The sequence below is a fragment of the Mizuhopecten yessoensis genome, unplaced genomic scaffold (assembly GCF_002113885.1).
Source record: "Mizuhopecten yessoensis strain PY_sf001 unplaced genomic scaffold, ASM211388v2 scaffold11083, whole genome shotgun sequence".
NCBI classification, from domain to species: Eukaryota; Metazoa; Mollusca; class Bivalvia; order Pectinida; family Pectinidae; genus Mizuhopecten; species Mizuhopecten yessoensis.
This window is the reverse complement of record NW_018408871.1, coordinates 408,503-532,939: the sequence shown is the minus strand read 5'-3', so window position 1 is coordinate 532,939 and position 124,437 is coordinate 408,503. Positions and strand designations below refer to the sequence as shown.

The 124,437-nt window shown below is 37.2% G+C and overlaps 5 protein-coding genes and 1 long non-coding RNA gene across 20 annotated transcripts in view; 3 read left to right on the top strand and 3 right to left on the bottom strand.

Moving 5' to 3' along the window:
- Positions 1–6,555: 6,555 nt before the first annotated feature.
- Positions 6,556–15,733, top strand: LOC110465488. The gene is made up of 2 exons (XR_002464620.1): positions 6,556–6,771; positions 14,298–15,733. It is a non-coding gene; the product is annotated as an uncharacterized LOC110465488 (long non-coding RNA).
- Positions 15,734–18,854: 3,121 nt separating this feature from the next.
- On the bottom strand, positions 18,855–26,402 carry LOC110465494. Its single transcript, XM_021521342.1, has 6 exons — positions 26,248–26,402; positions 25,011–25,066; positions 23,104–23,223; positions 21,624–21,708; positions 21,043–21,191; positions 18,855–20,186 (listed from the first exon to the last, which is right to left on the bottom strand). The coding sequence occupies exons 1-6, from the start codon at positions 26,271–26,273 to the stop codon at positions 19,927–19,929; spliced, it is 696 nt and encodes a 231-aa protein (XP_021377017.1). The 5' UTR covers positions 26,274–26,402; the 3' UTR covers positions 18,855–19,926.
- Positions 26,403–29,892: 3,490 nt separating this feature from the next.
- On the top strand, positions 29,893–71,770 carry LOC110465482. Of its 3 annotated transcripts, XM_021521317.1 has the most exons (42): positions 29,893–29,969; positions 30,461–30,555; positions 31,304–31,414; positions 32,307–32,448; positions 32,719–32,838; positions 33,271–33,500; positions 34,264–34,373; positions 35,159–35,413; positions 35,822–36,004; positions 36,430–36,707; positions 37,406–38,255; positions 38,920–38,964; positions 43,151–43,332; positions 44,251–44,325; positions 44,748–44,947; positions 45,217–45,382; positions 49,198–49,423; positions 49,653–49,780; positions 50,052–50,278; positions 50,728–50,898; positions 52,623–52,853; positions 53,119–54,650; positions 55,066–55,161; positions 55,818–56,094; positions 56,864–57,766; positions 58,203–58,388; positions 59,403–59,610; positions 59,968–60,086; positions 60,387–60,498; positions 60,949–61,091; positions 61,457–61,746; positions 62,021–62,165; positions 63,115–63,386; positions 63,834–63,974; positions 65,145–65,385; positions 65,541–66,075; positions 66,487–66,789; positions 67,406–67,558; positions 68,213–68,326; positions 68,938–69,042; positions 69,774–69,931; positions 70,213–71,770. In XM_021521317.1, the coding sequence occupies exons 3-42, from the start codon at positions 31,334–31,336 to the stop codon at positions 70,444–70,446; spliced, it is 10,167 nt and encodes a 3,388-aa protein (XP_021376992.1). In that variant the 5' UTR covers positions 29,893–29,969; positions 30,461–30,555; positions 31,304–31,333; the 3' UTR covers positions 70,447–71,770. The 3 variants fall into 3 exon arrangements, with proteins under 3 accessions (XP_021376992.1, XP_021376995.1, XP_021376994.1); XM_021521320.1 differs by lacking the exon at positions 38,920–38,964; XM_021521319.1 differs by lacking the exon at positions 30,461–30,555 and having other exon boundaries at positions 29,907–29,969.
- A 5,095-nt stretch (positions 71,771–76,865) lies between these two features.
- On the top strand, positions 76,866–91,217 carry LOC110465490 (UDP-N-acetylglucosamine/UDP-glucose/GDP-mannose transporter-like). The gene is made up of 13 exons (XM_021521339.1): positions 76,866–76,986; positions 79,164–79,197; positions 79,841–79,927; positions 80,359–80,426; positions 80,685–80,756; positions 81,315–81,383; positions 82,327–82,429; positions 82,713–82,805; positions 83,288–83,434; positions 84,192–84,274; positions 84,796–84,895; positions 85,367–85,385; positions 89,816–91,217. Exons 1-13 carry the CDS (start codon positions 76,871–76,873, stop codon positions 89,824–89,826), a joined length of 1,002 nt encoding a protein of 333 aa, XP_021377014.1. The 5' UTR covers positions 76,866–76,870; the 3' UTR covers positions 89,827–91,217.
- Positions 91,218–104,013: 12,796 nt separating this feature from the next.
- LOC110465485 (heparan sulfate glucosamine 3-O-sulfotransferase 1-like) overlaps positions 104,014–124,437 on the bottom strand; it is a 165,391-nt gene continuing 144,967 nt past the window's right edge. Inside the window, exon 3 of the mRNA XM_021521335.1 lies at positions 104,014–105,457. Coding sequence (XP_021377010.1) covers positions 104,405–105,457 — 1,053 coding nt within the window. The 3' untranslated portion in view covers positions 104,014–104,404. The remainder of the gene's footprint in view (positions 105,458–124,437) is intronic.
- LOC110465483 (heparan sulfate glucosamine 3-O-sulfotransferase 5-like) overlaps positions 114,224–124,437 on the bottom strand; it is a 100,994-nt gene continuing 90,780 nt past the window's right edge. For all 13 annotated transcript variants that reach the window (XM_021521328.1, XM_021521325.1, XM_021521331.1 and 10 more), the window contains exon 2: positions 114,224–124,088. In XM_021521328.1, the coding sequence (XP_021377003.1) occupies positions 122,948–124,069 (1,122 nt within the window). In that variant the 5' untranslated portion in view covers positions 124,070–124,088 and the 3' untranslated portion in view covers positions 114,224–122,947. The remainder of the gene's footprint in view (positions 124,089–124,437) is intronic.

Sequence of the window (124,437 nt, the reverse complement as noted above, 5' to 3'; positions counted from 1 at the left end):
CTTGTATGTACCTTTCATTGTCTGTGTCTACTGATACTCTGTACTGATACTTACCTTGTATGTACCTTTCTTTGTCTGTGTCTACTGATACTCTGTAGTTAGACTTATCTTGTATGTACCTTTCATTGTCTGTGTCTACTGATACTATGTAGTTAGACTTACCTTGTATGTACCTTTCATTGGCTGTGTCTACTGATACTCTATAGTAAGACTTACCTTGAATGTACCTTTAATTGTCTGTGTCTACTGATACTCTGTAGTTAGACTTACCTTTTATGTACCTTTCATTGTCTTTGTATACTGATACTCTGTAGTTAGACTCACCCTGTATCTACCTTTTATTGTCAATGTACCTTTCATGTACCTTTCATTGTCTGTGTCTGCTGATACTCTATAGTAGGACCTACCTTTTATGTACCTTTCATTGTCTGTGTCTACTGATACTCTATAGTAAGACTTACCTTTTATGGACCTTTCATTGTTTGTGTCTACTGATACTCTGTACTTATACTTACCTTGAATGTACCTTTCATAGTCTTTGTATACTGATACTCTGGAGTTAGACTTACCTTGTATGTACCTTTGATTGTCTGTGTCTACTGATACTCTGCTGTTAGACTTACCTTGAATGTACCTTGCCTTGTATTCGTCTACTGGTACTGTGTAGGTAGACTTACCTCGTATGTACCTTTCATTGTCTGGGTCTGTTGATACTTTGTAGTTAGCCTTACGTTGTATGTACCTTTCATTGTCTTTGTCTACTGGTACTATGTAGTTAGACTTACCTTGTATCTGATATTCTGTAGTTAGACTTACCTTGAATGTACCTTGCCTTGTATTCGTCTACTGGTACTGTGTAGGTAGACTTACCTCGTATGTACCTTTCATTGTCTGCGTCTACTGATTCTCTGTAGTTAGACTTACCTTGAATGTACCTTTAATTGTCTGTGTCTGCTGATACTCTGTAGTAGGACCTACCTTTTATGTACCTTTCATTGTCTTTGTATACTGATACTCTGTAGTTATACTTACCTTGAATGTACCTTTAATTGTCTGTGTCTACTGATACTCTGTACTTATACTTACCTTTTATGTACCTTTCACTGTCTGTATTTACTTATACTCTGGAGTTAGACTAACCTTGTATGTGCCTTTCATTGTCCGTGTCTGCTGATACTCTATAGTAGGACCTACCTTTTATGTACCTTTCATTGTCTTTGTATACTGATACTCTGTAGTTAAACTTACCTTGTATGTACCTTTGATTGTCTGTGTCTACTGATACTCTATAGTAAGACTTACCTTGAATGTACCTTTCATTGTCTGTGTTTACTGATAATCTGTAGTTAGACTTACCTTGTATCTGATATTCTGTAGTTAGACTTACCTTGTATGTGCCTTTCATTGACTGTGTCCACTGACATTCTGTAGTTAGACTTACCTTGTATGCACCTTTCATTGTCTGTGTCTGCTAATACTCTATAGTAAGACTTACCTTTTATGTACCTTTCACTGTCTGTATTTACTTATACTCTGGAGTTAGACTAACCTTGTATGTACCTTTCATTGGCTGTGTCTACTGATACTCTGTAGTAAGACTTACCTTGGATGTACCTTTCATTGTCTGTGTATACTGATACTCTGTAGTTAGCCTCACCCTGTATCTACCTTTTATTGTCAATATACCTTTCATGTACCTTTCATTGTCTGTGCATACTGATACTCTGTAGTTAAACTTACCTTGTATGTACCTTTTATTGTCTGTGTCTACTGATACTCTGTAGTTAGACTTACCTTGTATGTACCTTTCATTGTCTGTGTCTGTTGATACTTTGTAGTTAGCCTTACCTTGTATGTACCTTTCATTGTCTGTGTATACTGATACTCTGTAGTTAAACTTACCGTATTTGTGTCTTTGATACAGTAGACATGAGCACTACGCCACTCCCCTTTACATGACAAACATCTGAAGTACCCATATTTCCGCTCCAAAGGCGGTCGTTGACCTCCTCCTCTTTGGTTTCGAAACATTTTTCCTACTAGAAAAGTTCAGCGTCAGCTCAACTTATAGCTGTTACTGTACTGATAACAAGTATTTTTCCGATTACTTCCTATCTAATAACTGTATTTTCACTTTCGCTTTAAATATCGCTATTGTTTTCATTTACTTGTTGTGTTTTATCCAAGGTAAATTAATTATTAGGTTATTTTATGTTTTGTGCCTAACAACATGAACACGGAAAACAAATATTCATATATAGCAGCATACTTACATTAATTATTCGGAAACATCAGCTAAACAGCAGTAATTGTGTTCAAAATATCAGGACTATATTTTATGGGGTAACTTTAAAGTTATAACTTAAACTGGACTATGGACCAAATATAAATACTACTTTACATATCAATAAAACTATTAAAAAAGCCACCGATATATCAGAGTTATGATAAGATCTGAATATCCGCATTATAGGTGTACATTAATTAGGAAATTGTATTCATGTTCCTGATTATACCATGTGGGTTTCCTCTGGGTACTCCGGTTTCCTCGCACATAAGGACCCTCTGCACGCTAACATCCGTGTTAATAGGAGTTATATTATTTATTACTTCAATATATTTTGAAATAAACTATTGATTATTTTGTAAATGTATATACACCAAAAAAAATAAAGAAAGAAAAAAAAGTGAAATCTAACAGGATAAGCATGTGTACTTATATAAACTATATATCCATAAAAAAGATATTTTGTGACTCTTCACAGAAAATAACAACGGGGTTTGACTTTGTAATATCATATTATTAGTTGTTGTACGGAGACGGAACAGGAATAGGATGAAAGAGGAGTTATTATTCCAAAATCATGTATCTGCATGTGGATAGGCTTGGAAGCAGTAGTGTTAGAAAAGCTGTAGAAAATATTGGGATGCTATAGACTTGTCGGAGTGTAGATTTAGGATAATGCTGATGTGAGTGCTATTCGTATTAGCATTTATACCCTTGTTGGCAAGTTCGACTTTCATAAAAACTCTGATGCACCGGAGAATTTTGACTATGCGTCAGAGCAGACTTAAGTCGAATTCGTGCCACATCCTCACTAACTTTTTGAAGTCCCCAAGCTAGTTTACAAATGTCATCAGAAACAGTTTTTGATGAATCCTCTTGTAGTGTAGTACAGAGAGAGGAAGCGAGTGTGGTTCGACTATGGTGGACACCCTGTGGGTGTTCTAGGATTTCCATAATTAATGTCTTCAAGCGTAGCATTGTATTCGGTTGGTCTTATTTGAACAGTGAGAGGAGATATTATATTAGTATGAATGCATTCTGGACCTGACCGATTTTCTGCAGAATCGACAAAGTCATATAACCATATAACTCGTCAGAGCAGAGAATTCTTCTTTATTGTTCTTCACGCTTTTTTAAAAGAACGGTGAACTACATGTACGGATATTGCTTAGATTATTCTTGTTTCGGACAGTCATAGAACAGCGTGGTCAGTGAATCACTATTTTCACATTTTCATTGCTATTTACATGCAATTCGCTTTTTGTAGCATTGACTCCAAACTCCTTCCTCTCTGATCGGGTGAGTTTATTTCCCTTTTGTGTTTCTATATCTTTCCTGTGTTTATATCCCAGCTACCAGTTTTCATATATAAAACGCATTCTGTAACAACGTTTTCATCAGACTTTTTAAGGGTAATTACGATACGTCTTTGTTGTTGTTGTCATGGCCGTATATATTTTCTGGTGGTTTCGGATAATTTCTATGTTTATGTAAAGGATGACCACCTAACCTTTTGTCGCGTTCTCATTGATTGCCATTTCTTGTTCTTTGCCTTACGTTGGAACGTTTAGTTCATTTATGGGTCCCCACATGTTTTCATCGATGTTATTCTGCTCTTGTATTTTGTCCTGTTGTCCTGTGACAATTGTATCACGTCTGTTTAGTAATGTGCGTAATACGCCCCACTTCTAATACAGTTTGGTTTGGTTTAATTTTGTTTAACGTCTTATTTACAACTAAGGTCATTTAAGGACGTGCCTCTATGTGTGAAATATATGCGTGCTTGCGTGTGTGTATGCAGGAGTCAGGGTATGTTGATATGCTTGCCTCCTTGTGAAAGCGGATCTGATGCCGACTTTATAGTGCTATCTTACTGAAATACCATGCCGAAGGCACCCAGCACAGCATTCCGGGCCAAAGGGGTTGATAGTTCTGAAGATATTGGTCTGTATGCATCTTTTTCATATAGACCTATGCCTTCACGATTCCGACATCGTTTTTTTCCAGTAAGATGTCAAGAAAAGCACTGTGCTATATATATATATATATATATATCATATGTTTACTAATAACAACACCTTTTTGTATGTGTAATAAGTCTAAAATTTCCACAAGTTGATATCAGCCCGGGTGATATCACCCCCTCTTGGAGTGATATCCCCCCCCTTGAAAAGTGATATCCCCCCCCCCCCCTTAGAAAATTGATATCACACACCCCTCCCAAATTTACGGATTTCGCCACTCCCGCCTAATGCTGTCTACTTTTAGATTGTTACTGTTTTGTTTATATACATCATTGTTTTTGTTACCATTTTTATGAATATAAATAAAATAAAGAAATATATTGTGTGTGTATGTTTTGTTTATTTTAAAGGGAAAAAAAAACATAATAAAAAGTTTATGATATGACCATTTTGATAGCACACCCCATAGCAGTCCGAGAGTCCTGATATCAGCCTTCGGCCCTCTGGCTGATATCAGGACTCTCGGGCTGATATGGGGTGTGATATCAAAATGATCATATCATAATCTCTAAATATATCACAGATGGATTGTTGCTGCTTGTATAATATACGGCGTTTACATGACAAATCCTTCTGTGATCCTTTCTTGATTATCTCTTGATGTAAAATTTAAGTGAGAATGTCAATGTAAAGATGTGACAAATATAAATATATATAGGTTTATGTAGTATAGCGAAAGAAATGTCAAGATGAAATGTAAATGGCGAGACAGTAGGGATGATAATATTGATCTGAAAATTATGGCAATTATTTACAGTTGAGGTGAAATATGATAATAAGACTGCGATGAGAATAAAAATGTGTTATATGGAAATACTTTGTATATTATATATTCAAGTAGGAATCCAACGGCTCCTAAATCCTGGTATTTCTTGCTTACATGAGCCGAGGGAATGAAATTTTGTTTCACATCGCCATACAACTATGGTCTTTTTGGCATGTAGTAGCTGGTGATATAAATATTTTCCACAATACTTAACTACGAAAGCTTTTAGTGAAGGATCTTAAGGTAATAGGATTGTGTCACCATTTCTCAGTAGAATTTCTTCAAATTTTGTAGTTTATATTGCTCTAAAGTTAAGAAAATTTTCTGCCACAAAAAAATATAGGTTGTCAGAATTTTAAGGATTTTAAATGGAAATTTATGTAAAAAGCAGTGAATTTTGAAAAAAAAATGAAAGACACAATATTTTTACAAAATAATGTCAATAAAAATGATACTGACATATATAAGTATTGCATTAATGTATATCAATTTAATAAATGCTGAAATTGTGTANTTTGAAATACTTTAATATTGAAAGAACACACTGTTCTGTCAATAATAAACATACAATATTCATCAGTTTAATATTAAACATTAGAATTTGCGGAAATTGTGATACTGTCTCCCTACATTGGATTTTCAACTAGGGATGTACTTCCTGTTCCCGTTTATCAATACACTCCAATGACCTTAAGTATCAGGAGACTCCTACTAGCAATTAAATGTTCGTTTCGAAACATTTTGGTTCTGTTGAAGACTACGCCAGACAATCGGTAAAAGGGGAGCATGCTGAACTGGATTCACTTTTAGATTTACGATTACGACTTTCCGTTTAAACTTTCCCTTTCTTGACAGTAATATCCCTACCACCCCAGCCTACCTTCAGTGTAAACATGCTGCAATTGGTTTGGTATTCAAAACTTTGTGCCGAATATAAAGATTTCCGCGATAAATGTTGACTGCTGACGGCCAAATTTACAACACAGAGTTTCCAATGACGCCGGTTAATGAAGCCTATGGACAATCTTTTTGGTGTCATAATAATGTCATAGGGAAACATGTTTTTCCTTTGTGTGATATGAAGGTCGGTGATTTTTAGCATGCTCATATGTGTGCCTTATATGGTTTTGTTGTCATTATTCAAGTTAATTTGATTTCGTCCGTATTTACATAGGCAGGTGCCGTCTTTAATTTTTCAATGATCTGCAAGTTAATATTTCCTTTGTTCATACTTTGCCATGACTTTTTCTTCGATTTTGAGTTCGAATTATGGTTTTGCCGAAACTTCAGTATTTTTTCTATCTTTTTTTTCATGGTGATTTCGCGGCAAAGATCAAGACAATCACAAGTATGACAATACCCATAGACTTCACCCGAAACAGTTTTGCGACCCGTTTTTATACTGTGAGAAAGCCCGCCCTCGTGAGTTCTAATTAATGTAAACAAGTAAAAACGAAACTGAAAATAAAATGTTCTTACAGGAAAAATGATCTGGCTCAAAGCCAACTTCCCTATACGAGATAGGATTTCGATGAGAGTAGTGTCCTCAGCATTAGAACGGACATCTAAGACATCAGCACACAAAATCACATCAAACCATGTCAGGCAAACGGCATTACGGTTATTTCCGATGTCCAAAATGTAACGCAAAATGGGAGAGTGCTCAGGTCTACAGTGTGAGCGCCAATCAGCAAGTAGGTATTGTTTTTTACTTGTCAGGCCCCTCACGTAATCATATTCATCTGAAATTCAGAGTATGAATTATTCATTTATGGGTCTCTCAAAGGAAGATTTGTGTTCTTACAATATAAATGTGTAATATGAACTCCGCAATAAAGCTATTTTGGTATCTGTTGAGTATAGCAGATAGATAGAATAGAAATTAGCACACGGGTTCACGCGAGTTATTTATAGAACACTCTGACGTCACCAATTACAGTTTCCGGTTTTCGAAAATATTCTTACTGAAAACAGATCACGGCTTTAGTTTTGCAACATCGATCACGGCTTTAGTTTTGCAACATCGATCATCGCTTTCTATGATTGGTGTCTGGGAATTACAATTTCTTCTATAGTCTGAGCCTATTGTCAGTCATTTAAACGTTATAAACAAATAATAAATTTCTTAGTTTGAATTATATGTTCTTGTGCTATTTAAACCCGTATATTTATTTGATTTAAACATATTTTATTGCAAATAAATATTTACAAAAGAATTGGACACAAGTTTTACCAACTTATTAAAGTCCTTTTCTTCAAATACATGAATATAAACAATAACTTGATAAGGTAATTTACGCAATATACATTAATTATGTTTTTATATGGAAATGGAAAATAGAGACGAAGAAAAGAAGGAGAGCGAAACGAAGTAAAGGATAGTAACTCAGATAGAGTAGATGAAAAATAGAGTGGAAGAAAAGACGGATAGAGTAATGAAGTAAATGATAGTAACACAGGTAGAGTCGGAGAAAAAAAAGAGTGATAGCGAGAGAAAGATGATCATATTCAGTCAAACCTGTTGCATTTGCTGATATAATTTTGGACAGATTTTGCAATTGAGGTATTTACATTAATGCTGAATTTAGGATCGCCATATAGGAGCAAGTCTAAAGTTAAATCATCACGAACAGGTTGAAGCTCTCTTATTAATAGATTACGATGCTGGGTGTATAAGGGACAGACACAAAGGAAGTGATAAGAGTCTTCACATGGATTACCGCATGCACATTCAGCTGTATTTGATAAATTTGCTCTAAATAGGTCATAGTTAAGGGAGCTCGCACGATTTCTCAAACGGCAATGAAGTATATTTGATTTACGGGAACCCCATACCAGAAAGCATTTATTTTGTGGTTTACCTTTTGATTTTATATTTGATTTAAATGAACTGAGAGAAGCCGAATTCCTTATAGATATATCTAGGTCATTCCACATTTTTGTAGTTGATGGGAAAAAAGAATTGCGCATTGTTTCAAGCCTAAAGTTTGGTTGTCTTAAATGTTGGGAATTTCTTAGGTTATAACGAGAAATATCCCCAATGCTATCTGGTAAGGTGTCACACAAATAATTAGGAGCTGTACCGTTTTTAATTGTAAAGAATAGGGACAATTTTCTGTTTTTCCTTCTATTACTTAGTGGAACCCAGCCAATTTCATTAAATATATGTTCAATTTTTGTGTAAATAGGTAGTCCTGTAACAATTCGTGCAGCATCTATCTGAATATTTTCAAGTTTTGATGAATTTGTCATTCCACAATTGTCCCAGACTTCACATGCATATTCTAATAATGGTCGAATGTACGTTAAATATAGTTTTTCAAGGTTATTTCTACTGAGTAACCATTTCATTTTACGAAGGGTTGCTATATATTTAGCCACTTTTTTGATAAGTTCGTCTACATGTTTATTCCATTTACCGTCGCTACTTAGTATAACTCCAAGGTGTTTGTGGCTATCTGTTAAAAGGATAGAAGTATCGTTAAAAATAAATTGGGGTTGAAAGGGTAGATTTGTATTAGAAACAATCATGATTTCGGTTTTTTTAGGATTGAAAGACATCAGCCAATTTTTAGACCATTTCTCTAGAGTTTTTAGGTCTTTATTTACTTCACTTACAATATTTTCTAGGTTTGGTGATGAGTATGAAAGCGACGTATCGTCAGCAAAAAGACGAGATAATGAGGAGAGTTCGGTTGAAATGTCGTTAATATAAATCAAGAAGAATAAAGGGCCTAACACTGAACCTTGGGGAACACCGGCGTTTATATTTCTTACAGAAGAATGGGAATCGTGAATAAAGACGGATTGCTTACGCTCAAAAAGATAGTTTGTTATCCAATTAAGAAGACTGCCTGAAATACCATGTTGTTGAAGTTTGTATAAAAGCCCTCTATGCCAAACTCGATCGAAGGCCTTTGAAAAATCACAAAAAGTAAAAGCTATATGTTCATAGTTTTCTAATGCTAACATCATAGAATGGTACATTTCAATGAGTTGATGCGTACAAGAATGATTGGGTAAGAATCCAGACTGAAGTTTGTAAATAAGATAATTAGAGTTAAAAAAGTTGTAAATATGTTTATAGACTACACGTTCAAAAATTTTTCCAACACAGCTTAATAATGATATTGGTCTATAATTCGAAGCATTATGAGCGTCGCCAGACTTAAAGATCGGCATGACGTTTGCTAATTTCCATTTATCGGGATATATACCATTGTTTAAGGAGTGATTAAAAATGAGGGAAAGGGGAATGGCAATTTCATTTGCTACAAGTTTTAACATTCGATGACTGATTCCGTCAGGCCCTGTTGCCTTATTTACATCTAGTATGTTAATAATATCAACTATTTCAGAAGGTATAATATGAATTTCGGACAAAAGAGAGTCTGTTCGTTTTTCTAAAATGGGAATAGGTTTGTTTTGGTCTACTTCGGAATGACTGGATACTGAAGAAAAATAGTTATTAAGAAGTTCACATTTATGGTTATTATCATTCGTGAATTCGTTAGCATTGTCATCAAAAAGTGGTGATATATCAGTAGTTTTGCTTCCTTTCAGTACAAACCTTAACAATTTCCAATATGTTTTGGGGTTAGATTTATTTTTGACTATGATAGAGTCGATATTTTCGTAGAAAAGTTCTTTTGCTCGTTTTATCATATTATTTGTTTTATTTCTTGATTGTTTAAATTTCGTCCTATTAAAATCATTATTATTATTTATAAGTATCTTTTTTAATCGATTTCTATTACGTATTTGTCTTCTGACAATATTATTGATCCAGGGTTTGTCATGTTGTCTAATCTGCACATATTTAGATGGTATGCATATATCTACAGCGTTAAGTATAGTGGTTGTCAGAAAATCACACATGTCATTAACGTCATTAAACATATTAAATTGGTTTACCCATGATATATTTGTGATAAAATGTTTAAGCTTTTCGATGTCTGTTTTGTCATATAGCCATACCTTTCGTTTGAAAACTGTTTGGGTTTGTTTCGGTACTTCAATTATTGTAAAAACAGCATTGTGGTCACTTATATTGTCGTCTATATTAATAACTTCACTGAAAAAAGTGTTGATTGTGTTACTGATAATTACTGGATCTAATAATGTTGCTGAATGGTCCGTTATTCTGGTAGGTTCGGTTATAATATTTGACATCTGGTACAAAGTGAGAAGGTCGAATAATTCATCTCTGGAGGATTTTAAAAAGTCAACATTTAGATCGCCCATCAAAATAACATTATCTGTAATATCGAATGCCAGGTCGAGGGAATGTTTTAGTCTCTGCCATATACCGTCAGAATAATTTAGATTAGGTGGTCTGTATAGATTTCCTATTATATGTGTAATATTATTTGAATAAACTTGTACCCATATTACTTCGTCATTAGCAAATTCTAACTCAAGTTTTCTTTTAACTACGAGAGATGGAGAATAGTATAACAATACACCCCCTCCGAACATATTCCTATCTTTTCTAAACGGTTTGTCACTAAAGCCCTGTAGCGTAATTTCTTCATTAGTAATAGAAGGATCCAAATGAGTTTCGGTTATACAAAGAATGTCGACATCGTCGGTCAATGCGTCAATGTAGCCTATTTTGTTTCGTATACTTCTAATGTTAAGATGCATAAGATTCAGTGAATGGGTTGCCGTCATATTACTAGAGTTTGGACCAGGGTTGGAATGGATATCTCCTGATGTCAGAAGAAGAAGATGGATTATCATAGGAAAGAATATGTTTACATTATTGATATAGGATTGTTGTAAAAACAAATATGATGTAAATAACCAACATTTGGCATTGACTTCAAAAATATTTAGAAAATCAGCAGGGTATGTTTTGTAAGTGTATGTTATTAAAATGTTTGCAACTTTACAGTGAAAACAGCCTATGGCAGCTCTCCACGCACCAACATCATTACCTACTAAGGAGGGTATAGATCAGATTTTGGGGGCGCGAGAAGAGCTTTCATATACGGGCAGTTTAATACAAAGCAGTTGGGGATGACTGGATGTGAGATTAGAAAAGAGAAGGGAAATGGGGTATACAAAGCAGCGGATGAGGGTAGGTAGGGAAAGCAAAAAGAAAGAAAAATGAGAAACGTTTGAATAGATATTGGGTACGTTATCTTCATTGGGAAGATGAAGTACATGTGATGATTCCCAAATATCAGCAGATAGGTTTTGCTATGAGAATGATCTATAGGCGTGAATCGGGGTGATTTTAACAGTACTATAGTGTACATATAACAGGTTGAAATGCTTAGATAACTGGGTTTTGGAACAATTGACTTCTATTAACAGGTCTAGTATTTACAAACATAAATCATAATAGTAAGATGGCATAGTGAATTAATTGTAAAAATACACACACACACACACACACACACACACACACACTTCATTACACAAGCAATCACACACATATATTACATTTTTGCATATACATAATAACATATTAGTACATGTACACGCAATACCAGGCAATATTTTGGAATGTATTAAGACTAATTTATAAGGTTAAAAGAACTAGCCATAGAGTCGGGAATACACATATATTACATTCTTGCATATAAATAATAACATACATTTTTGCATTTACATAATAACATATTAGTACATGTACACGCAATACCAGGCAACATTTTGGAATGTACTAAGACTAATTTATAAGGTTGATAGAACTATATAAGTAAGTCTAAAAACCGGCTATTCACCTGTCATCTCATTGGCATCACAAAAAATAGGTATAGAACAATATAGATATCACCATAAGGTAGTCACCACTCGAAATTCAACAAGAGGAAAATGGAGGGCGAAATAACACGTGAATGAATTAATATAGGTCAAAGGGATGCTATACTCTTATGTTATGGATACGATAAGATGACTTAAGAATTGAACTGATGTTATGAAAATGCTGAATGGTCTACCAAATCTTAAACATTGTTTATAAATGGTCATACTAAATAAAAACTATTTTAAATAGAGTATTAATCAAGCAATTTAGACTAAGAGAGGCAAGGGCGCGTAGTAAATCTATTAAGATGTATGTATTTATTTGTTTTCAAATCGGATAAAATGCTTCATTTAGATAGTTTTTGGGCAGTATTCTCATATAACTTACAAACATGGAGCATTTTTGAGGAAGAGTAATAATTGACATATCACACTGGAAACCGGAAAGACTAAACTCAACGATACATAAATCTTAATACCTGATAAACGAGACGCGACTGCACGTTAAACAAAATAACGTTCATAGTTAAGGTAAATTCCTAATTGTATTGCTTTGAGAATTTGGAGAATGTTGTAAAGTTGTCAGGACATACAATATGTATACAAATTCCTAAACAGATAACAAGGTGAGACATCAATAGGAAAAACGTGATCAGCAGAGCTGTTGGGCAAAACAAAAAGTTTCGAGATACATATAGCGTCACGGTGTGTAAACCGGACAACACAGAGATAGATATATAGACACTGACCGCACGTACTCCGTTTATCTATGACAAACTCTTATGGTGAAGACAGCGCGGACTGATTCTGTTGACTTGACAGTAATTATATTTAATAAATATCTTTATTGGGTGTCACTGTGGTCATAAGGTGAGTACATATACCAAAATATAGCCATTGGAAAGACTCTTAATAATCGTTGACAGATCGCTCTAACCCCAGACTTGTGAAAGATACATAATGCTTTGAAAAACAAAAGAAAAAAACAAATACTCCAGAGGTAATAACAATGTGATTTACATTAGGATATACATAAAGGTGCATCAACGAGGGAATATAAGGGAGATAAACGACTCATGGCGCAAATCTTACTACATAGGTATTTCTTTGAAGATGTGGGTAGGATACAGTACTCGATGTGAGGGGTTGGGGAGGGGCACACATAAAAGATATAATGCAGAGTCAAAGGCGTTGATCGTTCATCAATGAGGTAACTAGCCATAGAGTCGGGAATACACGTATATTACAGTAAGAGGAGGGTAAAAACGCGTCTATTAGTAAAATATCGGTGTGTAGTCGTGGTGTCGCGGTGTGTAAACCGGACCTCGCAGAGCTAGACACACACCACACATACTCGGTGACAAACTCTTATGATGAAGATAGAGCGAACTGGTTCAGTTTACTTTACAGTAATTATATTTAATACATATATATATATATACCGGATGAAGACCGTGCCAATGACTGAATTCTGTACATAAGTATCCCACCCGGCCACAACTAGTTGGACAGTTCATAGGTCACTGAGGCCATTGGTGAGCACATATACCAAAATGCAGCCAATGGAAAGATAATCTCCAATATTAACCGTTAAAGATACGAAGAAGCCTCTTAATAATCGTAGGCAAACCGCTCTAACCTCAGACATACTGCTATGAGAAGAAGAAAAAAATCCAGAGTTATCAACAATGAGATTTACAAAAGACATACATATATATACACATACTCTGGTATGTATTAAGGTGCATCAACGGGGAATATAAGGGAGATAAATCGACTCTTGACGCAAATCTTAGTACACCGGTATTTCTTTGAAAAAGTGGGTAGGATACAGTACTTGATGTTGGGGGTTGGGGTGGGTCAGCCATATAAGAGATACAATGCAGAGTCAAAGGCTTTGAACATTAAACTATATAAGAATTCAATAAAAAGACTTTAGGCACAAGAGTGTTAATAAGTTAATTTGCCCTAGAGTCGGCAATACCCGTTTATAACATTAAGAATGGCATTAGTGCGTCATTAATCAGAAAAATCACGGTGTGTAAACATGACCGCAAGAAAAAACCCAGCATAGTTGTGATCATACTACATTCACATATTTATCGTCTGTAATCAAATAAAATGTTACATGGCTATGTATTCTAAGCTACATCATCGCAATAATTGAGCGGTTGACTCACTTACAGACCTAAAAGTATTTTTGTGAAGAGTGATCCGTTCTGGGAAATTATCTAATTTTGATCGAAATAGAAATATTTTTATTTTTGTTATTTCCAGCCATCTTGAATGTTTCAACAAGCTCATTACTAGCATTTTAGAATTAGTCACGAGAGTGTTAGTATTATTGTCTATTTCGGGGTATGTACAGCAAACAGAAGTGTAATACTCTAGAAGAAACATTTATCTGACAGTATTACATGTTTATTTTTTGTGAGTTATTTCCATGAATATTTTATTTCTACAGGAATACTACAAACAAGATTGTAAGAACTGCCGAATCGCATGTAGTCCCTACAAAGTCGAGCCTCTCCAGTGCCCGAACTGTGGAAAGCCCGCTAAACTATGCCAGTGTCCAAAGCGTCACACAGACCCGTCAAAGGGACACCGAAGTGACCTGTGCCACAAGTGTCAATCAGGACGACCATGCTACTAATGTTGATCCACAGTCAAATGTTTCAGGTGTTATATTAATTATAAAAAAAAAAAAATGTATTCAAAATAACATGGAATACGACGACGGTTAATTACGAAAACTTCGAGATCTTTGTATAGTTGTAGATTTTTCAATAACGTGACTAGAGTTTATCAAAGAGAACTTGTATCTTATCTATAATGTTTTATGCCTGTAAACGGCTGTGGAAAAAAATAATTGAATTCGGATTTTCAATCTATAAAAATTCAAAAATCATCACTATTTTTACTTATATATGTAGATGACAAGCCATTTTATTTTAATTATGTTGATTTTACTTATTGCATGGTTAGCTTAACGACAAATTAACACAAAATTGTAACCACACATATCTTCAAAAATAACTAAATTCGAAACTAAAAGATTGTGTAAAAAGACTAAAATAAAATCATCTTATGACAATAAACAAGTATTTGAAATTAAATCTTAAGGAAGCATATACATGTAATATTTTACCTGCAGAGTGCAAAGAAGGTTGTTTTATGAACTTAAAAAAATATCTTAAGTACTGTAGGTGATGTTTTATACAATTATAATTTATTGTATATTTAATAACCTCTTGACCAAATGTAAGACGAGACGTTGACTCAACTTTGTCATCAAGTATAAATAAAAAAACAAATTAAAACTTGTTTTAATGTAATGTATGCAGTCAGACTTTCTATGCTTTTGCATAACTTCTTTTACTTGCGGAAGGAGGTATGTTGGCGTATGAGTGATGTGGTCCGACCGGTTACATGTGCGCATTGGTATGTTGCGAAATTTAGATCATTATAAAAACAAATGACGCAGCAGCTCCTATTCAGAAGTTGATAAAAGAAGATGGCGAAACAAGTTTCGTACGGTTAAGGTCAATTTTATTTCAACTTGACAAAGTTTTGTATTGTTTTATCTGAACACAGATTGTAGTATATAAAAGACAAATTTGTCCCACCGCCATCCCCTACTTTCCTCCTTTCTGAATCTGCATAAGTTAATGTATTGGTGTACAACATTTTCTTTTGCGACTTAAGTAATGTATCGATGTTATATCATGTATTTTGTGTGTAAAAATAATGTATTCTAACAAGCATTAATATTTCGTCAAGTATATTGTGTATGGCGGAATAGGACCCCCATCTAAGACTCTTTGTGTCTATTTATATGACAAATTGTGAATGTCATAACAACCGTCGTGTATTGTAATAAACGGCCATATTCAATTCAGATTTTGTGTCCTTGTTTTATTTCATTATGATTAGTCTTACAAGCTTGCCATGGTGGTGTCCTGTATAAAGACTATTATTATATATTAATAAGCCAAATAGAACATTCGAGCCCGAGTCTTGCGAATCAAAGGCCTATTCAAAGGGCCTGATGGTCGACTCTTTCGTGGAGATGATTGTTTATGAGTGTGTGTAAGGGGAGGAGGGAGGGTCAACGTGATTTTGGTTATGTTTTTTTCAATGTCTCAGCCTTTTCTGTTTTCACCTTGTATATAGCATTGTGCGTGCGTGTATGTGCTAGTTATTAGTAACAAGACCCAGATTCTCGCCACAATCAGGCTGTTACTTTTTCCTCTGTACTGGGTTTGCGATGTGAGAGGATTATTTAGAGATGAATCAAAACAACTTCACCCTTTAATTTTTCATTTTATTTCCGGAAACAGGAAGTAAACAATAAAACATGGAAACAAGAGACGGAGACGGAATACCATAATACACAAACGGTTAATTCCGGATATTCTATTGATGGTTATAATATAATATATACCATGAATATAACACCTCCCTACTGCATTAATATGAAACACTTACACTAGGTACACACACATACTGATAGGTAATCTTATCTGCATCGTCATTATTAGATAATTAAATGTGTGCTTTACTGGACGTTCAACCATGCATATCATGTAACTCAATTTATATGTGATAATAACTTTATCTGGTTGTCCAAAAATAGCCCATCCTAGGTCGAACATAGTCATGCAGCCGCTATACACTATGCTATGATTTATTGTGAGAGCTACTTTCTATGTATTTAACATAGGAAGTTTAAGATTCTTAAAATTCATTTAAGTTGTTAAGAACGCCTAATTGCCTACTTGACGGTTGTTGAGTGTTTGTGTTATATTTATAAATAAATACCAATTGTAAAATTTGGACCGCAAAGAATTGTTATCATGAGAAGGAAGTTCTTTGTTTAGCGGTCCTTCTGCGTAAGATAAACTTGACAACGACGAGTGAATCGAAAAGGAAATTATATGTGACTTACAGATATATGTCTAGTTTCTGTTTAAAAAATGAATAATACAAAATTACTCAAGATGATCGTTTTTCATGTTTTAAAGGGCCCTAAAGGGCCTGGGTTTTTTTCATTTTAGAGGGTCCAATACGCTTTCATAGAGCGACACCTCCGGCGGCACTTCACGGACACGTTCCAATGGACGCCATTCCTTTTGGACAGCTACTACTAGATACATGTTTCAAAACTTCAATCTATATTTTCGTTGCAATGCATAAATGAACTTTTATACGTGCCTAGTATAGAAAATATTCATGGAATGTGTGTAACTTGTAAAACTGTTGTTACGTCATTTCCAGGATGCAAGTTTCCGGAACAAAGGTTATACGATTTGGCAGTCACGTGGTACATTATGGAGCATTACTAGTATATACTTCCGGAGAAAAAGTAAATCAGTAGCAAGCCAAGTTCATCGAAGTGCAAGATTGTTATTGAAATCTGGTGTCCCGTGTTTCTGTGTTTACCGGAATCACACATGCCCCATATCACGTGACTTGCGTATCTATCAATTGTCTAGAAAAAGACAGTAAATCACAAAGCATGTACAGTGTCGGGGGCACGGTAGTCTATTGGTAGGGCGCCGGGCTCGTGACCGAAGGGTTGCGGGTTCGCGTCACGGCACAGATGTGTGTTGTATCCTTGAGCAAGATACTTTACTCCGCTTGTTCCAGTGTACTCAGCTGGAAATGAGTACGTGGTTGGGTAGTGCTAGAATTGTAGAATGCTAGCTGTGAGCACCGAAATGGCAGCACCAGCTGTATGATCCCCAGAGAGTTGGGGAAAATATTAGTTGGTTGCAAAGGCCCTATAACCACGGATAATGTTCTCAATGTAAAAAAATCAGCTAGGCTAGTCGGATATTAGAACACTAGAGCTTAGAACTCTTTACAACCAACCAATAGTCGACAACCAGGAGGTTCAGTTCTAGTGTAGGGTATCGTAGAAATATAAAAAGGTGTTTATGTCGCTTTAATGATTCACAGAGAACTACGTGAGGAAACCGAGGTATGGCCAACCAGTGCAGGAGCAGTGACGGTCGTTCAGCTCCTGCATGTGTTCTATTTGCGCGTGTGAACATAGATGGAATTCCAACTACCGATACTAGTGTTATAATTCCGATACAAATGACCTCGATTGGACGAGAAGATATTTTAGATAGTAAGGTACTCTTATCATGTACCATCCTTTTTTAGAAGAGGATGATAACTGCAATACATAACATGACATGCAATGGTCAAGTTTAAGTCATTCGGATGTATCAATTCAAATACACTGTACATACTTTGCGATCTAACGTCTTTTTTGATACAATTGATACGCAAGTCACGTGATATGGAACATGTGTGATTCTGGTAAACATATTTTATAAATTATAGGATCGACATTGATCCTTAAATAGCTCGCTTCCCATAGAAAGGGTCTATTGGCAATCGGGATTCGTCGGCAATTTCCGTAAATGAGAAAATACACAGTATAATGTATTTTTCTCGTTTACGGTAGGTGCCGACGGTTCCCGATTGTATTTTCTCGTTTACGGAAAGTGCCGACGGTTCCCGATTGAGTCCACTGACACTAGCGTTGTTGTCAGCCCATAGCGTAAAAAAATGACGTCGCCGTTTGTAACGTCGCTTTTGATTGGCTGATACAGCAGCGCAATAATTTAATAGAAAAGAGTCCATCAATAAAAGTAAATTTCCACAGGGATTGCGTATAGTAGATTAAATTATAAGGATTAACTTAATATATTTTTCATGTTATGGAGCTATAACACAAAAAACCGGAGTGTAGTCTCATCATAAAGCACTTCGCGGTTTATTTAGAGTACACTCCGTTGTTTGTGTTATATCTCCATAACATAAAAAATATATTCAAGTTAATCCTTAAATAACACACAACGTTTATGTAGTCGTAATAAACATGCTTATGACATTTCAGAAATTATGTTTAGTAGTTTAGAAGTTATGGTCCGGATCGTTCTGATCAAATATGTCTAAAAATATCTCGGTGTTGCTTAATGATAAAGAGTATACAACTAACGTGACATGTTTACAAGTTTTATTGTTATACATGCTTTGTAATGTACATCACTACATAACTTCCACACTGTACAATGTCAGCTATAGCAGACCCGGACTTCACTAATGCTGTACCATATCTTGTTGTTCTGTACATCAGTGAGTACGAGTGCTATTGCCGTTAATCTTTTATGTTCTATAAAATTGTTACAATAAATATATCTATATATACAGGACAACAGTGCGTAAATAAATAAAATTTTATAAAAATAACAACGCAATTGAGAATGTGGAAAGAACGAACTGTTTTCAATATATACAGAATCCTTCCCATTCCACCTTCCCTTCTCAATATCCCTCCCCATCTATACCCTCACCCCCTGTCCCCATCCAAAAACCCCCGACCCTATTCATTTTTCTTATCTTCCATACGTTATATTTCTTCCCTATATGGGCTATCCCTCTATTCCACAGGGACTTGATGATTTGTTACTGTTCTTTTCGATACACAACCGACATGTCGAACTCCTTAAATCATTTGCATGCATTTGCAAAAAAAATGTTTTCACATAAAAAACCGATCCAAACCAAATATGCTTGTGATAACATTTGGTTATTGTCGGACTTGAATCGTTTGCACCAAACTTGCCATGAACACAATGCCACCAAAGTCATGGCATCCACATTTGCAGGAGATAGGCCATTGGCCTCGAAAAAAACCCAGTTGGGGGTCTACTACTGAGCATAGTATGTATATAGTAGACCCCCTCCCCAGATATTTGTGGTACACACTAGTTGATTTGAATTTAATAATGTTGCTAAGTCGTGAACACAACAGCTCAAGATGAAATACGACAACAGTACGACATAAAAAAAACCCACCACAACACATGATAAACTTGTACTTCATGTGCATAATACTGTGCACATATGAAATTCGGAATGCCCAAATATTCTGGGATACGGCATTCAAATTTGGAACAAATCCTGACATCTGTTGCAGTAGAATTAGTGGATGAATATATTGATATAATCAATGAAGATGAATACCACACAGCACTTTCCTGATTTTCGCACGGCTATATATGTAATGTTTATCTCTAGTATACTTCAAACACGCCAATTCCGCAAAACACTAACACCGGAAGTAGAATTACAATAGTTACATAACTTCCTGTTAAATGTGATGCCATGCTACTGTCCGTGCCATCGTAGTCATTGTAGTAATAAGCATAATCTTTGTCCGTGTCAAACGTTCGCAGGTTCATACTCTTTCCGTCGATCACGTCGGGGATTATCTCGATGTCCTTGCCCTTAAAAGGATCGATCTTTTTACTGTGGTCCACCAGACCTTCATCTTCTGCAAAATAAATTAGAATATTGAACTTCAGTTTCGTTACAGCCGGTTTGACTCACAGGGACATGTCACATACTATATATAACGAAATATATCATGCAATTTCACGTACAATACATTGTATAGTACATGTACGCATTGTATCATTATTTGTGCGCAGTATATCATTATCAGTACGCGGCGCGTATCATAATCGGTGTGCTACCTATTTCACTGCTGTGAAGTTTTTCAAGAAAGATGACTCTTATATACAATTACTGTGCGTATATGGTTTTATTATAAAATGTCAATTTTTAATCGTTTATAGATAATTTATTTTACACAATTTCAGCATTTATTAAATTGATATACATTAATTCAATACTAATCTATGGCAATATTGACATTGTTTTGCCAAAAAATGTGTCTGTAATTATTTTTTCCAAATTCACTCCTTTTTACATAAATTTCCATTTAGAATCCTTAAAACTCTTACAAGCTATATTTTTTTGTGGCAGAACATGTTCTTTACTTCAAAGCAATATACCTACAAAATTTAAAGAAATTCTACTGAGAAATGGTGACACAAACCTATTACCTTAACACGCGCTGTTTGTACCCGGTGTATCATTGTTTGTACGCAGGTAACATTGTTTGAATGCGATGTAGTATCATTTGTACGCGGAGTATCACTATTTGTATGCGAGTATCATTGCTTGATGCAGTATTTCATTACGTGAACACGTTTCACTTTACTTTTACACGGCATATTGGTAAGAAACAATGACATTCAATATGACTCAACTAAACCATTAGACTGTCATGTTAAGATAGCCAACAAGAATTGTGAAGAAAAGATAAGATTGAAACAGTTACTCACCACAGCCGGGGTATATACGGGGAATACAGTACATGTAGCCATCGAAACACCGACACAAGTCACAGTCCGACCGGATGAAGTGACCACTCTTCAGCTCGCCACAACTACGATTCTTATACTCGTACTGGCAGTAACGGCCGTAGAAGTTCCTATAAGAATTAAAAATAAACTTAAGTTAAATTCAATTATCTTAAATTGGTTAATCATAGTATGTTAATAGATTAACATATTTGTGCAGTGTGATATTAAATATTTTGATTGATGTTATGAACATTTATAACTTTACTCAAAACCCTTTCTATGCTCTGTCCTAAATATTTGGCATCGCGTGACATTCTACAGTTTAGCCTAGAATATGACTTATTATCACTTTTTGGAGTTAGATGGTGGTTGTACCTTTTGGGCGCTTATGTTTTTTTTCTACATTTTGATCTTGAAAGACCCTTTTCGTTTTGAATTTGAATATCCCTTTCCTTTCGACCGATCAGTTGCTCACGTGTTATGAAAAAATCAAACAATAAGGACGCTTCATACCAATAAGTCGCTTTTTAATGATACAACCAAATGATAAAGGCACTTACTTTCGACAGTGACAAAAGTTGTTCAGAATGCAACGTCCTCCATTCTTACAGCAGTTTCCGGTTTTAACCGTGTTGTCTGTTGCACCTGTAATGATCAAACAAACACTTAAACCTTTAAAATACATGATATACATAAAAAGCATTACTTAAACTCCCTCGATTAACAATTATCGCTATCTTAATACTGGTTGTTATCGTTTAGAGGGAAGCAATTAAAGATAAAGGCGTATTTTTAAACGTTAGTGTATTCGTTTCCAATATTGCTGCCGATGCTGCTGCTGCTGCTGATGATGTAATGTTAAAAATCACTTCCCCTGAAATTTCGCTGCATGTTTTTACAGATTTGTGTATAACTGATCGTCAAATAATGAAGACGACGATGACGACGATGGCGGAATGAAGGGCGTCGTGTGTGACTCATAACCCTATTGGCCGAATGGTCGCACAGCGTTAGTGGTGAAAATCACAGGGACTTGAGAGTTTGTTACAGCTTCATTCAGGCCCAAACTAAGGTGTTGGGAGTAATTTAGCACGTTTTAGGGGTTACGATCAACATTTGGTAAAAATGCCACCCCAATAGTTCTCGATGTCGAAAAATCGACCCCACCTAACTTTCTTGCATCAAAAACCACATTCATAGTTGATGTAACAAAAATATGCTTAGTACCATTGGGAAAACAATCTTAACCCTGTAAAATTGGTCTCAACACCTTAGTTAAGGTCCAAATATAGCTGTAACAAATTGTAAGTCCTCATGGTAAAAATGTCTGAAGAACATCACTACGAAATTCGAACAGCCAATAATTATGTTTCTTCCCTGAAATGGCAATAAATAATTTTTAAAAAATGAAAGTTTTCGGCCTTTTTAAACGTGTCATTTTTTAAAAGCACGTCGACAAGCCACAGACCAAAAGGGAATCGTCGGCATTTAACCGAAACGAGGGTCACGGACGCGTATCTCCTCTCGTGTCTCCCTCTCCAGACAACGTAGGAACGGTACAATGTTTAGATGATAAATCCCCAGCCTAGCTGTAGATTACCCAGACCATGCCAGCTTTGATGTCCGAGTCTTTAAGTGGATTATGTGGACTCAACAGCTTACGTTAATGTCTCTACTTAACACGAGTGTTTGTAAACTTGGCTTTCACACGTAGATAAATCTATCGAGAAATCATAATAGATTATTTTGAAATTTGATTGGCAGTTTTTTCTTAAAAACTTTTGTATTTCTGAACTTCAAATGGAGAAATTATATAACCACATCTGTATAAATGTAAATTGATTTCATTAATATGGTCTCCGGTGTTTATATCCAGGTTTACGTGTAGTAATCTTCATGTAACGCATAATTTGTACATTTTATTCTGATAATTAAACACCTCAACTCCACCCCCTCCCCCTAATTAAATTGAAAATTAAAAGAAATTGACGCATTCAGTGTTTCAATGCTGATTACACATGCAATATACACTTAACATACCATTTCCGAGCAGGGAGATGCGCTCTACCTCGTTATGCTGGGGGCTAGATTGTCCTGCTTCGTTAAGGGGTTTCGCTTGTCCATTTTTTTTCTTCAATGTGACTTTATTTTTCTCGTTGTCTGAAAAATATGAAATCATCCATCAGAGAACAATTAACACTACACACGATATTATTGATTTTAAAGTATGATGTTAGCAACAACAGTGCGTGCCCTGAACTGTGATAAATATGAACTGTTAATGACAATAACAAGCGAAAAACATTCGAAATGTACACCAATAGTGTTTAATACGACAGGTGACACTTTCCATGGTATACGTTCGTTGTACACGTTATATTGTGTGCTCGTGGTACACGTTATATTGTGTGCTCATTGTACAAGTTATATTGTGTGCTCGTGGTACACGTTATATTGTGTGTTCATGGTACATGTTATATTGTGTGCTCGTGGTACACGTTATATTGTTTGTTCGTCGTACACGTGACACTATCTATCGTACACGTTATATAAACTGTGTTTATGGTACACGTTATAGACTGTGTGCCCATAGTAGACGTTTTACTTCTAGTTCATAGAAATGTTTTTTAAATTAATTGAGCCGTTTGTGTTAATAGAAACGTTACATAGAACAGACCCATGTATCTTTTTCTTCATACGAGTAGAAACGTTAACGCTAGAACCAGTGTCATAATGAGGTCGTTTTTTTGTTCAGGGGATTCAGAGAAATATTTCAAATTTGCAAAATAAATAACCTAACAACTATGTTCAGAAAGTTTGATATATAACGTTGAAGACTAACGAGATTTCTTGGTAAAATACAGGTTGGCATATTGGATTGATTTGTATTTTCTCTACAACATTCTACAGCCTATTACGATATGGGCTTAACATTAAGATTAAGTTAATTGAAGAAAATGGTATTTTATATTGAAGTTGAGATATGCACTCGTACCTAAGCCATTGACAGGTGGTGATATTAATGTATTTTGTGTTTACAGACCGCGGCCGGACAAAGCGTCGGCATGGCTGTTATCACCAACCCTAGAAAATTGGGGGGTCGTTATCAGACATGTATAAGATCTTCTCGCGGACGAGACACGCCAATTGCCTCCAATTGCTCGACTGTCGCAAACGGGAGACAAACTCTTCAGAAGAGGGGACGCTCTCACATTCTTTAATAACCCTTGAGATATAGCGTTGTTATGTTAATGTTATCGACTATGAGTTTCTTAGTCACTTGCACACCTTGCAAAAATCTATGGTATGTTATTATAATTTGAAATTTTCCCTGCACGTACCGGAAAAAAATATGAACGGTTCATATTATTCAGTTTGGTAATGGATAATTATATTAATTAAAATCCCTAAACATTTGATTAATAAAATGAATACCTTTTCCTGGATTATTGAAATCTGATACATAAGTCAAGAAGGGCGACAAACAGCACTTTGAATATCTACCTGTCAAACATTTATTTACAGAGGATAACGTGTAAGACTCTGTTGGCCCTGTCCTGATATCCATGTACTTAGGGTCGAACCCAGGACAAAGCCCTTAAGTCGTTAACGAGTGAAATCAGATTTACTGAACAACTCTGACTAATAACCCTATTGTTCCCCGTGAGGACTTGTCAATTAGCTCCCTTTCTTGGGCTGGTCAAATAAGGGGAGTCTTGACGGCCCCATGCGCGTCAAAACATCTCCACGTGGACGTAAATACATTCTCACGACAGGCCTCCCTATTCTTTACACCTATAAACACATTACCTTAAATAAACAAAACTGCATGTGTGATGTTAAGAAATGGATACCTGCATAGAGTAATTCAATTTTTGACTGAGACAAAGGAATTATTTATAACACGGTTTTATACTTACAACAATTATATATGTATATATACTTACCGGTTATATATGTTCCACCGACCATTGAGTTGATTGCAATAATAACCTGGAGACACCTGTAAAAACAAGCAGGTAAAATTCAAATATAGAGCTATATTTTACATGTACCTATATCATGATAAACCTTTATCAAGCTTGAAATATACATGACTTTATAAAGAATGAACCAAAATATTAGGAAATGGAACTACTGTCTTTATCCTGATGTACGCATAAGTACTGACCTTAAAATTAAATACTTTGTGCAACCTATAGAAGATGTGCAATATTTCATTTCGATCTGTACACAACTATATAAAAAAAAAATGGACCAAAGTACTAAGAAATGGAAATTTATCTTAATTCACGTAGAACGTGAAAATAATTTTCTTTGTGAAATCTATAGCAGGTGTATATTTGCTATTTTGAATGGTTAATAATCGAAGTGAAATTGAAAAAGGGGCGTGGGTAATAGTGGTATCAGTAATAAATGAAAGCTTGACAAATTGACACATCTCTTTATTATCAAATCTTTAGTTTAGATTTAGTCCTGTCCACTATTTTATGTACCGGAGGAATCTTAATATTTATTAAAGTATTGTTTTCACTTAATTATATAGCAATTATACTTATAATTATCATGTATTGTCTCTGACGTAAAGATTTGATAATAAAGAGATGTGGCAATTTGTCAAGCTTTCATTTATTACTGATACCACTATTACTTAGCGTTATTAAAAGTGATATCACGAACAACCTGTTAATTAAGTGTGTTAATTAATTAAGATTTATTCCATTTCCTCCGTGACCACAACTCAGTGTGATTTAGTCTTTTCTACTCTTATATGTACCGGAGGAATCTTAATATTTATTAAAGTATTGTTTTCACTTCATTATATATCAATTCATTACAACATCATGGTTAAAATACTTCCAAACTGTTTTAATGTATGTATATGAACCATTGTTATTTTTGTAGATCCTTGTATATGCAATGCATTTATGACACAAAGGCATTTGTGCCTATTGCTGAATAAAGAACACGATGTCTATATCAAGTAGTAACAAATATATATAGTATACATGTTTGTAATAATTATGTTAATATCAAATACGTAAGAAAGTAATGAATTATTAAAATTGAATCCTTGTTATTGATAAAAAGCAGTTCTAAATATTTATAGTATGCATATTTGTAATAATTATGTTAATATCAAATACATCAGAATGTTACAAATTATTAAAATACTATACTTACATGATTATGGCGTTTTTAAACTCCATCGTAGTAAAAAAAATATCCGACTAGGGGAATAGGCGAATCAAGCTGTCGTATGTTATAGATATCCAAGTCAGAACACAAGACTAAATCTATTGTACCGAACAGTGTCACAGTCGCTTCGGAATTAACACTTTTCCATGAGGTCCACACAACACATGTGTTCAAAATATAAATAGCTCAGGAACCGTCAACAATGCATTTGATTGGCTGTTAGGAGGGACACGTGCTACCATAAACATGCCAAGGCAGTTAGCTTACCTGGTGATCTCTCACCTCTATCTACCTGAGCACCTGGCTGTCATTTAGGAGTACAGGTCGCTAATTAGATCAAACAGCACACTCAATAAAGGTGTCGGTTTTAAAAATGTCAACATTTTCTAATTGTACTCGTGAAATTATCAATCAATTGAATAAAGTTTTAACAGTCTATATTGTAATCTGGAAGTTAATATCACTGTCACTAACGTCAGGTATACAATCGTATTTACAACACTATGGCAGTGTATTTTATTGTTATTGGCTGTTCTACTAGATTGTGTTTATTCGTGAAGTAATATACTGTACTATTTGTATGTCAGTGTAATCTACACTCCGATGTGTCTTACACAAGGAAAAAAAATCTGAAAGAAATATTTCTGTACAGCGTTACGCGAATAAGTAGTGACAGAATGGCATGCCCCGTTTACATGCAATTAACGGGGACCAATAAACAACTGCGCAGAACAATTAGGTGTTGTGTTCATCTTTATTTTTGTTTAAACTTTATTTTATTTCACAATAACATTTCATAACATATATTTATGCAACAAGGATTCAGAAAAAAAGTTTGAAACTTATGTAAATCTATCTCATTTGAAAAGTTCACAAGCAGGCAGCCGCTGATCAGATATAGAAAAAGGGGAAAGAAGAAAAGTAATACAGAAAGTAAGTAGAATCAGGGATACAGGAACGAGCAGATTAATATAATCATTTGAGATACATTTCTGTTGACAGTGACATACGGGTATCTTAATAGAATATGAATAATATTATACTGTATTGTATACACTTGTTTGTTCAGAACCAGAATAGCCTGATGGCAAGATGGCAAGCTATTCTTATGTAGATTATCAATAGGATATTACATATTCAATAGCAGTGACAGTCATTTCTACTTTTTATCCTGATATTTCAAAATATTGGAGAGAGCATTGCTTTCTCAATCTTATAAAATCATATATAGATATCACAAAAATATATAGATATCACGGAAATATATAGATATCACAAAAATATATAGATATCACAAAAATATATAGATATCACGGAAATAAACAGACATAACATAAAATAGATAATTTATATTAAATATCACATATCATAAATCGATATCACATAAAAATATATCTGCATATTCAGGTGCTTTCAAACAACCGCGTGGTTGACCTTTGGAACACTAGGAACAAATAAGTGTATGTGGGTTGCAGCTAATTGAACAAGCGTATGAGAAGTCACACATACTCAGTAGTAATGACGTTGGTCTGGAGGGGGTTGACTCTGGGTAGTTATGACGTTAATCAGGAGGGGTTGACTCTTGGTAGTTATGTACAGTTGTTTGTTTAGAACCAAAATATTTCATAATATTGGAGAGAGTATTGCTTTCTCAATCTTAATAAAATCGTGGTTGACCTTTGGAACACCAGAAACAAATTAAGTGTATGTGGGTTGCAGCTAATTGAACAAGCGTATGAGAAGTCACACATACTCGGTAGTAATGACGTTGGTCTGGAGGGGGTTGACTCTGGGTAGTTATGACGTTGGTCTGAGGGGGGTTTGGGGTATTGACTCTGGGTAGTGAATTGTTACGTTGATCGGGAGGGGGATTGACTCTTGGTAGTTATGTACAGTTGTTTGTTCAGAACCAGAAGATTTCATAATATTGGAGAGAGCATTGCTTTCTAAATCATATATAGATATCACATAAAAATATATCTGCATATTCAGGTGCTGTCAGACAACCACGTGGTTGACATCTCTGGAACACCAGGAACAAGTTAAGTGTATGTGGGTTGCAGCTAATTGAACAAGCGTGTGAGAAGCCACACACAAAGATGTGACTCCGCAAAGTTTCTACTCGGTAGTTATGACGTTGATCGAGAAGGGGTTGACTCTGTGTAGTTATGACGTTGATCGGAAGGGGGTTGGCTCTGGGTAGTTATGACGTTGATCGGAAGGGGGTTGACTCTGGGTAGTAATGGCGTTGGTCGGGAGGGGGGTTGACTCTGGGTAGTAATGGCGTTGGTCGGGAGGGGGGTTGATTCAGGGTAGCTATGACGTTGATCGGGGATGAGTGGGTGGGTTTGTTAGGGGGGGGGGACTCTGGATAGTTTATTGCGACGTTGGTCGGGAGGGGGGTTGACTCTGGGTAGTAATGAAGTTGATCGGAAGGGGGTTGACTCTGGGTAGTTTTGACGTTGGTCTGGGGGGGTCTAGGTAGTTATGACGTTGATCGAGAAGGGGTTGACTCTGGGTAGTTATGACGTTTATCGGGAAGGGGTTAACTGTGGGTAGTTATGACGTTGGTTGGGAGGGGGCTGACTCTGGGTAGTTATGACGTTGGTCGGGGGATTGACTCTGGGTAGTTATGACGTTGGTCTGAGGAGGGGTTTGGGGGATTGACTTTGGGTAGTTAATTGTTACGTTGATCGGGAGGGTTGACTCTTGGTAGCTATGAAGTTGATCGGGAGGGGGTTGACTGTGGGAAGTTATGACATTGGTCGGGAGGGAGGTTTGACTCTGTGTAGTAATGACGCTGGTCGAGGGGATGGTTAGACTCTGGGTAGTTTTTCCTTAGCACCGTCGTCTCCATTTTGTTGTTACTTGACCGCTAAGCGTTGACCGTCGGTTAAAAATGAAGCTAAGCGTTGACTATAGATTGATTATGACAATGTGTTGACCTGTACGGCATAGCGGTACCGTGAATCGTGTAGTGGTGACCACTGTAAGCTTTTTTTTCTATAAGGTTGTCTGCATTAATTTATCAAATCAATTGTCTGTATAGTGTATATCCTGTACTGTATATCTTACGTTTAGTGGTTTATTTCATTTATCTAAACTTTACGGAACCTCATGCTAAATAACTCAATTCAAACATGGATTAACCTTTCAACATTTAGCGTACAGTCCTATTATAAAATGGGATTCACAAGTTTCCATTGTAATTGTAAGTGGACTAGACTAAAGATATTATTTTACATTATAAAACTTTCTTGAAACATGTTAATCTTTCAAATGACACCAATTAAAAAGTTGCCTTTCTTACATATTTTACTAGCATACATGTTTTACTAATTGATATGGAGATCAATACTCTGTAGACTAGTCGCATATAATTACACACACAGGGACCTGAGAATTTGTTACAGATAAAATAATGTGTTCAGACACGGACTTAGATAGAATAATCTAATTCCGTGGGTCAGAGTAATTTTACACGCTTTATGGATGCCAGTTTTACCGAAAGTTGATCTAAACCCCTTAAACGTGAAAAATTACTCGGAACACCTTAGTTTAACTCAAAATAAATGTAACAAATTTACATGTCCCTACTTACAATAATGTGAGTTACTCCCCTTGTTTATAGTTCTCCTCTGTGTTTGTATTATGGCGGCCGATTAGAACAAGAATCGACACGATGTGAAAGAAAAACATTGGGATTTGTAAGTGATCTTCCGTCTCATTTGCTACCATTTCGCAGTCATCTTTCACATTATCAACAAATAATATTAGGTTGCCAAAACTAAACGAACTAAAAATCATTTGCAACATATGTAAGTGATCAATAAAATTTGAACAGTTGAGGAACATTTCAACATCACTGTAGCTATAGCCTACTGTAACGTTACCATTGCATTGCAGTGGGTAGGGTATATCAAGAGAGTAGAATCATTGACGCCTTACACAGACAGGGATCTTTTGTTTTATTCAATAAGGAGTCCAAATATAACGCATTTAGACTAGATACCAGACATTGAGAAACAAACAAAATTCGAGAAGAGACTTCCAAATGCCATTGGAGCTAGCTATAGCTATAGCCTCGTCTGTTAATACACCCATAATTATAATATATATATATATATATATATTATACTCCACAGAGACCAAAATGGCTTTAATGCCATTAATAATGATACTATGGGTGTATTGACAGGCGATGCTAGTACCTGTGATTGGAGCAGAAACTACCATTGGAGGTGCTATGCGTTGCTTCACCTGCCTATACACTACAACAAATATTAGGACCAGGTAATGTATATCATTGTAACACTGATCTGTTCAAAGACCCATTTAACCATGCACCACCACTGACTGGAATAACCTCCCAATAAATCTGGTTAAACCTCCTGTACACTCTGGGATCCTCTAACCCTGGAATCCAATCATACTGTCAGAAAGCTTGTTGGTAATCATTTATATACATATTTTTTAATGTCCACTGATTTGATCATGAGCATCCTCTGAATACTGATGAAAAAAATACTCAGACACCTTTTTGCACACTCAGTGGTGTATATGTATCTATAGGTAAAAACTAAAGCCATATAAAGGGGCACATCAACTTTCTGAGATGTGGCTTACATAATTAATATTAAGTCATCTGATTATAAAGGACATAAATATATCATTATGTTCATTGTGTACATCACAATAACAACTGCATATGTTTATGTGTGTGTGGTTGTCTAACCACTAGCTCAGAGTATGACAGATCATGTACAGTTACATAGACCTATAGCTATATCTATAGCATCTTATACATATCATGTAGTTAGACAATAGTCCAAATTATCTGACTCTTAAAATTGTTTTGATGGATTAGAGATCATCGAGAAATGATATCTTCGTCTATGAAAAATTTAAGGGGAGATATTCAGGAAAAGTATTTTACTTGAAGATACTGTAGGAAGAATATACACCACACATGTACAGTCAAGTTCAAAATGTACTTAAAGACATATCAATCTGATATAATATAAAGAGGATTGTTTTGTAGGATACTCATTGCTTAGCAAAGAAAGGGAAGATGGATATCAAGCTTGAGGTACTAGCCTCAAGTAGCATAAAGCGAAATAAACCATGGCCTAAAATTCAATGGGTCGGACAGGTGAGTTTGTTTATATTAACGTACACATGTTATCAGTCCTGACATTTAGAGTAAAACTAGAATCAGTTTGAATTATTCAGAAAGGAGGAAGACTACTTTTATAATTGTAGAAAATTATTTTTCTAGATAATAATTGTTGGAATCAGACAAAAATCATCTTGTCTACATTCCATAATCACCAAACACACTAATATCATGTGAATTTTATGCAATATATTTAAAAAGATCTCAAAGACCTCTAATATAAACAATGTTCAAACTGCCAGGAGAGCTATCTTAGACAATCTTGAGGCACTAATTAATTATTTTATTAATAATTATTTGGTAAAACTTGAATTTGAATGAAACAGTTTTGAAATGAATTTTTATAATACAATGCAGCTATGATGCAATATTGTTTGTTGCCAAGTTGTTATGGTAACAGTTCTGTAAGGATAACACATTGTGAGATTAATACATGGTACAATCTGGCCGAGGGTTTTTTCCTGTCCTACTACATTTGGAGCCTGTGATCATGACTAACCCTTGTTTTAAGTATGTATACTTGGGGAATGATATAGGCAAGGGGATACCCAAACATGTAAATAGTGTTGACTTGTCTTTGGGGTGAAGGAGGGACAGATAGAGTGGAACTGGACTGGGTTGATCACTTGAGACAACGTAGCTCAATTGGTGGAGTGTCAGTCTAGCTAGAGTTCAGAGGGTCCCTGGTTTGAACGCTGGTCTGGCTGTCCATTTTCCCTCTTCTACTAAAGAACTCAAGGATTATTATTGTATACATATATATAAGTGGTTTTTTTTTTGCAATTCTGAATCAGATTCTAATTTTAAGAATAGTCCTTTAATAATCTTAAATTTGAAAGTAACAGTTAGTTATTGTTTGTCTTTTCAGGAGCATGAGAGTTTGTTTATGATAGATAATGAGTTCCACAGAATCAGTGTGCTGTATGTACCATCAGGAAAGACAAAGAAGAAAGTACCAAGATTGACGGCTTTAGTGGACAGTACAATATGTGTTGGAACTACAAGAGATGGTTAGTATTGTATTAACTTTGTAAAAAAACTTTGGAAAGTTAAAATAACCATTTAAGAAAATTAGAGTGGAGTTGGGTGATATTTCATGATATAGATAAAACTCATCAAAATAAATTATGTATAAGAGATGTTTGTTTTAAAATAGATATCTATAGGATTTACAAGATACTGTGAAGAATTAAAATAATTTATTATACTCCATAGAATATTTAGAAATTGCGATAAAAATATTGCCCAATTATGTAGGAGATTAAAAATATTTTTCACAGGAGCTTATTTGATTGGACTGACTCACCATGGCGACATATTCTTCTGGCACAAGGACAGAGACGTCCTGAAGACAGTTCGTGGCCTTGCTGGAATAGTTTCATCGGAGGAACTTCAACAAGGTACAGTCAGGTTCAAATCATAATTAAATTATTTGAAAAAAATAAAATAACCAAAGGTGACATAACATTTTGAAGTTCATTTCATTCATTACAAATAATCTTCAATCTTCATGATTTACTTAGATTCCTAGAATCAAAGTAAGGAAGACTCCTCCCCCTCCCCCTCACTTCCACCCAATATCCCCCCACCCCTCCACCCAAAAGTACATTTATTAGTTAAATTCAGTATAAATATGCAGATTTATGTTTAAAAATAGAAGAAAAAAAAGAAAAAAAGATCTTAAACCTGTATAACAAGAACAATGATGATGTCTAATTGTTTGTTGTACACTGTGGAAGTCATGGAAACTTTGAAAGGGGAGGTAATCCATTTTTTTCGTTACAATGTATTTCCTAGCTAATTACTTTACCAGTGACCTTCGTTTGTTACAGAGCCATGCAGATTATTTGCCTCTGCTGACTGTCAGTATTTTCTCCTGGTTATTGGAACCCACAATTTCTTTGTGTGGAAGACAGAACAAAGTGAAGACATCCTGGAGTCCAAACTTCCGGAAGTCCAGGGGTCTTGGAACAAGGTTGCCATTCCAAACAACATAAACATTCCAGTGTCTTGTCAAGACTGTGCGGAGTGTTCTATTGATGCCGTGTTCTTTAACCATGAGGTAAGTCACTAAAACTTTGAATCAGTTTCTCAGAAAAATACCAGTTTTTACCCTGGCATTTGAAAATGTTGGAATATCATGTAAACTGAAGTGCAGGTTAACCTTGTGTTAGCTAATGATGAATCGATCTGTTCACAATAACCTTGACTTCAAAAAGATTTTAGTGTTGTCATTTTCGTAGTGAGGGGTTCATCACCTTAACTCATTCACCCCTACAAAATTACACTGGACTTGCCTAGTCTTTGATTGGGTAAGGTTCAAATGTGACTTTAGGGGTGAATGGGTTAAGCCTGTATTTCCTCACCCTCGATCCTCCAGGGGTTTTGCTCTCTGCAACCCTGGAATATGTCATAGCAAATTTGAAGACACATGGCTAGCTGTTTGATTGGTCTCAGGTAAAACAAAATCTGACCAATCACTAGGCTGATACCTGTCCTTTTGAATATTTCAAAGGAATGACACCCGACTTCAAAGCCTGTCAATTTTACCGTCACACTACCGCGAGATTCTTTTGTCAGATGTACGTCAAAGGATCATTTATACTAGTCTTCTTGTTTCATCCACAAGATGGCACTCACTAAGCCTTCAATTTTGCTATGACATATTCCAGGGGTGCAGAGAGCGAAACCCCTGGAGTATCAAGGATGGTGTTTCTAGGAAATGTTGGGTATTACGCTATGATATAGCTAGGGCAGTATTGAATTACCCTTAATGACTGGCTACAGGTTAACGTCAATTACCCAGATACATGGTTTACTTACAGAGTTTGGGAAACTGCTGTCAGATGTCTGTGGTTTATAATATTGAACAGAGTCTATGTGTTATCTCCCTACTGCTACGTTTTGGTACCAATGCCGAATTCTACTCCAGCAAGTAAGTCACACGATGATAAAACCAGGACACCCTAATGTTCATCTGTTTTATCACTCTCGAGTTTCGTTTATCTTCGACTTACGATTTATATGCTATTATTCACAGGGGATGTAATTTCGTTATGTTCTTGGTCATCAAAGATTGCTTGAAATTAAATTACTCCGCAAATATTATTACTGAACAATATAATTTCTGTGAATATGTACAGACACACAAAAGTGTGAGGATATATTCAGCCGTTTCTTGCCAAAAAACAAACATGATAAACCAAATTTCAACCAGCTGTCAATATTGTGACTGTTTCGGTACCAAATTGGGATCGAACCTTACTCTACCAGGGTTGTTATGAAAAAATATGTAAAAACAAAATTCGATTGTACATGAATTTATTAAAATGTAAATAAAACTCACTTGAAAAATGGGTAGAAGATCCACTATAAGTTTCCATGTATCAGTGGTGTGTACACAGTTAGTTATTGGTGGGTTTAAATATGAATATAAACTTTATTACAAAAATTATGAAACAAGTTATTTCAAGTTATATTAGTCACTCTTGTTGGCCCTGATGTAAACGCACAAGGGGTCTTAATGTGGGAGGAAACCAGAGTACCTGGAGAAAACAGACCTAGTCTGGCAGGTGACCCCATAACATTTCATGTCTGATCTTGGTGAAAGTCAAGTGTGCTATCCACTGCGCCACGCGACCACTCAATTGGTGGGTTAATCAAGTTTTGTCTGTGTGGTGTACAGGTCTTTTGATATCAGACTTTTTTTTTTTTTTACAGGGTAGCACCTTTCCAGGTAGAGTGGACAGTGATCCAGTATCCGTTCAAACACATCCATCCCTCCTACGAGCCGATCCAGTCGAAGGGAGCTTATGTTAACTGCTACGCTAACAATGGACAGGTGGTGGCTGTCGCAGCCAACCAGAACACGCCCGGTCACAGCAGCATGTTGTTTGTGTCCCCCCTCACAGACACGGTCATGGTGTCCGAGATGAAGGGATGTGGGGTCAGAGATCGTTATTCCAAGATGGGCAGGTAACTATAAGATGCCAGTATCTTCAATAAGATTCATCATTTTGGAAATATGTAATATTAAAGTTTACTTTCTACACAAACAATGTACATATTAAACGTGTCCCAACGTTTCAACATTTTTTTGTGCAGGTTGTACAGGTAAAAAATACAAATCACTCACTCAGTTATAGCTTGGTAAAGGGACCTGTCAGTCTTGAAACGTTGTGACACATTTAATACGTACATTGTTTGTGTAGAAAGTAAACTTTGATATTATAAGCTGCCAGACTGTAATTTTCCCCAAGTTGTTGATATCAAGGCAATTTTAGAAATTAAGAGGCTTTTTCAATAATATTTGAAACATAAAGGGATAATTCTACAGAGTGCTCATTAGAAGTGTTTCTAAGAAGTGTACACTCTTTATTGCAGTATGTACTGGCTGCGTGAGATGACGTGGACATGTGACGACTTGTTCCTAGCCTGTATAATGAACAGTGGTGCCGTGTGCCTCCTCAGTCGACTGGGCGAGCCAATGTACATCAGGACATTCGGACAGTCTGTCGAGTTAGGTCCAGCCAACTTTCTCCCTCTTCATCCTTGTCAATACATCAGGTATGTCAATATTTAATATTTCATTGAAATTTTAGTTAGATATCTAATTTCCTTTCTCTCTCTCTCTCATTATAAGTTCCTAAACAAGTAGTGCATGGTATCGTGTTTAAAACTATAATGAGTGGATTTTCAATTTGTATTTTGACTTAAGATCTACAGAATAATTTTACCACTTGAAAGTTTAAAAAAAAAGATAGTTGGATGAACTTGGGAATCTGTTTCTACCAAAACATTTGTATAATATCAATATTTGATGCGTAATCTAGTTTTTGACCATGAAAAAATCTTCAAGGCTCATGCCATGACACAACAATTCATCATGTAAGCATGATGGTGCAAAGCATTGCGACGTGATTTTTTAACCAATAAAACTACTTTCATTCTTCATACCACAAGTCATTTTTTACTTCATGTTGATATTACAGTAAGATAGACGATCATAGGTCCTCACCCATCCACCAGCCAAACATGAACGAGGATCCAATGAGGCAGAGATTTTCTGTTTCCTCACATTCCAGTCTTCCCATAATCCTTTTTTCGGATGGCTTCATGGTAACGATAGCTCAGACGCCGACAGACATGACCTGTCTGACCTTGATGAGAGATTTTGTCCTGTTTTCATCAAAACATTTAAAGGATATGGCTCAACATGAGAACTTGGATCTGACCTTGGCCGATGCCTATGGAATGCCGTCATCTAGAGGTATGACGTTTACATATGTGTAGGATATTTCATTGATCATGGCTTTAGAGAATGAATTTGTTAGTGTTTCAGTAAAATGACCTTGTTGGGGTCATATGGTAAAATTATTATACTTCTTACAAATGAAGTTAAAGGGTTCACAGGAATCAGCTTGTCTTTCTGTCGACAGTAGCGAAAACCTGTCCAGACAACTAATTCCAAACTACTATAATGTATTAAAAGATGGGCTGATTTCGTTTATCGCAATCCTCCGAACAGTTGAACTGGTTGGACCAGAATTGTTCGTTTATGAAATAAGGTTAGACCTAGTAATCTGATGCTGCTTTTAGGTGAGCCTTGACAAAGCCTGCATAAACATTTTCAGGTCCGCCAGGATTTTTACCCAAAAATGTTACATTCAAAAACCGACAAACCGGTTGCTTCGCATAAACGAACAGGCCCCTGATTTATGCAAATAAAGTACACGTATTCTGTAGGATATATTTAAATAGAAATGTGTTCAGAAGAATGTATTTCAAGCTTCATGATTATTAGGCTTTGTATAAGGCAAGTAAGGTGTTTGGGTAATGTTTGAGTAGAATCTAAAATCGGCTTAAAAGTCTAAAACTTTCATGAAAATGCACTTCACATAAAATATACACAAGTATGTTGCGGTATTAAAAATGAAGAATTTAACGTAGAATGTTATCTGTTTTCAGAAGAGAAATCAGCAAGGTCTGTGAGAGATAGAAAGAAGAAGATACAGTTTGAATCGCCAGACGGAAACCTCAACACAACACAGGAGAGTGAGACAAGCTTCCTAGACGATCAGCAGGATATGTTTCAGGGACTAACAGCAGGAAAGATTGCATTCGCGGAGACAGAGCTACCTGTGATCCACCCCACAGACTTATCTGGACTGGACCAACTCAGCACAATGTCCAAACAGCTGGACATTGCAGAGAACTGTCTGTTCAGCGCCTGGAAACTGGCCGTGTCTTATTACGAACCGTGGACAGCAGATGCCGAAAGTGTAGCAAAAATAATCTGTAAAAATCTCACAAAACTGTTTGCGGTGCTTTTAGAATGTCCAGGTGTGGATAAGGTTCTGATGGAGTATCGTAAAGTTTCTCCATCTGCTCAGAATCCACGCCTCTCCTCGCTGATTAATATGTACAGGAAGTGCATGGAGCTGTTGCGGTTTGACATCATCAACCAACGCTTGATGCCGGTCACACTCCGGTTCAGTCACCACACTCTGAACCTGGTGTTGAACAGCGGCGAGCTACAGAAAACAGATCCGCGATTGAAAACATTGTCCGGGTGCTATGCGCTGATGAAGTTTTCAGAGACAATTCTTAACCGTGTCTATGTTTGGGTGCCCAAGGATGTCGTGTACAGTGGCCTGCCTCCAGAGTCGAGGAATGAACAAAAACACATCTATGAACCAGCAATATTAGTGAAATCCCAGCTGTCCCCGCGCTCTGCTGCTAAGGAGATCACAACAAGTAGCCAGTCCGAAAACAGGGGTGTAGCACTGGACCAACAGTCCCAACTACCAAGTAGAAGGTACAGAAAGTTTACCTAGTTAGCGTAGTAGTAGTAGTAGTAGTAGTAACTGTAGTTTATAGAGCCATATATACGTAACACTTTTTTTTACTCATTTGTCTTTTGAAAAGAGATATAATATCTAAATCTTGTATAATCTTGTAGTACAGTATACGGGGAAATTTTCACACAGTCAAATCGCCCTTCAATGAAAAAATCTATTTATTCACCCTTCACATTTAATTACTATGTATATTATGTTGTTTACAAATGTTTTGCTATTATGCTATATTTGCCCTCATTATGGAGGGTGAAAAAAAGTGAAAATTAAAGTACAGCGAAAATGTCCAAGTATAGAGTACATTAATATACAGCTCAAAATTGAAACTTCAGATATCATGTTTTATAATACCATGGAAGACGAGGATGAACTTAGAGCAAGAACATTATTAACCTTCTCTATATTTTATCTTAAAGGTTGTCTTTTGTTCCATAGTAGATTAATTCTAAAATGTTTCTAATAAACTCAGGTCTGTATTGAACCCACCGTTTATCTAGAATTTTTTTCAGAGTTCTAACAATAATGACCAGATGAAGTTTTAGATTTGACTGTCTGAATAAGATAAAGATAAAATTCATGGAAACATCGATTTTAATTGTTTACTCATGTTAATTATTTTTCCAGTAATCATGTAAACGCTGCCTCCGTATTCAGTGAACTTTCCCGAGGGTGATTATTTGATTAATAAGAGGAGTTTCTGTGATAGAATTTTTTGTTGAAGTCTATAGTTGTGGTATTCCTCTGTTTCCTGTTTTTAAATATGTCTTTGTTGAGCCTCAAGTGACAATTACCATTAATATTGGTGTGTTATATACATCAAGTTATGTATATAATGCTATGTTCATAACGTTTTTGTTTGTGTCGTGTTGTTGACATTGACACTTACATCTGAAAGAATAATTCATGTGTTTGTAGTGAGGAGGAGATAGTGTTTGTCTAATTTCCATTTTGAATTCATGAATTGATCCAAATGATAATTTTATAGTATGTGCAGTACATATACCAAGGTACCTGGTGAGAATTTTACATGCCAGGAATAGTGACATCCTCCTTCATTACAACATATAAATTATCTCTTTCCTCTCCTACATACATTTTAATGCTGATAAGAAATGTTCTACCCTGAATCCGTGTTTTATGTGTTGATTTGCTGTGATACCCTCACCGTCATCAAAATCATTTGCTGGACTAAATTTTTTCATCATAATAGATATATCAGTTGCTAAACAACATGAAGTTAACATAAAAAATCATCAGTTTATGTAAATATGGGAAGTGTACACTTGGAAATTTTTTTATGGATAAAAAAGTGTTTATTCATAGAAAAACAAAACATAACAAGAGCGAAAAAGTTTATTTGTCACCATTAATGTTTATAAGCTCTATTTATCTCTGTGATGGGTGTACTGGTAATTCAAATTCACATAAATAGCACAGAGTGTTTTATCACAACACATGTTGTACACCACCATACCATTGATAACACATGTTGTACCCCACCATACCATCGATATCACATGTACACCACCATACCATTGATATCACGTGTTGTACACCACCATACCATTGATAACACATGTTGTACACCACCACACCATTGATAACACATGTTGTATACTACCACACCATTGATAACACATGTTGTACACCACCATACCATCGATATCACATGTACACCACCATACCATTGATATCACATGTACACCAACATACCATTGATAACACATGTTGTACACCACCATACCATTGATAACACATGTTGTACACCACCACACCGTTGATAACACATGTTGTACACCACCACACCATTGAGAACACATGTTGTACACCACCATACCATCGATATCACATGTACACCACCATACCATTGATATCACATGTTGTACACCACCATACCATTGATGACACGTGTTGTACACCACCATACCATTGAAGATACATGTTTGACACCACCATACCATTGATATCCCATGTTGTACACCACTATACCATTGATATCACATGTTGTACACCACCATACCATTGATAACACATACTTTACACCACCATACCATTGATAAGACATGATTTACACCACCACACCATTGATTACACATGTTGTACACCACCATACCATCGATATCACATGTACACCACCGTACCATTGATATCACATGTACACCAACATACCATTGATAACACATGTTGTACACCCCCATACTATTTATATCACATGTTGTACACCACCATACAATTGATAACACATGTTGTACACCACCATACCATTCATAACACATGTTGTACACCACCACACCAGTGATAACACATGTTGTACCCCACCATACCATTGATAACACATGTTGTACGCCCCCACACCATTGATAACACATGTTGTATACCACCACACCATTGATAACACATGTTGTATACCACCACACCATTGATAACACATGTTGTACAACACCATACCATTGATAACACATGCTTTACATCACCAGACCATTGATAACACATGGTTTACACCATCACACCATTGATTACACATGTTGTACACCACCATACCATTCATAACACATGTTGTACACCACCACACCATTGAGAACACATGTTGTACACCACCATACCATTTATATCACATGTTGTACACCACCATACAATTGATAACACATGTTGTACACCACCCTACCATTGATAACACATGCTTTACATCACCAGACCATTGATAACACATGGTTTACACCATCACACCATTGATTACACATGTTGTACACCACCATACCATTGATGACACATGTTTTACACCACCATACCATTGATAACACATGTTGTACACCACCATACTATTTATATCACATGTTGTACACCACCATACCATTGATGACACATGTTGTACACCACCATACCATTGATATCACATGTTGTACACCACCATACCATTGATAACACATGCTTTACACCATCATACCATTGATAACACAGGTTTTACACCACCATACCATTGATAACACATGTTGTACACCACCATACCATTTAAATCACATGTTGTACACCACCATACCATTGTTAACACATGTTGTACACCACCATACCATTGATAACACATGTTGTACACCACCATACCATTGATAACACATGTTGTACACCACCATACCATTGAAAACACATCACCATACCATTGATAACACACCACCATACTCTTGGTAACACGTGATCATACCATCAATGACAGTATTATCAGTTTGATATACATGTAGCATTTCAAATAACTGTATTCACATGTACATCATAAATGTATGAGCATATGAAATGTAAACCATGATTATCATTTCATACCTCATGAATTCCTCAAGACTTCACATTTATATTGGTTTTCTTATCTCTCACTGTAAATAAACAGCTGGTATGCAGTTTGAAATGATTGATTTTCATCGATTTTGAATCTGTAATTGAATTTTGAATTCTATACTGTATAAGTAAAATAGAAGGTGTGTTAGATTGTGGTAGTTCTGTAGTACAGAAGAGGTAGAGGTGGTGATGGTGTTACACCAGGCTCGTCCCTTTGTTTACAGACGTAAATATATCTGAACATTACCAAACAGAGGTAAGATATAATGAGGTTTTTTTTTTAAATTGGTTTATTTATTCAATGAACAGAAATCTAGTTCCTGCTTTGACCACTTCAAGCAGCCTCCAAATGAAATACAACATGTAATCGTACTACCTGGTTATGCATGTATTAACCCTTTTAACACCATAGACCAAAATGGACTCATCCAGACCAATGCATGGTAGAGTTTACTAAAGTTACACAGGGGTGAAAGGGTTAAAGTACAGTTGAAATAGGCTGGCATATATGTGTATATAGTAAGTCATTATTTTCTGTTTTCTGTATTTTATATACATACATTAAGTATTGAATTATCATTGAATGGATACATTAATTAAAAAAAGATCATGACATCGAAAAAACATTTACATGACAAAGTTATCTATGTGGGTTTAATTGACCAGCATCAGGTATTATGTATAGTACACGAATATACTGTATACCGGGAAAAACAGTCAAATATTCACCGTTTACGGTAAAATCCATGTTCCCAAGTGTTAATTTCGCCCTTCACATGTAACTACTATATATTGTATGTTGTGTACAAATATTCGGTGGGGAGAGCTAAGTGGCAAAAGTTAAACTGTAACGTAAAAACTTTCCAGTGTACAGTATATAAAAGTTAAAGGTAAGAGATTATATGATTTAAGAACCGGCTTGAATTGGTACAATGTACTAAAGTTACCAAAAAATCAGCCTCAAGCACTATTTAATTTAAAACCCTTTTTTGATTTTTAATGACTTTCAGAGTCATAGTTAACATATACAGCAAGCATAAATAAAAGTCTGTTGTAGGTGAGAATTGTTCAATAATAATCACTTGCATTTAAATGTCATTTACTTAAACAGTTAAAATAAGCATTTATCAAAATTTCATGTTGATTTTGTAAACCATTATTTCATATTTTTAATTTGTTATCTTATATTACCTAGACAAGAAATTTGGATTTCTCTGCCTCTTATTTACGTTTTGTCTATATCTTTTACCGAGATTAAAACACTGTGAGATTAATTTTAATTAAGGATTTGCAGAATAATACTATATTTGTGCTGGGGTTATTTTTCTTTATTTTTTTTTACCATAATGCTTCTTAACCGTAAAGACTTATTTAATTGGACCTTTTTTATCCTTTTTATGATAAAGTGGAATTTCTATGAGACCTAATCAAACAGAAATATCTTTGGTTGGATAGAGGTGAACAATTCTACTACAAAATATTGAGTATGTGATAACTGTATAAACAGCGTACTGCTTGTGTTGGCGTACAGGTTGTGTGCGAGCTGGAAGTTGCTGTTTAAGGCTATGAAACAGCACCAAACACAGCTCCAGGGTATGGATGGCCAGCAGAAACAGGCGGAGCAGCTCGGTGGACTCATCTACACCATCCAACAGACCATTCAGGAGGTGGAAGGGGAAGTCGTTAAACCCCCCTCCCCCAGGGTCAATCAGGGTAGGTTTTAAACCCCATCCCCCAGGGTCAATCAGGGTAGGTTTTAAACCCCCCTCCCCCATCCCCCAGGGTCAATCAGGGTAGGTTTTAACCCCCCCTCCCCCAGGATCAATCAGAGTAGGTTTTAAACCCCATCCCCCAGGGTCAATCAGGGTAGGTTTTAAACCCCCCTCCCCCAGGGTCAATCAGGGTAGGTTTTAAACCCCATCCTTCAGGGTCAATCAGGGTAGGTTTTAAACCCCCCTCCCCCAGGGTCAATCAGGGTAGGTTTTAAACCCCATCCCCCAGGGTCAATCAGGGTAGGTTTCAAAAGTCTCTTTTCCTAGGGGTAAATCAGGGTGAGGTCTAATTTTTCTCTACTCTAGGGTGAATCATGGTAAGCCTGCAAGCTTAGAAAGTCTAGTATATATATATTTAAACTAATTTTTGTAATCAGTAAATATTGCTTAAATACTAGTATTTTGTAAGCCTGTTCCACAGTTGTCTTCATGCAAGAGGATTAAAAAAAGTACTTGCTTGGAGGTGAAAGATGCAATAGTTTATAATATAATGGTCTTTTAGCAGAAATAAAGCTATTTTGTCAATCATTTGTTTATTTGATAGCTGATAAAATAGTCTGCTGTTAATAAAGTAACATTCAATAGAAAATTATGCATTGGTCTGAGTGACATGGTCTCTCAGGCAAGAAGACATAAATTTTTGCTTGCCTGCAGACAAATTCTACTTGTCCTGGCCATGAGATCTTGCCTTTATTAGGTAATAAAGTACATTTTAACTTTTCTTAGCCAACTGTGAATAGTTGAGAAACAATTCAGAACTCTTAACTTTGTCCCCTGTATTTAGAACATGTGCTTGTTTAATCTGACATGCTGTCTACTAAACCTTCTTAGAAATATATATATTTTTTATGCGTTACAGGAGACAAATTGAGTATGGATGGGGAACACACTATGGCCATAGAGGCATGGATAGCTCAGCTTTCAAATACGTCAGGTAAATCTGTTATGATATAAGCTCTCTATTGATAGGTGAAACATCCCGGGTTGAGTGACATATGAAATATACAATTTCATCACATTGTAGTACAGGTAAATGATACAAATCTCTAACTTAGTCAAAGCTTGACAAAGGGACCAGTCGATCTTGAGATGTTGCTACACGTTTAATACATACATTGTTTGTGTAGAAAGTAAAACTTTGATATGAGATATTTCCAAACTGAGGAATTAATGTGAAATTCTGTTAAGAAGGTTTTACTTTTTCATCATATTTGTGTTTCTAACTAAAAGTAGTACTACACCATATCAATTTTTCATACCCCTATTCATTGAGGAAATACTTGTACAATCAGATAATGATGATTTACGTGTAAAGATGTTTCAGTCAGTGATACTAAGAGTTATTTCCCCTTGCAGACCGCCCTGAGGATGTCCAGCAGATGAGCCGACTCCTTCACTCTGTGTTGTATACATACATTATTAAGGGTCAGCTGGCCCGAGCCCTGGACTTTGTGGACAGTCTGGTCATCCAGGCCAAAGTCAGCACCGCTGTTTCTGAGCAGGAAGATCGCTCCCTAATGATGACCATAGTCACACACTCTCTCAAGAAGTCCTTAGTAAGTAGCCCCATGATTGATCGGTGGTGCGATTATATGTCAGACATTTTATAAGTATTGATTTGTTGAAGTAATATAATGCTTTCATCTGATAGATGACATGTTCGATTAAAACATTTGAAGGAACTAACTTGAATATCTGGTTTTAAAAAAACAAAATGTTTCTATTTTGTATTTACCTTGACATTGGATCTAAAAAGTGTAAATGAATGAAAGCAAGTTTTTTTCTAACATTCTCTTCAATGTATCCTACTTTTCTGACTTGACAGGATAAAAACCAGGTGGTGCCGTGTATACGTAATCGCTGCATCAGGCAATTGGTCCAGACACTGGCCAGATTTATGGCTGCCTACTTCAGTAACCAGACCGTCTACGTGTTCCCTCCTCACAACCCCCAGTCCCTCCCTGTCATACACATGGGACCAGTACAACTCAGTAAGTATAGTGAACCCTGTCTAGACTGACCACACAACCCCCAGTCCCTCCCCGTCATACACATGGGACCAGTACAACTCAGTAAGTATAGTGAACCCTGTCTAGACTGACCACACAACCCCCAGTCCCTCCCCGTCATACACATGGGACCAGTACAACTCAGTAAGTATAGTGAACCCTGTCTATACTGACCACACAACCCCCAGTCCCTCCCTGTCATACACATGGGACCAGTACAACTCAGTAAGTATAGTGAACCCTGTCTATACTGACCACACAACCCCCAGTCCCTCCCTGTCATACACATGGGACCAGTACAACTCAGTAAGTATAGTGAACCCTGTCTATACTGACCACACAACCCCCAGTCCCTCCCTGTCATACACATGGGACCAGTACAACTCAGTAAGTATAGTGAACCCTGTCTATACTGACCACACAACCCCCAGTCCCTCCCTGTCATACACATGGGACCAGTACAACTCAGTAAGTATAGTGAACCCTGTCTATACTGACCACACAACCCCCAGTCCCTCCCTGTCATACACATGGGACCAGTACAACTCAGTAAGTATAGTGAACCCTGTCTATACTGACCACACAACCCCCAGTCCCTCCCTGTCATACACATGGGACCAGTACAACTCAGTAAGTATAGTGAACCCTGTCTATACTGACCACACAACCCCCAGTCCCTCCCTGTCATACACATGGGACCAGTACAACTCAGTAAGTATAGTGAACCCTGTCTATACTGACCACACAACCCCCAGTCCCTCCCTGTCATACACATGGGACCAGTACAACTCAGTAAGTATAGTGAACCCTGTCTATACTGACCACACAACCCCCAGTCCCTCCCTGTCATACACATGGGACCAGTACAACTCAGTAAGTATAGTGAACCCTGTCTATACTGACCACACAACCCCCAGTCCCTCCCTGTCATACACATGGGACCAGTACAACTCAGTAAGTATAGTGAACCCTGTCTATACTGACCACACAACCCCCAGTCCCTCCCTGTCATACACATGGGACCAGTACAACTCAGTAAGTATAGTGAACCCTGTCTATACTGACCACACAACCCCCAGTCCCTCCCTGTCATACACATGGGACCAGTACAACTCAGTAAGTATAGTGAACCCTGTCTATACTGACCACACAACCCCCAGTCCCTCCCTGTCATACACATGGGACCAGTACAACTCAGTAAGTATAGTGAACCCTGTCTATACTGACCACACAACCCCCAGTCCCTCCCTGTCATACACATGGGACCAGTACAACTCAGTAAGTATAGTGAACCCTGTCTATACTGACCACACAACCCCCAGTCCCTCCCTGTCATACACATGGGACCAGTACAACTCAGTAAGTATAGTGAACCCTGTCTATACTGACCACACAACCCCCAGTCCCTCCCTGTCATACACATGGGACCAGTACAACTCAGTAAGTATAGTGAACCCTGTCTATACTGACCACACAACCCCCAGTCCCTCCCTGTCATACACATGGGACCAGTACAACTCAGTAAGTATAGTGAACCCTGTCTATACTGACCACACAACCCCCAGTCCCTCCCTGTCATACACATGGGACCAGTACAACTCAGTAAGTATAGTGAACCCTGTCTATACTGACCACACAACCCCCAGTCCCTCCCTGTCATACACATGGGACCAGTACAACTCAGTAAGTATAGTGAACCCTGTCTATACTGACAACACAACCCCCAGTCCCTCCCTGTCATACACATGGGACCAGTACAACTCAGTAAGTATAGTGGACCCTGTCTAGACTGACAACACAACCCCCAGTCCCTTCCTGTCCTACACATGGGACCAGTACAACTCAGTAAGTATAGTGAACCCTGTCTATACTGACCACACAACCCCCAGTCCCTCCCTGTCATACACATGGCGCCAGTATAACTCAGTAAGTATAGTGGAACCCTGTCTATACTGACCACACAACCCCCAGTCCCTCCCTGTCATACACATGGGACCAGTACAACTCAGTTTATATAGTGAAACCTGTCTATACTGACCACACAACCCCAGTCCATCCCCGTCATACATATGGGACCAGTACAACTCAATATGTTTAGTGGAACCTGTCTATATTGACCACACAACACCAGTCCCTCCCTGTCATACACATGGGACCAGTACAACTCAATAAGTTAGTGGAACCTGTCTATACTGCCACACAACACCAGTCCATAACCGTCATACACATGGGACCGGGACAACTCAGTATATATAGTGAAACCTGTCTATACTGACCATACAACCCCAGTCCATCCCCGTCATACACATGGGACCTGTACAACTTGGTAAGTATAGTGGAACCCTGTCTATACTGACAACACAACCCCCAGTCCCTCCCTGTCATACACATGGGACCAGTATAACTCAGTAAGTATAGTAGACCCTGTCTAGACTGACAACACAACCCCCAGTCCCTCCCTGTCATACACAAGGGACCAGTATAACTCAGCATGTATAGTAGAACCTGTCTATACTGACCACTCAACCCCCAGTCCCTCCGTGTCATACACATGGGACAAGTATAACTCAGTAAGTATAGTGGAACCCTGCCTATACTGACCACACAACCCCCAGTTCCTCCCTGTCATACACATTGGGCCAGTAAATTTCATTAAGTATAGTGGACCCTGTCTATACTGACACCACCCCCCCCAGCCCCTCCCTGTCATACACATGGCGCCAGTATAACTCAGTAAGTATAGTAGAACCTGTCTATACTATGTATAGTGGAACCCTGTCTATACTGACCACACAACCTCCAGTCCCTCCGTCATACACATGGGACCAGTATAACTCAGTATGTATAGTAGAACCTGTCTATACTGACTACGGGACTTTAAGTCCCTGTCATGCACATGGGACTGGTACCAGTCAGTTAATATGTTGTTCAGTGAAATCAATAAAATTTACTGCATATAAGAGTGGTGGAAAATGGTTGTCAATTTTTGCTTAGTATCATTCTTTACGAAATTCCTTGTATTATTATTCAAAGAAGTTGAAAAAACCTGCTTGAAACATATTGAGGCAGAAATTACTAATCCTTTGAACTGTGTTTGTACTGTTTTGTCTTACTCAGGTAACAGACTCCCGCCTAAATACCACGAGGACATCACTAACCTATTAATTCTGTTTTGTCTTACTCAGGTAACAGACTCCCGCCTAAATACCACGAGGACTTCACTAACCTATTAATACTGTTTTGTCTTACTCAGGTAACAGACTCCTGCCTAAATACCACGAGGACATCACTAACCTATTAATTCTGTTTTGTCTTACTCAGGTAACAGACTCCCGCCTAAACACCACGAGGACATCACTAACCTATTAATACTGTTTTGTCTTCCTCAGGTAACAGACACCTGCCTAAATACCACGAGGACATCACTAACCTATTAATACTGTTTTGTCTTACTCAGGTAACAGAATCCTGCCTAAATACCACGAGGACATCACTAACCTATTAATACTGTTTTGTCTTCCTCAGGTAACAGACACCTGCCTAAATACCACGAGGACACCACTAACCTATTAATACTGTTTTGTCTTACTCAGGTAACAGAATCCTGCCTAAATACCACGAGGACATCACTAACCTATTAATACTGTTTTGGCTTACTCAGGTAACAGAATCCTGCCTAAATACCACGAGGACATCACTAACCTATTAATTCTGTTTTGTCTTACTCAGGTAACAGACTCCCGCCTAAATACCACGAGGACTTCACTAACCTATTAATACTGTTTTGTCTTACTCAGGTAACAGAATCCTGCCTAAATACCACGAGGACATCACTAACCTGGTTAGACGGGAGGGACTAGGTCAGATGTGGACCACAGAGCGTGTACTGGAGTACCTCTTACTCAGTGGCCTGGTGTGTGAAGCTGTCTGGTTTGCGTACAAAATGGGGGATTGGAAGGCGGCTTTCCTGTTGTCTGTGGCCTGTACCTCTCATCAAATCGTGGCTCCTAGGCTTTACAAGAAGTAAGCTCGTCTACAGATCGTGGATTGATAAACATTTATCCTTTGTATCCAATCTTGAAGCGACTATGTATCTTTCTCTGAATTTGTATTTATTTCATTGTTCAGACTGTTTTCCTCCTTCTTTCTGCTTTGAAAGCAAGGAATCTTGTCATTTGCACATCTGCCCAGAAGTTGTCTGTTGGTAAACATACAGATTTTATTTTACAAATCTCGTTTGTGTGATCCGTAGAAAGAAGAGGCCCCTGATGCTTCCAGATGAGCTCAGCCCCACTGCCATTTTACGGGGCAAACTGGAGGCCCTCATCCACCTAGACAAACGCAAGGCTGGAGCCACCGTCAAACGGGAGGAGAAAAGAGGTACACCAACAACACTTGTCTCTTGTTTAGTAAAACTAAACAACAAATTGGCATGATCACCATCTAATGCAAGATAATTCGTTGTTTAAGAACAATTTGAAGTGCAGTTATTTATAGATTTATCTGGTGTGAAGTTTTGATCTGTGGACAATAATTAGCGTTTCCTGTCTTCACTAATTTGTACAGTGAAGGTGACATCCTAATATACCTCATAAAAAATATCTGTAAGGTGAGAGACCGTTGAAAAACATCAATTTGTTTGTAATTGCAGACTTCATCCCGATTGATAACGAGACCAACCTTGTGCAGCTGTCGCGGACGGTGGAGGATATACTGACCGCTGGGATCATCAGTAACGTAGAGATTGTGCCCTGGCTATTGTCCAGTCTGGTGGACAGGCTCAAACATGTGGTCTCCAACTTCTCTCCACTGGTGCCCAAAGATTTCTACCTGCCTGCCCCTCCTGTATATTGTCCACAACCCACAGAGGCTGACAAGGTAACTAGCTGTGTAAAACATTTGTACAAGGGCCTGTACATTTTTGCAGACCAACTGGGCTGTTTATTTTTAGCTCACTTGGCCCTTAAATGTAATATTTCATGGTAAATACCTGACAGATCTGTAGATGTTAATGCATTGATAGTCTTTGCAAAGGCTCGACAGGAAACAACGTCAAATAACTAGGTCCATCTCTATTTCAATAACAAACAACTCGGGTCCAACCGATTCAACCATTTGGAAGGTAAGGAACAAAGGCGGCCCTAAATACAATAATTAATCAAGTTGCGATCTTTGTAGTTTCAGGTTTTTAGTCCTGTCTCCTCATAAAGAAACAACGCTAGCATTGTTAACAGTAACATTTCACATTATATATGACACCATTCATGGCTCCTACACCTATTATTTCTTGTAAATGTATGTTTCTTATTTGATCGATGTATTCTCAGGAGACGGGAGGCTCTCAGGAAGCTCAGCGGGAGAAACGACTGCGGTTTCAAATCTCTTCGCTGGTCCAGCTGATTCTGGTGATAATGGAGGCGTCCCATATCTCACTCCCTGCAGCTCGCTGGTACATACAGGAACTCACTAAAGCCCAGAGCAAGGCTCAACAGTTCAAGGTAAGTACTCTATATATCTCATCTCAACTCTATTGTAAAACCAGGCACCGAGCAAGGCTCAACAGTTCAAGGTATAATACTCTATATATCTCATCTCAACTTTATTGTAAAACCAGGCACCGAGCAAGGCTTCAAAATTCAAGCAAAACATTCAATGTACTGTGTATCAGGAAAGCTTGCTCAGTCAAACTTTCGTCCTGTGTCGGTAAAATCCCTATTCCCCCAGTGTTAATTTCGCTCCTCACATTTGATTACAATGTCTTGAACATTGTTTTCTTATGTTCGGAGTAATAACGAATTCGTGATAAATTGAAAAAGAGAACGTTAAACAGTGGTGAAAATTTCTCAGAATACAGTGTCAAATTACTTGTACAATCACCCACAGCCCAAGGATCAACAGCTGAAGGAAAACACTCCATATATGTCATTTTAACTCACTTGTACAATAAGGCACAGTGTACAGAGTATACACTCCATGTAGCCTGTCTCAGTAAGCTTGTTCATACGGGAGCTCACCAAAGTACAGATTAAGATTCAATGTTAATCATAACATATTTCTCCCCTAAACATTTAGAAGCTCATCAAAGCTCAACACATATCTCTTGTCAGCTTGTTGGTGCTTAGTGGAGCTGAATCAAGGTTCAATGCCCAAGCCTTAAATGACCTCAGCTGTTAATAGGACCTTAATGTAAAACCAAACCAAAGCCCAACTCACATCCTTAATTGACCTGAGCTGTTAGTAGGACGTTTAACAATTCAAAACCAAACCAAAGCCCAACTCTCATCCTTAATTGACCTCAGCTGTTAGCAGGACGTTTAACAATACAAAACCAACCCAAAGCCCAACTCACATCCTTAATTGGCCTCAGCTGTTAGTAGGACGTTTAACAATTCAAAACCAAACCAAAGCCCAACTCCCATCCTTAATTGACCTCAGCTGTTAGCAGGACGTTTAACAATACAAAACCAACCCAAAGCCCAACTCACATCCTTAATTGGCCTCAGCTGTTAGTAGGACGTTTAACAATACAAAACCAACCCAAAGCCCAACTCACATCCTTAATTGGCCTCAGCTGTTAGTAGGACGTTTAACAATTCAAAACCAAACCAAAGCCCAACTAACATCCTTAATTGACCTCAGCTGGTAGTAGGACGTTTAACAATACAAAACCAAACCAAAGCCCACCTCACACCCTTAATTGACCTCAGCTGTTAGTAGTACCTTAATGTAAAACCAAACCAAAGCCCAACTCCCATCCTTAATTGACCTCAGCTGTTAGCAGGACGTTTAACAATACAAAACCAAACCAAAGACCAACTCACATCCTTAATTGACCTGAGCTGTTAGTAGGACGTTTAACAATACAAAACCAAACCAAAGCCCAACTGTTAAAAGTAAGCATGCTTATGGTGAGTTTTCAGTTAAACCATTAGTTTTACAGAATGAATTGTGAAGGACTTTGTACATTGTATGTTTAAGGGAAGCAAGGAACAAACACATGGTAAAATACTAGCTGTTTGGCCCACTTCCTACTGACTCATGCACAGCTGGGGAGAATTTCTCTTTAGCTCATTTGGTAGAACATAAGACTAGTAAACCAGAGGTCCTAGCGGATATAAGAACTAAAATCCTGTTACCCAGATATGTTTGTAACTTGTAACTGGTATGGATATGTTAAACAAGAGATGTGCATCATATTAACAATGTGTTTGGTGTTACACAGGCAACTACAGAGGGACCCTGTCTAGAACTCCCAGAGGTCTTAGAAAAATACAAACAAAAAAAGTCCGGTTTCAGTAAGATGCAGAAAGAGAGGTCTGTGCGCCAGGTTGTCAACAGTTTCCGTGATTTCTGTACCATTCTGTGGCTGCTCCACGCTCGGGACAGAATGTCAAAGATCCTGAGACAGCGAGAGGAGCGCATGAATGACGTCAAATATGAGGACTACATGAGAGTAGGTATTTTAAGGATTTATTAACTCATTCACCCCTAGCCTGAAGACACATTTGAACTCTTCCAATTCAAAGGATGGAATAGTCCAGTAATTTTCTTCAGTACAATTGATCAACAATATGTGTTTGCTATTTTTTCTGCATTATATTCTGCATTATAAGTGATAAGCTATACTTGTTTGTCATTTTTCTGCAGTATAAGTAATTTACCATAACTGTTTGCTGCTTTTCTACAGTGTTAAAAATGTGTTCAACATTTGGTTACAGGAGAGCTGGGAGTCTAAGGAGGGTGAGGTTTGGGTGAAGGAGTGCTTCAGCAACCTACAGTGGGCTGTCCACATGGCCACGTTCAGCAGATTTCTACCAGATGAGGGATGTGTGTACAAAATCATTCTCTCACTCCTTCTTGAACTGCCTCCAAATGAAGACACAGCTGACATATTAGCTGAGTTCTTTTACGATCCTGACAATTTGGATGCTGAGGTTCAGGAGAAACTGGACAAACTACTTGCTGTTTGGCAGGGTGTGTTTATAGAGCCTGAAGATGATGGAAAGTCAGCAAGGCCTGATACTTCATTTGATAACAATGATGATGATAATGAAGGAAGAAAGTCGGTTACATTCCTACAAGTATCACCACGGGGCAAAATTCTGTCAGTGTATTACTTCAAACAGTGTGAAGTGGTCATGAAAGTGCTAAAGAAGAGAGCGAAAGTCTTTGGTCGGTTTGAAGAGTTTGTTTATGACCGGTCGGGCAAAATCAACAAAACAGACAGTTTGAAAGGTAACGGCCACAAAAGCAAGAATGGATTCCACATAGGATGTAGACCATTTGAGACCAAGACATCTTACCTGGAATTTTTAGACAGTTTCTTCGACATCTCCTTCACAAAGATACTGGACACAGACACTGACCAGCACAAGTCCTTACCCTTGCTTCTGCCGTTCTCCGAGGAAATATGTGCCAGACAGTTCCGTGACATGGACGAGAAATCTGGAACGACCATGCGCAGTCGCCAGTGTTTGGTTCCCATGACGCCCCCTCACAGACCTGTCAAACGGACACAGAGTGAGTCAGTGTTACAGTACAAAGGAGCAAAGATCAATACAGGCTTCTACAGAAGTGTCAGCGCAGTCGAAACTAACACAGGGGCAGATAATTCATCCGAGCCTCCAAGTAGCAGACGACAGTCCTCACCTCATGGTCGGGGAAACATGACTGGTTTGGCGTCCAAATTTGCTCAGTCTGAGGACGCCCTATACAAAGACTCTGCTGCCCAGGAGGACTCTGGGGGTTTTCTGGACGTGGATTTCGGGACCAAGTACCACCATGTTCAACATCTGCTAGACTGGTTGTCCCAGTGGGGCAATAAGAATCATTCTCTTGGCCTTAATTGGAAGAGAGAGAAAGACTTGGAGTTCCGACCCACCATGAAGATTATTGTCCCACCAACCCTAGTCGTGTTGGCTCTCTGGCTAGTTGAAAACAAGTACACCCCCTCAAAGAAATTAATAAAGTCGGGGCATAGTTCTGAGGGGCAGAATCTGTCTGTGATTGAAGAGGACACAACACGGACCAATAGAACTGAGCTCGAGGAAGCAGTGATACACCAAACACAGGTCAAACAGGTCGAGGCACTGACAGGGTCTAGGAGGTCGAGTCAGGACAAAAGGTCGCCCAACAGGCAAGAACTAGGCATGTCGTCAAGTATGAGGAGTTTCTCCTCACATCACACAGAAAACGAGTACGACCTGGAAACAGAGGAGGTACACACAGCATACGAAAGAGTCCTGGATGAGTGAGTTTCTTTACCCCTTTCACATATCCAGCTTTTAGTTTATTTTAGTTTGTGTGTTTTTAAATGTAACTTTTCAGGTATTAATCCTGGCTGACCTGCAAATATCTATGCAGGCCTTGCAAGGCTTTGTCAAGGCTAGCCTGAAAGTAGTATAACATTATTAGATTCAACCTTATTTCATAACGAACTGTCAACCACTCTGGTTCAACCGGTTCTACAGATGTAGCACTAGTTATTTATAAGTTTTATATTATCTACTATATCTATACGGTTAACTGTGTCTGCATTATTAAGCATATTCTCTCGGAGATTGTTCAACATACATCTTCGCAAAAAAGAATTCTAGAAGTTTTATTTAAGTAGATACATAGCAGCTACGAGGAACACAAAAATCATTTCTTTTTGCATTTTTCAGGGACACCAAAGAAGAGAGTAGTTCCCTTGAAGTGAGCTCGTTGGGCACGGACGAATATGAACCTGAAATGCGGCAGACTCTGTCCATCATCCGAGGGTAATTTTGTTATCGTAGAATACACAAATGTAGTGACTTGACTTGACCCACATCAAAGGGGACTTGATTAAGTAAGATATAACATTGTGTCTGTAAGCTTGACTGTATCTAGATCAAAGGGGACGTGTTTAGGAAAGATATAACATGGTGTCTGTAAACCTGACTGTACTACATCAAAGTGGACTTGTTTAAGTAAGGTATAACATTGTGTCTGGAAACCGGACTGTATCTACATCAAGGGGGACTTGTTTAAGCAAGATATAACATTGTGTCTGTAAACCTGACTGTATCTACATCAAAGAGGACTGGAACATTTAACCCATTCACCACTGTAGACCAAAATGGACTCAGCCATATCAATGTGCGGTAGAGGCTACTAAAGTTACATAGAGTTACATAGGGGTGAAAGGGTTAAGGCAGTCTGTGAAGTCAGTTTAATGATGGCAAGATAGGACACTGTGTCAATATAATCAGGTTTTAAACTTGACAGATTTTGTAGCCTAACAGGATGTATTTAAAATCAGGTCTCAGTAAAGTCAGGTTTCATCAACAAACCGTTACAAGTGATGTATTCCCTTTTTGTCAATTCGACGGATTTTTATTTGTTTTATGATTTTCATCTGTTTAATAAATGTGTTTTAAATCACAAATTACAGGGCTAAGACAAGTCCCCAGAGGTCACGGAGGTCACTCAGACACACGAGTCCCGACCACAACCTGTCTTACCTAAACAGAATCAATAACTTCCAGTCGCCGGACAGACATAACCAGCAATCTCCTAACACCAGCACTCCCAAATCACAGCGATCTATGCACCGTACTGGCTCCCCCAGGACCAGGTCATCTAGGGGTCGTAACCAGGGAGAGCTGGGTGGAGACCTCGCCTCACAGCTACAGGGCATTGTCAGGTCTGAACTGCGCAGGATAATGGAGGTGAGATATGGTGTCATCCAGGGCTGCAACAAATGCATTAACATGACGATATATACAATACGAATCACTATACGTATAGTAACAGTAGAAGCAAAGCGAAAAGGTATGTTGCAAATTTTAAATTGCAATATTACAGCAGGAAATAGACTTGGTCCTAAATGGGCATGACTTTAAAGTTTCACATAATTGATGTACTTTGACGTGCATGCTGACTAAATTCAGAAACGGCAAAATCTGGAAAATATCGTAGGTGCATCATGACCTCACAAAAAATATTTGGTATCGTACTGTATTCAAAATATTGCGATATATTGCCACACGATATATCGCTGCAGCCCTAGTGTTATCACTTCTCAGGCATAGATGCACAATTGAGTTGCTATAATACCTGAGTCGATGTTCAACTCCGAACAAAAAAGGTTAATGTATTGGTACATTTCTGATAAGCATGTCTTATGACAGATGTACCATTACAAATGGTTTGTAAAAGTTAGCTCTGTTCATCAAGCAAACCAGATGACAGTGTGAAAAAAAGCTAAAATGAAATCCTAACAATATCTTCTCTGAAAAACTGTCAAGATACACCATTCTATGAAGAAGAGCTTTTATTAATTACTTAAGCATAGTGTAAGTTTCATTGCAACATAAGGAGCGTTATAACTTCGATATTGAACGGATGTTGAAGAAAGTTCACTGGACTAGAGATAGACCAATATATTTTTTTTGTCATCCTCCTTACTATTTATAGAGATTACATCCTGTATTGTAGGTCCAACACACCAACATGATGGCTATGATGGGCGCACTGGACGACCAGGACAACTCTCAGCCACCTCCCCTTCGGAGATATCCTCGTAGACCACACTCCCAGTCCCCATCCCGCGGGGAAGGGCGGATGACAGAGAACCGAGGCACCAGCCCAATGAGGGGGTCAAGAGGTAACAGCCTTGACCGTAGCACGATGAGATTAGAGGAACTTGATCATTCTGGAAGGTCAAGGTCAGCAAAGAAAGGATCGGTCGGAGGAGCCCTAACAGAGTTAAAGAATTTACAGGGCAGCGCTAATCGGTCAAGAGCACTGTCAGGAAGCCGGTCACCTCCAAAGTCAAGATTAGGAGGTCCGGACAGAAAAACGGAAGTAAAGGAAAACATTAATGTACAACATTCCCAGCAACTAAGCAACGAGCCAATTCATTTCATTCCAAAGTTTTTACGTATTCCTGCAGAGAGGGACATGAATGAGGACCAGGTGAAGCTCCCTAGGATTCCCTCTCAGGCCTGGAGGGAGAAAGATGACGAGTATGCAGACAAACCAGCAGAAAACATCAGCATTCCTCTGCTGAATGTTTATGGAGCACATGTCCCATCTAGATTGTTCCCTGGAGTCAACAAGTTCCCTGGTAACCAGATTCCCCAGGTGGCCTCACAGAATCCCCCATATGGACCCCCTCCCCAGTACTTTGAGAGCTACACAGACCAACAGAGTTCTGACCAATCCATTGGAATTCCACTGTTGAAGATGCCAAATGAAACAAAACCCTTCTTGGGCCCCCGACCGGAGCCCAGCTTTGGAAGGCTGTTGGCTCCACATCTGATTCTGGGCAGCGAACAAGAAAGGCACCAACAGGAGATGGCCAAGCAGAAACATGCCCGAGAATTCCACAGACAACAGGTAAATCAGGCCGTTCATTCTGTGCTGACTTGGGATACTTGTTTCAATAGTAAAAATATTTGTAATTCATGACATGGTGCTAGATACTTGGCGCACCACTGTGTACAGTGTGAGAGTAATGGCAGTGTAATTTTTGCAATATTGATCGGAAAAGGAAATTACTATGACTTAGATTCTCTGTATACAACACAAATTCAATGACATGACATATTTTCAAAAAACTAGAAACACTGCATTAAATCAAAGCTTCATGCAAAATTATCTGGTAATTAATTACTTTTTCTTGACAAATTTTCATCATTTAGTAAAAAAAAAGTATATTTTGATATACTTAAGCTGAATAATCGCAATTTCTGTATGTTTCATAATTGCTGATGTTATTATTGAACAGCTGAATTCCACTGTATATATTGTTACCATGCCTCTCTATCTTTAGGTTGAAAATTTGGAAGAGTTAGAGAAACAACGGTTTGGGGAAAATCGGCTGCATATAAATCTGAAGCACCAGGAATTGAAAGAAAGGAAGGAGGAGGAAGCAAAAGCAAGGAGGATTAAACAGAAAAATAGAGTTGTCATGTCGCGGTCCGAGTCTCCAACAGAATCAGAATCCAGGCGTTCCCGAGTAAGTAGATGTATATCTACAATGACCGGTGATTTTTCTATCTCTTTTCAACAGAATCTGTGCCTTGTGACTTTGGGGAAATATCATGCCAATGAATTTAATTTTTGTCTCGCCACCACGAAGTGGAAGCGAGACTTAGGTGTTGCTTTTCAGGCGACGGCGTCAACATTAAGTTTTTGCGTTTAAGTTAGTTTTACGGAAAGTATAAGTGCTAGACCAACCAAACTTGGATCATAGATGCATCTTAGGTAGTACATCTCAACTCATGCATCAAATGCTGGATGCTGCCTACCTTTCATGGTCCATTGACTTGGTCAGCTTCTCCTTCAACATTAAGTTTTTGTGTTAAAGTTAGTTTCTCTGATATGTGCATTGATGGTCAAAGCGAAGCATAGGCGAGGCATATCAATCCAAATGGCTTGTGTTTTGTACATCCAGTCAATCCTCGGCAAGATATGTAATGTATGTAAGTGATTTTGCAGTGAATATCTTGGGGAAGGGGCCTTTATAAAGTTCCTAATTCACTGAGAGAAAAAATCACTGGACACACAGGTTTCAGCATTTGTGCTGATAGAATAGACATTGTTCACAAATTGTGTTTTGAAAATTAATGAATTCGGGTAAGATGATACTACTTCTCACTGATAATAATACACTGTACAACCTCTTATGTTTTAATTCATTTACAGTTACCCCTGAAAACATATTTTAACTCTTCCAATTAAGAGATTGGAATAGCTCATTTTGAAATTTCAGGGGTGAATGAGTTAATCTAAAAACAAAAATACTGATAAAAGAAGAGCTAGAAACTTGACATCTCCGAAATGTTTGGTGCTGAAGATGTTCTTGTGGTTGTGGTTGGCACCTTAACTTCGGGAGAACCTCTGCTTATAATGACGTAATATGTAGATCACATGTTCCTTTGTAGAAGTTGGCGAAAGTGTCTTTATGTCACCAACTATTATGCAGGGTTTGAATTGCGATTCAGTGATAATGTCCACATGTGCTTTACAGACACCAAGGAAGGCTGTTACTCCGAGAAAGGTGGTCACCCCAAGGAAGGCTGTCACGCCTCGGGACAAGAGCACAGCGGGCGAGGAGGAAGAGGACTATGAGGAAGAGGAGAGTACAGATGTTGCTGAGACTGGGGAGGACATAGATGAAACCTTAGAGGAGGAATCCGATCCAGATAAACTTTATGATGGATATGCTATTAAACCAGGTCAGTAATGGTGCTTACGTTATCAAATCAAGGTCTGTGATCCCTATCATGTAACAGAACAGGGTTAGTGCTCACAAATCTGGTAAGTATAACTGTTAGTGTTGATATTGTATTTTGTGAAAGCTAGATTATCTATCAATAATTTCTTCTTTCAGTTATAATTTGTTGATCAAAAATAAAATACCCGCAAAATGAATTTAAAAACATTGCTGACAATATCAGTATGCAGTACTTGAATAAGGAATATACAATGCTTTTAAAAATATTGGAATAATCAGAAGATGTTCCCAGAGACAAGTGATATAATGACCCATTATTCTATGTGATGACAGCTTTGGTGTGATGGTTTAATTCCAGGGTCGTTTGACAACTACCTTGAACTAGATGAAAGACTGGGTCCAGAGTCAGACACCAATGCCAGGATACAGTACAGGACGGCCATGATCCTGAAGAAACAGCGACAGAAACGCAAAAAGGTTAATATATTACTGGAGGGTTTATGTTCCCCCCCTCCCCCGTTGAAATAACGAAACCGGTTGTTTACAGGTGTTAGGTATATTTGAGTGGTTTGGCTTTAATGTTTATTGTTAATAGTAATTGTAACAAGAGTCGAAGACTGTGGAATCCCCATGATAATTAAAATATTACTGGTAAATGTCTCTTAAATATTGCTGTATTAGTGTTCAGTTTAGATAACATGTGGTGTGAAAAGAAATTCATTGTCATGTCAAGTTTGCCTAAATGGATCCAGGTATAAATATGTTTATGTTTACCAGGTTGACTTCTCAACCAATACTACAGAGTATGCTGACATGGGTACTGATGCTGATGAGGCGTTTGAGAGTGTCAGGACTGCAGAGGCAGCTACCTCCATCACCAAAGACACAGGTATAGTACAAGCATGACAAAGACCTTAAAAGTCTTCCTGAATGTATCGAATAGAGAATCAACTGAGCGAGAAATAACGTCAGTCACAATGCAATGGGCTAGTCAAGAGATTTATCACTTTTGATAACTTTGCAGTTTCTGTTAATTGTCTTTTTATGGAATTATGACTCTGTGTTGTAGAAATGTTTTCTTCTTAAATGTCAATCAAAGAGAGAATTATAATTTGGTTCTTTTACTTAAAACCAGGAAATTTTTGCTGCAGTTTATTTTTTACCTTTTTCACACTCTTTAATTAGGGCGAATTTACCTGTACAGTTAACATTTGTAAACAACATAATGTACACAGTAATTAAAGGTAAAGGGCGAAAAAGGATTTTACCATCAAAGGGCGATAATTTAACTGTGTGAAAATTGCCATGTATACAGTATTAGATTACTTTACCTTACCAGGTGTCGACCCTATCCAGGAAGCTATAGTTGAATACAACCGTGCACGACAGGGTACTGCTCTGCCCCCAGACATTTATCTGGGGCTGCGGTTTGGGGACGGGGAGAACCAGCCCACGTCCGATGTGGCCCCCGATGGCAAGCAGGTATGATAATGAACTGTCAGATCGTAAACTTTTTGTTAAACATTGTACACAAAAACCTAAATATTGTGCATGGGTTGGAAATCTGTTCTGTTTGAACATCAGAAAGTGGAAAGTTGATAACAGACTTGAAATAGTATTAATATGACACTGTTAAAATACAGAACACATTTGTTATTTGAACAATAATCACCTTTGTTTTGTTATTAAAAAAATGTCCTTTCACCAAAATCAATGTTCATATTACAGTAACAGTTCGTAGGACAACATTTTAGAAATCCTGTATAACCAGATATGAAATGTCTACAGCAATTCATGCAAGCCTCAGTTAAGACAGAGTTATAATTTTACTATGGTTTCCCCCGTAGGTTAAGCCTAAGGGTCGTTCATACCTCAACGTGGTAGATCTGGATGCGGCTGCTGTGTTGAAAGATCTCCGAGCCATTAGAGATGAAGAAAAAGTGCAGGAAGATTTAAGCCTTCGTCCTACGTCAGAAACCCTCAGGTCTGCCCGAGGTCACCAACAGGGTCAAGAGTTCGCAAACCTTGAATCATCACTGAGGGAAGCTCTACAGCCGGGTGTTCCAGTCAGACCGTTTAGACAGGATGCTGTCACCGTCAGCATGTTCCAGCAGCATGGTGGCCCTACTGGGGAAAGGTAAGGCCTTACATATATAAACTTTATTCATTTTACAACTATTGTGAAACAAGCTATTTCAACTTATATTAATTACTCTTGTTGGCCCGGATGTTAGCGCNAATTGTGAAACAAGCTATTTCAACTTATATTAATCACTCTTGTTGGCCCGGATGTTAGCGCACGAGGGTGTCTTATTGAAGGTCTGCTGATGAAATTGAAACTGGTCCTATGCCGAGGATTTTTACAGTCTTGTAGGTTTTATCTTTGGTTCATTTTATCTCTCCTTTTGCAGGGTGTCTGTGGCCGTGATGCCACGTGACAGTGTGGTAGATACGCGGGCAGGGATAATTCAACGTCTGCGAGACATGAACAGCCAGGCACTGGCTATTGACCAGATGTCAACTAAAATTGAAAGAGAATTCCAGAGTACACACATGGTCAGTATGGCACAGCAGTTTGTATGTAATAGAAGTTAGCTGGACAGGAAACAATAGTGTTAGATGTACATTTTATTTCAAAAGATTTTAAGGACTATCCATCTTTGAGTATTAATCACTAAAACAGTTATCTTTGTCTGCATAAGAAACGTTTTAGGCTACCGTCATGAGATAGTGGGCAGTTCAAATTGCTTTTCATCCATGGCCCATCAGTCCTTAACAATTCTTGTTACTGACATATCTCAAGAAATGCTATACCGATCGTTCTATGTTTTCGTTTTAGAGTTTCATTTTGAGACTGATCGAAAAAAATCAAAAGGGCCGCAAGGCAGCCATAGTATATATTGACAACCAAAGTTTGTTGTTTCTATTCTTGGAGTAGTCTTTGACAGATGTTCTCAAATTTCACAAGTCGGTTCCTTGTGGTCCTTTGTTGTGCATGTTTCATTTTGAGACTTATCTAAGAAAAACAAAATGGCTGCCAAGAGGCCATCTTGAAATTTAACAGTTGAAGTTTGTTATCATTATTTCTCAGAAATTATGAAACAGATCTTTTGAAGTTCCTGTCTAGAATCCTGTTGACTCGGTTCTTAGATATGTGTATTTCCTTAGTTTTTTTCATATTTCCTTTTAAACTTTATGGGCAAACATCTTTTGAGAAAGTAAATTACAGATCTTTATCAAAACACATTTTAAGTGGGTTCATCCTGTTTCCTAGTTTTGCATATAACACATTTTGAGCTTCAAGCGGCTTATTTAGCAAAACATGTGACTGCTAGAAACAAGCTACCATCCCCAGTTCTGTTTTTTACACATGAATTAATATGCTAGTAAATAGGTCAAACAATGACCTTACTTTGAAAAGACAATGTCAAACAAATCAGGTAGTAGGTGTTAAATGTTTGTATGTGTAGATGTGAAATTGTAAGTTTTATGTCTGTACACATAGATGCTGGACACTTTAGAAAACATGGTGGAGGTTGAGGAGACCCAGGAGGGAGACAGGAGTCCTTCCCCTTCAGGTAAAGTCAGTACTAGATCTGGACCAGCCAGTTCCAGGAGTCGTAGTCCCGGACCGAAGGTATCCCACAGGTCACCGGAGGCTACAGCACGCTCGGGCAGTCTTAGTCCTGGGCCTAAAAGGTCCCATAGATCACCAGAAGCTACGGCACGTTCGGCAAGGTCAACTGCTCGCTCAGCACGGAGTCGACACGGAGGAAGGTACGGATGATACATCTGTTGTAAAATTCTTCATGTTAACTTGTTCATTATATTCATTCATAATGAACAGTTACAGATATCTCTGATGTATATTGATTTATCAAGAACTGAAAGATGATGGCAGATCACTGTAACTCTATGGTCCGAGAAGTTGAAAATGAAACAAGGTCTGTTTGACGGGCAAACCGCTTGTCCTTCATCCATGCCCTGATTTCTTCCTTCTCTCTGCATCCTCCTTTTCTTTTCTGTAACAGTCTGTCGGTGACAGCGGTCTGCCCGTCAAACAGGCCTCGTTTCATTTTCAACTTTTTCGGACCATACAGTAATATTACTGTGTAAAATAGATCTTTTCAATGTTTCAATAAAAATAACGACTTTCCATATGGATTGAAATATCAATACATGAGTGATGACACTTATATTTACATTTTGATTTCTGTGTGACAGCCCGGATCTGGTTGGTATGTCGGGTCTTTCTGGAATCAGCGACATCATCGGAGAAATGGTCCAGCGTGGTGAAATTGACCTGGAGGATGCGGGCTACACACCCAAAGAGGCTGAGGAGTTTGCCAGAAAGGTCAAACTGAGGTAAGCTTATACTGAAGTAGGTTTGAAAACAAAACTAACATAAACTTAAAGGTCAAGCTGGGAAAAGCCTAAAGGTTAGCCTGAGTTAGGCTTTAAAGGACAAGCAGGGAGACTCAAAGGTCGAAGTAAGATATGCTCGAAGATCATATTAAATATAGAGTTGAAAGTCCAACTGAGGTAGTTTCAAGGTTAAAGTGAGATTTGCTTGACGGTCAAATGACACATTGCGATATTTCTATCAAATATCGATATTAAACGATGTTAAGAGAAATGTTAAAACATATTGAATGTACTGTTAATCCAGTATTTTCAGTAATTTGACTTTTTTTTAGTTCTATGTTTTGTACTCAAAAGATTTTTATTTTTTTATTTTATTCTTTGATACACTTTTAAATGTTTTTGATTGCTATGTTGTTAATGATAAACAAATATTTTTTACAAGGCTTTCTTGTTTTTGTTTTGAAACTTTTATTGAACTTAAAAATATATTTGAAAGGTTGCAATATATTGCAATATATATTGCAATGATTAAGAAATATCGTAATAGATCGCAATATCAAAATCTTGGCAATACCCAACCCTAGTCAAATGTAACATTTTCCAAGCATCTCTGCAAGGATTCAAACGTAGGGTGATAAATTTCTGTTTCACTTCTCCATTGATTCGATGAACAGAAAAAATTATCTAGGGAAACAGTAGCAAGTGGTTTTGTTGCGACATATAAACTACGTACTGTACACTCCCATGAAAAATTCTGTTATTCTGGAGAACATCTGTGCTTTTGAGAGGAAGGTTAAGGAGATTAATCGCACACTCTACCTTAGTAATACATTGGCATCAATCACAATATTCTATCTGATTTCCTTTAAGTGTCTCTGTATACTGTAAACCGGGAAATTTTCACCGCAGTTTTGACTTCACCTTTTTCGCCCTCCGTGATGAGGACGAGTTTATCGTAGGAGCGTACATTAGTAAACAATATATTAAACATAGCTATCAAATGTAAAGGGCGAAAATTATAACTTAGTGAATACAGATTTTCCAGCATTAAAGACAAAAGTTTCCCGTAATACAGTATCTTGAAACTCCCTATGTTTTGTACGAGCCTTACATGATTTGTTTGACCTTTCGATTGTACAATATATGTTTGACCCGCACTAACTATTACAGTGTGAGGAGTGGACGATCCCCGGACAGGGAGCTTCTACAGAAAAGTCTGGAGCTGCTGGAGAAGATGGGTGTCAAAGCAAAACCTGGAAAGGAAGAGGATGATGATGAGAGGAAGGAGGAAATCAGGACATGGATGAAAGACAAGCGGTCTGCCCGTCAGGAAGACTACTTACGCAAACTTGCAGAATTGCGGGAACATGAACATAAGCCCTTCAAACCAGGCCACGATACGAGCTTTAGGGTGAGTGCTTTTGTTGGGTTTCGTGTGGATTGGTTTGGAGTTTGAGTGACTGAAATTAAATTTTTCGTGTTACATAAAAACTATGTTTTCCAATTTCCTTGCCCTACTTAACAAGGTGTGATGTGTTGTATTTAATTTTCAAGTATTTTCTCTAGGGTCCTGCAAATGAATTGAAAAAGGACAGGAAGACAGCAGGAAAAGAAAATATGGACAGACGTTTGGAGGACGCTCGGAGCCTTATAGCAGACATCATTACTGATAAACCTAAACTCCCCAAACAAGTTCCTTTGCGCGAGATAAGTCCCAAGCGAAGTCGAGTATCCCAGGCGAGAATGGACTACAGTCCCCGTCGCAAGACTATGACCCTGTCTCCAACCCAGTCGAGGAGACAGGCCAGTCCCAAACGACAGCCTGTCCAACATTCTCCAGACCGCAGGGAGACCAGTCCCAAGAGACAGACAGTTACTATAACAACAGACATGCCCACAGAGTACAGGCCAGGAGTGACACAGAGTAGTCGACGTGTAGCATATGATGACCTTCCAGCAAACCCCGTCAAGAGACAGGGAATCATGAAGCCCAGCCGGGACTATAGTCCTCCTGAGGTCGCTCAAGGTCACCCAGGAGTCCCGAGGCTGCAGTTGATAGATTCTGGAGAAATTCTACATAAATCCATGGAAACCACAGGTGGTAAGTCACTTATGTATAAATATCATGTGAAAATACAGAATTTTAATGTTTATATTTTCATTTCTTTGTAGTTTTCTGCTGTTATGATATGTTGTGTACAATATACTTATCAATGTCTTATTTTGTGGTTGTAACTAAACTTATTGTTTGCTTGTTCCTGCAGTCTGAAGTACTAGATTGGACACGCAGACAAAAAATTTAATTTAAAGAATCTCATCTGTATTGGTGTTCATTTAACTATTAAATTTAGCAGAGGTTATTTTAAAATAAATAATTTATTGCAGGGTTTATGAAACAGTGCTGTTTGCATTGTTTGTTACGATATACACCTGTTAAAGTACACGTGTATTCTACAACTGTCCTTATTTATGGGAAATGAAAGGTGTTATACTCTGTCACTTGTGATTTCAGGTGAAATATCAGCCTACGCCAAGGCTGTTGAGGCGATGGAGGTGACTAAGAGTGACGACATGTTTATATCGGAGCGCTTCGTACCGTCGCCAGAACCAGAGCCTCGTAATTACAAACCCAAGCCGTTCCACCAAGTGGTGAAAGTCCAGAGGCCGGAGATGACCAGGAAGTATCGCCAGTCCAAGGTTGCACCTGTTGTCACGGAGGCAGACATCAGAGATTACCATGACGATGACCAGACCACAGCCAGGTCTATGAATTCATCGAAAGAACTGACCATGGAGGAAAAACAGAAAATTTATGGTAAAGTTTTGCTTTTCCTTGCTCTCAGCTGTTACAAGTATATCTCTACAAATATGTACTTTATACCGGGACATTTTTACCCAGTCAAACTTTTGCCCTTCGCCCATGAAATAAATTTTCGCCCAGTGTTAATTTCGCCCTTCACATTTGATTTCTATGTTTATTATGCTGTTTACTTATATTTGATTTGATGATTTTACAGAGGGCAAAAAAGGCAAAAATTAAGCTGCAGCGGTTTAATGATGAATTCGCCCTCATTACAGAGGGCGAAAAGGCAAAAATTAAACTGCAGCGAAAATGTCCCCGACATACAGTATTATATATACTTACAAATATTGATAAAGATTTTGGAATCATTTTGTATTCGTTACACTGTTATGTACTTAATAGCTATGAGAAGGTTGCAATGTTGTAACAAATATTTACTTTCATTTCATATTTCTAATTACCTCGGGCAAAAATGTCGAATGATATTCTTCATTTTATATTAAATAAAACATGATACATGCAATGGTGATAATCTTGAGACATTGTTTCATTAACAGATAGTTACTAAACAGATTCCAATGCATGAGTTTTGACGCTCAAATTACACTAAACTTTCATTTATATGTAGGTTCTAAGAGGCTGCCTGCTCCCAGTAGAATCCCTGTTGCCTCCCCGAGGACAGTGAAGACCTACACAGAACGACTGCAGGAGATGAAGTCCAAACCGCCAGCCTTCACCCAGCCCATTATGCCTCGCTCCCACAGGCCTGGAGGAGGCTCAGGTAAATATGTTTCCATTGCAACTATTGGAACCACTCATTTGACACATATTCAAAAAAAATATAAGGATTCGATTGTCAATTTGTCAAGTAAACTTTTCTTGGGAATTTGGGTAGTTCCGCTAGGCCTGAAGTGGGAAACACCATTTTCTATTAGTACAGATTAATGAAGTATTTTAAGTATATAAAGGAAAGTGCTGTAGTATTTCCTCAAATATCCTTTAAAATTTTACCCTTTCATATTTGTTTATCAATAGGGACTGAATCTTTTCGCCTGATAATAGACAGAGAAACTGACATCTGTGGTCATGTAATGTCATCTATTACAGCATGTCAGGGGTCATTGTACTGTCAGGTTTTACTGTAGTGTGTTGTGTCAGATCAGTGAAACATACAACTTAACAACTAACTTGTTTCATAGTAGTACTCCAGGAGCAAAATAGAAATGATCAAATAGAAATGATCAAACAGAAATGATCAAATAGAAATAATCAAACAGAAATGATCAAATAGAAATGATCAAATAGAATCGATCAAACAGAAATGATCAAATAGAAATGATCAAATATCAAATAGAAATGATCAAAGTGTTGTTCCAGTATAAGACCTTTCAGCTGATAAGTTGAACATTTTAATGGTAATACTGTTGTGTTACAGTGAGGAGTTCCCAGGTCACAAGTGTGTCACGGAGGAGGACCGGGCCGCCACACAAGCCGCTCAGCTACGTCGAGCGTCTACAGAAACTCAGTGAGGGTACCCACAAACCCAGAGGTAAGGGCCTGTCTGTCTGGTGTTTGTAATGTACACAGTATCAAATCCTACATACCATCAGACTCTTGATAGAGCTGGGTATCAGCAAATATTTGTGGATTGATCCAGTGGTGCTGCCACTGGTCTTCCATGCATAAGCTGGGAATTATTGATATGTTATCTTCTGCTCGTCAAACAACTCTTCAAGCTTGCTACATTCAGGATTACATTTTGTTTAGGAGTTCACTTAGAAAATGATATTTATGTATACTTTCATCATTAGATTTTAAATTGTGCATTGCAAAGTTTAATTTTAATACCTGTTGATATTTTGGGATAAGAGATGAAACAAGTTGACAGGGGTAAACATAATCACACACTTTATACAATTGTGAGATTATAGCAGTACGGATATTCGACAAAATTGCGAACAAGACAATTTTATAGCACTGTATGAATAGGTATTTACCCAAATGAACCTGAAAATAGCCAGCCTCAATCAATTCCGTATACTATCGTGATAACTAAATTGCAGATATAATTCATAACTTAATATTCTAATTATAAATACACATAAAAATGAGTAGCTATACAGTTGTTTACACTCTAACAATGTTCCCTGTGTTTTCTAGCTGCCACTGGCCGGGTGAAAACAGCCACTTTCATGAGGTCACACAAGCCGATCCACAGACCACAGACTTACGCGGAACAGCTTCAGTCTCTACAGCCTAAGCCAGGTAAGTCTGCGATCTACTCTCCTTTCTTTTCAGCTCGTTTTTGGTTCTTAAAGCTTTTCAGTTCAGCTGGACATGTAAAGATTTGTAGCTGTCGTACTGCTCATAGCAAAGCGGTTTCTAATATAAGTTTTTGGAAAATGATTTTTTCCAGGTTATTGAAGTCAAAATGAACAAGTTCAACTTGTACATACTAAACTGGGAAATTTTTGCTGCAGTTTAACCTTCACTTTTTTTTGCATCTGTAATGAGGTCAAGGTTATCTTGACAGCAATTATAAGAACACAACATTCCACTTAAAGTAATTACATGTATATGTGAATGGCAAACTTAATACTGGGCAAAATTAATACCAGTTTTACTGGTGACAAGAGAATATTTTACTGGGTGAAAGTTTGCTGGTATAGAGTAGTTATAATGGTGTTCCTATACATCTCTGGTAGTCGATGAAATAGTGATAAAATAGTGAATAGCTACAGATTTCTATTGTTTGAAGTTTGGATATCAGCCTTTTCTTTATAAATTAAATTAAAAGCCAACTTTGTTACAAGTCATTTAATCTGCATATCCTTGTAGTAGATTTTTTGAAAATGCATAAATTAGATTGTCATCATCTGGTGGCTTTGGTGCTTTTGGTCTGGCTGTAGTTCAGCAGCAGAAACATGGTAGCTCCAGATATTACCACCTGTGTTGAAGCAGTGTACTGACAACATATATCCTCTTACTACTTACAGTTAAGAAGATAGCACCAGCCCGAGGACAGCCTCGAATGCGTCCCTACGCTGACCCGTACAGAACGGGAGCACCTGATGAGGGAGACTCGGTTATCAGCGACTGGTCAATGGATGATGATGTCAAACGTTTGCTGTATGAGGATGATGCTAGCTCAGCAGTAAGTTTATAACATTATGTGATTTGTGAATGTCTAACATGTTGTGATCGTAAATTCCAGAAATGCTATTACAGTGGTGTACTGTTTATACAGTCAAAGTTTAACTGAATCCCTTTGTCATGTTCTCTGTTTATTACGAACAGAATTAGATGTTACATGTTATACTGAAGTATCGAACCAAATAGAAATTTTTCAACTGAATAGCAACAGCAACTAGCATGAATCAAGTCTGTTATGTTTTTGTGAGGACTTATATGATAATTTGTTTTACTCCTTACCAGATGCCTGGTCAGTCTGTTGACCATCCGATGTCACGAATGTCTGGCATGGACTACCCGATGTCCGAGGGCGTGTCCGACTACTATGATGTGATTATGGACAGTAACGAGTACGTGGAGTCCGTAGACATTGACGAAATCAACAGGATTGCTTACGCTGCATCTGTGAGCTCCGGCAGTGTTATGAGTGTAATTGACTGGGACGCCATTGATAACCTCATCTCGGACGTTAAGTAGAGAAGTGATAAATCGAAGAAATGATAAAACAACATCTCTTACGTCGAGTGTGATCTCAAAATATCCAATAATTCTCATCTCAGCTGTTAAAGGGAACAAGGGAGAGATCAAACTTTAACATAGGGTGAAAACATAGGTTGAGATCAGAGATATATTAAGTGAAACAATGTATCACATTTCCTCAAGTGTGTATAGAACTCTTAAAGGAATTTTCATGAAATTGATTAAGATCAAATGAAGGTGGAATTGATACTTTAACTGATTTGATTTCCTAAGGAAAAACGATTGAGCATTAAGAGTTTAAATGACGTGTTATGCTAAGGGCTGTTCCAGAATTAAGTATGTGGGAGGAGGGGGGAAAGGACAGGGAGGCATACCATCCACAATATGTTTTTCCTGGCGTACATTTATATACAAATGTCAATACTTGGACCCCACCACCTATATATTTTATCTGGAATAGCCTTGATATAATAAGTTCAATTTAATTTATGTGATTCTTGAAACCACAGACAGTGATAGTGTCCTGGATTTATTTCTGGATATATTTTAAATAATCACAAGGACACTTATCAAACATCGGAGTCAGTGACACTGTGTGTAGTTTATGTACGTGAGAACCGGCAGCCTAACACTTAGCTGAGTATTAACATGACGTGCTATGTCTTTATTCAGCAAGGTGTTTCTACATATTCCTCAAACTTTATATCTTGCCAGGTTACGGCATGAAACTATCTGTGATATGAAAGATGAAATAAATCTATCAAACATAACATGTAATTATAGATGTTGGATCAGATGTGTACCAGTGTATGTTTGTGATGAGTGTATGCTTATTAATGGTTGATTGTGTATCTATTTATAGTAGATCTCTGTGACATGCTAGTAAAACCACGATTCACTTAACATGTAAATTGAACGATACAACCTGTCTAGAAAGCCCAAGTTACCTCTTATTCCAAATTCAGTATGTCTGTGTCTTGTAGTCCTGTATGATAGGTTTAAAATTGAATGCACTTTTATTGGCTAGCTAGTAAGATCACATGTAACAGTGTATCATTTATGTTTTAGCGGTAGAATCCGTCCTTGTTTTGAAATGTTTATTGTTTTAATGTTTTAGTGGAGGATTCCGTCCATGTATTGATGTTTTAGGGCCTAAGTATTTAATAGGTAGATTCCATCCATGCTTGATTGCAGATTCTTGTATTTACATCAATCATGTTGGAAAAAACAACATTTCATATATTACGCAAGATAATTCAAGTTTACTTGTGTTTATTAGATTTCTATTTTATTTATTTATCTGAAAATAAAAATGAAAACAAAAACATTTTCTGTTGTATTAGTCTTTTCTTAATTTGAGAATGAAATTTCCCACTGGATATAGTAATGACTTGGGCCAAACACATTGGTATAATGCTCATTGCATTTCTGACAGAGTCACATCTTGTGTTCAGCAGCAGTTTTGAAGGAGGTGTCCAACACATTTTAATGTTGGCAATGTTTATAGGTTACGAAATTGTAGAAAATCCAGTAATCTCGCTGTGGTTCTCCAGTACAGAGGATAGAGAGGGCCTCCTCATGCTACCTCTCAGTCTGGTCCCAGTAGAATATCCAGTACAGAGGATAGAGAGTGCCTCCTCTTGCTCCCTCTCAGTCTGGTCCCAATAGAATATCCAGTACAGAGGATGGAGAGGGCCTCCTCATGCTACCTCTCAGTCTGGTCCCAGTAGAATATCCAGTACATAGGATAGAGAGGGCCTCCTCATGCTACCTCTCAGTCTAGTCCCAATAGAATATCCAGTACAGAGGATAGAGAGGGCCTCCTCATGCTACCTCTCAGTCTGATCCCAATAGAACATCCAGTACAGAGGATAGAGAGGGCCTCCTCATGCTTCCTCTCAGTCTGATCCCATTAGAATATCCAGTACAGAGGATAGAGTGGCCCGCCTCATGCTTCCTCTCAGTCTGGTCCCAATAGAATATCTAGTACAGAGGATAGAGAGTGCCTCCTCATGCTCCCTCTCAGTCCAATGGGAAAACAATAACCGCCAAGTGTCCAGAGGTCAATAAAGCCACATCATGACTAGACATTGTACCAGTAGACAAATCCACACAGTGACCAAAGATTCCTCCTGGTCCCAGTAGACAGACCCACACAGTGACCATGAATCCACCTGGTCCCTGTAGACAGACCCACACAGTGCCCAAAGAATCCTCCTGGTCCCTGTGAACAGACCCACACAGTGACCATATAATTCCCCTGGTCCCTGTAGACAAACCCACACAGTGACCAAAGAATCCTCATGGTCCCTGTAGACAGACCCACACAGTGACCATCCTCATGCTACCTCTCAGTCTGATCCCATTAGAATATCCAGTACAGAGGATAGAAAGTGCCTCCTCATGCTCCCTCTCAGTCTGATCCCAATAGAACATCCAGTACAGAGGATAGAGGGGGCCTCCTCATGCTCCCTCTCAGTCTGGCCCCAATAGAATATCTAGTACAGAGGATATAGAGTGCGTCCTCATGCTTCCACTCATTCTGGTCTCAATAGAATATCCAGTACAGGGGATAGAGAGGCCCTCCTCATGCTACCTCTCAGTCTGATCCCAATAGAATATCCAGTACAGAGGATAGAGTGGCCCGCCTCATGCTTCCTCTCAGTCTGGTCCCAATAGAATACCCAGTACAGAGGATAGAGAGGGCGTCCTCATGCTACCTCTCAGTCTGATCCCATTAGAATATCCAGTACAGAGGATAGAGAGTGCCTCCTCATGCTCCCTCTCAGTATGGTCCCAATAGAATATCCATATCCAGTACAGAGGATAGACAGGGCCTCCTCATGCTCCCTCTCAGGCTGGTCCCAATAGAATATCCAGTACAAAGGATAGAGAGGCCCTCCTCATGGTTCCTCTCAGTCTGGTCCCAGTAGAATATCCAGTACAAAGGATAGAGAGGCCCTCCTCATGGTTCCTCTCAGTCTGGTCCCAGTAGAATATCCAATACAGAGGATAGAGAGGCCCTCATCATGCTCCCTCTCAGTCTGGTCGCAATAGAATATCCAGTACAGAGGATAGATAGCGCCTCCTCATGCTCCCTCTCAGTATGGTCCCAATAGAATATCCATATCCAGTACAGAGGATAGACAGGGCCTCCTCATGCTCCCTCTCAGTATGGTCCCAATAGAATATCCAGTACAAAGGATAGAGAGGCCCTCCTCATGCTCCCTCTCAGTCTGATCCCAATAGAACATCCAGTACAGAGGATAGAGAGGGTGTCCTCATGCTCCCTCTCAGTCTGATCCCAATAGAATATCCAGTACAAAGGATAGAGGGTGCATCCTCATGCTACCTCTCAGTCTGATCCCAATAGAACATCCAGTACAGAGGATAGAGGGGGCCTCCTCATGCTCCCTCTCAGTATGGTCCCAATAGAATATCCAGTACAGAGGATAGATAGGGCCTCCTCATGCTCCCTCTCGGTCTGGTCCCAGTAGAATATCCAGTACAGAGGATAGAGGGGGCCTCCTCATGCTCCCTCTCAGTCCAATGGGAAAACAATAACCGCCAAGTGTCCAGAGGTCAATAAAGCCACATCATGACTAGACATTGTCCCAGTAGCCAAATCCACACAGTGACCAAAGATTCCTCCTGGTCCCAGTAGACAGACCCACACAGTGACCTAAAGATCTCCCTGGTCCCTGTAGACAGACCCACAGAGTGACCAAAGAATTCTCCTGGTCCCTGTAGACAGACCCACAGAGTGACCAAAGAATTCTCCTGGTCCCTGTAGACAGACCCACAGAGTGACCAAAGAATTCTCCTGGTCCCTGTAGACAGACCCACAGAGTGACCAAAGAATTCTCCTGGTCCCTGTAGACAGACCCACAGAGTGACCAAAGAATTCTCCTGGTCCCTGTAGACAGACCCACACAGTGCCCAAAGAATCCTCCTGGTCCCTGAAGACAGACCCACACAGTGACCAACAGAGGATAGAGAGGCCCTCCTCTTGCTCCCTCTCAGTCTGGTCCCGATAGAATAACCAGTACAGAGGATAGAGAGGGCGTCCTCATGCTCCCTCTCAGTCTGATCCCAATAGAATATCCAGTACAGAGGATAGAGAGGACCTCCTCATGCTCCCTCTCAGTCCAATGGGAAAACAATAACCGCCAAGTGTCCAGAGGTCAATAAAGCCACATCATGACTAGACATTGTACCAGTAGACAAATCCACACAGTGACCAAAGATTCCTCCTGGTCCCAGTAGACAGACCCACACAGTGACCATCCTCATGCTACCTCTCAGTCTGGTCCCAATAGAATACCCAGTACAGAGGATAGAGAGGGCCCCCTCATGCTTCCTCTCAGTCTGGTCCCAGTAGAATATCCAGTACATAGGATAGAGAGGGCCTCCTCATGTTCCCTCACAGTCTGGTCCCAATAGAATATCCATATCCAGTACAGAGGATAGACAGGGCCTCCTCATGCTCCCTCTCGGTCTGGTCCCAGTAGAATATCCAATACAGAGGATAGAGAGGCCCTCATCATGCTCCCTCTCAGTCTGGTCGCAATAGAATATCCAGTACAGAGGATAGAAAGGGCCTCCTCATGCTCCCTCTCAGGCTGGTCCCAATAGAATATCCAGTACAGAGGATAGAGAGGGCCTCCTCTTGCTCCCTCTCAGTCTGGTCCCGATAGAATATCCAGTACAGAGGATAGAGAGGCCCTCCTCATGCATCCTCTCAGTCTGGGCCCAGTAGAATATCCAATACAGAGGATAGAGAGGCCCTCATCATGCTCCCTCTCAGTCTGGTCCCAATAGAATATCCAGTACAGAGGATAGAGAGGCCCTCATCATGCTCCCTCTCAGTCTGGTCCATATAGAATATCCAGTACAGAGGATAGAGAGGGCCTCCTCATGCTCCCTCTCAGTCCAATGGGAAAACAATAACCGCCAAGTGTCCAGAGGTCAACAAAGCCACATCATGACTAGACATTGTCCCAGTAGACAAACCCACACAGTGACCAAAGATTCCTCCTGGTTCCAGTAGACAGACCCACACAGTGACCAACGAATCCTCCTGGTCCTTGTAGACAGACCCACACAGTGACCAAAGAATCCTCCTGGTCCCTGTAGACAGACCCACACAGTGACCTTAAGATCTCCCTGGTCCCTGTGGACAGACCCACACAGTGACCAAAGAATCCTCCTGGTCCCTGTAGACAGACCCACACAGTGACCTAAAGATCTCCCTGGTCCCTGTGGACAGACCCACACAGTGACCAAAGAATCCTCCTGGTCCCTGTAGACAGACCCACACAGTGACCAACGAATCCTCCTGGTCCCAGTAGACAGACCCACACAGTGACCTTAAGATCTCCCTGGTCCCTGTAGACAGACCCACACAGTGACCAAAGAATCCTCCTTGTCCCTGTGAACTGACCCACACAGTGACCAAAGAATCATCACTATCAGCAGGTAACAAGTAAGAGAATAGTGGATCTCTGTCAAACTCGATACAAATGTTGATTATGATTGCAGCTAGAAATAATAAGGATGCCAAGGTCAAGGCCAAGGTCACTGTATGTCTAGGTCATCATTTAGTGACCTCATTTCTGAAATCTTTCTTATCAGACTGCATACATTTAACAATATATCCAAAAGTAGATACTTCAGTATTCCAATTGGATTAGTAATTTATCATGAATACCATACAAATAGTTTCTAACTTAAAGTGACCATGTCACAATCTGTCGAATACAATTTGTAATGACTCAAGTATGTTTGAAGCCATGTTTATGTTATCATTATTAATGCATAAGCAGAGCAGAATTCAACGTGTTTGACAGGGTCAGAGGTAATATCTACACTATAAATGTGCTTTCATCTTAATTGATAAAGATGTATTATGTCATCTGGTATGCTAATTGACTTAATATATTTTTAATTGACATTATATAAATCTTTGAATTTTTTACGGCACTGAAGAAAATAAAATTTTACTTCTTTTTGTTATATTTTACACCATTCACACCCCGAGTGTGGCATTAACGGAAAGTTAATAACTTTTGCTTTGTAAATGCCAGCTTGATCCTGCTGATAAGAAAAAGGAGCAAAGATTTGTGTCAATGTACCTTAATGTAGCACCTAGCGGTTTACCAGAGACAGTATATGATATATACATCTGTGTACATGTGTAAATGCATTAAAAAAAGAAAACCATGAATGATAACGGAAAACAGTGGGAACACACTTTTGATATTAAAAACTCTGATATGTGTTATCATTCTCTATATTAAATACTTATCAATTTTATTAAATAATGTTTTTAATTTATGAAATTATATAAGAAATCAGGATATTTTTATATGACCATTTTCTATCTTACAATTGCTTAACTCACTTCCGTACACAAAACAACATGGCGGTACTGGGCACTAGTTCCCCGTACACTAGTCGTATTTTAGCGGCTCTTTTCTACGGAACAGCTTCATTTTTGATTATTGTGTGCAACAAAGTGGTGTTAACAACATACAAGTGAGTAACAATTTGTTTTAACTTAATTAGCCGTCTCATTTAAGTACTACCTCACTTAAAACTCGCCGCAGTCAGTATCATTTTATCATACTGCAGCACCCCCGTATTTACGGTTAACAGAACAATTTCCTATGTATAGTACTGCACAGTTAACGCCCGTGCATATTACCTTACTGGTAAAACATTAAAAAAGTAACTTTCAAGCAAATAAAGTATACATCTTTTTGGCCATCTGTTTTTAGAATCTGTGCTGAACATGTTACAGTAATTCTGTGCATTGCTAGTTTTATAATTTTAAATACCGTTTCAAAAAAGATATGGCAAAACTTCGCCAATTCCTTATTTCCTGTGAGTTTATTCTTTTTTACCTTCTTTGAAGTATCTGTTTCTGTCATTAAAAATAGTCATGAGAAATGAGAAAAAAAAATCACACCCTTCTCATAAAATATACCATAGAGTGTGATTTTTTTTCTCATGACTATTTTTATTGACAGAAACAAATGCCCGTGATCACTGCTCAATGCTGCGACTCTTGTCACTGGGGATGAAGGTCCAAAACTATTGATCGATTTTCGAAAATATATTGTACTGTAAAAAATCATTAAGTAACCTTGTATATATATTGTATGCAACAAACATAAGCTACCGGTATATAGAGTTTTAATTAAGTCACATCTAAGGAAAAAATGCAGTTTTATTGGTGAAGGAAAAACCACAGGGGAGTGGCCTAGTACTGTGACATTTCCTCTATGATCCGTACCAGTCACACTGGAGAATCCGGCGAGTATACCTACCCCAACTGGGGTGTATCAATATTCTAGTATAGATGCAAATATATACAGATAAGTTAATCTACCTCTGAAACATTGCTTATGTCTGAGCAATCACTGCTTGTGATCATGTACAATCTATAGAACCCTTCTTGCTAACCTTGAGTTACCCTGACCACTCGGTGGGCCCTATATATAACTCCCTATAGCAATCTAACGAGCTCTCACAGTAACTGTGATCTATCAATGTAGTGGACCCGAAGCAACACAATAGCTCGCCCTTGTAAGGTATGATACTTTCGATTGAGCGATCGTAATGGGTAACAGTCTTATTCAGACATACCCCATCATTGAAAGTTCGCTCTCTAGTATACTAACAAATACCAAGTAGTGGTCCTTTCCCCGTATCGCTTCTAACACAGAAAGGCAAATGGCCGTGGCTCACGCTGTCTGAGAGGCCACAGCCTAAAGGCACGCACGTTTTGGCCGACTTATATACCCATAGGCCCCGCCCTTCTTGTCAATCACCCGGAGAATGTCCACATCACCTATGTGTTTTAACCGGGGCTAGGTCAAGGCCAGCTCTACCTGCGTAAATAACATGGAGAATGCACAGGAGATTTACAAATAAAAACAAGCTCGGTAGGTTCATCACAGAACTAATATTACCCTGTAACACTCGGCCTCCTCTTTTCGTCGTCAGAAGCTGCATTATCGCAGCTAGGGAGTCGCCATGACCTATTGGAGAGACAACCAACCCTATCAGACATCACTCTCCTTTTCCACCACATACAGCTGGAGATCACACCAATATTCTTGAGAGTGAGTGGTCGAAACCTCAAGCTTGATAGCATATATATAGGGTAGTATACTATACTAACTGTGCAACAAAGTGATAATTGCTTTCAAAGCAGTGGGTATATATACACCTTGCAACATATTTTATATGTTATGATAAGAATGCCAACTGTAGTGTGACAGTGTAACAGGAAAGGAAAAAAACTCAGCCAGAACGGAACTCCAACCTGAGACCTGCAAACTCTAGACAGATGCTAGCACTGATGTTCGCTGGCAGTTGAAACAGTCTAGTTCCACTTCATTCCTCCCTTCTTATCAAAATCGTTGACACCGAAGACACAAGAGACCCTATACCACCTATACCACCTCCTTCCATGGGTATATTTTATTGGGCACCAAATGTAACGGGAAAGGAACATGCAACAGCCAGAGTGTGATTTAAACCCAGGACCTCCATACACTAGACCGATGCTCTAACCAATTTAACTACCTGGTGGGTGGTAATTGATCAAGACCAGTTCCACTACAATATTAGGTGTTCATTGCAAATTTGATTGCTTAAAGCCTCCCCATACTTTTTTTGACATTTATAATTCACTACTTTTTCAGGTTTCCATCATTCCAGTTTTTGGCATTTGGACAGGTAAGAAAATGTTTTTTGTGACATTTAGCTTTAACAAATAGACATGCCCTTTCAAACCCAATTAGTCAAACCTTATTCTGGGGGAGTCAAAAATTCTTCTGAGCAGACTTCTAGATTATTCAATGGTTAATTTCAATATGAATCATTACAGTACTAGTGTAATCTTGTTGAATCACCATCTTCTGTCCAGGGTCATTTTGGCAGCAACTCTGTATTCTGCGAAATACCATCGTTGTTTTGGGGGCAATGTCCTCTCATTCTATACCAGTGTTTGTTCAGTGATGAGTTTTGGTCGGTGATAACTGATAATTAAGGAGAAAACAAGGGTTTTTGTTTTTAGGTTTTTTGTATCTTACATGATATGGTAGATGATGATATATACAAGACTGGTGATTTAACACTGTATTTAAGAAGGCTAATATATTTTTTTCCCCTTATTTCTTCCAATATAAAGATATATATATATCTGCATCTCTTTCTGATTCATCTTGTGTATTGGTTAACCCTTTCGTCACACTGTAGACCATAATGGACTCAACCAGATCAATGCATCGTAGAGTTTACTAAAGTTACATGGGGTTGAAAGGGTTAATATAAAACATAGTGATGGTTTAGAAATTACATCATGATGACATACTTACAGATGATAACAGGGATAGTGGTGTTACTAGTTGTCAAACAAGCTGGATTGGTACAGTTTCCAGGGCCGTCAATCGATGTCTTAAAAAAGGTATGTACATGTACAGTATTAAATAGGGCTCATAAATGGCTACGTATATATGGCAGTTTATGAACTGCTCAGTAGCCCAGTAAAAGGAACTCTCGTTTTTGGTGGCTAACTATTAAGTAAACTTGCCACAAAGTCCGAAGTACTGCATGTGATATATTCGTAATGTCATACTGAATCTGTGATGAAACCAGTAAATACTGAAATGATACAAATATATAACCAGTGTAATGTTTATCAGCCATTAAGTAAAGGGAGATAACTTTTACACAGATTATGAAAGTTAATATTCACATTGTGACATCAGGGTCCCTTTCATGTATCTGGTTGGAACTGTCCAGGTAGGACAGAAAATATTCCACAGTAAATGAATGCACCTGGAGAAGAAGTGGTCGACTAATGTGTGTAAATGACTGGCCCTGTTTCTTTATCAGATATGGCCTCTTCCTCTTATCTATATGGGCAACTTGGTGTTTGGATTGGGTGGAACAAAGAAATTAAAGTAAGTAAATTGATATATCTACTTGATTTTGATATATTACATGTAAAATGTAAAAAAAAAAAACCCACCAGACTTTAGCTTTGACATTTTGATGAATTTATGATGTGATGAAGTAATTCAACTTGTTATATACATTAAATATTGCTAACATAATGATTTCAGTTAATTAACAACCCTCGTATGAAAAGGCATTATTATTACACTGTACCAGTGTGAAGAGTTTTACAATACATTTACAAGATTTCTTTCATTTCACAGTTTACCTATGTTTACGATTCTAAGAAGATTTTCCATACTCTTAACAATGATAGCTGAATATTTTGTATTGGGGTAAGTATATTTACTTATTACCATAGATAAAACCTTGTGAATAACTTGTTACTGTATTCTACTGTAGGACCATGGTCAACAATAAGTCCAGTCTCCTGGTTTTAGTAGTTGTACATACAGATACCAGTAAGGTTTATATCAATAAATAAGTTCCCCTTGTTTATAGGGCATCAGTTACAAGATGTGAACCAGTACAACATTTTTAAAGGAAAAAGGTTTCTATAAAACTGAAAGTACATTCTACCTCGTTAATCCAGCCACATCCTTTCCAGTTATCCCACTAACCAGCCTCGTCATTCTAGCCACCACTAATCTGGTTACCCCACCATATGGTTTAGGGGACAGACTCTACTTCTTTTATACAAAATAGTCAGAACAATTCTGCAAGTTTTGCTGAGAACGAAGATAACAGAATAAGGAAGGCTTAGCTATATATTCATTGATTTTCTTTGGTCCATATATTTTGTCATAATGTTTTCTAATATGCTGAAGCCATCTACAGTTTTAGCAGTGTTTATACTCAGCAATAAATACAACATGTAAACCATGCTGTTTCAGGGTGAAGGCCCCCAAAGTGGTCCAGTTCACCGTATTCCTAATGATATTTGGTGCATTAGTAGCTGCCAGGTAAGTAATGGTTAAGTATAGTGTCTTGGGCTGTTTTCGTTTAAACAGTTCAACCGGTCGGACCACAGTTGTTTGTTTATTAACCCTTTCACCACTGTAGACCATAATGGACTCATCCATATCAATGCATGGTGGAGTCTACTAAAGTTACATAGTGGTGAAAGGGTAAAAATAATGTCGGACCTAGTAATCTGATGCTGCTTTCGGGAGAGCCTTGACAATGTCTTGCATAAATATTTGCTAGTCCGCCAGAATTTATACCCTAAAATGTTTCATTCAAAAGCGGCCATACTGGCTGTTCCGCATAAACCAACAAGCCCCTGGTATATACATGTATATATATATATATGGTAGCTTTAGTTACAGTATACCACTAACTGTAACTGTGTGAAGAAAACCAGCGTCACACTCAGAGAGGTTGAGAACAGTGCTAACAACTTCAGAACCTTGTGAATGTGATTTCTCGACACTGTATTGTCAAAAGTGAAATGATGTCATCGATCAAATGATGTCACAGATAGTGTGTCATTTCCTTGCTAACTGGAGCACTACTTCTTGGTCTGCTTCAAACTATACCGTTACTTTATCAGATGTGTACGATGGTATCATGATCAAAAGACTATCACATAATACTCGGTGGATGGTATGAGAAATATCTACATGTCATTAATACAAGTCCCTACACTTTGTTTCACATCTCTGACATTTTCCAATTAATTACCAATCATTAATTCCCTACAAGAACCATAACTTCAAACAAATTGAATTAGGATCTTCAGGACCCTTGCTCCCAATTACAGGTTGCAATTTGAATTTGAAGTCTTTGAAGCTTTACCCCATATTTTTGCAGCATATTTGACTGTCTATAACAATAATCACCCATGAAATGTTGAAGTGCAGGTGTATATTCATGTTGATTCAGTTCAGACGTTGATTTTTGCAGTGATGACCTTGCCTTTGACCTCTGGGGATACATCTTTATTCTACTAAATGACTTTTTCACAGCAGCCAATGGGGTGTATACAAAGAAAAAACTGGAGGCAAAGGTAACCAAACAAAATGGATTTAACCTAAGGTCTCTATAGTGATGTTATATTGTCTCTATAGAGATGTTATACTGTCTCTATAGTGATGTTGTATTGTCTCTATAGAGATGTTGTATTGTTTCTTTAGTGAAATTATTAACTGTAAAATTAGAAATGATATATCCATAATCTGTAAATATATATTTGCATGTGGATAAGTTTGCATCGATTTACTTAACGTGAAAAACCTGAGCATTTCTACACCAGTTCACAAAAAATTGTAAAAAGAATTGTCTGTTTACAGGAACTAGGGAAATATGGTCTTCTGTTCTACAATGCCTTATTTATGGTGGTACCTGTCGGGGTAATTGCATATATGAATGGAGAGTTTGAAAAGGTAAGTAAACTTTGTTGTCATCAGTCGAGTAATTTATTGTTTAACTGCATTGTACTAGTTAATGAATATCTGTATATAATGCCTGAATATTTATCTGGTCTGAAATTTAATTTATGATAATATTTTGCTGCAGTACTTGTAAATTGTCGGATGGTCGGATGGCGCAGTGGATAATACAATCACCTTTTACCAAGGTAGTCAGGGTTCGATTCCCTGACTAGACATGAAAGGTGCGGGGTCACCTGTCTGACCATGAGGGTTTTCTCCAGGTACTCCGGTTACCTCCCACATTAAGACCCACCCCCTGTGTAGTAACATCCGGGCCAACAAAAGTGATCTGTCATTATTGCTGTAAAAAGAAAGTTAATATTTATGAATATTTTTGTGCAATGTAAATGAAATTCTTACCTATCAAATAAAACAATTATCAAATGAAACATTTCTTGTATGAATCCACTTGTAAATACTTAAATTACTTACAGGCCAGGAGTTTTGAAAGTTGGGGCGACCACTGGTTTCTGATGCAGTTTTTGATGTCCTGTGGTATGGGATTCGTACTGAACTACGCCATAGTGTTGTGTACCCAGTATAACTCTGCGTTGACTACCACCATTGTGGGCGTTATAAAGGTAACGAACACTCAGGTTTATCTACTCTGTTTAGCTTGTACATTACTCGGGCCACTTTCGCGTATCCGGTTCAATCGGTTTGTCTGTTTTTAAATGTAACATTTTTTAGTATAAATCCTGTCAGACCTACAATTGTTTATGCAGGCCTTGCAAGGCTTTGTCAAGGCTCGCCTGAAAGCAGCATCAGATTTATAGGTCCGACATTATTTCTTAAACGAACAACTGTGGTCCGACCGGTTGAACCATTTGGATAGCGATGAACGAATGCGGCCTGAGTGTTTATTGAAACAGAGAAACATGCTATTTCCTGTGTTATGTATTTACATTCCTCAAGTCCTATGGAAACACTTTCAGAAGAAATTATGTTCATAGGGCTATGAATGCAGTTGGATATGTCATTTTGATTTTCCTCATCCCTTGGATAATGTAAAATTATCATAAAAAACAAACGTTTAGATGATGTTTTGCTGTTGCAGTTACATTGTTTGTTCTGATTAAATGAACACTTCAGAACCACAGATGGTTTGGAATTTTTATGCAAAGATCACTCGTAACTGTAAATTTAAAAATATAAATATAGTAAGAATGCAAATCAGTTACACTCATATTGCACAAAGCAATAGCAGGTTTGCACAACATGGCTGTGACCACTGTGCATTCATAACAACATGCATGCTAAAAAATATCTGTTCAATCCCTTTATGAAGGCTTTCCCCTTGACCAATTTTAAATAGTTTAAATGCTTGTCTGTCTACAGAATCTGTTGGTGACATATATAGGCATGTTCCTCGGAGGGGACTACATATTCAGTACCATCAATTTTATAGGATTGAATATAAGGTGAGAGTCTGTGTTTTCTCTATATATTACGTAAGGTAAGTAAGATCTGTATATGAATCACATGTCTGTAGATAATAAAAATAAAGTAAGGAACAGTCAGTGTCGTACAAATTGTCAAGCTGTAGATTTTGAGTTACAAATTTGTACATCTATCACTGACAAATATTTCAAAGAACTTTTTATAAACATGTATTTGATGTACTACAAGTACTTAGAGATTTTTTAATTAAATTTGTATTATTTTCAAAATGTCACTGATAATTAACTGTGGCACTGACCCAATTTGTAAAAAGAAAAGAATATCAGGTGAAAATCTTTACTGGTTTCTCTCATAAACTTTGGCTAAATATCAATCAATGGACGACTATCTTCAAAGTTGATATTTTCTATCTATCCTGTAAAGATGTAACAGTTATAGATATTCAGCTTACGGGAGCTATTGGTGATATCCATCCTTTTATCATACCTGTGATAAAGTGTTTAGAAAGACTAATTATTGGAGTTATTCCCCTTTGTTACAGTGTCTCTGGGAGTTTAGTGTACAGTTATGTAACTTTCAAGAAACCACAGGAAAAAAGTGTTCAACCAACGGAAGCTACGCAGAAGTCTGAGGCAACTATGGTATGAAAAGCATATCACTGTCCGAGCATGCACAGCCTGAAGGAAGACAAATATAATTTAAGACTTAAAATTAGTTATTCATGTACATGTGTGTTTTATTTATTACAATGTACATAGGCTAAGTGAAATGTTCTTATTTTGCTTCTGTTAAGTTTTAAATGGTGCAGTATGTGGACTTAATTACCTACATGTACTTATATGTTATATGTTATAGTATGTATAACATCAGAACCACAATACAAGGTACTCGAGTCACTCTGTTAACGTGCCTGGAAGTTGATTCTACCGGGTAATTGGTGCTAAGAACAACAAAAATATATGTGTGAATTGTGGAAGTGTGTTGTAAATTCTTGTCATTTATCCAATGTATGTATATTGTGTGGCAATCTGATTAAACCAGATCTTAATTAGTTCCACTTAACTATTACTGTGTGAACCATGAAATAGCAATACTGATCAAATACATTACAGACCGAGATCAAAACTACAGGTAAGTAGTAAGTTACATACGTTAAACATATTGTTTTGTCCACAGCTTTTTAAGTTCAGTTCAATTTCCTGCCAAACATACTCTCCCTTTACTGCATGTATGTGTTTCAGTTTATCCTGTCTCACTTTTGTAGCTCGTCTCGTAACATGGACGTGGGTTTCCCACCAAATATCATTCATTTCACAAGTATGATATAATATTCAGATTTTTAAAGAGTGTATACAGATGAAATTATTCAAAATAGGTTTACATTTAGATGAAATATATGTTTTTCAGTGGGATATTGTTATGTCTCCCCTTTGAATGAAGGGAGACATATTGTATTAGTACTGGTTCTTCTTCTTCTAATTGCAACTTGTCCGGACCATAACTTTTAAACTGTTTAAGATATCTTGATGAAACTTCAGGTATGCATGCATCACCCACAGAANCCTTCTGGTTCTTCTAATTGCAACTTGTCCGGACCATAACTTTTAAACTGTTAAAGATATCTTGATGAAACTTCAGGTATGCATGCTTCACCCACAGAAGGTGTGTAATGCACTGGAATTAGGTCACTGTGACCTCCACCTCAAGGTCAAAGGTCAAATATTATAAGTGCAACATTTTCAGTAAATTCTTGCTCGGCCCTGAAATTTAAAACTGTTTAAGATATCTTGATCAAATTTAAAGTATACCTGCATTACAGAAGGTGGACAGAGCACTGAAACTAGATCTCGTGCCCCACTATATACAGAGTTATGGCCCTTTGTTTATTTTTAATACCTAAGTTTGTCCGGAGCATAAGTTCCATGTTATGTCACCTACATTGACCGAACTTACCATATTTATGTATCTTGGAAAGGTGGAATCTCTCGTACTAAATTCAGTGCAGTGCACTGGAATTAGGTCTCATGCCCCACTATATAAAGAGATATGTCCTTTCAAACAGAGTTTGTTATCGCCTCATTAAATGCTGGTTTTTATCTCTCCTGTTAACATTAATTTTTATCTCCCCTTTATACAATGATTGTTATCTCCCCTTTGTACAATAATTTTTATCTCCCCTATATACAATGATTGTTATCTCCCCTTGTGCAATATTTTTATCTCCCCTTTATACAATGATGGTTATCTCCCCTTTGTACACCTATCATTACCTCCCCTTTCTACAGCTGTTGTGATGTTACTCTATAGCTATAAAGCCATTCTATTGATAACTATTAGTAACACCCTGCATGTTTGAAAAGCTGCTACCACAGCCAACTCTGATGAGATAACTTCGAGGGCGACCCCTTTATGTTTCTTATTATACACGTTTAACAATAATCAACCATCTAAATATTTATGATTAAAATGTGTCTTAAAGTGACATTTCTACATAATATTTATTAAAAAAATTGTATCAATGATGGGAATAACGAAATATTTAAGCAACAATACAAATAATCTTACTATGCAAGAGATGTTTTGCCTTGAGGGGCTAGCTACACAAGGATTGATATATGCTCATTGGGTACCCCAAAGGCTGAGCAGCTTTTTGGATGCTTCCATGATTTACAATGTAACATCTTCCAGCTACCAGGCATACTTCTTTACTAAACTAATCAAGCAAGCTGATTGCATTTTGCTTTTTCCAGTAGTCCGTTTTTCACAACACGTTTCCGTTAATACTAATAGTGATCTCTTGTGTTCGATCCAGGATTAATTCATGAAATTATTCTCGATATATCAGGAACATATTTAAGACTTTTTATAAGTATGGAGTCATGTAAAAATTTTGCTTTGACATGTTAAAATAGTACATCAGGTTTGAAATACATGGATGTATAGTCTTTGCAATGGCTATGTAGAACCAGGGAATTGATTTGTAACCAGGGGATTGTTGTGGAACCAGGGGATTGTTGTGTAATAAGGGGATTGTTGTGTAATCAGGGGATTGTTGTGTAATAAGGGAATTGTTGTGTAACCAGGGATTGTTGTGTAATCAGGGGATTGTTGTGTAATAAGGGGATTGTTGTGTAATCAGGGGATTGTTGTGCAATCAGGGATTGTTGTGTAATCAAGAGATTGTTGTGTAACCATGGGATTAATGTGTTACCAGGGGATTGTTGTGTAACCATGGGACTAATGTGTAACCAGGGGATTTTTGTGTAACCAGGGGATTGATGTAGGGGATTGATGTGTAACCAGGGGATTGATGTGTTACCAGGGGATAGTTGTGTAATCAGGGGATTGTTGTGTAATCAGGGGATTAATATTTAGCCAAGGGATTGATGTGTAACCATGGGATTGATGTTTAACCAGGGGATTGTTGTGTAACCAGGGGATTGTTGCATGTAACCAGGGGATTGTTGTTTAACCAGGGGATTGATGTTTAACCAAGGGATTGTTGTGTAACCAGGGGATTGATATGTAACCAGGGGATTGATGTTTAACCAAGGGATTGTTGTGTAACCAGGGGATTGTTGTGTAACCAGGGGATTGATATGTACAGCTCCAGTCCCCTGGCTGTATTAGAATGATATGTTGCAAGCATGCTCCCCACACAAAGGATGTTCATATTTCATATGCTTGTAAAATGTCCTGTCTTATTCTTCAATTGACCTACTTGATTTGCACTGTTGCTTTTTTTAGTTTTTAATTTGTAGCTACAAGGATTTTCTTTGTTAGGATATCTTAATAGATGCTTAAATATGAAAACAGATTTCACTTTTTATTTTCCATTTTATTTTATTGATATTTAGTTTTTCCCACTTTTATAATTAGGTATTGGTTTAATTTTTGTTATTACAATGTACATACCCATAGTTTAGAATTTTATTTTTATTTTCTCTATAATGTTTCATTTCCACCATACAGTCTGAAGGTCGTACTAATTGTAGTAGTCACCTATTCTCTGTATGATATACTTTTATCAGCTTTGTACATATATTACACTTGGTCACATTGTTAAATATCACACACGAGCACATTGTTATACACTGTATGATAATATTTTTAGATTAGTTTCTGGTAAATAGGATAACTAATGTAAATGTATAACATGCACTGTTAATGGAATACACTGTACGATGAAAGGGTGGCTCACCTAGACTCTAAATAACAATCCTCATCACCGGCATCAGCATTATTTCTTAGGATGTTACTGCTGGTCTTGAACAAACGGATATCAGTTGTTCTTTTAATTTTCATTCTGTTTGAGATTTTGATGAAGAAATTAACTAAGTTAGAATTATACTATGCTAACTGTCAAACGTTAAATATGTTAAAATTATTCTATGCTAACTATCAAAAGTTAAATAAGTTAAAATTATACTGTGCTTACTATCAAAGTTAAAATTATACTGTGCTTACTATCAAAAGTTAAAATTATACTTTAACTATAAAAATTTAAAGAAGTTAAAATTATACTATGTTAACTATCAAAAGTTAAATAAGGTAAAACTGTACTGTGCTAACTATCCATGGTTAAAGTCACTAACTCTATCCTAAGTTGAAGTTATAACAGTGCTGGCTATATTTGGTTAAAGTGATAAAAGAGTATGGTTAAGTCTGTACTAGAGTGGTCTTCTATGTCAAACTATACCAGTGCTGGCTGTATCCTAAGTTATAGTTACACCTATGATAACTACCAGTATCCTGGGTTAAAGTTATACCTGTGCTTACTAACCATGGTTAAAACCAGTGCTAACTATTCTATGTTAAAGGTATATAATTTATGTGCTAACTGTCCATAGTTAAAAGCCATACGCGTGCTACCTGTATACGTGGTTAAAGCTTTACGTATGATTATAACTAGTATCTTTGGTACAAGTGTATCTGTGCTTACTAACCTTGGTTTAAACCAGTGCGAACTATGTATCTGTGCTTACTAACCTTGGTTTAAACCAGTGCTAACTATCCTAAGTTAAGGTTATATCTGTGCTGACTGTATCCACAGTCAAGGATGTCAAAAGTATTGTATTATACAGATACATTGTATTATGTTGAAGTAGTTGCCAGGTTTGTAGTAATGGCAGCTGCTTAACGACCATAGCATTTTTGGTAGAGTGAAAACAATCAGGGTTCTAAGAACCTGGACAGGTGATGGAAGTAGCTAGTCGCATCAAATATATGAGATACCTGGGGGCCGTGTCATGAATTTCTGTATTTTAAACATTTTTGCTAGCCATTTTTCACTCATTAGGAGAAACCAGTATACAAGTTTATCTTGGCTTCCCTGCTATAACATGTGAATATATAATTATCTATAAATGTGTAAAAATATTTTTGCACTGCATAAATATGATATGACTGGCGAAAGGACATACGGTTTAGTCTTATGCTAAGGTACAGGTTACATTATAGATATGGTGTAGTCAGATTCTTATATGTACGATGGATGCAGTATAAATTTGTTGTGATAAGTGCCAATTCAATCTAAGTGACATGAAATCTTCTCTTTGCAGCCGATGGATAACAGGGATGAACCTAGTTTGTACCGGCCTGTTTACATAAACACTTAACTGGTTAGTTAGTAAATTGAATGGTGGATGAATGGCTTGAGGTTAGACATTTTGGTTTAGTTATTTCAATTCATTGATAATTTGACATTATATTTTTGATTCATGACTGTCATCTACATTGTGTCATAGTTCAAATGTTGTTGAAATGAGTAATTGTCCAGGAAATTGGAAAATATGATCAAACTCATATAATTTGTTTGGTAAATGTAGACAAAATCTACATCTACAGGTATTTCAGTGTTGTACCTATCTCCCTTAGTTCTACATTTCATTTTGTACTTTTTTAAGTCTATTGTTATCAGCCCACATAACGCTGGTATCGATCTGTTATTTACTAAGAAATACCTGTGCACTATGTATTGCTCTAGGACTACATAATACTGGCTTCTTTTGCTATATTTTTTCCTTACAAATATCTGATACCTATTTTTGTTATTCACCTGAAAAGTACTACTTTTTAGTCCACATAACACTAGTATATTTGTTATCAACCCCCATAATATTAGTACCTGTGTTATCAGCCCATAACATTATTACTTGTGTTATCAGCCCATAACATTAATACCTGTGTTATCAGCCAATAACATTAGTATCTGTTATCAGCCCATAACATTAGTACCTGTGTTATCAGCCCATAACATTATTACCTGTGTTATCAGCCCATAACATTAGTACCTGTGTTATCAGACCATAACATTATTACCTGTGTTATCAGCCATAACATTGGTACCTGTGTTATCAGCCCGTAACATTAGTATCTGTATTATCAGCCCGTAATATAAGTATCTGTGTTATCAGTCCACAAAACACTTATATCAGTAGTGTTATCAGCTCATTTAACACTTGTGTCAGTGTTATCAGCCCACAAAACACTGGTATCTGTTATCAGCCCACAAAACACTTGTATCAGTGTTATCAGCCCACAAAACACTGGTATCTGTTATCAGCCCACAAAACACTGGTATCTGTTGTTATCAGCACATAAAACACTTGTATCAGTGTTATCAGCTCATAAAACACTTGTATCAGTGTTATCAGCCCATAAAACACTTATATCAGTGTTATCAGCTCATAAAACGCTTGTGTCAGTGTTATCAGCCCACAAAACACTTGTATCAGTGTTATCAGCTCATAAAACACTTGTATCAGTGTTATCAGCCCACAAAACACTGGTATCTTGTTATCAGCTCATATGGAACTATTATCTTTGTTTACAACAGTGTTTTTGTTAAAGACCCATATAACATGATATTTCAACTAGTGCTGTGATAAATTATGATGCATAACTGTGTAGATCTGAATTGTTTTGAATCTTGGTCATCTACCACTTCACCCCTCCCCCCCCCTCCCTTACCTGGTGTTGTAAATTATACATAAACTTGTATAGGATATTGTCATATTTTTTAAGTGTGAAAGTTATTCTGTAAATGTCATAATTTGGTATCAAATGTTTGTATCTTGAACTATTCAATGTGGTAAACTGAGCAAATTCTATGTATTTTTACCTTCTTAATAATCTTAAATGCACATCTTTTATCGGTCCCTGCCAGTTACACTCATCCTGTGTTGAATTTTCCTACCACTGATGACGATTTAGTTCTACTTGTGTTTTCACTACCACATACTCTGAAGATACTTTGGGAATGTGTCAAATTATTACTTTTTTTGTTATGATCTGGGCCGTTTTCGTTTAAACGGTTAAACTGGTCGGACCACAGTTATTCGTTTATTGAATAAGGCCGGACTTAGTAATCTGATGCTGCTTTCAGGCGAGCCTTGACAAAGCCTTGCAAGGCCTGCATAAACATTTGCAGGTCTGCCGGGATTTAGACCCGAAATTGTTACATTTATAAACGGTCAAACCGGTTGTTCTGCATAAACAAACAACCCCCAGGACTTGTGAGGTCACAGTCTGAAAATGTGTGTCATATGCTGGAAGACCATTTTAGCGTGAGGTTCAACTGATTCATATGTCTTATATAAGTTCTGTTGAAGTGCAACCATTGTGTGTATTGGTAGTATGTAGTAAAGAATAATTGGTATAGATATTCAGGACAAATGTGTCATGCATTCCGTGATACATATCTTCTTGTAATTGACTCAAATGTGAAGTGTGTTAACATTAATAACCCTTTCACCACTGTAGACCATAATGGACTCATCCATATCAATGCATGGTAGAGTCTACTCAAGATACATAGGGGTGAAAGGGTTCGGAATAAATCATATAGTTTCAAATTCTGCATTTCTTGCCAATCACAGATATTAATTCTGTGAATGCCTTTAGACATGCAATAAAACAACCATTGATATAAAATTAAAAAATGTCAAAAGCATGTACGTGTGCCCTGGGTAGAATTTTAGGTGTAGACATCGTCCTTATTATATTATTGTATGAAATTACACATGTTTGTGGTTTAATTTTATTAATATTGAGATTTAATACTATATAATTAAAAAACGTTGAAGGAAAATATTTTGCTGGGAGACATAAGTGAACTAGAGTGATAAAATAAAACCAGTTACTACAAGATGTGAATAGAACCAGTACTACAGTTGTGGGACCGCACAACGCACCAAAAACAGCGTGCGCACACCGTGCATACATCGTTTACACACCGTCCGCACATCGTCCACACGNCATACACCCTAACGTCAATGTGTGTTTCTACCAGTTTCTACGTGTATGTATACAACCTAACATGAATTGATGCTTTAACTATTACACCTATTCTGTCCCAAAACGTGTTTCAGTTTAGTCCCCACCATGGCCTTGCAGTAGTCTATATTAAAAACATGTTTCACTTTATTTTAGTAAATACAAACTTTATTTATTTTACAACAATTATGAAACAAGGTATTTCAGCTTATATTAATCACTCTTGGTGGCCCGAATGTTAGTGCACAGTGGGGTTTTAATGCGGGAGGAAACCAGAGTACCCGGAGAAAACCAATGTTGTCGGGCAGGTGACCCCATACCTTTTGACATTGACCTTGGAATCAAACCCCGGCCGCCTTGGTGAAAGGCAAGTGCGCTATCCACTGCGCCACCCGACCACCCATATAATTATTAGATGTAACATATCAGTTTGCTAATATCTATAAAATCTCCAATATTACCAGTATTTGACTGTTTGTCACTGAAATATATGGATATAGCAAGTAAAGTAGTCCCATTGAATTCAGATCTCCTAGGATTAACTCCACGTTGGTAAGCTGTGTACTACTATCCGCTGTCAGTGAGCTATTCAATGTCTGGATTATTTTGCCACTTGTCCGGTCTACAGTATACAATTCTAGGTCTCGTCTGCAGCTACGGTACCCATGTTAGAAGTCTTTAAATGTATATATATATATATTTACCGGGTATATAGTATTATGTTCTCATAGTCCGGTAGATATATGAATATGAAAAGATACAAAATCAGAAACGTGTAGATATGTAAAGCATTATAGCGCTTTCATTATCAACATTTTATTAATGACGTCATAACTTGTATATATATGTACTGTAGCTGTGTGTAAAACGTCTGCAGATTGATAATGAAAGCGCAATATTGATTTACAGATCTACGTGTTTCTGACTTTTGAACTTTTCAGATTTGTAATAAAGACCTTCATAAACAGGACCCTGTCTATAAAGACTCCTTTCTTCCTCTGCTTTGTTGAACAGTTTTTACCTTAAAAGTATTTCAATATGTTTTGTTACCAAAATATGAACAGTATTACTTTGGGGACTGACATGTGCCTACTTAACTGGCTTTAGGGCTCATTTTATGAGACAACTACGGTGTAGTTCAGAATTTTCTTAAATATCTGATTTGTTTTCCATTTACCTGAGCTACTAGGTAGCTCGAAGTATGATAAAAAAAAATGACAAAGTATGTTTTTGCTTTTGAATTCAGATTAGCCTTACATGTAGAGCTGCATTTTTGCTTATTGTTTTGACTATCGTTAACTGTTAGGCCTGGTATGGAATGTTCGATAGAAGACATTGTATAAGTTGATATGGAAGTAGCGTTGTGGATGTTGTGGAAATAATGTTGTGTAATCTTGTTGCTTTGTTATATGAAGAATAGGCAAAATATGTGTAAGAGGACAAGTGCCTCTTATTAATTTATAATCTTTACGGAAACAGTATTTTTGGGAATGTTTTATTTTCAGGGGCCTCGAAAAACGTAATAGAAAATATCAAGTTTATTATAAAAACAATCTACTGTAGGAGAGTAAATCAGGAAAGAAAATCGGAAAAATCATTGCAAGTATAATGATTATTATTTGTAGAATCAGTTATTGACAGTATTGACACAACAATCGATTCGTCAGACTTTTTGAGCAACAAGGTATTATTACATGTGTTCGTAACAAGTTGTTGTATCGTCCATATATATGTATCGCAAGTACAATCACAAGACTAACGTCAGTGTCGCTCCAGAGCGTAAAGAATTGATTACCTGCGGGAATCGTAGCTTCTAGGTCCGATTTAATTAATTAATTTCAAAATTTCTTATATTTATCTTGAAATTTTACGTTATCAGACCAGATCCCTATGATGTAAAACTTCAGAATAAAACATTAAAATTTTGAAAATAAAATAAAATTGATTGGACCTACAAGCAAGTTTCTGCAGTTAAGAATTGATGAACACCGTATTAATTGTTTGGTATATGTTTGTGTTCCCTAGTACACATATATTTGTGTAAAATTGGAACAAAGTCCAATGCTTCTAATTTAGGCAATGTATTTATATGTTATACAATGTTATATGCAAGAAAAAATTGTTATAATGGGATGCTTGCTTGAAACACAGGGATAAACCTTTTTTTATTGAAAGATATTTTATTAAAAATAAATAATCAAAAGGAAAATTTGTTGTCTTTCTATTTTTTAAACAATTCTTGTGTTGCCTGCAAAGCCAAGTCACTATAAAGTGATTAAAGTTGAGTTATTATTTGGACAAACTTGATAGCCTCTTTCTTGCCAACATGGCAAGCAACAGGCTAAATATCGTGACTTTGTGCCTTATTCTTCTGTAGAAGAAGTAGTTCAACTGAAAAAATTGATAAGGGATCATCATGCATACTTGCCAACTCTCCCCATTTTCGAACCTATAGATCTGCTGATTTCATCTAGAAAGAACAACTCAAAAGATGCCATTTAAAAGAATTGTTTTCCCCTAGGGTTTATGTACATACATTTTATTATGCTTTTAATTCTGAGCACATGCAATCTCCCCCATGGAAAGTTTAAACAGTTGGCAAGTATCCGGATGTGGCCCCATCACATGTCTCCGAGTTCACAGGCAAAATGCAGCAACAGATCATTGCAATGGACCATGCTTGTCTAAACACTTTTCCAAGTTTATAGCACAGTTGTATGCCGTTGTATTGTGATATTATATTAGACCCTCTTGATTTCCATGTTTAAATAGCAGTGTGTCACATATGAAAGCCTTGTTCCAGTAGGTTTTCATACAACAGATTCATCATTTGAACAGTTCAATGACAGCAATGTATTTTTTTTATTGGAAGGTCAGCTTGGCATGTTCAACCAATATTTGAAAACGAATTTGTATTCAGTGCTAAAATGTTCAGATTTCCAAGTTAAAAATATGGGATGTCGATATAGTTGTTGATAAAACAATGAACAAAGCTGAGAAAAATGTAAAATTTTATTTTGAATACATATTCACAAGGTGCGTATTTCGCATACATAAAAATAAATGCGAGTAAAACTAATCGTAGTTGGTTGGTTGCATACAAAGCTCTTGGTCACCTGACACTAAGCTCAAAAACTTGATCATTATGTAATGTAGGTAAAACTAATCGACCTGTTCATCGGTGATGTTCAAGGTCACACCAAGGTCAGTATATAAAAGTGAGGTTACAGACTTGTCAATCGATACATTTACATGTTATCAGAGCCCCCAACAACAGGTTCATTATACAAAGGATTGGCTATAAGTCGAACCACAAACCATCCACGGCATGTAACAGGTTTCAAAAATTACAAGCAAATTAAAATTTGTCCTTCACAAATAAATTGTGGAAAGTGACTGGTAGATAACGGTAACGACGGGAGATTGGGAGAGGGCGACATGCTATAATGTTATATCAGTATGACTTTGCTGTTCATCATATCAAATCGGCATGTTTATCACATTAAATGGCAAGGCTGAAAATATTAATTGTAGATACATGCAGTGATAAATCCAACATACAACAAAAAAAAAAGCCCATAGGCTTAAGTAAAATAGCAGTCATCTAAATAAGTACAAGGTTTTAGTACAAATGGAATTTTGATAAACCTTTGCAACTTTTATATGAAAATAATTTGGTTGTGTGAGCTGCAATCCAAATCTCTGTATTCTACAGGTGATGTGAAGATTTTAATACATTTGAACCCTGCAACATTGAAAGTGGGTCAAGGTCAAATTTTTGAACAAACCTGATGGCTCTAAACCATTAAGCTATAGGAAAACATGATTACTTGATATGCTATGGATTTTAAGAAGAAGCCATTTGAAGCATTTGACCCCCTCTGACCCTGTAAATCAGTCGAAGTCATTCATTTGAAAGAAGAAAAAAATTGGTAGCCCTCCACCTCGGGAAACTTCAGGACAGATATCTCTACCTCAGATACTGGCAAACTATGTTGACTCTAAACCTTTTGGTTCTTATGAAGAATTTGAAAATATGAAATTTTAACTGATGTCGAATCTTCAATCTTGTTATGATACATTCGAGGGGAGCAGAAAGAGCGCAAGTGAGCGTAACCCCTGGAGTATCGAGGATAACTGGCCCTATGAAGATCTGGTTGTTATGAGTGGTTTGACATCTGCTCCACTACCGAGCAGTTCGCTTATCCAACAAACGAATCTATGCAGATCTAATCAATCACCTCTTACATATCTGACCAATCAGCCCTGAGCAGATCCGACCAGTCACCTCTTTTTTTTTTTTATATCCGATCAATCTCCCGTAAACAGATCTGACCAATCACCTCTAATCAAATATCTTGCCAATCGGCTCAGAGCAGATCTGACCAATCATCTCTTATCATATATCTGACCAATCAGCGCTGAGCAGGTTTCACCAATCCTCTGTACATGAAAGATTAAAAATTCTGTCCAGAGGATTACAAATATGAGTTCTTACTCAATCTGACCAATCTATGGTAACTAAATCTGACCAATCAATCTGAAGTAAATCCAAACAATCTGTGATAAGTAGACTGACCAGATCTGACAGATCAGCGTTTCATTGGAATTTGGTAATTGTGTTTTACAGTTAATTTGACAGATGGCCATTGATCTTGGCTGAGGTAAATCTTGACATTCTGATGCCACGCTGAGTATAAAGGTTTGAAATCATAACATAAAATACACATCAACAGGATGTGGAGTAATGGTTGAGTGTACATCGTATCGATAAGCCGAGTATTCTGAATCATCTCTAAAATTAACCCATTCAACCCTAAAGTCACATTTGAACCTTACCAAATCAAAGACTGGGCAAGTCCAGTTTAAATATGTAGGGGTGAATGAGGTAGCAAATACATCTTGGTTCTCATTCACAATATCAGAAACCTCATATGGATAATCATGCATACCAATCAAGAGTACCCTGTTAGATAATTTTAGCGTAAATATTTAAATTTAATACCAGATATTAACATCACATGACCCTGTTAAACAAATACTATTGACAAGAAGTAAAACAATGGCTACAAGTAAAAGTCATATCGGTGTTTTTGGCATAAAAGTTACAAGTAAATATTCTTAATTAAACACAAACCAACATAATTCTGACTCAAACAAATATACTTCTTGTGCGAAGGGCAGTACAAATGAGTAGCATTGAGTTGAATACCTTCAGCTAATATTACAAACTATGTAATGTTAAAATTGATGCTTAAGTATATTTTGAGTATGTAGTTCAAAGATCTAAAAATACAACCAAAGGCAGCTACCTCCCTTTACCTAAAAATACAACCACAGGCAGTTACCTCCCTTTACCTAAAAATACAACCAAAGGCAGTTACCTCCCTTTACCTCTCTTCCTTTCATAACATGATTTTGAATTTTTAAACCTCCTTATTATATGATGAAAACATTTGACCTCATTTTTACATAAAATATTCATTATCCAACTGAAAATACAGATTAGTTACAACGTTCAAATATATATTTTGGTATATCCCGACTACTGTACCTACACAATAATAATACGTGAGTATGTATAAGGAAACTGTTGCCATATATTACCCTGGCAAGCAATATTTGGCATAGTGATAACATGCATTAAGTACACATAGCATACAATGCATAATGATATAGCATGGTTTAGGTATATACGTACAACGCATAGTGAATAATAACAACAAGCATACATAACCAGTATATATATACATATGTAAAAAACTAAATCTGATGTAGCTGCTGCCTGTGTAGAAAATCTTATCTACAATCCAATTACCGGTATGTCATCACTAACCAGTACATATATAGTCCTTCCGACCTCTGAACTGTTGTTCAAGTTCAAGTTGGCGTCACCATATATCTAGGTTTCCATTAAGCTTACATACTGCAAATCTAGAAAATGTTCGTCCTGTCAAATATTTTTCCTTCACCGTTATAATCCATATTCACCCCGTGGTGACTCCGCCCTTAACTTGAAAATTCCAAATGTGGTATGTTGTGTACTAATATTTCGCTGTCATAATAAATTCAATCCCTTTGAGGTGGACGAAAAGGAGAAAGTTCAACTGCAGTAAAAATCTGCTGGTCTACAGAAAGAACCAGTCATGGTGCTTGCCCTGGATCTGATGCTTTATTTTTAGTACATTAACTCATTCACCCTTGAAGACAAATTTGAACTCTTCCAATTCAAAGGTTGGAATAGTCCATTATGAAATTTCAGGGGTGAATGAGTTAATTAAACTATTAATGGTAGCAGTGCAAACTTTCTGTAAAAGATGGTTTAGAATGCAAGAAATATGGAACAAGTTCAACATTTATTTCATCATCCAATACTTGAAAAGCAAGTGTTGTTGCTATGGTGATGTCAACTTTAACTTAATAACAGGAGAGAGTCATGCTTGTTCTAAAAAAAATGCTCAGAATAGCCATTTTACAACAAATAACTTGCCTGATGCATTGTTTCGTCATCCAATACTTGAAAAGCATTTTCTGTTGCTATGGTGATGTCAACTCTAACTAAATAACAGAAAAGAGATGCTTGTCATAAAAAGTGCTCAGAATAGTCATTTAACAAAAAAATAGCTTGCCGGATACACTACACTCAAATACCACCTATCAGCAAATTTGACATTTTGTTTTTACTTTAAAAAAATCACATTTATAACAAGTTTAACCAAGCACCATTGATGAGTTTAGCGAGCACTAAAACAACATGTGGCCTCTGTACTAATGTAATAATGAAAAAATACAAATGTAAAGTTTCTACCTCCGACCCTAACAATTTTATCGCACTCAAATACTCTTCAACGTCACATTAATTTGAACGCGCCGAAAAACCGGAGGTGTCTTTCTGACACCTCTCAATTTCATGGGCAGGTATTAAAACAGAATTCAAATCCCCTATCATTATTTAAAAGACGTTAAAACATAAAAAAATACAACTGGTCTGGAAACTGTTTGGTGATTTTTTAATTTCTTAAAAATAGACAACCCCCCCTCGCCAAAAAAAAAATCACCACTGACCTACTTCCCTAATTTTTTCAGTCATGTAACCTGACAAAAACATTGTAATTTTTTGTAAAATATCATTTTGTTAGTACATGTACACGGAATAACAATATTCAGGCCATGTTTGACATTTCTGTTGAGTATAGAAAACCGATACCATACATAACTGTATGGTGACATTGATGCTGTATTGATCAGTATAAAGATTAATAGCGGGTAGGATTTCCTTAGTAACATACGCGAAGCTGTAGAAATGTCAGACCTAAGTAAACAGACCTCACTTGAAATGAGACTTTCATGATCTACATCCATTAATATTTCATAGAGGTCGTATCAAAATTGCGAATTCTTCTCATATCTATTGGTAATGTCATGTTACTTGTCAGACATTTTCATCAGCATGTACATATTTCCATCAGTATTTAATCAGAAGAGGTAACATAAGGTTATCCAAAATAAATGTGGACCCTCTGTCCATCACATTTCAATTTATCTGCATAAACAACCCCCTACCGGGACCCAACTCACACCCTCAACACTTTTTGAAATTTCTGCTCCTGTGTACATTTCCACCAATCGTGAAATTTTGGATGAATTTTTTGTTTTGTACTTCAATTTTTTTTGCTGAAATATATCGGGTTCGTAGAATATTTCCACTAACAAAGCTTTCTGCAGAACCTGACCAGGCACCACTTTCTCCAAATCCATGATGCAGTTTGCAATTATTTTTTACCCTTCCTTTTTATACTTAAATATTTGACCCTTGCTTGCTATACTTAGAATATCTGACCCTTGCTTGCTATACTTAGAATATCTGACCCTTGCTTGCTATCCTTAAAATAATCCTTTATTCTTACTGACCAAGCAAACTTAGGAAGATACAGCAAAACTGGCCATGTATCTGCTAGTGACCTGATGCTGCTGCTGATGAATGAAGGGCCATTTGGCTAAATTAACCAGACTCTTGTACTTATACAGCAGTTATAATCTATTGGTTCGCCCCAGTCTGAATCTGGCAGCTGGCCATCACGGTAAACTTGTAGATATTCAAATATGGCCAGAGATTTGTACACGCCAGAGCGTTTAATTATAGGTGGCGCCACTGCATACCTCATTTATATATTGATGGTGCCTTGTTGTCGTATAGATTACATATTTGTGGTGTACACCATGCTTGCATGAATCAAAGTCTTGGATATACCTACAATTAGCAGTTCACATTAGGGTGAAGTCAAGCATTCCACTTAAATTTGACAAAGATATTTCCAGGCAATTACCCATACATATATAATCTACAAAACATATTTTTTTTCTTCCTAAACTGCATATTCATAGGGAATATAATTGATTTCTTGATGACATCAACTATTACATTTCTCATGGGATGGTAATTTGATATTTTGCACAATTTTATAGCATGAGTGAAATTATTCTATACATCAACAGAGGCCAAGAATATTCTGTTTGTGATATTTTTCTTAAAAAAAATTGATTGTCTGTCTAGATCTCCTGCCAAAAACAGTTGGTGCAACGGTTGCTGTAATGCAACGTCACAATAAGGAAACGTAAAGGCTATTGTGATGTAACGATCGAAAATGTATTTTTTTTGTTAAATGCTTTCTGATTGGTTGGTTTACTGTGAAAAAAAAGTGATTCATCATTATTTATCAAAGCAGAAAAAAAGTTTTTTTTCTTTTTACTGTTAAAAGTTTTTTTTTTTTTTTATCAGGAAAATCAGTAAGTTATTATACAATCCACTACAGGACAAAGAAACTTTATATATGCAGGATTTCAAATATTATTTGATAGTCAGTAGCCTCGACTGTTCAATAATTAGTAACTTTATACATAAAATAATTACCTCGTTAATACAGAGCTATTTCTTATTTTACCTTTCAATAAATGTGCATTTAACTTATTAATAAATAATAAAGGGATGTACAGAGCCTATGTGATAAAAAACCTAATGGAAGAGCTCTGGTGATACAGACTTCACTGACGATGACTGATGAGCAATTCTGTGATACAAATCTTGTAGTGAAGAGCACTAGTGATACAGATCTGACAATAAAAAGCCCTGGTGAAAGAGATCTTACAATAAAGAGCTTTGGTGATATTGATCTTACTCAGTGATACATATCTCGCAGTGAAATATCTCTTATACCCAGTCTATTATTGACTATGAAAGATTTTGAAAAAAACATTGAATCTGGTTAAATTGGTCACAGAAAGCATACCAATAGGCAGTGCTGCTACTTCGTTTTGCTGGTTTTTCTTTTAAAATGTAGTAAATAATAATGGGAATCAAACACATTTCCTTAGTTGTTATCCATCTTAAAATGGAAAGTTATGAATGTACTTATCAAAATACAAAGTAAAGGTGGACTGGTAAAGGGTTTCATTGGTATCCATAGTTTTTAAAGTGTTGTTATGGTAACCATTTCAGATATTTTTACCCTAAAATTTCTGTCACTGTAGCAGGCAAGAGGTGAGGCTTTCAGAACGGTCTTTAATATTTGAGATTATCAGGGCAAATGTTTTGTGGGTATTCCAACAAGAGAAGTCAAGCTTTGAGAGTCTGATTGACTGAGACTATATTAAAGAGTACTATTGATACAGATCTCCTACTGAAGAGTCCTAGTGATACAGATCTCACATTTGATACAGACCACACTGTATAGAAATCGGGTGAACAGAGTTGATTTTCTTAGCTTCCTCTTTTAGATTTATTTTTAAAGAACTGTTAACTCTTCTAGAAGTTAAGATTTCCGTCAATGTTCTTTGAGTCATACAGTGCAGACTGAGTGTTAGTCCAGTGTGGTTTAGTGTTTGATTGGTTAAAAATGTGGCTTACACAGAATGCAAACCATGTTTTAGATACCGGATGAAAGATGTCTGCTTTCACAAAGCGAGAATACTTTGTTTTTTCTATCCTTTAAATGTAATATTCATTCATTTAAGCTTTGGCAGAAAATAACTAAACTTTATAAAATTACGGAGAACCTGGTAGTCTACATCTCATTTGGCTTTGTTCTATTTTGAACTGTTCCAAAGTCGGTTGATATTTTTTTTTTTTTTTTTTGTATTTTGATTTTATCTTACAAGTTGAGTGGTCCTTCACCACAGTTAACTGTATCTTATGAATCAAATTTTGTGGAAATTACTATGAGATGACATTTTACAACTAAATATGGCACAACTATTGGTAATTATTATCAACAAATATATTTTATATTTTTAGGGCATAAAAACCACAAGCAATAATCTCATCAGACAAATATGACTAAGTCGGTAAATTCCAGCAGCCGAAACAATTTCAACAACAGTTCGTTCTTGCTGACAAAGCTGCTTTCTTCATTTACTTGGTTCTCAACATGATCAATTCTTACTATTGCATATTAACCCAAACAGCTTTTTATATTATGATGGGCAGTTAAAGGATGTAATGTTTAAAAATTATTCCACAGAGACACAATAGTTTTCAATTCTATAACCATCAACATTAAAACTCTGAAATCCATCCTCTTTTAAGATATTTCCTGTTACGTTGCTTGTACATTAGCCATTAAAATATTTTACAGCAGTAACGGGTAGTAATACGTGATATAAATAAAATAAGACTTGTTACATCTACAACTAAGCTGCATCAGTGAATCGATGTTGTGCTTGGGATAACATTTACAAAAACAATATGATACTGCATGATTTACTACATGTAATTTACATCTAAAATGGCATGAACTTGTTTGTATAGTTAACTTGAGCAAGGGTAACACGTATATATATTTACATGGAAAAATTCAAAAAAATCTTCAACAAAATGTACAAGTACATAAACAGTAAAACCTTGTTATATATACTGCCACCATTTTTCAAGCGAAGCCTTGGCATTATAAAGGGTTTGGAGCTACATGAAGGGAGAAACATAAAAAGATTGATTAGGTGGAGAAAAAAGGGGACACTGAATTATTTTGGCAGTAAGGGAGGTGGCTTATGAAACAAGGGGCATTATATCGAAGTTTTACTGTATAGCAATAAACAAGGGGCATTTTATAATTTTATAAAGGTTTCACTGCATACAAAGAACCTGTTTTATGTTATCAAGGCATGCAAAATCTCTAGGAGTGCAAAAATACAAACAAGGCAATTAAGTCATATCTGAACCAAACTTGTTCCTGTACTTCAGTGGTTCTTTATCTAATGTTAGTCAACTAACAAATTCTGGGGTAAAGCCTGGATATGTATAAAACATTAGTATCGTTATCATTCTACAAATTGTTTTTCCAACACCTTGCATTCATTGACATTTTATTTTATACAAAAAAGGTAAACACGCCATATGAAATAGAAACATAATCAATGATGACTTGTGTTTAACTCATTCGCCCCTGAAGTTTCACAATGAACTATTCCAACCTTTGAATAGGAAGAGTTTAAATGTGTCCACAGGGGTGAATGAGTCAATATGTAGACTAATTCAAAATAAATATCGCCTTTCCTTTTAAAACAAAGGAGGAAGGATAAACAACCCTGTCCTGACATAAAACCCTTAAACTTACACAAATATATACTTCATATTAAAAGGGAATATAAATTTGGCTTTACCTAAATTTATAATTCGACAAACAACACTTGGCAGAAAAAAATATATTGATTTCGGGTCTGAGAAAAATAATACAAGTTGCATGGTAATAATACAATAATAATAAGGGGGCGTTCACCGTGACTGAGAACTGAAAATTGTCACTTAAAACTACAGTACCAATAACATCATAAGGAATAAATAATATTGGGTATAAATCTATATTGGTAGCGTGACTCTGCTACGACCATCGGAATCGCCGATGAACTTGCTGAAAGAACAAGTCATTGGCAGATCTGTAATAGTCGCGCAGTTGACGGAGGACATTTGGGTCGACTTCCGGATGCCTTCGTCCCTTGCTCTTCGACAGACACTTGGTCCTCTTCCCTAGTTCATCGTCAAGTTTAAGACAAAAGAAGCCTTTAGTTCGATTGAAGGTAAATGTGTCTTTTGATATTTTATGCTCCAAACCAAGAAATGTTTCCACACGAAACATTTCCTGAAACGGTTTCCGAATCAGTAAGTCCCCATCCACAACGTGAATCTGGTCGAGTCGGAAGTGCTTCAGCCATCTATTCATGAAAATATAATACAGCGAGCGTTTTACCGGTTTAAAGTTTTCATTCACCTCATCCGTGTCAGAATCAATCACTTTTTCCTCAAATGTTGGGAAATGGTCTCTTTTCGCTGCAAGTTGTACATAACTTGATATCAGCCTCTGTACCGGCTCTCTCACCACTACTATCAACTTGATGGAGCTGTTCATTTTGGCAATTCTCTCCGGAACTTTCAAGGTATGAAAATAGGCCGGTGTCTTTTCAATAGTAAGTTGATGTTTTAGAGAGTACGGCATCTGTCTCTGATAGAAGTTTAACCCTTGACTGTAATTGACATTATCATCAAAGAAATGCACTTCGTACCCGGCGACAGCAACGTCAGGGTGGAGCTGAAGGTACTGAAGAACTGCCCTGGTGCCGGCCTTCCTCACCCCGATGATGATACAGTGGGGGAGGACCTGCCGCGCCAAGGGACTGTGGGTAGTGATCTGATTGTATAACAGTACCGGGTCCGTGGGCGTGAGGCACAGACTACCCCTTGTGTCCCAGCCTCCATTTAGGCAAGATAGTGTCACAAACACAATTGCCAACGCTGCCACCACTAAGAACGTAACCAATCTGAAGCGCGAAAACCTGAGGCAGCTTGAGGTAGAGTTGGGTAGGACTGGGGGAGAGGCATCATCCTGGGGAACAGGTTTATAGTAGACTGTCATCACCTTCTTTTCAGGAGCCACCTCCTGTAAGCACAAACAAATCACAGCATTACATAAGGGAATATTATTACACAAAACATTATAAAACATCAGGGAAAAAGAGTACATAAGATAATATATGTTTCTCATGTTCTTGTTTTATTTTATTTTTTTGTTTCCTTTGAGACATTTTACACTCCCTTCCATGGCCATGTCTTTTAGTTAACACATATACACAAATTAAAAAGAAGGTTAATAAAAGTATCAGAGTTAACTAAAGTTTGGACTTAAATATTTTCCTAATTACTGAAGTTTAATGCGGAAACTGCATCTGTCAGAATTTTGAGTGATCAAGTAAAGACAGAAAATACCATAACACTAGTAAAACTTCAAAGGTAAACGAAGACTTTCCCTCTGACATTTTGATTTAAGGTGGAGAGCACCACTGGTATCATTTCTAATCACAAAGCAGATTTCTATTTAGAACTAGTTTTTTCGACTTTTGTATTTTCCTGACAAAGCAATCAAAAGGAGTTTTTTTCTGTGTAGGGACTGAACGGCGTTTTTTTAAATTAATTTTTTTAATTAACTGTAGTCATTTGAGCGTTTGACACAGGGGCATTCTCCATGTTATCCGAAGCGAAGCTAAGCGATGCGACAAGACTCTCATTGAACAAGGTTAATCCAAGACGTCATGAGAAAACTAAGTGTTATGTCACAAGATTTTTCGCTTTCATACTCAAAGGCATTTCTGCTGGTAATGTTCATAGTGGGTTGCAGCGCAAATGTAAATATATTAGAATGGCTTCCCTTGTCAAATTATTCACATTGTGTTTTTCCACTTTAGACGGACTTACATTCTGATACTGTGGATTTACAGTCCCTAGTTAGTGACACTGATAAAGGGTAGGATAGGCAGTGAAAGGTTCTCGAGTTTGACTCCCGCAAATTTCCTTTTTTTTAAATTTTCAAATTTCACAAATTTTGAACAACAATAGTTCCTGAAAATGGATAGCAACATGTGATTTCTAGGGAATATTTTGGTAGAAAAGGACTTAAATATTTCCTAAAAAAGTCAATGAAAATACACTGTAATATATTTCAACTTGATGGTACCCTTTACATTAAGCTCATATTAACCTGTTCATCCCTAAAGTCACATACATGAACCTTACCAAATCAAAGACTGGGCAAGTCCATTTTAAAAATGTAGGGGTGAATGAGTTAATTTAAAGTTTACCTCACTATCTAAATCTCTGTACAAGTTATTTCCCTTTGACTGGATTTTTGTATTTGAATCCATAAATGACTCTCAGAAACGGACCTATTGGTTGGTGTCAGTTTAAACAATTTGAACACAAGTATGTGCATGACAGTGTTTGCTGACAGGGTCGCTCAAATCACATATCAATACATTCCTCAAACCTGGTTATCTATCACAGATATACATATTCTATCTCTCCAAACCTGGTTATCTATCACAGATATACATATTCTATCTCTCCGTAACTTGTTATTTGACTTCATCTATGTACCAGCATGCGGTCTCATAACCATAGTGTAACTACCGTGGGATCAAACATTTACAGTGGTTAATATTAGGGGTCACATGAGCTGTTACGACCGTATTTTATTTCATATTTCAAAAAAATTAACCAAGTCTTTTTTATCTGAAGTAGCCATTTTAAAATTACAATGTACCTGAACAGATATAGTGTCCTTTTTTTTAACAAAAACTGACAATATTAACCACCTTTTATTGTGCTTAATAACAATAATACATGTATATCTCTCAAAGTCAGCAGGATCTATCATTTATGTATGATGTTTCCACTACATCCAATATCCTGTGCCTACCAGCCTGCCTTGTTGACTGACTGCAGACATCTATGTCAAATTTATAACAGGAAACTGAACGTTTTCCGTATTCTTTTTATATTCATAAATTTTATGTGAAAAAAAAGGCATGAAATGGACGTTCATAAAATGTTAACTCCTATCTCAGTTTACCGGCAGATCAATATCTCGTTCAGAAAAGGCATTCAGTGCAAATATATGGCGCATTCTCCCCTTTCTGCATGGAGCTTTGTAAGAATGTCGCTGGAAATATACATATAATGATAGTACCAGTATGTCACCGCTATTGTCTTATGAAAATAATGTACCAACCATGAGGTCTGTTTCAAATATTGAGTGCCCTATTAGAAACTATTACAGAATTCTTACGGACTGACGTCATTATGTGTCTGCCCCCAGAACTGTGTAATTACCACAAACTACACTACAATTTGGCTGTCGCAGAGCTGTTTAAATCCTTTTATATTATGAGGAAAGTTAATAAGAATACCCCCACATAGCCCACTTTAAACTATTTTCCATTAAATTTATAATGCTTTAAAATTCTCTATAATTTTCCCCAAAAAATAAAAATAAATAAAAACCTGCTGTTTGAAAACGATAACTTAGTATTATTTTAACCGCATATACCAATTAGCGTACACTAGTCTTTGCTCCAAGTGAAAGGCTCTAAAGTATTGTGAACAGGTATTTACGAAATGGAGACACTCTAAATTTAAGTAATCCTGTGATCACGGTACCATCAGCGAGCGCTTCTTTGACGTTTAAAAATCTTTGTTGTGGAAAATTATCCCATATCTTTTTTTGTTTTATTGGTACTTGGAATTTATCTTAGTTCAAAATGACCTCTCGGTGGTTTTAATTATCTCGAGTTGCCAAAACAGAAGTTATATAATTCGATTCAACCAATAGCATGTTTAAATTCATGACTGGATTTTTTTTGTTAGCAACCTCCCCTCCCCTGGCTCTAAGGGAGAGAAAATGGAACATAACTTCATTTCAGTTTACATATCGACACGTAAGAAGTTAATTTATCCAATTATTGCTGGTTTTAATCTACTTTTTACTTACTAATTATCTACCTCAGGGGTACTTCAAAATGATATCTAATTTGATGTCAAGAACCTTTTCCAATGAATAGATCAAGTCAGTTTCTGTAGATTTGTTTCTATTTAAACTTTGAGGTTGTATGGAACTTTTAATGAAGTATGTAACATTACATATATAATCTGAAGTACAAAAAAACTACAGTTGAGAAAACAATTGAGTAGATTTACCATACTAGACTTGTTTAATTAACAGCTAGAGGAGAATTTTAGACACAAGTCTATTTTCCACTAATTACCGTTCAGAGACAGAGGTATAAGTGTGTGATAGTGGGAATCACTGAGGCTCCACATACTGTGATAGTGGGAATTACTGAGGCTCCACACATACTTTATGTAGACAGAGGTATAAGTGTGTGATAGTGGGAATCACTGAGGCTCCATAGATACTGTATGTAGACAGAGGCATAATGGTGTGATAGTGGGAATCACTGAGTCTCCACACATACTGTATGTAGACAGAGATATAAGAGTGTGATAGTGGGAATCACTGAGGCTCCACGCATACTGTATGTAGACAGAGGTATAATTGTGTGATAGTGGGAATCACTGAGGCTCCACCCATACTGTATGTAGACAGAGGTATAAGGGTGTGATAGTGGGAATCACTGAGGCTCCATAGATACTGTATGTAGACAGAGGTATAAGTGTGTGATAGTGGGAATCACTGGGGCTCCACACATACTGTATGTAGACAGAGGTATAATGGTGTGATAGTGGGAATCACTGAGGCTCCACACATACTGTAAGTAGACAGAGGAACGGTCATTATGTAAACAGAGACTGTATAGGTTTATGTACCAATTATGTGATGTCATTAACAAGTTACATGTGCTGAGTCGTAGCCACAAGGCCTCTTAGCAAGCTTGGAATGCCAGTATTCTGTATCTGTACTCTGTAAACTGTAAATAGCTGATAACCAACTCTTGGTACTGGGTTATCAGGGTAGCAGTACTAATCCTCTAACAATAAACACTGTTTGTGTTCCTTAGATTCCTGTTAATAAATATTACATCAGCAACTTATCACAGAAAATATTTTTGATGGATATCTAGGAAATTGTAGAAATGATTTCTGTTTCCTTGGCTAATTTGATTGTGGGAGTTTTTCTTATATTTAGGAATGGTTGAATTCTAAATATAATTTCATATTTTTTTCTCTCTTAATATTGTAAAATCATACTTGTAGATAATTTCTAGGTTGGCTATGTATCTACCAGCAAATAAATTTATATGAAGAAGTTACGAGCTGCATTTTACTACTAGCTTATCTCCCCCTAGTTTAAGAACTTAGGATCTGCGACATCCATGTTATCAAAATTATAAGAGTTTATTTTTTTTCGCTAAATAATTCTAGGGTCAGGGGCAAGCCTAGACAATATCATGTCAATTTGATGCAGAATTAACTTCTTTAGAAATGTGAGCTTGACGGGATCGTGACTTTGATGGACATTGAAGAGATTTGAGTTGTAAAAAGGTTCTATATGCTGAGCTGTGTGTCAATCACGTAGTAGTTTTATGTATCAATACAGATCACGGGAGAACAACAACTACACCTGGGTTTATAAACCTCTACGTATAGCTGGTAGGCGGGTAAACATACTTAACATAGGAGGGCGAGTGAAGATTACGGTTCTTCCTTTTTCTCAAACTGTTACATTAGCAGGATTCTATCAGAAAATGCTAACACAGGAAGTGCTTGATGAGTTTTACAGCAGTCCTGTTGATTCGTTGTCATGACAGCTGAAAAGACATGTTCCTAAAATGAATAATGGACCACATGGTGATTATGTTTTTTTCTTTTTTATTTCTATTGTCATTGAATGTGTTGCTCGGTATGGTAACGCGTGCTGGTTTTGTTCTTAGATGACAAAGACAAGTCTAGAATAATTTCTCCATGAATTTTTCACATAATAAACACGGTAGATTCCTATCACTTCCCGACCCATTTATGCTAATATGCCATTCATTTACATTTTAATTTTTCTCTCCAGCAACATTGTCACATTTATTTTGTTGGGGTATAATCTATGGTCTAACATCAGGTATAGAGGCTGACAAGCTTATTACAAAATACAAAGATAGGTTTCAACACGTTGAGATAAATTAAAATGGTGATACATCATTTATTGATTTACACTAGATGTTGAGATGAGATTGTTATGTCAGCAGACTTTGATTTACACTAGATGTTGAGATGTCAGTAGACTTTGATTACACTTGATGTTGAGATGTCAGTAGACTTTGATTTACACTTGATGTTGAGATGTCAGTAGACTTTGATTTACACTTGATGTTGAGATGTCAGTAGACTTTGATTTACACTAGATGTTGTGATGTCAGTAGACTTTGATTTACACTAGATGTTGAGATGAGACTTTGCTTTACACTTGATGTTGATATGTCAGTAGACTTTGATTTACACTAGATGTTGTCATGTCAGTAGACTTTGATTTACACTAGATGTTGAGATGTCAGTGCACTTTGATTTACACTAGATGTTGAGATGTCAGTGGACTTTGATTTATACTAGATGTTGAGATTGTTATGTCAGTAGACTTTGATTTACACTAGATGTTGAGATGTCAGTAGAGTTTGATTTACACTAAATGTTGAGATGTCAGTAGAGTTTGATTTACACTAGATGTTGTGATGTTAGTAGACTTTGATTTACACTAGGTGTTGAGATGTCAGTAGACTTTGATTTACACTAGATGTTGAGATGTCAGTAGACTTTGATTTACACTAGATGTTGAAATGAGACTTTGATTTACACTTGATGTTGAGATGTCAGTAGACTTTGATTTACACTATATGTTGAGATGAGATTGTTATATCAGTAGACTTTGATTTATACTTGATGTTGAGATGTTAGTAGACTTTGATTTACACTTGATGTTGAGATGTCAGTAGCCTTTGATTTACACTAGATGTTGAGATGTCAGTAGATTTTGATTTATACTAGATGTTGAGATGTCAGTAGACTTTGATTTATACTTGATGTTGAGATGTTAGTAGACTTTGATTTACACTAGATGTTGAGATGAGACTTTGCTTTACACTTGATGTTGATATGTCAGTAGACTTTGATTTACACTAGATGTTGATATGTCAGTAGACTTTGATTTATACTAGATGTTGAGATGTCAGTAGACTTTGATTTACACTAGATATTGTGATGTTAGTAGACTTTGATTTACACTAGATGTTGAGATGGCAGTAGACTTTGATTTACACTAGAAGTTGAGATGTCAGTAGACTTTGATTTACACTAGAAGTTGAGGTGTTTACACTCGATGTTGAGATTGTTATGTCAGTAGACTTTGATTTACACTAGATGTTGTGATGTTAGTAGACTTTGATTTACACTAGATGTTGAGATGTCAGTGGACTTTGATTTATACTAGATGTTGAGATTGTTATGTCAGTAGACTTTGATTTACACTAGATGTTGTGATGTTACATCATTTATTGATTTACACTAGATGTTGAGATGAGATTGTTATGTCAGTAGACTTTGATTTACACTAGATGTTGATATGTCAGTAGACTTTGATTTATACTAGATGTTGAGATGTCAGTAGACTTTGATTTAAACTAGAAGTTGAGGTGTTTACACTAGATGTTGAGATTGTTATGTCAGTAGACTTTGATTTACACTAGATGTTGTGATGTTACATCATTTATTGATTTACACTAGATGTTGAGATGAGATTGTTATATCAGTAGACTTTGATTTAAACTTCATGTTGAGATGTTAGTAGACTTTGATTTACACTTGATGTTGAGATGTCAGTAGCCTTTGATTTACACTAGATGTTGAGATGTCAGTAGATTTTGATTTATACTAGATGTTGAGATGTCAGTAGACTTTGATTTATACTTGATGTTGAGATGTCAGTAGACTTTGATTTACACTTGAAGTTGAGATGTCAGCAGACTTTGATTAACACTAGATGTTGAGATGTCAGTAGACTTTGATTTACCCTAGATGTTGAGATGAGATTGTTATATCAGTAGACTTTGATTTATACTTGATGTTGAGATGTTAGTAGACTTTGATTTACACTAGATGTTGAGATGTTATTAGACTTTAATTTACACTAGATGTTGAGATGTCAGTAGACTTTGACTTACACTAGATGTTGATATGTCAGTAGACTTTGATTTACACTTGATGTTGAGATGTCAGTAGCCTTTGATTTACACTAGATGTTGAGATGTCAGTAGACTTTGATTTACACTAGAAGTTTTGGTGAGACCGTACATTGATGTTCACCAGATTAACGTGTGCTTGTTTGCGGAACTACAGCGTGTCTCTCTGTTGTAATGGATATAAAGCTGTCCCTGTAGTGTCTGACAAGTGTCGTTAATCTACCTTGAGAGGACTTTAGATTTGACTCTGCTGCTGCCAAGGAAACATTGGATATGGAAAGGGCAAACATCTGCCATCAAACACGACCTTACACAGCAACGGTTTTCACTAAAGGATGGGCACCATCCGACTCTTTACCTTTTGTTTCCCTATTTCTTGTTTTAAGTTGAAAGTAGAGGGAACAAAAATCATTTGAATTGTATTCTACGAATCTCTCTTTTCAAAACTTTCAATGTTTTAAACTTCACTTTTTTTTTTACAAATGTTATAATGTGGATATAGTTCCTGAAGCTTATTGGATATGTGTATTTATCTTAACATTAAATTATTGTCATTGTTGCCACTCTGTCCCCTTGCAATACTGAAATGAATGTTTTTGCTCCAGACTGTATTCTTTTAACCCACAGAAATTACTCTCTTTTCTCCGACAATACTAATTTCTTTATAATCTACATTCCATGCCTATTACACTATGGCATACAACCTTATGCTAATTTCTCCGAACTCAACACACACTACGCTAGTGACCTTATGGTTTAAAAGTAACATACATGGTTTGTTTGTGTTTAAGGACGTGCCAGGATAAAAACCACCGACCTACAGTCAGTACCTGACGACTGCTCCACGTAGGTTTCGAACCCAGGACCCAGTGGTGGAGGGCTAGTGGTAGGCTAGCAGAATGTCAGAAGCCTTAACCACTTGGCCACCGCGGCACCTTAACATACATGGCTAAGTAATATAATTAAGCTTAACATAGTCAAAGAATTTAATTACTTCATAGTAAATGATTTACTCTGTTAATTAATTACTCTATAGTCTATTTATTTCACTAATTGCTCCCTTGTTAAACACTATGCTAATAGCACTAAATTATACATAATATGTCAATTAATGTAGAGTCCAAATACTATGCTTATTACTCGTAAGTCTACCTACAATTACTACTAATTGGCCTGAGATGATTTTTCCAGTATGTGTACAACCATATTGTCTTTTTCTACATAACGATGATAATTATGTCATAGGTTTCTGTTTTTAGCAGTCTTCTGTGATTTTCTTTTTAATATTCTTACTTCCAGCTTCTCCTAAAAACAACATCTATCCTGTGTTCACAAGAGATATTTTTCATTATTTCTTTTGTCATTTCCTTTCCTGTTTTATACATAATTTAAAACATGTCTCGCTACAAACAGTTTATATGAAATAGATTCGCGCCTGGTGTTTAATTCAGCTGTTTCTTGTGTCACAGGGTGACCCGAACTGCAGATCACAGCATTTTAATGTTAATACCATATTCATGATGGTAAGGTGATTTCCGTCCATAAATTGTCACTTTTACCTGTGAGCAAGTGTGACAATCATCAGGATTCTCGTACCTTGTGACCCACGAAGGTGTAAATATGGGAGTCGAAAAGGCCTGTTGTGTTTTCACCCCGTAATTTATGTCAATCAATAATAACACTTCACAGATATGCTGATTTCAGTCGTTTATTGCAGTAGAATGACATCCGCTTGATGGACGTTGTACATTTCGCCGTACATTTCATATACATACATAACAATGGACAGGTTTTCCATACACACAGTGCGCACTTCTCGTCTCATCAGGTAACAACAAGCACTTAAAATCCTCTACTTCACCGCCTCTCATCGCTTATATCTACATGCAAAATGGTGAATTTATTTACATATCTAGCACACATTCACAACCAGTGAGACATATTCATTATTCTGGACTTAAACGGTCAAGCAAACTTAAGATTTATTAATAACCGGCTAACACAGACTCATTTATGACCAAATTAATCAGTGGAATTCAAATTTCTTTCTTCTCCAGTGTTTCACCATTATTCTATGCGTCCAGGAGAATAAAGGGATATACAGATGTGTTTTGTAGGAATCCCATTAATTGTACAGTCAGTGATTTTGCTCGACTCTTTGTGTAACAGCTCAATTTCAGTTTACAATAACCATTCTTTCGGACATTTGGTTTTTTATTCTAAATCATAGCACACTTTAGTCAATAGGTTAGGCTAATGGTGTGTTGCCAACGGTACATCGCACATAAAAATGATCAAGTTTGATGAGATTTCAGCAACAAAAACAACCTTGATTACTTAATGTCCAAAAAACCTATCTAGCTCTAACAAGGCCATTAGATGAAGATATACAGTCTAATTAGCGCCAAATACACCCAAAATTGACAAAAAAGTCCATTTACCAATTCCATTGACAGAATATGGTAACTTTTTAAAAACATAAGGAAATGTAAAAAATAAAAAAAAGAAAAGCAAAAAAATGAAAATCCATGTTGAAATTTGTAGAGATAAGGATATTATTTACAAACACCAACCCATAAATACTGTATTGCTATGCCTGTCACCATGGTAACAGAGATTTGGATGTACATGTGGTATTTTACCCAGGGGTGTGTCCGATCAGCTGTCACTCTGTGTGCAAGGAATCCAAGGATCCTCCATTTCAAATTAAAAACCAAATTATAAAACAGTGAAAACATTGCAAAACATGTACATCACCTGACCCTGAACATATGGGTTCTATCACGAACTCAAGTATATATCACATCTCCTTCACTGATAGATTGTAGGCTAGAATTTCATTACAGCAATCCAGCCAAAAATATCATTAGTCATGTCTGTTATCCACCTCAAAATAATTTTTTTCCCCATTTTGTTGTACTAAGAGATAGTTTAGAATTAGACTAGACTTTTGTACGAAATTTCATCTGTGGTCCCTTTCAATTCCTGTGTAAGAAATTTCATCCGTGGTCCCTGTCAATTCCTAGCTGTGTAAAGCATCTCATTTAGCATGAGATCTTAATCGAGGTTAAAAATGATTTGAGTATGTCATGAAATGAAAATACACCAATATCTATGCACTAATCAAGATGCCGATAGCTGATGTAGAAACGCATCTGCATAAAAAACACATGTTCCCCCAGGTTAAAGTGAGGCAGACAGAAAACGCATAAATTTCTGACTAAATCTTAACGTCATTGGGTTTATAAGTAGCTGTCTCCTCCGTGACCGACCTTTGACACTGACATTAAGCCAATATTTGTTCTAAAAGTACATATTGATATTTTTATTTACAGTTATGAAGTCTGATGCAGACATTTCTCCAATGAACTGTAATCATTCATGTCAAATTACACTCAAACTTATAAAACTCACAAACAATATTGTACACACACCCAGCCAGGTAAACTTCCTCTCTCTACAACACACGAACCTCTCATACCACATGTATACAAGGGTGTTACCTGCAAATACAGGGGCACCACCTATAAAACAGAGGTGCGACCTACAGTACAGGGGCACCACCTATAAAACAGAGGCGCTACCTACAGTACAGGGGCACCAACTATAAGACAGAGGTGCTACCTGCAGTACAGGGGCACCACCTATAAAACAGAGGCGCTACCTACAGTACAGGGGCACCAACTATAAAACAGAGGTGTTACCTACAGTACAGGGGCACCAACTATAAAACAGGGGTGTTACCTACAGTACAGGGGCACCACCTATAAAACAGAGGTGTTACCTACAGTACAGGGGCACCAACTATAAAACATAGGTGTTACCTACAGTACAGGGGCACCAACTGTAAAACAGAGGTGTTACCTACAGTACAGGGGCACCACCTATAAAACAGAGGTGTTACCTACAGTACAGGGGCACCAACTATAAAACAGGGGTGTTACCTCCAGTACAGGGGCACCACCTATAAAACAGAGGTGCTACCTACAGTACAGGGGCACCAACTATAAAACAGAGGTGCTACCTGCAAATACAGGGGCACCTACTACAAATACAGGGGCACCACCTGCAAATACAGGGAGGGCACCTACAAATACAGGGGGTGCTACCTGCAGATTCAGGGGAGTCACCTACAAATACAGGGGCACTACCAGCAATGCATTCGTCTGCTGGATAACCGAACTACTCGGTAGTGAATTAAGCTGACATAAAACCACTCGATCTATCAATCAATCAGTCAGCGAATACAGGGGTGCATGCAACCTGCTAATACATGGGTGTCACCTACATCTTTGTAGAATGTAGCATCACTCTGTGTTCTTAAATGATTTGACCAACTGCCACACTTAACACTACAGTAAAACAAGATCCTAACCAACCCCGCTGGACACAAGGATTTAATCACCAAAAATTATTTTATAAAACTGTTTTAAAATTGCTTGCTGCAGGAAAATGATAGCAATACTTTGTTATAAGCAAGAATTTTCAATAATCATAATTTACAATGATTTGAAAGATTCAGTAATTATCTGACATATCATACATACATCTTTTAATGACACCTTGACGTGTAGTCCAACTTCAATTTCAGGGATTCTTCAAAACGAAATTTCAGTCAAGAACATTTTGATGAATGCGTGTGATCATTCTTGCAAGTATGCCTCAACTCTCTGAGCAAATGTTTGTCTGACTGAGAACTGCTCTTCATATTGTAATGATCTTCACACACTCGTAATTTAATCTTTTCGTTGAGATGTGGATCTAGGGAGGCCTGAAGCACCTGAAATCTAAACTTGTGTCACTCACAAATATCATATGTACAATGTAAGTAAACTCCTCTTTCAAAAACAATAACCAGCCACGAAGAACATAGAGGCTTTCTTTGGCAAGGAGTATTGAATTGTAATTATTTTTCAAAACAACAAACTGCAAAACCTGATGCTCTCATGGAAACGAAATATCTGAAAGGATCGTTATTTGGCATAGGATCCCAGACGCAGAAATGTTTAAAACAGATACTGTTGTTTGTAAGTAAAGTCAACAAGGTTAGGAATGCTGAGACTGGTAGTGGTAGATTCGGCTACGGTAAAGTTACACAAATTCTACTAGCATTAATACTTTAATATATTTCTTCTTAAAAGTTCAACTCATATATCCTTCTTTCCATAAAGATGTGCTTTCTACTTTCTAAGATCTATAAGAACAAAATCTGTTTTGTTTCTGTTCCTTTTAGATTATTATTTTTTTGAGTTTTATTTATTCCTATTTTTTCCTTTTTCTCTCTCTTTCACTTTTTAGGAACATTTACAGCACCTGCCATTGGTATGGAAACACACCATACTATATAAACGAGGCTTCCAGTCAGTGCCATATTATCCTTTTCCAAAACCATGACATTGGTACGTTTTTAATGACATTTCTCTTTCCGTTTCCTGGCGGAGCATGACCAGACAAGTACTGTAGTTATGACATTAGAAGCAGATTCTAAACAATAACATTTCTCAAAACTTCAGGCGTTGAATCAAAAGTGTTAAATATTGAACAGGTTCTTTCGTCGATGGCTGACAGTTAGTTTGGCAGCGTTTTTATGACGAGGAAACAAAGCACTAAGAAAGATAGGTATTTTTTATAGACAATAGCGATGGAGCATTTTCACTTTCATCATGTTATTGACAAATGTATAGAGACAAAATGTGTTGTATACTAATGGACTGAACACCTGATAGACAGATAGGATCCTAACCTTTACCATCCGTCCGTCCCATTGTCTAGTTGGAAATGATGCTTTTCTATCAGTTAACAATTTACTTTTGCTGTTTGTTTCAGGGAATAAAAACCTATCTCAGAAAGTCTTTTAAAAACCTCTTATGCCTGTTATAAAGCTTCCTTTTTACACTCCACTGCATGTGGGGTACCTGGTTAGCACCAACTACAAGCTAGCGAAATCACAATTTTAAAGGAAGTCTGTCTTTCTTGTTTCCAGAAATGTATAAATTGCAATTTGACAACAACCTTGTCAGAAACGGGGGAGCTTAAGGTCAGCTTTGGATCAATTTTTCTGTAAAACCTTGAAGTAACATTTATTGATAACCCGATAGGCTGTAACGGTGAAACAAGCTTTTAGTTCAAAGTCATGAATCAAGATTGTAGCATAGTTTTTTTATTCTATCACAAAATATCCATTTCTTAGCTTAACTAGAAACTATTAGTGACCCATTTTAACAAAGTCAACTCCGTTTTACAAGGCGTCACCCATCAATTCTCACGTAAAAGCACCAGATAAAACTTGCTAATACAATTACTAGAATATAATGTTCAGTGACGATGTTTACAAAAACGTAATGAACTTCGTCCCCTGATGGACTATAATTAGCATTTGGTCCGTGCACAGGTATTTTTCTTCTTTATTCGCCATTATTTGCTGTCTAACTTGTAAACAAGGAAATTCAATAGGCTTGACAAATCACTTTTGTCCCAGACTATTATATTGTATAGATAAGAATTAATACTGTAAAACTAATCTGACCCAAATAATAGCCAATAAGTTAATGCTATTAAAACTATCGGAGAAACATAATGGGGTTGTTCTATTAGATAATGGTAGCGGTAACAATAACCTCAGACAACAGATCTAGCTGAACACATAGGAAGATCGTATCTCCGAGGCTGCTTCACGCATGGTTACACATCTACCACAGCCTCCGAAGCCAAACAGTAGCGGGAATCAGACTCGGGCCGAGTGAATGTCTCTATAATAGGTTTGTTACAAATACATTTTTCGAAGAATGAGTTATTTTTTATTTAATGATTGAAACATTTCATTTTTTTTAAAAAAATATTCTCATTTAAGAATAAATTAAATTGTTTGAAAAATGAAAGTTCAGATCTGTGTCGTCTGACGACACAGAATCTAACCACAGTTATAGAAGATATTTGCATGAATCCAAGTCAAGTTTAAACCTCATCGCAACATTTAGGCCTGTATTCCTTTACTTTTTTTTGACATGCAATTTACATCCAATTAAATTCTCCTGACAATTAACTCCCTCGAGGTCGAAATCATTGTCAGTTGATATTGCTGATTCAATTTTAAGTTAACGCAAATACCTGATCACCAATGAGATATTCATCAAGTCGTTGGAATTCATCACAATTTTTTTCCGGCAAATGTTACATTAAGACATCTCCTGTTACGTTAACAAATACACGTCCCCCGTTCTGTTAAAACACATCAATTTTACCACTTTAATTGACCAGCCTTGCATTTTTCAAAATGAAATGTTACGTGACTTTGGAGTTGTTATTATAATTTTATGATTTTTTGATTCTTGTGAAGATAAAAATGTCTAAGTTTTCCCAACTAGTGGAGGTTCTGGTTAGCTGCTGTGGCAAGCTGTGATCATCAACTGGGATAGTATGCAAATTGTCTTCATTTATGATGTATCCCTTTTCTCACTTGTTTGTTATGCCGCTTGCGTGAATAGTCTGCGGTGAAATAAATGCCACCAGAAAATGTCAATCATTTAAGTTCTGCAAATTTTCACAGCTGATTTATTTAGTGTTTTAATCAAAATTGTACTGAATACACATTTATTTTAATAACTCGTTCACCCTCGAAATTTCGAGATGGACTATTCCAACCTTTGAATTGGAAGAGTTCATATGTGTCTTCAGGGGTGAATGGGTTTTAAAGAAACATTGCGTATCTGTTAACTGACATTAAACCTCCATTGAAACGATTAACCCTAAGTTAAACCATCAACCATTTGTGTGAAAGCACCGTCATCATTTTAGAATCAAACCATTATTTTACTTTATATAAAAAGATATTCAGTAAATGTCGCTATTGAATCTAGGAAGTGTGATTCTTTATTCCTGTGTTTACTCCCTAGCCTGTCAGAGTTTCGGAGGCTGATTTTGACTTATTGTACACAGCTGTAATTATTTGTTCAAGTGGCTTGTACATTTCACCACCAGCAAGAAAGTTGACAGCAAAATTTTCTTTTCCATATAAAAACTCCAACACACACCTTGTACAGTGTTGACTGAACTATCACAGATTCACGATTTATCAGTGGCAGGCTGTTTCTTATCAAACTAGACCGTTAAAACTTAATTCACAACAAAATTCACATTACTTAGAAAAACATGTCATGTCCCAGACAAAATATATCGAGATAGCGACCAGGGTTTGTTTCCTTCCTGTTCTACATAAAATAAAAAAAATTCAATTCGTTTTAAAAGGCACCTTCCTGTTAAAAAAACAAATTAATTTTAGGGGTAAAAACAGAGGGACTGTAAAATGGATGATTTCTTGATGTGACAAATATGCTCTCATGTATTTTTAATTCCGTTTTTGTGTGTGAGAAAAGTAATATATTATTACATATAGTTAGTCACGGGACGTTAAAGGATGATAGTTTCCTTTATGTTTCATGCTGCTATGCTTCAGCCTTTTGAAGAAAATAACCTAGAACGATTTGGAAGGCAGTTCCCAAAAATTTCCATTGAACAGAGATAATTTATCGACCAGATCAAAAACCTGACAGTGTAATCAAATGCCACATTAATCAAGCAACAAACTTCAACATTTCTTTATAAAGTTGTTTGTTTTCTCTCAAGGAAAGAAAACTATAAAAAAAATTATGACATTTGTGAAATATTAAGCATTAAAAGATTTAGACGTAGAGCGACCTTGAAGCATGAACGACCTCTGTCAGGGGATGCAGTACACTCGTCTCAATATACCACAGCTAGACACATAACTGGGACTTACTCTCAATGATTACAACAGTAATCATAGATCATCGTAACCCTAACAAAGCGAGGAAGATAAGCGCCTAACTTTTATTCCACTGATCTGTGTGATACAGACTACAACCTAACAGGGTTTTGTGGTCTGATCATTGCTGAGGATACTTTAGACAGCCTTTGTCACACACGGTTCTTACGACCCTAGAACTCTGAGGATACTTTAGACAGCCATGGTCACACAAGGTCTTTACGACCCTAGAACTCTGAGGATACTTTAGACAGCCTTTGTCACATAAGGTCCTTACGACCCTAGAACTCTGAGGATACTTTAGACAACCTTTGTCACACAAGGTCCTTTCGACCCTAGAACTCTGCTAATTGAACATCTATCTGGTTTTTTTTTTATTAGTTTCATTAGCTGTCTTGAATGATTTTTTTTAGCTCTTACAATTTTTCGAGTAGAAAGTTAGAATATGCATAATTATCACTGAGTTAGGTTCTATTACAGGCACTCAACATCATATTGACATGACTCCAGACATGGGTCTTACAATTTTAAGTGCCACATTATATTTAGGAATCAAACACATTTTTGACTTGCTGCTTTTAATTAAAAGAATTTTATTTCAAGAAGATTTTAAGTGGCATGGTATATACAAACTTGTCAGTTTATAGACAGAGTCATCCAAAATATTTTCTTTGCAAATTACTGGAGTATTCATTACTGTAGAGATTGTATGTAATGATGCTGGTCAATTTCAGAATGCTTCAATGAAATCTATACATTTTCTGATTTTCGGCACAGTGACTGTACGATTTCTGATTGCTGTAATGACGCCTATAACATTTCTGATTTTCGGCACAGTGACTGTACGATTTCTGATTGCTGTAACAATACCTATTAAACTGTAGCTGACTGTGGGATACACAAGAACTTTTCATCACTGTAACTTTACCTTGCCTGTAGCACTTTTAATGAATGGAATGATACTTTTATACTTTAACAGCAAGAAAAAAACTAATGTTTCGAAAACATCTCACAGTGAATCCAAGGTTACACATCAAAAGACAAATTTTCCTTGACTTAATTTGATAAACCAGTTACAAGTTAGGAGTGGCAGTAACACCTTATTATGGTATTTACCATACCTGCAGCAGAGTGAGGTACAGGCAGTAACCCCTGTACATGTAGGCTCCAACCCTGTACATGTAGGCCCCAACCCTGTACATGTAGGCCCCAACCCTGTACATGTAAGCTCCAACCCTGTACATGTAAGCCCCAACCCTGTACATGTAGGCTCCAACTTGATGTCTTTGAAGTTGTATCTAATCACATACAACCAGCATTTCGTCATCTTACAATAATTAAAGCTGATTATAGTGACTTCTCTAACTGCATGCATAGTGATAGCTTTGTAATATATATAAACAGTTGATCGCACAGATCTGATGTCTCTCACACCATCACACCAGATTTAGTATAAAACACACACATTCTACCTCAGCACAAAGATGACTTTTATGAAAAATAGTTTGTCTTGGGAATGAAAAATAAATAAGTTTTATGAAATTGAAATATGATTTAAGAAAAACTTGGCACATTTTGAAGAGAACAGATAACACATTATTGAGCTGCCATTTGTTAAGGTCCACAAACCTCTCCCTCACTTCCAGTCGAATGTTCTGTTGATCAGTTGAAACAACATCTGATTGTGTGGCTTAAAGAAAGCCCTTAGTTTTTCTACAGCCACAGGGTCAGTGAAGGGATGCCGCCTCCCCTTTGTAGCACCCAAACACTTTTCATGTCCTAACTTCATACAATAAAATCCACGAGTCGAATTAAAGTAGAAATGCTCTCGAGTTATCTTGTGTGGTAATCCCAAGAATTCCTCGACTTGTGCGATCTCCTCCCATGGACGAACTATGAGGTTATCCCCGTCCACTATGTGGAACTGGTCGGGGCGAAACACCTTCAGCCACCGTTCAAAGTGTTGGTGATAAATGCTGATCCGCACGGCCTTGTAGCGAGTGTTTACTTCCCCAGTAGACAAATCGATTGCCAGGTTCTCTAGTTTGTCGTGGGCTTTACCTTTTGCTTTTTTGTTGTAATACACCTGTGTATAGTCGGATATTACTCTCACAGTTGGATTTCTAAGGAGAACAATAAGTTTTATTGAACTGTTCATGTTTGAGATTCTTTCTGGAACTTTTTCCGCGATGAAATAGCGTGGGCTTTTCTCTATGGTGACTTGATCATGGAAGGAGTAAGGCATCTGACTTTTGTACCAGTCTATCCCCATATTGTAATTGACGTCATCGTCAAAGTAGTGTACCTCATGGTCAGCGGGCCTGATCTGTGGGTGGAGTCCCAGGAACTCCAGCATGGCCCGAGTGCCACATTTACGAACACCAAATATGATAGACTGAGGAAGTCTCTTGTCTGTGCCGGGAGGGTGCGGCTTTTCTGTACCCCATTCCTCCTCCTCCAGCAGTTTGCGAGCCCCAGCGACGGACAACTCTTCGTTCGGGGAGAATCTGTTTGCTCCCATTGTTCTCCATACCACGCTGTTACTATAGGCACTGAAGCACAACACTACACAAATCACGCACATTAACATCCACAGTTGTCTTCCCCTGCCCTTCATCGTGATGCATGCTGCATGGGTAGTGACACAGAGACGGGACTTGGAACGTTCTCTTGCGGCCCTGTCAGCAGTGAAGATTCCTGGACAGTCCATGTAGACAGTGCGAGGTTTCCGATCCACAGAAGGATACTCGGTTGACATACCGACTTACAGCCTCCATCTGCAACACAGAAAAAACACATATTCAATAACTGGGTCACAGGCCAAAATATGATATCAGATACAATATGTGTCATAAGTGATTTAAATCAACAGCTTAAATAATATAAATGTCACAGCATCAGCCTATAAAACAACTTAACCACATAATATATACTTAATATATACTACCTAATTGAAAGAAAATTAACTGCAATCATCACTAATGGCCCTATATAAGGTTCCACGCCTCCATTTATCTGATACCACTAGGAAACCAGAGAGGCTTGGGATGAAGTGCAATCCTCAGTCGTATTTAGATATATGAACTGGCCGGTGGTTTTACTGCGTTAGTACCTATGTAAGGTCGT

Excerpts from the sequence above, each read along its gene's own strand:
- LOC110465494 (XM_021521342.1), bottom strand. The coding sequence starts at position 26,273 with ATGGAGTTTAAAAACGCCATAATCAT. Across the intron at positions 25,067-26,247 it reads TTTAAAAACGCCATAATCAT|GTGTCTCCAGGTTATTATTG; the intron begins GTAAGTATAGTA and ends TTGTTTTTACAG. Across the intron at positions 20,187-21,042 it reads CCGTATATACCCCGGCTGTG|AAGATGAAGGTCTGGTGGAC; the intron begins GTGAGTAACTGT and ends TTTATTTTGCAG.
- LOC110465482 (XM_021521317.1), top strand. The coding sequence starts at position 31,334 with ATGGATATCAAGCTTGAGGTACTAGCCTCAAGTAGCATAAAGCGAAAT. Across the intron at positions 63,387-63,833 it reads CGGAGTCGACACGGAGGAAG|CCCGGATCTGGTTGGTATGT; the intron begins GTACGGATGATA and ends TCTGTGTGACAG. Across the intron at positions 63,975-65,144 it reads GCCAGAAAGGTCAAACTGAG|TGTGAGGAGTGGACGATCCC; the intron begins GTAAGCTTATAC and ends TAACTATTACAG.
- LOC110465490 (XM_021521339.1), top strand. The coding sequence starts at position 76,871 with ATGGCGGTACTGGGCACTAGTTCCCCGTACACTAGTCGTATTTTAGCG. Across the intron at positions 80,427-80,684 it reads GGTGGAACAAAGAAATTAAA|TTTACCTATGTTTACGATTC; the intron begins GTAAGTAAATTG and ends TTCATTTCACAG. Across the intron at positions 84,275-84,795 it reads TTTATAGGATTGAATATAAG|TGTCTCTGGGAGTTTAGTGT; the intron begins GTGAGAGTCTGT and ends CCTTTGTTACAG.